Genomic DNA, 144,179 nt, shown 5'->3' with positions numbered 1-144,179 from the left:
GAGTCAGTCAGTGAGAGAGAGACTTATGCAGTTAGTCAGTCAGTCAGTGAGACAGAGTGAGAGAGTCAGTCAGTGAGAGAGAGTCAGTCAGTGAGAGAGAGTTAGACAGTCAGTGAGAGAGTCAGTCAGTCAGTGAGAGAGAGAGTGAGAGAGTCTGTCAGTCTGTGATAGAGAGAATGAGAGAGTTAGTCAGTCAGTGAGTCAGTCAGTAAGATAGTCAGCCAGTCAGTCGGAGAGTCAGTGAGAGAGAGAGATTCAGAGAGTCAGTCAGGGAGAGCGAGAGAGAGTCAGACAGTGAGAGAGTGAGTCAGTAGGAGAGAGAGTGTCAGAGAGTAAGTCAGTGAGAGAGTCAGAGAGTGAGTCAGTGAGAGAGAGAGAGTGGGAGAGACAGTGAGAGAGTGGAAGACCTGGGATGGACTCTCTGGGTCACAGAACGGCACAGCAGCACAAACAAGATATATGGAGCATAACTTAATAATCTTCGTATGACTTGGAGTCTCATTGTAACTAGCCCCAGGCAAACCAGTAATATTGCTCAAGAACCGAAGAAGAAACAAAAACCACTACACCTGGGAAGCAGTGTTGTGCTGTCATATACAGTGGGAAAGCCAAGGTACATTTAGACACGGGTAGTCCACAAATTAAGTCCATAGCGCTATAAGAAAAAGAAAATATTAGATATAGTTAAAAATGAATAAACACTTACATTAAATGTATGGAAGGGCTTAAAATGCAACAGTTTCCTTGTGTAGTGCTAGCTGTGAAATAAAACGCCTCGAGGTCCCCTGCTCACGTTTTATTGGCCAAACAAGGACAAGGGTCACGCAAAGGTCACTACTCAGATAAGAAGCAAAAGCAAAAGCACGTGACCCAGGAGGAATGCAGCTTCCACCCTGCGCGTCGCTGCTCACTCCTAAGAGCAAAATGCCGTGGGAGTGAACATTTGCAAAAAAGGTGGGACATGGGCCCGCCTTTAGCCATTTGCAGCCTCCTATTTCAAATTGACACAGCCAACCAAATGCATGGGAGTAGTCAGACCCACACAGAAAAGTTTTGAGTGATTACATGAATTCTCCCATAGTGCAGTGCATGGGCGCTGCGCTAGGCCCAACCTAAAAAGAAATCAATAATCGATTTCCTAAGTTTCCCAACCAGCTGGTAACATGTGGTAATCCATTACTAATGGTTGCCCAGGCACCATCTTCTTTTAAGTCTTTCAGGTCTTTATTCAAATCAAACTTTTTTTTATGTGACCTTGAAGGTCTTCACTTCTGTCAGGTATATAGACACTGCAGTGCTGGACTTTCAGTAATAGGCAGACTCCACCCTGCTTTGCGAGGAGGATATCAAGTGCAAGTCGATTTTGAATCATCATTGATCTTATTGATATCTTCTCATTCACAAAAGAAAACCCCCCACTTGTATTGGTATCAAGTATATCAACAATGGTGGACAGCTTTCTAATTTTCTGAGAATTTAAGCCTACTCCTGCTGAAAGTATCGGGACTCTAATTATGTCACCTACAATTTCATTTGCACTTCTCTTTGTTCTCTCATTTGTTTTCATTAGAACTTCTTTAATCCTTTAAACATTTTAACACTTTTTTGGAACAATGATTTCCATATCACACCTTCCATACCATCTTTTCAGCAACTTATATTTTATAATTTATATATATAACTTCCCACATACATAGACTATTCCAGGAAAATTAGGATCTAGTCCTTTTAAAAATCTTCCTCAATTTTCATGCAATTCAAATATATGCTCGCATTCACTCACTCCTACAAAAACAGCATTGACGTTTGATTTCTTTCAATATATACAAAGTTTGCCTCTGCGTTGCCAATCTAAAGCTGATTCCCTCTAGAACCATTCCCTTTAAAATGTTATTTTCTTATTGTGGCAGACTCTAAGAAGTCAATCTGGGCAAGACACTAGCATTGTTTATCTCATGGTTTCATCTACTATCTACTAAATCTATGAAGTACTTTTCAGTTTCCACCAATTTACATGTCAGGTTATTTCTAAGAGCATAAGCCATGTCAAAAGATTGTGTTGGTTTAAATATGTAGCACATAATCTCAATGGTTGAAACTTCAGGATACAGAATTAAATGTCTAAGCACAGACATTTCGGAGAAGATCTGATCTTGATTTGAATAATATTACAACAGTTGATCAGTACCATAAAATAAACTAGCTAGCACACTGCAAGATATTCCATATATCAGAGGTAAATGGTTGTATTTAACACCCTCAGCTACTGATGAAGGTATTTGCTTACAAACTTAGCAATCACCAACATCCATAGTATTGGTGTGATAATTTAGTAATATAGCATAAACATTTGAGCTAAAATCTATTTTCAAAGAACCATTATGTAAAGAGTTGTCAATCATGTCAATGAAATCAGAAACATTTCTTTTTGTAGCTCCAAAAGAAACAGTAAGCTTTGAATCATTCACCGAAACATAATGTGTTAGGTTTAAAAAAATAAACATTGCAATCAATTTCAAAACAATAATAAAAAGAATGGAGGGTGATTCCAGAATCGGACTGCATGAGTAGTCAAGATTCAGACCGTTTAACTAAAGAAAAACCAAAAATACCAGCAACGGTTTGAGCAATTTCAGCAAAAGTCTTTGCACCACAGAAAAATTATGGCAAAGGTAAAAATCTTTTCATGTAAGGAGAAACTCTCATATCAGCTTAGTTGATAAATTAATTCAAGAACAAATGTGGCAGTGCATTAGTTGGTATATCCAAGTTGAAATTTAAATCAATAACACAGTTTGCCTCAAGAAAGTTCAGGTGGACACGTATTGTTAGCACAAAACTTGTAGAATTCCTGTTCACACCCATTAGCAGCCAAGTAAGTCCATTCAGGAGATGTATACCTTTGACTTGGTACTTTTGCTCTTTTTGATCTCCTCACATATGTTTGGTCATCATCTGTGTCACTTTGATCTGTGGGCTCAGAGCTTTCAGGAATTGTAGTTGGTATTCGGTTTGCGGTCAGGCAACTTCTCAGAATGTCAGCTCTTTTGGGGCAGCGTTCTCCGGGTACAACTCGCTTTCTCACTGCACTATGAACTTCGTTGGGGTCTACACCATTTGCAGTCAACTCTCTCGACTGTGACCCTTTGGTACTTACAATTGACTCTCTTGAACCTCCCTCAGGTCAAACAAGTACTGTCACAGTAGTTTGCTGGTCAACACAGCATGGCTATCCTGATCCCTCTGTCTCAATGAAAACACCAGCTCATTAGTAACAGACGTTGTTATATCATTCAGGGGACCTTGGACTCTGTGAGCATGTGCTGCATGCACCCCGTTCGGGAGACCCCCACACTTAACAGCCATGTTGGTGACTAGGATGACCTGGAAAGACCCCTTCCAGCCAGGTTCCAAGCGGGTTCTTCGTACGTGCTTCTTCACTCTTACGTAGTCCCCGGACTGAGGTCATGGGACTGCTCCTGTTGGACCGCAAGGGCAGCTTCTCCAACCTAGTGAGAGATGTACCACATCAGCAAGGCCTTTACAGTAGTCCAGAATAAGATCATTTCTAATATTAAATAATACTTTAGCAGGAACAGGTGGCAGCCTCATCACTTGTCCCATGATCTCTTTGTAAGGCGATAATCCTGTGCTCCTATCTGGAATATTTCTCAAACTCAACAACACAAGAGGCAATGCATCTGGCCACTTCAAAGACGTAGAAGCACCTACTTTCACCAAACTGGATTTCAATGTGCAGTTAACTTGTTCAACCAACCCGGAAGCCTCTGAACTGCCATTAAGCTTCTGCTTAACATGTAGCACTGCACATAACATTTCTAGGACGTCATTGTTAAAATGAGTTCCGTGGTCTGACTCAAGAAAAGCTGGAAATCCGAAACGCGGAATCAGCTCTCTTAACAATAATTTTGCCACAGTGAGACTATTGCTCCTACGGGTAGGATAAGCTTCAATCCCTCTTAAGAAAATACATACAATGACCAAAACATGTTTTAAGCTGTTCCAAGGGGGCATCTCTTTGAAGTCCATTTGCATTCAGCTAAAACGACTTGCATATTTACCAATATGACTCATGACAACCTGTGTTCTTCTTTCTGGGTTTTGTTGCTGACATATTACGCACCAGTGACACAAGGTCTCTGCAGTTGCTCTGGGATTGTGCAACTCCTGTTGAAAGAGGTACATCATTACATCTCTCACAACATATGCTGCACCGTGGTAATGGCTTGCCATTTGTGACAATAAGCTGTCAGGCAATACCGGTCTGCCATCAATAAAAATCCAAACACCATCCTCTCTTTTAGTTCAACCTACTCATATCCAACCCTGTCCTTCTGCTTCTGCGATCTATTCTTGCAGTTTCCTAAGCTCCTCCCATGTGTATAAAGCTGACAACATCAAAGCTACAATCTGTGATGTTGAATGTGTTTTTCAAAATCTCTTCATTGAATGTGTGTGCATTCAACTAACAATACCTCACCACCTCATCTGCATTGAAGTCACTTACTGTAACATAGTCGGTACTTTGGTGATGAGCAACATATTTCACAACAGCAATTTGGGTGGCCAATTATAGGGTCTGCAAAAGGTTCCTCATGCACTCCCGATTTGTAATGGGAGAACTAGAAAATGTCTAGAATCCCACGCTGTCACCCCAATTGCCCAAAGTCATGTATGACTCCAAAGTCATATGGACTGTCAGTATAAATTGTAACTCGGAGCTCTTCTGAAATGGTGTATGCTCGTGTCAGAGTTAAAAACTCTGGAACCTGCGCAGAAATCACTCCCTGCAACCATGACGCGGATGTACGTTGTTACAACGCATGCTTTTACCACGCATGCTGTTACAACGCAAGTTTTACAACGCAAGCCATTACAACGCATTGCTTTGGGGGGTGCTGGATAGTGAATAGTTTAATTTACTATTCCAACTCCAGTCCCCGTGGATAGTAGGGAAGGTCTTGGATAGTAAATTAAACTATTACTCATCCTAGAGCGCGCCCAAGTGCAATGCGTTGTAATGGTTTTCGTTGTAAAACCTACATTGTAAAAGCACTGCGTGGTAAAAGTTGCATGGTAAAGGATGTTTCCCCCATGACGCTTCCATTGCTTGCACACTGCTCAAGACTCACACACGTAGACACGACTGCTTTCAGACATCCAGGCATAGCAGCTGCAACAGGATCAGGGGGCACTGAAAAGTAGGCGATAGGCCTGAAATTGCTTCCACGCATTTTTGTCAACACTGAAAGAGCACAGCCTTCCCTCTCATTGCAGAATAACACAAATCATTTTTTTTAATCAAGCATTCCCAAAGCTGGTCTCCTACAAAGGCATTTTCACAGCTCTGTGAAGGCAGCCATGCAATAGTCATCCAAGGGCATTGGATCTGATACATTTTTGTGTGTCAACCTCTGAAGAGGCTGTGCTGTTGAGGAAAAAATTGGAATACACTGTCTGCCGTAGCCCACCATTCCTAAGAATATGCAGACTATCTTTTGGGTAGTTGGTGGATTCATGTTCCCATCTCAATGTGATGTCCTAAGTACACAACTTCAGTTTTGCAAAACTGTAACTTAGTTGGGGATACTTTAAATCCATTCTCTGCTACAAGATTCAGTGAAGCAATAGTGTTGGTTTTGCAAGCTTCTCTCGTAGTTGAAGCCACCAGTCGGTCATTAAAATACTGAACTAACTTGTAATGATTGGGTATTCTGAGGGATTCGAGATTCTTTTTATGTATCTATTCAAAAATTGAGGGGCTTCCATATACCCTTGTGGGACTCAGCACCATGACCAAAACACAACTGCTGAAACAGTAAGAGAACAAAAATTGGCTATTTTCATGCAATGGAATCAAAAAGAAGACCTGGCACAAGTCAATGACTCAGAACCATTCAGCCTTGCAAGGAATCTGAAATAAAATCACAGCTGGATTTGGTACCACAGGACAACATGGAACAACAATAGCATTCATCTTGCACTAAATCCGCTGATAGTAGAGGTGGAAATTAGGATGCCTAAACTCCAAGGGCCAGATGTAGGTGGCCATTTACCGACCGGTAAATGGTCATTTGTTCTGTAGGGGCCCTATTTTACCGATTCGGTAAATTTACGGATGTAGGTGGGACTCTTCTGAGTCCCACAGGCCTTACAGAATCGGTATTTTACCACCCAATCCAATTGGGTGGTAAAATACCGAATCCAGGTGTGCATGCACATCTGTGCATGCACACCTGTGCCATGTGACACACGGACATGCCATTTGTGATGTAGGGGCCCTATTTTACAGATTCGGTAAATTTACGGATGTAGGTGGGACTCTTCTGAGTCCCACAGGACTTACAGAATCGGTATTTTACCACCCAATCCAATTGGGTGGTAAAATACCGAATCCAGGTGTGCATGCACATCTGTGCATGCACACCTGTGCCATGTGACACACGGACATGCCCTTAGGGCATGTATGTGTGCCACATGGCACACAAGCCTGTAATTGGGGTGATAGAGGGTGTGAAAGTGACACCCCCTGCACCCTTGAAAGAATAGGTAATTACTGAATCGGTAAATACCGATTCAGTATTCCACATTGATTCCTATGGGCTTCAAGGCCCATAGGGATCAATGGGGGATACCGATTCAGAATTACCTACATTTCCCCCCTCTAATTTACCACTTCTTAAATACCGAATCGGTATGATTCCGTATTTTAGAAGTGGTAAATTAGAATTACCTACATCGGGCCCCAAGTTAGATATCAAGTGAGGACCATTAATTGACAGCCACCTTACAGGTTACAAATTAGACTTAGATACACCACTCTCAAGACCATACTGCAGATATAAAGAATAGCAAAATGAAGCCCCAACCTTTTAAAGAAGTGAAGATGAGTAAGGATTATACAAACCAATAGCCCTGTGTTAGCTACACAGAATAGGAGAAGTCAGATCTGGTATTGTGTCAGAGCTTGATGGTTCTTCCTACAATGCATTTAAATCATTAATCACAGTTAAATGGAAAAATAAACAGGACTCAAGAATAGACTCAGACAGACATTTAATAATTTGGTTATTGTATTAGAAATGCAAAATTCATCATAACCAAAATTTGCTTAGGAAGTTCAGTTAAAACTTACATAATCATGCCAAGCATTTAAGCAGGCTTTTAAATCAGCAATAGCCACGGGGTTACAAGGTCGTACTACCAAATAGGCGGAAGGATAGTTAATTGTCTAACAACTCAGATTCTACGAGGATGGAAAGGGTTCACTTACAGTCCATTAAGGGTGAGTCCATTAGCATAACCAGGAATAAAGAAATTAGAAAGGGTTCGGCAGGGAAGGTTCAGTCCATCTAAAACTGACTGTAGCCTAGACCAGGCAGTCTAAAGTTAGTAAAGAGTTAAAAACAATAGAACAGCATAGCACCCGGGTCTCAAATAGGGAAAATCAGAAAAGCGGTCCTCAAATGCAAAAATCAATTATGTCTGCATCTGCCAATGCAATAACGATGCCCCTTCTTTGGAGTTTCTTCTTTTATAAATTCTTCGGCATCACACCAACATTGAAAGACCATCACATTGCTTTGGTCACATCCTGTCACCTAAGATGATTAAAAAAAAACATTTTGTCCAAAAAACATTTTGTCCTCATTCATGCCACCAGATAATGAATGCTCTAGATGGGAACTCCGCGTGCCTTTCACACTGTTAATCTTAGTTACCGCCCTGGACTCAGTGTGCGACACACAGGAATCTCCCAGAGGAAGGCTGTTTCCTTGTCCAACTCCCATTCCCTCTGATGGAATGCCTTGGAAACCTGGGAGGACAGGACCCACACACCTCTGGCATAATCATTGGACCGCCTTTAGCTCTTCGACCAGGCCACCAGTGCCGACCACACCTTATCTGCGCTCTCTGCTTGACAAGCCATATCTAGCTTACTGACTGACATAATGTTTTTTAGACAGTCAGCAAACCTTGGGGGGGCCTCCGACTTCCATTCCCTACAAATTTCTCTCCTTGCTATGACCATCACATAGAATATAAATTGTGAGGTAAAGCTATTTAGGATATAACACATGGCAATCCTAAAATAACTAATCTAGGAGAGCATGTAACAGGGACAGATAAGACCTTTTCCAAAAAGCCAATAAGTCTTCCAATATTCAAAAATCTCTGGACATTCTAAAAACATGTGTTGATCATCGGCTGCCGGGAGTTTACATCTAGGGCAGTAGTAGTTGTCTGACGTAACCTTAGATAGTTTAGCCGGGGTCCAATATACCCTATAAGCAGTAAACAAATGATTCCTTCTGAGATTAGCCGGTTTTGTTAGGCTTTGGGACATGGAAAATGAGTCTGTCCAGATCTTTAAAGTTTCCTCTGGGCAATCTGTTAGAACATTACCCCAGAGGCTCGCCAGCTCTAATTTTAACGTTCCTTTTACCCCCATTAGCAACCTGTACCAAAACAAAACCTCTCGTTTCCATACTCCCTCCCTACAGACAGAATCAAGGATCCCCGTTTCATCTTCAACCTCCAACGCCTGCCTTGACCACCAGGCCGAAAGTTGGTAAAATTTAAATCTTGTTAATGACCCATTGGTTAGGGAAGCTAGGGAATCCCAGTCTATAAGCCTGAGTTACCACAAAGATCCCCCCATCTACTCAAACCTGCGGATTTAATGGCTGAAACAATTGATCCTGGAGACATTCCGGAGTGCCCGGAGAATCCCAAATTGGGGCGTAAGAATTAAAATATGGGATCCCCAAGGATCTACGGACAAAGAATCAGTTCCTAAGTGCTGTCTGTAGGATCTTAAGTCGGACCTTTTTTAAATATTTCTGGTCGCCAAATTTAAGAAGGAAAAACTCCTGGCTCTGTGGTTGGTCATGCAACAACGCCTGAAAGAGGCGGCCCTGTGAAGAAGAGTCCAATTTATTGGCCAATAACCTAAAATTTTTAAAGTGAAAGGCATGACAATATAAAAATAGATCTGGTAGGGCCAGACCACCTATCTTCAACCCTCTCCTTAATTTCTTCCAGGCTATCCTAGGAGATTTTGAAGCCCATATAAAGGATCTGATCTTCCCTTGCAGGATCCTAATATCCTTCGGGGCAAAGGGTAATGGGATGATATTAAAAAGGAAGGTTAATTTGGGAAGTATGGTCATTTTAACAAGATTAACTCATCCATATACATTCAGTGGCAGATTGCCCCATCCTGTTAGCGTTTTAGTAATCTCTTTCACTACTATCTGCCAACTGATTTTAGATATATCATTCAATTTTTGAGTCAGGTGGATTCCCAAACACCTCATTTTGTGTTTGGCCCCCTGAATAGCCGTACAATTATTTCATTCTATTATTTCAGTTTTGTCCTTGTTAATTTGATACCCAGAGAATCTTCCAAATTCCTCTGCAAGTTGAAATAGCCTAGGAATTAACACCACATGGTTGGAGGTATATAAGAGGAGATCATCTGCATACAAAGCTGTTTTAAGCTCTAGGTCTGCTAACTGATCCATTCTAATTGCGCAAACAAAAGGTTCGATATAAATGTTAAACAAAAGGGGGGACAGGGGGCAACCCTGCCTAGTACCACGGGAGATTTTAAACCAATCAGACAGGCCTCCATTGACCAGGATTTTTGCTCGTGGACTCTGATAGAGTGATTTGATACCCTCTATAAAGACGGAGGGGAACCCAAAACTGGCCATAGTGGCCCAGAGATATGGCCAGTTTACCTGGTCAAAAGCTTTGTCCGCATCTATAGCTATTAAGGCTAGTGGCAACCCCCTCTCTTCCGTGACATCGATCGCTCCTATCGCCTGGAATGTTAACTCATTTAGCTGCCTCCCTGGGATAAACCCTCTTTGATCAGGGTGAATAATTGATTTTTATAATTTTAGCAAGTCGAGTAGCCAGTATCCCAGAATAGAGCTTCAGGTCAGAATTCAAAAGAGAGATAGGTCTGTAAGATTCTATCTTTTTGGGGTCTTTGTTGGGCTTTGCTATAAGGGTTATCGTGGCTTCAGATAATGAAGGGGGGGTATTATAACCCTGAATCAAAAGACTGTTAAATAGTGAAGTAGTGTGGCTCACTGGTTAAAGGCAGCAGACCCGAGAGCAGAGGACGGCCCGGGACCAGGGTTCGATTCCCGGCGCGGCAGGTTTCTGGACCAGGGTCAGCGGACTCGATAATTCTCTCGCCTCGGTGCCCACTCTGATCAGTGATCACACTCGGCAACTCTGGGCATTAGCTTGCCTCATCTTCACTAACGGCCCCACCAGACCGCCGGGGATGCCTGGTCTCACCCTGGAGATACCCATTAAGGGACCATCTCTCAGGGAAGCCAGGAAGGGTTTCGCAGCGGTCGAAGCGCCTTGGGACCCTACGGGTAAGTAGTGCGCTATATAAATGCCTATACATTTACATTTACATTTACAGTGTGGTAAGCACAGGAACCAATATCTCTGAACAGCCTATATAAACCTCGATTGGGAGCCTGTCTGGGCCAGCGGCTTTACCACAACTCATTTTCTTAAGTTGATCTCTTACTTCCCCCTCCGTGATCTCACTCGCCAGATAGTCCCTATTTATTTCAGATATTTGAGGTAGATTTCTCTGGATCAGCCAGGCCTGGGCCTCCTCTAACCCGAAGCTCATTTCCTCATGATATAGGCCATTCATAAAGCCCCTGGCTTCCTCCCTTATAGCCCCATCCTCCATGATTGAAAGGCCTGACTCCCTCTGAATTAACTCTTTGATGATATTTCTGGTTCTCTCTACTCTAGACTTCCAAGCCAGCAACGCCCCACATTTTTCTCCATACTCAAAGTTTCTCAGTTTGCTGACCTCCCACCTATCCTTAATGATCTTATCCTTAACAACTTTGAGCGAAATTTGTAAATCTATCAGCTCCTTCTCCAGCTCTTGGATCCTTCCCCTATCTGAGACAGTAGTCAACTGTAACTCGGAATCCTTTTCTATTATAGCTTTCAAATCGTCTGACTTTTTTTTCCTAATTGTTTTCCTCTTATGAGCCGCTAATGAACTCAACAGTCCGTGTAAAAAGGCCTTAAAGTATTCCCATACTTTCTGATCCGTAGAGGAACATGTGTTAAAGATGAAAAATTCAGTGGCTTTTTCTTTCACCTCTGCCTTTACTCTATCATCAAGGAGCAACGTCCTATCTAGTGTCCACCTAATATCTGTGGGTCTAGAGCTCAATACAAGGACTAATTCGGCTACAGAATGATCAGAAATCCCCACTGGAGTGTGGGAAACCGAAGTGATATCAACAAGCAAACATTGATCTGTTAAAAAGTAGTCAATTTTAGAGTACTGTTTATACTTTTTGCTGTAAAATGAATAACCTCTAGTAGTACCGTATTTAGACCTCCAGACATCCAACAAATTAAAATCTTTCATGATGTTTCCCAGAGCCGAAATAGATTTAGTGGGAGCGTGATATTTTGCTTTAGAAGTCCGATCTAAGGTGTGATCAAAAACCAAATTAAAATCACTCCCAAGAATCACAGGGGCTGATGTCTCAAGTAACCCTGCCCTCAATTTAAAAAGGGGGCCAGGATTCTCATCATTAGGACCATAATAAACTGCATAGGTGTATTGAATGCCGCAGATCGAGAGGGCCCCACAAGCCACCTTCCCTGTTTGATCCGTATCACATTTTAACAACCTTATCCCCCTGTTTGCCCTGATAATTATCGCGACCCCCCTAGTTGCCCCCTTCTGTCTGGAGCACACTATTTCTTGCACCCACCCCAATTTTCCAAAGACAATCTTACAATCATTTGACTCTAGGTGGGTTTCTTGTAAAAAATCAATATAGGCATCTGAGTTTCTTAAAAATTCGCAGACCCTGGATTGTTTTCTCCCTTCTCCCATTCCGTTAATATTCCAGGAGAGGATTTTTATGCTTGTTGACCTACTCATGTTCCGGCACCTACTTCCCACGTATCTAGAGCTTTAGGTAGATAAGATATCTTCTTTGTATATGAGGAAATTTTTTCCCTTTTCCCTGCCACCCAATGAACCCTCCCAAACCCACCCGAGGAACCCTCCCTTCATACCTGACGATGTAACCGCCTTTAGGGCCTCAGGGGAACTGCCAGTGGCTGAACTATCTTAAACTACAGCTACAGCGGCATGATGTCACAACTTCTAATATTTGAGGGGATGGTGCTACAAATAAAACCATATGTTTTTATAATTTATTTTCTCCCATTATTTTCCTTTAGTTTTATTTTTCTTTTATTTATTATTATTATTATTATTATTATTTTTTAATCATTATCACTTTATTATAACTCTCCCCCTTGTGCTGTCCCCTTGTGCTATCCCTAGTGTTTCGCTCATTCTTCATTCTTTATCTTTCCACCCACTCACTCCTCCCCCTTTCTGCTTCCTCATTGTACTGTTATTTCTGCCTCATCTGGGAGAGGAGGTCATCTACATCCTCGGGCTGACTGCAAATATACATTTAATTTCGCCACATGATCTTCAATAAGGCAGGAAATTTCATCTGGACTTGCGCTCCGAATTATCTCAGTTCTGGCATCCTGGAACCCAGTTCCCACTGTCTCTGAGCTGTTCTCCATCCAATGTCTGATCTAATTAGATATGGTTTGCTCGATGATGGAGGACAGACTTAGATAAGCATCTTCCTAGAATTAACTCCTTAACACTATAGGACTGAAAGTTCACTAAAATCTTTCTGGGAGCTTTCCTGTCTGTTCGTGGCTTGAAGGGGTCCCTATGCACCCTTTGTATTTCCACCTCCAAATCGATGTCAGGCCAATCTTTTAGGACACCTTCCCTTAAAAGCTTACAAACAAAACTCTTGATATCCTCCTGTTCTTCCCCTTCAGGTATTTTCAGGATTCTGAGATTGTTCCGACGCGCTTGCGTTTCTAGTCTCTCCAGATCCATAGCAAGGGTTCTGTTCTGCAGATTTAGGGTGTCGATGTCCTTGGAGTTTGTTTGGACAGATTCAGATAAAGGAGCAACTTCAACTTCCAAATTTCCAGTCTGAGTAAATACATCATCTATTTTGGACTCCAATAAAAAAAAAACTGTCGTGAATAGCCTTCTGGTTACTTTCAGAGATCTCAAATTTAGCCTTTAGATCTCCCCTTAATGATTGAAAGAGGGAGCCCAGCCTGTCTCTATCTCCGTCTGAGCTTTCAGACTGCCTCCGATCTCCCTGAACCTGAACCAGATCGTTTAACTGAGTAACAACCTGATTATGAGTGTTGCCCCCCTCTCCAGATAGTTGTGGCGAAGGGACAACTACTGTCAGTGAGACCTGAGGATTCTGTGGGGCTTCCGAGACTCTTATACAATGCGAGGGATGTGAGGAAGGAGGAATGGAGATAACTATACCTATGGCAGACTCCCTGACCTGGGGCTCAGTAGTTAGAACTTCAACCGAATCCACTCCTCCACTTCCAGTGTCCAACAACCCCTCTAAAGGAGCAAAATGATTTTCCAAAGGGAGCGAGGGAACCCCGGTCCCTTGAACAGCCATATCTAACTGTGCTTCTAACTGTGCTTCAGGGCCCACAGCTTGCTCCATTATTTTAAAATAGGTCTTAAGTAAAGGGGTATTTTTTGGGGGGAGTTGGACTATTTTTACCCCCTTAACTTTTTTAATGCTCCCTGTCTTTTTTTCCCTTTACCGGGGGTTAATGGCATAGGCCGCTCTCTTTCTATCGGATCCAACACTCCCTTTGATCTCAGCTCCTGCTGTGATCTGAGCTGATATCTGTTTCTGCTTCTCCTTGGCGGGGAAAGTGATACAGCCAGGAGCTCCCCCTGTTTTCGCGTAGAGTTATTAATAATGGGAGCAGCACCCAAGGTGAAAATAGGAGCAGAACAACCACTGTGGTTCGTAACTGAAAATGAGGCCAATTCATCAACCAATTTCTGCCCTTGCACCTGCTCTCGGCACTGCTCTACCTCCCCCCTACTTATGAGGTTAACCAGAACAACAACAGCCAACTCCAGATCCATGCACTCATGCTTCACCACTGACCCCGCTTTAGGGCGTCTTACCATTGATATCTGCGTTGTTATACAGTAAGAATGAAGGGCATTGCAAATGTTCTTACAGACTGACCCCCGGAGCTGGAGTAACGCCAAGACCAAGCGGGTTCGAGTCCACAAGTTCACCCGGCGTTCTCCGAGTCTACTTTCCTTTGTCTGCCCCCTAAGAATCATACGCGCCTCTCTCGCCGGATCCCAGGTCCTAGCGCCAGTGCTGCTGCTGCCACCACTGAGGAGAACAGGGAGTGTGATCGCGACCTCAGGAAAACACAAGCATTGGAAATGCAATAGGTCTCGCAGCATTAGAGTTAGTGCTTTTAGAATTGTTTATGGTTTTTTTTGTAAATCTTTAACATTTTTGTTTCCTGTAGCCAATGCTAAAGAATTAAAAAAAAAAAGCCATAAACATTTCTAAAAGCTCTAACTCAAATGCTCCGAGACCTATTGCACTGTGTGAGGGTGAGGGGTTGAGGGTGAGTGAGGGTGAGTGAGGGTGAGTGAGGGTGAGTGAGGGTGAGTGAGGGTGAGTGAGGGTGAGGGTGAGTGAGGGTGAGAGAGGGGTTGAGGGTGAGTGAGGGGTTGAGGGTGAGGGTGAGGGTGAGAGTGAGGGGGTGAGGGTGAGAGTGAGGGTGAGAGTGAGGGTGAGAGTGAGGGTGAGAGTGAGGGTGAGAGTGAGGGTGAGAGTGAGGGTGAGAGTGAGGGTGAGTGAGGGGTTGAGGGTGAGGGTGAGTGAGGGGTTGAGGGTGAGGGTGAGAGTGAGGGTGAGAGTGAGGGTGAGACCTAAAAAGCACCCCAGAATTAAACCGAGGATACAGAATAATAAAAATGGGGTCAATATTGGTCTCCTTTTCACAGCCGACAGGCAAAAAAACAGGGTGTTGTGGAGGACTCTGATTCTGGTGGAATCAGAATTTTTAAAAGTCATTGCCAATAAGGAATTTGTTTGTGTCTGCACATGTGTGCGCGCGCACATATGTATGTATGTGTGCTTGTGTGTGCACATGTCTATGTATGTGCGTGCATATCTGTGTGCATGTATTTGTGTGTGTGCTTGTGTGTGTGTGCATATCTGTGTGTGAGCATGTGTGGATGTGTGTTTGTGTGTGTGCATATCTGTGCGTGCACGTGCACGTATGCATGTGCCTGTGTGTGTTTGAGGTCATATCTGTGTGGGTTTGCACTTGTTTGTGTGTGTTCTTACCATATGCACAGCTTTCATTGTTGGATGCTTCAGTTAGCACCCCAGCACTGAGTGCCCTGGCGCATGAGACCGTTTAATCATTGACTGTCCTGGAGAAGGCTGCTGGATTCCAGACCTGATGCCTGGGCAACAGGCTTGTGCTGTAGAATCATCCCACGTTCAAGGGAATGGATGCACTTATACCTTTCTTGTATGACATGCGGCATAGTGGCCAGAGAGGAGGCATGATTCATCTGCATTCTGCTATATTTGAAATTGAAGATGATTTTTCGCTTGAAATGGGAGAGATCACAAGTAAACTCGTTTGTGCAGCTTTCAGATGGTTGTGTGGGGAGCTGTCACCAGGCCCAGGGGTGGAGCTAGACAGAATGTAAAAGTTCTCACTCTAAAAAGTCTTCCTGCAGACTAGATTGAAGATATAATGCCTCCCTGCAGATAAATGTGTATCGATGCTAAACTCTCTCTCTGCGGTCCTCAAACTAGTGGCAATATGTTCCTGTGAGTACTTTTTTTTGTTGTAAAGGTCAATCACAGTGAGAGACGGCAAGAGAAAGACGGAAAGGGCTTGTCTGTGCCAGAGCGGTCGGTGGACGAATGCCAGCATGCATGCACGAGTGGACGGAAGGCAGCATGCATGCACGGATGGGCGGCTGACAGCATGCTGCAAGGGTGGGTGGATGACCGCATGCATGAAGGGGTGGACGGAAGGCCGGAAGACAGCATGCATGCACGGGTGGACGGAAGGCAGCATGCATGCATGCACGGATGGACGGAAAGCTGCATGCATGCATGCACGGATGGGCGGATGACAGCATGCATGCACGGGTGGACGGATGACAGCATGCATGCACGGGTGGACGGATGACTGGATCTGAACCGTTATAATTTCGTAAACGTTGAGAGCTGAAGCATCTGGTGACATTATATGTAAGAATGTACGCCTGCAAGATGTGTTTTGAACCCAACAGTATGGTGGTAGTAAAGTAATGCCCGTTATCTGTTCGATTGGTAGTCATGCCTGCACTCGGTAGAAACATCTGCCATGCCTGCCCACCGGATGGCATTTTTTCATCACATGATTGCAGGGAGAGATAAAACAGCGGAAAGAGCTGTCTCATACCATCGCCTGATACTACCCTCAGGGTACCCCGCCCATGTGGATGTTCAAAAGTGAAAGCGGTGCGGCGCTTTGGGCTACGGGCAAAAGGCTCCACGGCCAACGTTTGTTGCCAAGGTATACCTAGTTTTCTCACGGTGTTTCCCAGACTGAAAAGCCAGTGCACATGAGATATACGGGTGGAATGGCTGTCTTTATGTGGCTAATGTAAAGCCGCACGCCTACATACACACGTCTTGCTTTAAAAGCAGATCTCCTTTTATTTAACAAAAGCTCATGGAGTGCTAAAACGCCAAAAAAGTGCTTGGCGCGGCGTGGCTTGCAGTGGCCCGTAGAGGAGGCTCGAGAGGACGAGGGCAACAAACGGCACCGAACCTCCCGGCCAGAGGGGCACACAGAAAAGAGCGCAAGGCCGTACAGAGAGTTAGGGGGTGAGAGGCTGTCACCTAAAGCAGCAGCACTGGAACTCACACCTTGCGTGGCACTAAAAGGGCGTCCCCATGGTGCATCCACAGCGGCCTGGAAGAAAGAGAGTGTGTAACTGCCTTGAGTGCACAAAGCGATGAGCACTAAGTCACACCCAGAGACTTGTGGACCACAAAAGCGCATAAATGGCGAGCGCCAGACTAAACAAGAAAGGGTGGAGGGGGCAGGGGAGGAGGGGTCCGGGGAGGAGGGAAGGGCCAGAGGGACTTGATGGGAGTGGTGGGGAGGAGGGGGAGGGTATAGAGAGAGAGAGGAGGAGAGACAGGACAGGGGGAAGCAGCAGAGACACGGCGACGGCGGGCAGGGGAGGGGGCGCCTGATACGGGTGGAATGGCTGTCTTTATGTGGCTAATGTAAAGCCGCACGCCTACATACACACGTCTTGCTTTAAAAGCAGATCTCCTTTTATTTAACAAAAGCTCATGGAGTGCTAAAACGCCAAAAAAGTGCTTGGCGCGGCGTGGCTTGCAGTGGCCCGTAGAGGAGGCTCGAGAGGACGAGGGCAACAAACGGCACCGAACCTCCCGGCCAGAGGGGCACACAGAAAAGAGCGCAAGGCCGTACAGAGAGTTAGGGGGTGAGAGGCTGTCACTTAAAGCAGCAGCACTGGAACTCACACCTTGCGTGACACTAAAAGGGCGTCCCCATGGTGCATCCACAGCGGCCTGGAAGAAAGAGAGTGTGTAACTGCCTTGAGTGCACAAAGCGATGAGCACTAAGTCACACCCAGAGACTTGTGGACCACAAAAGCGCATAAATGGCGAGCGCCAGACTAAACAAGAAAGGGTGGAGGGGGCAGGGGAGGAGGGGTCCGGGGAGGAGGGAAGGACCAGAGGGACTTGATGGGAGTGGTGGGGAGGAGGGGGAGGGTATAGAGAGAGAGAGGAGGAGAGACAGGACAGGGGGAAGCAGCAGAGACACGGCGACGGCGGGCAGGGGAGGGGGCGCCTGATACGGGTGGAATGGCTGTCTTTATGTGGCTAATGTAAAGCCGCACGCCTACATACACACGTCTTGCTTTAAAAGCAGATCTCCTTTTATTTAACAAAAGCTCATGGAGTGCTAAAACGCCAAAAAAGTGCTTGGCGCGGCGTGGCTTGCAGTGGCCCGTAGAGGAGGCTCGAGAGGACGAGGGCAACAAACGGCACCGAACCTCCCGGCCAGAGGGGCACACAGAAAAGAGCGCAAGGCCGTACAGAGAGTTAGGGGGTGAGAGGCTGTCACCTAAAGCAGCAGCACTGGAACTCACACCTTGCGTGGCACTAAAAGGGCGTCCCCATGGTGCATCCACAGCGGCCTGGAAGAAAGAGAGTGTGTAACTGCCTTGAGTGCACAAAGCGATGAGCACTAAGTCACACCCAGAGACTTGTGGACCACAAAAGCGCATAAATGGCGAGCGCCAGACTAAACAAGAAAGGGTGGAGGGGGCAGGGGAGGAGGGGTCCGGGGAGGAGGGAAGGGCCAGAGGGACTTGATGGGAGTGGTGGGGAGGAGGGGGAGGGTATAGAGAGAGAGAGGAGGAGAGACAGGACAGGGGGAAGCAGCAGAGACACGGCGGGTAAAATAAACAAATAACACGGCGGGCAGGGGAGGGGGCGGAGAGGGGAGAGGAGAAATGCGACACGGAGGGAAGGGGCGGAGCGGGGAGGGGGCGGAGAGGGGAGAGGTGCGACACGGCGTTAGACGGAAGGAAAAGAGGGGAGGGGAGGGGGAGGAGAAAGAGAAAAGCGACACGGCGGGAGGGGGCGGAGCGGGGGAGAGGGTGTGTGTGTGTTGTTAGGAGACGGACGTGCACGCGCACGCGCTTTTAAGGTCAATGCGCATGCGCATAAGCTTAATGCGCATGCGCATTGACCTTAAAAGTCACGGGCACTGCAAGGAATCGCCACGATTCCTTGCAAGTTAGATAAAGAGTCGATGAGCCCCTATAGTCTCGCTTGCTCGATGCGCATGCGCATCGACAGGCGAGACCTAAAAAAGGAGAAAAAACGAGTGAAATTAGGTTGACAACGTCTGCTCGTAATCTGAAAGCAGCGCCATCACCCTTTTACCGCAACAACTGCTAAATCAAGTCGCCTTATCCTCCACATTTCAGCCGACCGAGCAGTCCCCCGGAGTCTCTGCGACCGGCGTTCAGCCTGCCGCCATGTTCCTCCTGGCTCCTGTCACCTAAGATGATTGAAAGATCGAGCTGGTTTTCCATGCTAGTCATGGGAAACGAAACTTTGCGAGTCCACACAAGCCTAACATTGGTAAAGAAGAAATACAAAGTTGTAGCTTATGATCATAGCTAAAATTCTATTTCAACAAGAATATTTTGCTGTGCAAAGTGGAAAAAGTATTGAAAATATGTCAGGAGACAGTAGTGTACTGGACAAACAAGTTTCATTACACATGCAATGACTGATCCATTGTATTTAACCAAGGGAAAGGTCAATGCCAGAGAAAAGGCATCTTGAAAAAAGGTCTTTAAGTTAGCATCATACATTTAAATTAATTAACCCTTTTACTTTGCTTCAAATATAATTAAATCAATTCAAATAAAGAATGTATAAACTTTCAAAAAAAATTCTTAACACGGAAATAACTAACGTTAGAAATATACTACTACAAATTTTAAAGTTATTCATATAAAAGTACGTTTTTCAAAAAACATATCTCTATTATCATTTGAAGGTTTTCATAATCTATGTTTTTAATATCATTCTAAAAAATATCAAAGTTGTACTTCATTGCTTACACATTTTTGCACATGCACATTAGCAAAAAGCATCAACACACAAGGCGTCACATGTACCAAAGTTCTATTTTGCATTCCCTAAATTTTGAATTTTAGGTAATCACTATTTAGGGAATGCAAAATGCTATGTAAGAAAATAGCGATTCCCTAAAAGTGGTTCCTACAAAGTCACAATCACAATTAGGGAATCGCTATTGGGAAATGCTTCTCCATTTGTTCCTATGGGCCTAAAAGCCCTTAGGTGTGAATGGTTTTGCATTACCTAATTTGTGATTATCTAATTGGTAATCGCAAATATAGGAAATGCAAAGTCAAGGGGGCCCAGGGGCCTAAGGGGCACATGCATCAAGTGATTTTGGAGTCGCAAACGGTGTGAATCGCAAAATTCGGCCGGTTGCGATTCCAAAATCACTTTTTGGGATGCATTAAACAATTTTTTAGAAATCGCAATTTTTTCCGATTTCTAAAAATGCGATTGCATTTAAGGAATCGCATTTTTGCGATTCCTTAAATGCAATGCATGAATGTTTAAAAAAATGCGAATTCGCAATTAGGGTGAACCTCGTGTTAATTTGCGAAATCTTTCAAATATGCTAAAAAAAGCATTTTTGAAAGTGTCATGTTACACACACACATGTCCTTTGGACATGTGTGTGTGAAACTTGCACTTAAAATAGCATTTCAAGGGTGCAGGGGGGGTCCTTTGGACCCCCTCAGCACCCTTGAAATGCATTAACAAATTGTGATTCGCAAAATGAAAATCGCAAAATGTTAATGCCTTCCCATTGATTCCTATGGGCCTTTTGGCCCATGGGAATCAATGGGAAGGTTTTCCTTAATTGCGATTCGCAAAATGTTAATCGCAATTAAGGAAAATTAGGAATTCGCAAAAATATTTGCGATTTAATCATGCATTGCCGTTTGCGATTTCGAAATTGCGATTCCTTAATTTTCGCAATTTAGGAATCGCAAACAGGTGCAATGATGCATGTGCCCCTAAGCCCCTCTGAAGTGCCTTCTAAAAAGAATTTGCACATGTAAAGTACACACATGCCCTATGGGCATAGGGCATGTGTGCGCTACATGGCACTTTGAAAAATGCATTTTTTGTGCATTTTAAAAATTACACATGGTTACCATCAACTTGGAGTTGATGGTAATAGCATTTCCTGAATGCTCAATTTGCATTTAGGAAATGCTTGGTACATGTGTTTAGGGAATCGCAAATTGTGATTCCCTATATGGAGTCGCAATTTTAGATAACCTAAAATGCACTGCCAAAGCCATTCAAACATCTTGATAGACTATTTCGCATTCACAAACGGTCAAATTTAGCAATTCGCCCCATTTTCGAATGCAAAATAGGTTGATACATGTGGCCCTAGGCCACTTCACCTAGCATAAAACTCCATTAATATAGATTAATAAGCATAAGTAAATCATTAATGCAACTTCGTTTATGTGTATTAATATTACTTTACGTGTGTTTTCTTCATCTCACATTTTAAAGCTGCATTTACAGTACTTCTACTACACTTATCTCTGTTTTATGTATCACTGTATCCATTGTATTTAACGTGTACTTTCAACCTTTCGTGTTCTCTATGTATACATGAGTCATGTATTATGATTTTAAAATTACTGGGTATATGAGTAAGTTAGCATAGTGTGACTATTGACCTTTGAAATTGCTGTGATGACATTTGTTCAGTACAAATTGATATATTTAAAGTACAATTCCTGACCAACATGTTTGCATCTTTATACATGTTTTACAATATTTTGTGTAAGATAGTGAAGCCAATTGTCACAAAGTTCTGGGCAAGCAATGGAATAACATACATACCTGACTTCTGGCTGACAGATGACTTCTGTCCTTTTTTAAGAATGTCCCCTCATATGAGTGATGGGCGTGATCAGAGGATGGTGAACGACTGCAGCTGTGAAGCTATACACAATGACTGTTTTTTATCTTGACAGGACCCATCAGTATGGTATTGTCGGTGCATGTTCATGTAAGTCAGTCAGTTTACCTTCACAATGGTGTGTCCTCACTGACTGATACTGGCACAATTAAGCAAATATAAGTTTGGTTTGAAAGTCATTTCATGGCGGCACCTTTGGTAGTATGAAACAGCCAGGTTCAATAGGACATACAGTAACAGTACAGGTAATGATAGGATAGTAATGTGCAAACCAGGGCATGCAATGATGCTTACTTGATAATGTGTAGGTAGACGTACTAGACTCGAGCCCTCATTTAGGTGTAGGTGGGCAGAGCACTGGCTGCGAAGGGAGCAGAGTAAATGACTTCTGCTTTCCACGCGAACTACCACCCTCGATATTTTGAGATTTCTTCCTGCCTATTGGACGTCTCTATGCCTTTAGCAGGCCTGCAACTACCACAGTGGCTTCTCTGAATGCATTGAAAGTTTGTTGAACGGCCGCTATATTTAAAGGGGTGACAAATGCAAAAACAACAGTTGATGGACAGAATGCAGAACAATGTCATACATTCACCCCAGTAAAGAGATCTGGGCCTAAATCTATCGTTTTTTTGCTCACCACACCACCCCAGTTCAGACATGGCCATATGCAAATCAGCCTTGACCCTGTGCCTCATGGGAACAGTCCAGCCCGAACTACCAGGACATGACTTCCCTGGACCGGAATCAAGCATCCTAGGACCGGTTTCTGGCTATCAGCCGTCTTCAGCCAGGATAGCTTGACTCCAGTAGCGTGGAGAGCACGGGACTCACGTCTGAGCATACCCGTCCCACTCGGGGTGACAAATGCAAAAACAACGGTTGATAGACAGAATGCAGAACAATGTCATACATTCACCCCAGTACAGAGATCTGGGCCTAAATCCATCGCTTTTTTGCTCACCACACCACCTCAGTTCAGACATGGCCATATGCAAATCAGCCTTGACCCTGTGCCTCATGGGAACAGTCCAGCCCGAACTACCAAGCCATGTCTTCCCTGGACCGGAATCAAGCATTCTAGGACCGGTTTCTGGCTATCAGCCGTTTTCAGCCAGGATAGCTTGACTCCAGTGGCGTCTAGAGCACGGGACTCACGTCTGAGCATACCCGTCCCACTCAGGGTGACACATGCAAAAATAACAGTTGGTGGACTGAATGCAGAACAATGTCATACATTCACCCTAGTACAGAGATCTGGGCCTAAATCCATAGTTTTTTTGCTCACCACACCACCCCAGTTCAGACATGGCCATATGCAAATCAGCCTTGACCCTGTGCCTCATGGGAACAGTCCAGCCCGAACTACCAAGCCATGTCTTCCCTGGACCGGAAACAAGCATCCTAGGACCGGTTTCTGGAGATCAGCCGTCTTCAGTAAGGATAGCTTGACTCCAGTGGCGTCTAGAGCACGGGACTCACGTCTGAGCATACCCGTTCCACTCGGGGTGACAAATGCAAAAACAACAGTTAATGGACAGAATGCAGAACAATGTCATACATTCACCCCAGTACAGAGATCTGGGCCTAAATCCATCGTTTTTTGCTCACCACACCACACCAGTTCAGACATGGCCATATGCAAATCAGCCTTGACCCTGTGCCTCATGGGAACAGTCCAAGCCGAACTATCATGCCATGTCTTCCCTTCCCTGGACCGGAATCAAGCATCCTAGGACCGGTTTCTGGCTATCAGCCATCTTCAGCCAGGATAGCTTGACTCCAGTGGCGTGGAGAGCACGGGACTCACGTCTGAGCATACCCGTCCCACTCGGGGGGACAAATGCAAAAACAACAGTTGATGGACAGAATGCAGAACAATGTCATACATTCACTCCAGTACAGAGATCTGGGCCTAAATCCATCCTTTTTTTGCTCACCACACCATGAATCTGAAACCGGTCCAGGGATGCTTGTTTCTGGTCCAGGGGAGACATGGCTTGGCAGTTTGGGCTGGACTGTTCCCATGAGGCACAGGGTCAGACTGATTTGCATATGGCCAAGTCTGAACTGGGGTGGTGGAGTAAGCTAAAGAATGGTGATGGATTAAACCCAGATCAGTTGACTGGTGGTGACTGTTTGATTTGCTCAAACGCTCCGCCCATCATCCCCTTTGGTATTGCTTTGTTCGCCCAAAGTTGGCAGGGTATGCCAAGACGTGGGTCCCTTGCTCACTCTACCACTGGATTCAAGATAGCCTGGCTGATGAGGATTATGAATCCGAAACTGGTCTAAGGATGCTTGTTTCTGGTCCAGGGAAGGCATGGCTTGGCAGTTCGGGCTGGACTGTTTCCATGAGGCACAGGGTCAGACTGATTTGCATATGGCCATGTATGAATTGCGGTGGTGGAGTGAGCTAAAGAATGGTGATGGATTAAACCCAGATCAGTTGACTGTGGGTGAGTGTTTGATTTGCTCAAACGCTCCGTCCATCATCCCCTTTGGTATCGCTTTGTTCGTCCTAAATTGGCAGGGTGTGCCCAGACGTGGGTCCCTTGCTCACTCTACCACTGGATTCAAGATAGCCTGGCTGATGAGGATTATGAATCCGAAACCGGTCCCAGGATGCTTGTTTCCGGTGCAAGGAAGACATGGCTTGTCAGTTCGGGCTGGACTGTTCCCATGAGGCACAGGGTCAGACTGATTTGCATATGGCCATGTCTGAACTGGGGTGGTGGAGTGAGCTAAAGAATGGTGATGGATTAAACCCAGATCCGTTGACTGGGGGTGAGTGTTTGATTTGCTTAAACGCTCCGTCCATCATCCCCTTTGGTATCGCTTTGTTCGCCCTGAGTTGGCAGGGTATGCTCAGATGTGGGTCCCTCGCTCACTCTACCACTGGATTCAAGATAGCCTGGCTGATGAGGATTATGAATCCGAAACCGGTCGCAGGATGCTTGTTTCTGGTCCAGGGAAGACATGGCTTGGCAGTTCGGGCTGGTCTGTTCCCATGAGGCACAGGGTCAAACTGGTTTGCATATGGCCAAGTCTGAACTGGGGTGGTGGAGTGAGCTAAAGAATGGCGATGGGTTAAACCCAGATCAGCTAACTGGGGGTGAGTGTTTGATTTGATCAAACGCTCCCTCCATCATCCCCTTTGGTATCGCTTTGTTCGCCCTAAGTTGGCAGGGTATGCCCAGACGTGGGTCCTTTGCTCACTCTACCACTGGATTCAAGATAGCCTGGCTGATGAGGATTATGAATCCGAAACCGGTCCCAGGATGCTTGTTTCTGGTCCAGGGAAGACATGGCGTGGCAGTTCGGGCTGGATTGTTCCTATGAGGCACAGGGTCAGACTGATTTGCATATGGCCATGTCTGAACTGGGGTGATGGAGTGAGCTAAAGAATGGTGATGGATTAAACCCAGATCAGTTGACTGGGGGTGAGTGGTTGATTTGCTCAAACGCTCCGTCCATCATCCCCTTTGGTATTTGTTTTTTATGGCTATTAATTGGTTCACAGATGGTTTAATGATAGAGGATGTGCAATAGACAGGATGGGTTGATAGGGATACTCCTTTGTGACATTAAAACACATATGTGGCAAATATTTGTCGTGTATAGTTAGGGGAGACAATGCTTTGACGCACCTGGCTGAGTAATGAAGATGGGGAGTTGTGCTTGTCCTGGTTAAGCCCCTGACACATATGTGTTATTTCATGCAGCTGATCCTTGCAACAGTATATGCACGGGCTGGGAGGAAGAAAGGATATCAAGATTAACATTGTGCATGCCTTGCCTTTGTGTGGCTATGTGTTTCCCAAGTTGAGTGGGGTATGTTTGCCTATGTGTGAGTGAAAACGGCATCTCACTAGAGGGAGAGGTGTGGCATAGCGGCCTGCCTGGCTCACTCCGGAGCGGGGGTCACAGTTTGATCCCCGGCATTGGTGGCAGCTCAGCTTAATATCATGTGACTCTGGGCAATAGTTCACTTAATCTCCCGAGCCCCCGCAGCGCCTTGAAACCTTAAAGATATGTTTGCGCTTTACAAGTATGGTTTATTATTAATACCAATGATGAGTGTGCTTGTCAGAGGATCGGTTAGGATGAGGGTTTATCTGCGAAAGTAAAGCGATAGAGACCGGAATGGAATCTTGTTTCTGTTAGGTATTTATTTATATACAACAAAGAATGTCCAGTGTTCCTCTTCTTGGTTGCGGTTGCACCCGTCTTCACCAAGGGGTTGGTCTAGGCTTCCGTCATTCCGCACCGGTCCGGACCCCAAAGAAACAAAACGAGAAAATCAGTGTCAGTATCCTTACTGTAAGAATGTAACTTCCTCCTACAGGGAAAGGGACGTGAGGATGTATTACCCAGATACCGGCACCATGTGTAATTCTAGGTGTCCTCCCTCTAAGATGATTCCCTCCCCTGCCCGTGCCCTGAAAATCCACAGATCTTTACCCGTACCTTGTACAGCTACCCTCCTCCTGGAGAGTAGCGGGGCGATGCGTGGTTCCGTTGGTCTCCTGGCGTCTCGTTCTCTTTGAGGACGGCGTCTCTAGCCACGTCTCTCCTCGGCTCCTCTGTCTCGGCTATACTTGTGGGCTTCGGCATCTTTATCTCCTCTCCCTCTGTCCTTGCCTCTTCTTCCGCTTTCGTCACGGCTCCCAGGGTTCTTGTTCTGTCCCGCTCTTCACCCAATAGGAGCATTGAGGGAAGCGTCACTGGCCACACCCCTTTGGGCTCCTCCTGGTGATTGCTGATAATTCCCTTAAAGGGCTCCTACACAGCCTGTGTACGGAGTGACAGCACGTCAGTGAAGGTGTCGGTAGGGAAATAAGGTACCACAGTCCAATATCCGTCATCTGTCTCCTGACACATGCCCCCCCTAGGATTTCCCCCATCGGGAAAGAGGAAAGCGGGATAGAAAGACCGCGCTTCCCTGATCCCTGCCTTTCGGGTGGCAGACCTTGAATTGGAACGGTTGAAGGGCCAGGAACCAGGTAGGTAGGTTGCTCCCCCTCCGCACAGCACCGCCTGCGCCTGTTCTCTCTCTCGCTGCTCCCGTGTCTCTCTGCCCGGTTTCCCTTCTGCTCCCCTTGCTGCCCCCGTGTCTCTCTGCCCGGTTTTTCCTTCTGCTCCCTTCGGGGCCCTCGTGTCTCTCTGCCCATTTTTGCCTTCTGTTGCTTAGCTGCCCCTGCATTTCTGTGACCTTTCTGCCTTCTGTGTCACTCGTTTCCCCCATTTTTTGTGACATTTCCGCCCTTTCTTGTGACCTCTGTGCCTCTGTGTCACTCGTTTCTCCCCGTTTTTTGTGACCCTTTTCTGCTCTTTCTTGTGACCTTTTTGCCTCTGTGCCACTCGTTTTCCCCAGTTTTTTGTGACCTCGTCTGCTCTTTCTTGTGACCTTTGTGCCTCTGTGCCACTCATTTCCCCCCATTTTTTGTGACCGTATCTGCCCTTTCTTGGGACCTTTCTGCCTCTGTGCCACTCGTTTCCCCCCTTTTTTTGTGACCTCTTCTGCTCTTTCTTGTGACCTTTGTGCATCTGTGCCACTCGTTTCCCCCCGTTTTTTGTGACCTTTTCTGCCCTTTCTTGGGACCTTTCTGCCTCTGTGCCACTCGTTTCCCCCTGTTTTATGTGACCTCTTCTGCTCTTTCTTGTGACCTTTCTGCCTCTGTGCCACTCGTTTCCCCCCATTTTCTGTGACCTCTTCTGCTCTTTCTTGTGACCTTTCTGCCTCTGTGCCACTCGTTTCCCCCGTTTGTTTGTGACCTTTTCTGCCCTTTTTTGTGACCTTTGTGCATCTGTGCCACTCGTTTCCCCCTGCTTTTTGTGACCTTTTTTCTGCCCTTTCTTGTGACCTTTGTGCATCTGCGCCACTCGTTTCCCCCCGTTTTTTGTGACCTCTTCTGCTCTTTCTTGTGACCTTTGTGCCTCTGTGCCACTCCTATCCCCTAGTTTTTTGTGACCTCTTCTGCTCTGTCTTGTGACCTTTGTGCCTCTATGCCACTCGTTTCCCCCCGTTTTTTGTGACCTTTTCTGCCCTTTCTTGGGACCTTTCTGCCTCTGTGCCACTCATTTCTCCTCATAGTTTGTGAACTTTTCTGTCCTTTCCTGGGACCTTTCTGCCTCTCTGCCACTCGTTTCCCCCTCAATTGTTGCCCTTTTGCCTTCTGTTTTCTTCGTCGCCCCTTGCTGCTGCGTCCCCGCCCACCTGACTGCCCATACGCTGCCCCCACCTCCCGCCTCCCAGCTGCTCCTCCCTCCCACCTCCCCATATAGGCCGGCCGCTGCGCGGTGAGGAGAGCGACCCTTGACCCTTCCAGGTAGGTCGCTCCGCCTCCGCACAGCACCACCTGTGCCTGTTCTCTCCCTCCCTGCCCCTGTGACTCTCTGCCCAGTTTCCCTTCTGCTCCCCTTGCTGCCCCTGTGTCTCTCTGCCCGGTTTTTCCTTCTGCTCCCCTCGCTGCCCCGTGTCTTTCATCTCTCTGTGCGTTTTTGTCTTCTGTTGCTTAGCTGCCTCTGCATTTCAGTGACCTTTCTGCCTTCTGTGCCACTCGTCCCCCCCCCCGTTTTCTGTGACCTTTTTGCCCTTCCTGTGACCTTTTTGCCTTCTGTGCCTCTCATTTCCCCCTGTTTTCTTGTGACCTTTTTGCCCTTTTTGTGACCTTTCTGCCCTCTGTGCCACTAGTTTCCCCTTCAATTGTTGTGCCCTTTTGCCTTCTGTTTACTTAGTCGCCCCTGACTGCCCCCGCAACTGCGTACCCTGCAGCTCCGCCCCCCTGACTGCCCATTTGCTGCCCCCGCCTCCCGCCTCCCAGCTGCTCCTCACTCCCACCTCCCCACACATGCCGGCCGCTGTGCGGTCATGCTGCTGGCGCGCAGCAAGGCTGTCTGCGCCTGCCCATGCCTAGACCGCGCCCAGCACCAGAACCCCTGGCCCCCGCACCCGCCACCACTACGATGCCTGCACTCTGCATGCTCTCAACCCCGGATGGACCCACAACTGCTTCATGGCCGCCCCGAAATGCACACACAGTCCCTTCACCTGCCGGAACTGCAGCTACACCAGCCACAGAGCCGACAAACCACCTGCCAAGAAAGACCTCAACCGCCTCCAATGCATACTACTGAACACCCGCTCCGCACGCAAACACGCCGTTGAGCTCTGGGACCTGCTCAACACAACCTCCTCAGACATCGCCTTCCTGACAGAGACCTGGTTGAACAACTCCTCCGCACCCGACATCGCCATAGCCATCCCAGACAGCTACAAGATCACCCGCAGAGACCGCACCAACGGAGTTGGAGGAGGAATCGCCATCGTCCACAAGAACAGCATCAGGGTCTCGACTAGCACTGACGACGCGCTCAGCACCGCCGAACACATGCATTTCCAGATCCACACAGACCCCAACTCCACCCTCAGAGGCACCCTCATCTACCGACCCCCCGGACCCTACCCCCAGTTCAGCGACTCCATCGCCGACTTCATCAGCACACAAGCCCTGACCTCCACCGACTACATCCTCCTCGGAGACCTGAACTTTCACCTTGAGAACAACAACGACAACAACTTCACAACCCTGATCGATAACCTTGCCAACCTCGGACTGAGATAACTCGTCACAGCGCCCACCCACACGCTCGACCATGTCTTCTCCTCAAGCCCGCACGTCTCCGTCAGCCACACCACCAAACTCCTCTGAACCGACCATCACAGCATCCACTTCACCTTCCAGAAACCCACCACACACCACCACACCCAACAGATCCCCCGCCACTGCTGGAGAAAAATCACCGAAGACCAACTACATGCAAACCTTGCTCTCAGCCCACCCACCGAACCCTCCAACACCGACCTCGCTGCCCACAACCTCAGACACTGGATCGAGGACTGCGCCAACACCCTCGCCCCGCTGAAGAAACCCCCCCACAGAGACACCAGCAAGATGGCCAGCTGGTTCACCCCAGAACTCCTAGATTCCAAGCAAGCCTGCCGGAAACTAGAGAAGAAATGGCACAGTGAACAAACTCCGGACTGCCACGCAGCACACAAGGACGCCGTCCGCAACCACAGCCACTTCATCAGGGCTGCCAAGAAGACCTCCTTCAAAGACCACCTCGACAACAATGCACACGACAGCAAAGAGCTCTTCAACATCGTGAAGGAACTCTCCAACCCGAGCTCCAACACCAACGACATCCCGCCGTTGCAAGCCCTGTGCGACTCCCTCGCCACCTTCTTCCACCGCAAGATAGCAGACATCCACGACAGCTTCAACACCCAGACAGCCCCAACAGACAGCAACATAACAGACCCTCCACACACCATCAACCACATCCCCTTGCTAGCCTGGACCAGTGTGAGCGTCGATGACACCATCAAGACCATGAGCACAATCCACACCGCCAGACCCATTCCAGCACCACGTCTTCAACAAAGCAAGCAGCTCCATCGCACCCCACCTACGCAATGTCATCAATCTCTCCTTTGAGACCGCGACCTTCCCAGAGAGCCGGAAACACGCCGAGATCAACGCCCTACTCAAAAAACCTACGGCAGACCCAAGAGACCTCAAGAACTTCCGACCCATCTCTCTGCTCCCCGAGAAAATCGTTAACAGACAGCTAACCCGATACCTCGAAGAGAACAGAATCCTGGACCCTTCCCAGTCAGGGTTCCGCAGCAATCACAGCACCGAGACCGCCCTCATCGCCGCCACCGATGACATCAGAACCCTGCTAAACAACAGCACTCATCCTCCTAGACCTCTCCGCCACCTTCGACACCGTCTGCCACCGCACACTACGTGCACACCTCCACGCTGCAGGGATCCGAGACAAGGCTCTGGAATGGACCACCTCCTTCCTCTCCGGCAAAACCCAGAGCGCCCGCCTCCCCCCATTCCGTTCCGAAGCCACCGAGATCATCTGCGGCGTACCTCAATGATCCTCCCTCAGCCCGACACTAATCAACATTTACATGGCCCGCTCGCACACGTCGCCCGACAGCACAACCTCAACATAATCTCCTACGCCGATGACACTCAACTGATCCTCTGCCTCACCAAGGACCCCATCACCGCCAAAGCCAACCTCCATGAAGGAATGAAGGCCGTTGCCGACTGGATGAAGATCAGCCGTCTGAAGCTGAACTCGGACAAGACAGAGGTCCTCATCCTCGGCTCCAACCAGTCAGCCTGGGACGACTCCTGGTGGCCAACGGCACTGGGGGCAGCCCCGAACCCCACCGACCATGCATGCAACCTGGGAATCATCCTCGACTCAACGCTCTCAATGACCAAGTAAGTCAACTCCGTCTCCTCCTCCTGCTTCAACACCCTCTGCGTGCTCCACAAGATCTACAGATGGATCCCGACAGATACAAGAAAGACAGTCACCCAGGCCCTCGTCAGCAGCAGACTCGACTATGGAAACGCCCTTTATGCGGGAGCCCTGACCAAGCTCATCAATCGACTACAACGCATCCAAAACGCCTCGGCACGACTGATCCTCTATGTATCACGACACAGCCACATCACCCCCCACCTGAGAAAACTACACTGGCTCCCCTTCAACAAGAGGATATCCTTCAAGCTCCTCATCCAAGCACACAAGGCACTCCACAAGTACGGCCCAGCCTACCTCAACAGACGGCTCTCCTTCTACACCCCCAACCGCTAGCTACGCTCCGCCGACCTCTCACTCTCCACCGTCCTGCGCATCCGAAGAACAACCACCAGCGGGAGATCCTTCTCCCACCTCGCCGCCAAGACATGGAACACCCTCCCACTGAACCTACGACAGACCCAAGACCTGCTGACCTTCAGGAGGATACTAAAGACCTGGCTGTTCGATCAGTAGTGGCCCCCACCTCCCCCCCCCAGCGCCTTGACACCCTCGCGGGTATGTAGGGCGCTTAACAAATGACTGATCGATTGATTGAATGATAGAACCAGCGCAGGACCCGTTTGTTGCAGCCCCTATTCCGTTGGAGCCAGGTAAGGGGTGCGTGGTCAGTATACAGAATAAAAGACCGTCCCTCCAAATAGTACCTCAATTTCTCTATACCCCACTTCAGGGACAGGCACTCTTTTTCTATCGTGGGATAAGCCTGTTCCCTAGGGAAGAGTTTCCGACTTATATAAAGAATCGGCCTTTCTAGTCAGTATCCAGTTGAGAAAGTACAGCTCCTATGCCAACCCCAGAAGCGTCAGTTTGCAGGATGAAAGGTTTGAGGAAATTAGGACTGAGCAACACTGGGGATGTAGTAAGTTTTATTTTAAATTTCTGGAAGCCCATGCTCTCTTGGTCAGATGGGGTTCTAAGGCGAGAAGGCAGAATAGTCTTCTTCAATAGGTCGGTGAGAGGTGCCGCAATGTCAGAAAAGAGAGGAATGAATCGTCGGTAATACCTGACCAATCCCAGGAAGGCCTGTAGTTCCTTCTTAGTGGTGGGAAAGGGGGTGTTCTGAATGGCCCTGACCATTTCGGCTTCTGGTTCAAGCAGTCCTTTTCCCAACAAATACCCCAGATACTTCACTTTATGAAATGCAAACTTCGATTTTTTTGCATTGATACGCAAGTTAGCTCTTCTTAGTTCTGACAGAATGGCAGCAAGATGGCTCTGATGTTCTGCCCACATTTTACTGTATACTAATATGCAATCTAAATATGCTGATGAGTACCCTAGATGTTGTTTCAATAGGGTATCCATGAGTCTTTGGAAGCTGACTGGGCCCCATGTAGGCCAAACAGTAGTACAGTGAACTGAAACAACCCGTCTGGGGTGGAAAAAGCTGTTTTCTCCTGGTTGCTAGGGTGTGGTGGGATCTGCTAATAGCCCTTGGTGAGGTCGATGGTGGTGATATATTGAACCTCACCCAGGCGCTCAATCAACTCGTCCACTCTCGGCAGGGGGTACCCGTCTTATTTAGATATGCGGTTTACCGCTCTGAAATCAATACAAAAACGGGTACTCATGTCCAGTTTGGTACTAAGACTATAGGGGAGCACCAGTTGCTCGTGGAAAGAACTATGACACCTAGGTTTAGCATATCTGTCACTTCCTTTTTTAGAGCGACCCTATGTGCTTCGGGAATTGTTTGATAGTGACCTCCTCTGTGGTTGGTATGGAATGAGTTGCCAAATGGGTTCTACCAGGTTGGTCTGAAAAGATATCAGAGAAAGAGTGTAGGATGGTCACTAACTCCTGTTTTTCCTTGGTGTTAAGGTCAGGACTAAGAAGAGGGGCACCAACCGCGGTTGAGGAAGTGGTCACCACAGAAACTGCACAGGTCTTGCTAGGGGCTGGACCCAACCATTTTTTCAGTAAACTGACGTGATACATCTGGGTTTTGGCTGGTGACAGGTATAACACATAGGTGATCTTCCCTTTCATTCTGATTATTTTGTACGTCCCTGCCATTCTTTCTTTAGTTTGTGGGTGGAGGAAGGAAGGAGGATCAGAACCAATTTACCGATTTGGAACTCTTTCCATCGCTTGCCTTTGTCATAATGATATTTTTGTTGGCCCTGTGCCTTTTCTAGATTGTCATGGGCGAGGGTTCTTAACTTGTTCAGACGTACTTTAACCTGGTTGGCGTAATCATTTAGGGCCTGAGCTTCTGTTGCTCCCTGCTCCTCCCAACTTTCTTTTGTAATTTCCTGTAGAATGCTGGTCTCCATCTGAACAGTAGCTTGAACGGAGAGACGCCCAAGCTGCTCTGGACTGTACTGCGAATCACAAACAAGGCAAGAGGAAGAAGTTGGTCCCAATTTCTTCCATCCTCGGTTAAAAGTTTTTTTAGAGTGACTTTTAAGTTGCCGTTGTACCTCTCCACATCGCCATCCATTGGGGATGGTAGACGGACGTTTTGATTTGCTTGATATACAACTGTCAACAGACCCCCTTCATTAGCCAGGACTCAAACGGCGTCCCCTGATCAGTGATAAGCTCGCGGGGAAACCCCATTCTGGAAAAGACTTCAATCAGCCTCTGTGCTATGGTCGTGGTAGTAGCTGCTCTTAAGGGAAGGTCTTCAGGGTATCTGGTGGCGTAACCCTGGGTGGATTTAGTGAGAGGGCCTAAGAGGTCCATTCCTATTCTCTCAAATGGACGACCAATGATGGGCAGAGGCTGTAGGGGTATCTTTGGAGGGACATAAGGATTGCGTTTTTGCCATATGGTGCATTCCTGACAATATTATTTTATCTGGAGGTATATTCCTGGTCAGTAAAAATAGTTCAGAATTTCCTGACTAGTTTTTTCGGCTTCACAGTAGCCTGCCAGGAGGTGTGAGTGGGCGAAGAATAGAATTTGGTCCCTGAAAGCAGCTGGGACCAACAACTGGGGCTCCGCCCCTTCTTTAGCGATTCAATAGAGGAGGTCTTTAAGCTCCGAAAAACAAGGATAGGTTCTTCTAGCATTGTTTTTGTCTCCCTTGTGTTTTGCAAGGCGTTGCTAAGGGAGCTATCATTTAGCTGAGCTACCTTAAAATGATTTTCCATTGCCCATTGTTCAGAAGTCAGCAGGTTGTTGTGCGTGCTTTGTCCTATAGAATAGTTTTTCAATTTATCAGCTAAGAGAGAGGGAAAACAAGGATTATCCACCCCTAGTATAAGCTGTTCAGGGAGCAACCGAAGAACCCCTACATCTGCTGTGGTTTTAACCCTGGTCTCAGTAAGAGAGTCAACCTGGCTACCGGCTATTCCCTAACGTCCCCATGAACGCAACGTATGCTAACAGTCCGGTTGGGTATGATACAGGACACTGGCACTATCTCCTCTCTGACTACTGAATGTTTACATCCCAAGTCAAGGAGGACTGTCACCAGCTGTTGATTTACGATAAGACTTACATAATAAACAGGTCCCATTTCCTGTGCATAGAGGACGGTTCAGGGAGCATAGCTGAGGTCCATTGGTTCGTCTTCTGGTTTGTCTCTCTTTTTCCGGCAGAACCTGGTGATGTGGCCCCACTCATCACATTCAAAGCATTGGGGACCGGATGTAGTAAAGCCTTATGGTCTTCCGGCTCAGGGTCGGAAGGACCCATGGCAGTTTTTGGTGGTTTTCTTTCACTTCTTGGCAGTGGGAGCCCCTGTTGTGGCTTTTCTGTTTCCCTCGCTGTTTTGCAGTATTTGGCCCGTGTGAAGGAGGTGGCCATTTCCACAGCATGCTCTAGGGTTAGGCCGGCATGTCGGCGGAGCCACCTCTGAGTTCCATAAGGTAGGGCCTCAAGGTACTGTTCGAGATAAATCTTGTTTATTTTGTCCTCCTTACTAGACTCCAACGGTTTAAGCCACCGATCTACAGCTTCCTTCCTTTTATAAAAGAGGGTCTTTGGGGTGTGCCCTGGTGCTCTCCTCTCCTGTCAGAATTTAAGGCGTCTAGGATGTACTGTTTCACCAGGCCATAGACCGTCGCCCCATCTTTATTAATGACCTGGTAGGCATTATCCAGGTGCTAAATCTTCCGGAAGAAGTGGAGGGGTCAGACCTCGTCAGTTATGTGGAGACATGGCTCAAATCATTCACACCGGCCTAAGATCTAACCACCTTCTTCTCAGTGGAGAGGGCACACCGAGTCCCGGCACAGCGACCACCCCCGAGATCACCTTCATGGCCACTGCTGGTGAAACTCCTCCACTTCCGTGATGGGGACGCAGTTCTACGGGCCGCCAGAAAAAATGGGCCCATCCACGTGGAGGACAAACATGTGATGCTCTTCCCAGATTACTCCCTGGCAGAGCAAAGCCAGTGAACATCCTTGTTTGAGGTAAAATGCCTCCTTAGCCAAAAAGGAATACATTACTCATTACTCTTCCCAGCACGACTCAAGATATTACATGAGGCAGGCACCACATTATTCATGGACCTGAAAGACACAAATGACTGGTTGGAACTTCATATGAAGGACAATGTACACCAGGAAGCCACACGAAATGTACACAAACCATAGAACCGGTGTAGCTGCGGGAAGAAAAACCAACAGCGATCCAAATCTCAACCACAAGATGCTCCAACCTGGAACAAATCTTTACAGAATGTAAGAAGGCCCTGCAGGCAGCTGCGGGCTTGTGTCCTACCTCAGAGTTCTCAGACAACGAGAGGGGCGCCACATTTTCACATCCAAAGAATCCAGTGACACATGTACATCTAGGGTAGAATCGGTGACTCCACCACTGGTGACCGCTCAAACTGTGGATACACTCATCTGAATGACACATGCAACAGCTCTGGCTCTACCTCTCTCTTTCCTCTCTTTCCTCCCTCATCTCACCATTAGACAAATATGCAAGACCCTAGCCGCACTAAAACACCAACAACATAGTCCCATAGACCACGAGGCCCCACCGGACACCTTTAAGGGGTATACACGCGCCACAAGCTCCTAGGACGCGAAAGCACAGGCCCCCATAGCAAAGTAGTGCAATTGCACCATTTAGTGCGATCGCACCATGTTTAGTTTGGACGTACTACCTGTTGTGGTAGGTCCGCAGCATTGGGATCAATTCCCACCACAGTTGTCGTTCCCCCAGCTCCTTCACTATACCATAGTCAGACTCCCAAAATAGGCGGACGTCGTAACTATTAATTATCGGCTAAACACAAGGCAGGGCAGTGTCCGCACAATGACTCCCCAAGCATCCATCACCATTCACCTTCAGCACCCCATCATGACCCCATTAACAGACATTAGTTCGGGGAATGCACACAGCGAGTAAACACTATGCCGTTTAATCCTATAACAAGCGCCAACCATCACAGGTAGCCCTCCTGCAGGAAACCCACCTCAGCAAAACTAGAACGACTGCGTAGGCGATGGCGATGGCGAGAAACCTTCTGCCTTACCGCGTACTCTGCTTATGCACAAGGGGCGATGATTTGCCTCCAACCAGGGGTCACATTTCAAGAAAGCCTCAGGTTGGTGGACATGGAGGGAAGGTATGCACTCATAGAAGGGCTTCTGGATGGCCAACCGGTATTAATAGGTATTAATAGGTAGCATCTACGCACTGAACATGGAGAAGGGCAGATTTTGCGACTCCCTATCAGGCATCTTGGCCCAGTTCTCAACATCACCCTAGATCCTAGGGGGAGACTATAATTGCGTATTAGACATCTCCCTGGACAGATCCCACCGACACACACTGGTTCATGCTCAAACGGAAGGATATATTGATCCTGGGTAAAACATTGGTACTCATGGATGCATGGGGATATTGATACCCGACGACTAAGCTCTACTCCTTCCACCCCATCCCCCACAATTTACAGCTGTGCCTTGCCCACTTTCTGTGCACACCAACAATTATCCCCATGACCTAGCGTGGGAATTATTGGGCAGGGTAATATCAGACCATGATGCGCATCTCTTAACTCTCAGGTGGCTACCCCCTCTACCTCTAGTCCCCACATGGAGACTACCACAAGATTGCCTCGAAAACCCAGTGTTCCGTCCTGACCAGGAAAACCGTATTCAAGGCTAATTTTCAACAAACGCCCATACGGCGTCCTCCAGAATGCTAGAATGGGATGCCTAAAAGGGGATCATTAGAGGGGCATGTATTAGGCAGATAGCAGGGGTCCGACAGACATTAGATTGCAACCTACAGAAGACAGAGAGCAGGCTGGTGGCCCTGTCCAAGGCCATGGACGCTGGAAAGGCATCACCAGCACAAGTCACGGAGACTAAGACGTATTAGCAAATCTACGAAGATACAACTTCAAGGTATATGCTGTAAGGACACACCGGGGGGGGGGCTGGAGCACTATTGGCCAGGTTGGTTCACCAGGACATAGACATCTTTCCCATTACTGAAATAATCGGCCCTGCAGGCATTATGACCCATTCACAGGCAAACATTCTGCGGCTCATCTACCACTGTTATGTAAGGGTATATTGGAACACAGGGCGGGATTACCAAGAGCTGGTAGACCGATTTCTCGGCCCCTTGGCCATCCCCCAAACCCCATCAGTGGACAGGTCCTCCCTCAATACGGTTATCACGTCTGCAGACGCGAAACAAGCGATCCAAGCTCTGGCACGCAACAAGGCAGCAGGCATAGCCTGTAGGATATTATAGTACGTTTTCCACACTGCTGGCACTTTGGTTGGAGGAAATGTACAGGGTGGCACTGAAGGAGGGAACTCCCAGGCTTTCTACATAAATCCCTCTTGATATCATTCTTAAAACCAGAACAAGACACAACACTACTGACCTTATATTGGCCGATTACAATGCTATCGGCAGACTGTAAGATCGTGGGTAAGATCCTGGTGGACCTGTTCGCCCAGGTCCTTCCAGCACTGATACACCCAGATCAGTGCGGATTCGTGCCTGGTAAGAACACCTCATAAAATATCCGCAGACTGTTCCACGTTCAGGATCAGGTACGGTTACCCTGTGCCTGGACCTGGAGAAAGCCTTTGATACCCTGACATGGCCATACTTTTCTCAGTTCTCCAACAGATGATAGTGCGCCCCACACTATTAGCATACAAGAGGCTACTGTATACAAACCTCACATCCCCAAAACGCCTGGGCTGTTATATCTAGGCACCTTTCCAAGTTAAATGTGGCATGAGAGAGGGATGCCCGCTCTCCCCCCTGCTCTTTTACCTTGGCAATGGAGCCCCTGGTGACCCATGTACATCGGAAGGGGGAGTCCTGAGGGTTCCCATTTTGGCGGGCACCATCCACAGTATATGCAGATGACCAGCTTCTCTATGTGCGGGATATCACGATGAACCAGAACCCTCTATGGGTCATACTCATAGACTTCATGGCCGGATCCAGGTGACAAGTAAACTGGACAAAATTCACAATTTTTCCCTTGAGTCCAGGCCTCCCCCCATGAGAGGTACACGTAGGAGACACCAAGCTCACTTTGAGCGCCCAGGCTCCATGCTACTTAGGAGTCAGACTCTATCACATCGCTGCCGACCTATGTAAAGGCAACCACCGTAAGGCACTGACAGGCATACGGGCCTCAGTGGGGTTTTGGAAGACCCTACCACTGGCCCCAGTTGGTAGAATAGCTCTAACGAAGGAGATTATAGTGCCTCAGCTCCTGTACTACTTTGCCAACATACCGACTATTCAACTGACTCTTTTTTTCGGGAACTATATTCCCTGCTCAGCTCCCTCATATGGAGTAACGGCAGACGAAGAGTAGCCCCCCACCAAGCTGCAGCTACTGATCCACCAAGGAGGACTAGGGGCTCCATCCTTCGAGGCGTATTTCCTGGCGGCACAACTCCAGTGGCTATTTCATTGGATAGCAGGCAACATCTGGAGGAAAGAAGCTCAGAGGCTGGACATCCGCCTATACCTGCGCTTCGCTGCTTACTCCTACCAGTGACCCGACCCACCACGACATACCCCATACAGGTAACAATAGCCCACACATGCATGCTGCAGATCCATCATATGTCCCAAGGGGCTCCACTCCACACTCCCCTGCTACCTCTGGCCAGTCTTCCCCGGGACAGAGAATATTACACATCCCAAACCATGCAGACCTGGACAGACCACTCGCTCCTCGAGACTGAGTTCCTGTTTGCAGACGGTAAAAATGAGGTGTTGGCTGTCACCACGAATGCCAACCCATGAAGTGACCTCTTCTGGCCACCAGATCTGGGCTCCTCCCTTGAGCCCTCCCCAGTGGTAAAGAGCCTGGGTATAAAAATGTATGCTAAGCTCTCCATGTCTCACCAGGTTACAACTGTGGTGGGGACATGTGTGGGCTTGTTGAGATTGCTGCAGAAACTTTCCCCCCTTCTCTCTTTTACTGGCTGTGTCGGCATTGATTATATCCCGTCTAGACTACGGGAATTCCCTGTATGTGGCCCTTCCCGGAAAACTCTTGTCTAGACTTCAGGTAGTCATGAATGATGCTGCCAGACTGGTGTTTAGGCTCCCTAGACAAGCCCACGCCACCCCCTTACTGCAGCAACTGCATTGGCTTCCGATCAAGCAGAAAACAAGATTCAAGGGGCTATGTATTGCCGAGTAAGTCATCCATGTTCAAGCCCCAGCATATATTAAGGAACGCTTGGAAAATTATAGGCCAGGTCGGTCCGTGCGCGCCTCTGATGCTGGCCGGCTGGTCTGCCCCATTTCTCAACCTTGTCCATGGGGGTAGAGCTTTCTCCTCTTTGATTCCTCAACTTTGGAATGAGATGCCAGCAGAGCACCGCAATGAGCCCGCTCTCCTCCCATTTTGGAAAAAACTAAAAACCCTTCTGTTTATCGAAGCTTGGGGCACAATGTAGGCCAATCCTGGGCCTACTTCCTACTATGGTACCAAGGTTGGGCATTCTCTCAAGCGCTTAAAGAGTGGTGATAATGCGCTATAGAAATCCCAATTAACATTAACATTAACTGTCAACTTCTCCCATTTGATCGTCTAGCAGAGGAAAGTGGCCTCCCACGACGACAATTTCTTCTTCACAGACAAATCATCTCAGACTGCCGCAAACGTTGGGAACTATCCGAGAGGGAACCGGCGACACACACAGTGCCTCCCACAGAGCTGTATATGGGCCTCAGACGCCACTTAATTAGTTGGCTATACAAAGTCATATGCAAATGTACGGCAACATCACTTAATCCACTGAGACACAAGTGGGAGGAGGAGTTTGAGTGGCCACCACATGGAAAAGAGTGGGAGCAGGCCCTGGAGTACCCAAAGAAAGTCTACCATAACTAACGGTTCAAAAACATATACTTCTTCATCCTACCCCGTGCATACCTAACAACAGCATGTCTCTAGAGATATTATCCCGAAACACAGTTTTATTGCCCACACTGTCAAGCCCCCAATGCAACATTTCTGCACATGTTCTGGTACTGCCCCACTCTGCAACCATATTGGAGCTCAGTCCACAACACACTAGGGGAGCTCACAGGACTTATGGAATTGACACATGGTTGGAATTGAGCTAGGGGTGTCCGACACCGGAAACAACACAAGGTCTAGATACGATTCGCATTGATGGCTATCCTACTAGCAAAGTGAGGGATCACCATGCACTGGCAGGCTCCAGCAGGGCCCCCGATAGCATCCTGGATAGGAGCGGTCAGTAAATGGGGCACAGCAGAGGAGGACGCAATCAGGCACGAAGAAGTATGAGGAGTTCGCCTGCGTCGCAATTCCACAGAATGGACTGCACTTCTTCAGCACTTCCGACAAAACACGGCAGAAATCCAACCACACCCGGCGCTACCGGTGCCCACGGAGAGCCAGACCAGGCCCCTTCTTCCGAGGCCCCCACAGAACCCACAACACCACAGAATCTCTAACACACAACAAATACTTGGGTACCCCCGTTAGCTCCACCAAGGATGGAGCCGCCCTACACTAGAACTGACCCCGTAAGTCCCACTACTTAGCAACCTGACCCAAACACCCATCCGCCCACTCACATCCACCCTTCTCCACCCACTTATCCTCAGTTCACTGCCAAGTTAGTAACTAGTTGACTTCACCAGCAGTTTCACAAACAGGACATATTATAGGAAGGACAACCCCATCTGGGGTGAAATAAGTCATGCCAAAAAACCCACAGACCCTATCTGACTAGAGGCTTACCTCCATGCTAGCTTGCATTCATATTTCTTGTTACTATGCATGTAATTCTGTTGTATGACATGTTATGATCTTGTAATGTAAAAAACCCAATACAATGGCTAACAAAAATAAATCATATATAAATAGAGAACAAATAAAATGAGTCCAAATTTCCTAAAGATATGTACCCTATATACAAAGCACATGTAGGAGTCCCCCTCTGAACTCACCCAGGAGCACTCAGGCCAGGGTACTATGTTGAGGGGCCTTTGTTATGCCACTGCCTATATAACACAAAGCAGATAACTAATTCTATAATGGCAATGCAAATAATCAGGAAGAAGAACTGACTATTAAACTGCATATGTAAAATAACAATGGGGTAACACTGTGTCCCTCAGAACCTGTGTAAGTATACGTAAAGCTACAATGGTTCTGTTGGGTATGACTAATTGCTTCACATATTGCGGAGTGAATCAATAAGGTGATTTAAATAGCAACATTTGCAAGGAGGAAAAAGCTGAAACACACTAAAAGACCATGGTATACGCAAAGTCATAATTTGTTTTACTCTTTTTCAAAAGAATTTTTGAATTGTTCATATGGCTGTATAAAATTAAAAAAAATATTAAAGTGGCGATATGTACAGGTGACATAAGTGCTCCAGTAACATAGGCGAATAAGTGCTTTCTACACATGGGTGAAGACAAGACAAAGTTATATATACAAAATGTACAAAAGAAGCATTTCTTTAATATGGCCAGTGTGTTGTTAAATCAGTGTCTCTGTAAGGGTATGAGTGTCTTTCACAGTTTCAGAGTTTCACAGTTAACCTAGAGACCTGAAGGAACTGGCCCCATATTGATCGTCAACATTTTGTCCCTGAATTAAGCGCATCTAGTAAAGCACCAATCAATCAATCAATCAATCAATCAATCAAACATTTATAAAGCGCACTACTCACCCGTGAGGGTCTCAGGTCACTCTGAGGGAGGGCAGCTACTGATCAAACAGCCAGGTCTTGAGGAGCCTCCTGAAGGTTAGCAGGTCCTGGGTCTGTCACAGATGGATGGGGAGGGTGTTCCAAGTCTTAGCAGCGAGGTGGGAGAAGGATCTGCTGCCGGATGTTGACCGGTGGATGCGTGGTACGGTGGCAAAAGCAAGATCTGCAGAGCAGAGCTGGCGGTTGGAGGAGTAAAAGGTGAGTCATTTGTTGAGGTACGCTGGTCCGGCATCGTGGAGTGCTTTGTGAGCGTGGGTGAGGAGCTTGAAGGTGATCCTCTTGTTGACGGGAAGCCAGTGCAGGTCCCTCAGGTGGGCGGTGGTGTGGCTGTGGCGGGGGATGTAAAGAATGAGGCGTGCAGAGGCGTTTTGTATGTGATGGAGACTCTTCTGGAGTTTGGCCAGGGTGTCCTAGTCCAGCCTGCTGGTGACGAGGGCCTGGGAGACTGTCCTTCTGGTTTCGGTGGGGATCCATCTGTAGATCTTGCGAAGCATACGGAGGGTGTTGAAGCAGGAGGAGGAGACGGCGTTCACTTGTTGGGCCATTGACAGAGAAGAGTCCAGGATAAACCTGAGGTTGCGCACGTGGTCGGTGGGTGTCAGCGCAGTTCCCAGCACGGTCGGACACGAGGAGTCGTCCCAGGCACAAGGGGTGGAGCCGAGGATGAGGACCTCCGTTTTGTCCGAGTTCAGTTTCAGGCGACTGTTCTCCATCCATTCAGCGATGGCCTTCATCCCTGCGTGGAAGTTGGATTTGGAGTGACGGGGTCTTTGGTGAGGGAGGGGATCAGCTGGGTGTCGTCGGCATATGAGACTATGTTGAGGTCGTGTGATCGTACGATGTTGGCGAGCGGTGTCATGTAGATGTTGAAGAGGGTAGGGCTGAGGGATGATTCTTGGGGTATGCCGCAGGTGATATTGGTGGCTTGGGATCGGAATGGAAGGAGGCGGACTCTCTGAGTCCTGTTAGTGAGGAATGTGGTGATCCAATCCAGGGCTTTGTTGCGGATTGGCCGTTCAAATGAGTTGGTGGTGTCAGCGGCTTGCGTTCTGGAGGGCTGCATGGTTGTACGGAGTTTGCTTGTGGTGTCATTTCTTCTCTAGTTTCCGGCAGGTCTGCTTGGATGTCTGGAGGTCGGCGGTGAACCAGACGGCTCTTCTGTCTGTGCGTCTGTTTGTGGGTTTCTTGAGAAACAGCCAAACTAGTAATGTATCAATGGACCAGGGAGTGGGGCGCAGCGTGCCTTTAATCAAGCGCCTAATTTATTAAGGTGATGGGTGGATGTCTGGCGGCACCCAGTAGTTGCCTGCAAGACCTGATGTTGTTAAAAGAGATGCAACAAAGAACCTGCAAACTCAGGCGAAACTCAATTTATTTCACAGAGTGTCCAATCACCCAAGTTCAGTTAGATCACCAGCTGACTCCAGACGTCCACTCATCACATTAATAAATTAGGCACTTGATTAAACCCACGCTGTGTCCCACAACCTGGTCCATTGATACATGACCAGTTACGCTGTTTCACCTGTCCTGAGGAATACCCGCCATAAGGATTCACTAGATGCGCTTAATTCAGGGTCGAAACGTCGATGATCAATCTGGGGCCAGTTCCTTCGGGTCTCTAGGTTGAAACTGTGAAAGACACTCATACCCTTACAGAGACACTGATTTACCGACACACTGGCCATATTAAGGAAATGATTCTTTTGTAAATGTTGTATAAATAACTTTGTCTTGTCTTCACCCATGTGTAGATAGCATTTATTCACCTATGTCACTGGAGCACTTATGTCACCTGTAAATATTGCCATTTTAATATTTTTTTTGAATTGTAAACAGCCATATGAAATATTCAAAAATTCTTTTGAAAAAGAGTTAAAAAAAAATATGACTTTGGTTATACCATTTACTCTTTGTATGTTTCAGCTTTTTCCTCCTGGCAAATGTTGCTATTTAAATCACCTTCATGATTCACTCTGCAATATTTAAAGCAATTATTCATACCCGACAGAACCATTGTAGCTTTTTCGTTGAGTATTAAAGTGCACCAAATGATCCTCAAAGGTAAGAATAAGCATGCTATCTCTCCCTACACCGCCATAAATGGACACCCCAAACTAAGAAGCACTGGATACAGGTGAAATTTGAAAGGTGTCAGCTGCCAGAGTCTTCAGTAGAAAGCACTCCAACCATGGGTCACGTAGCATAAATACACTCAAGCAGAAGCTTATATCTGCTCTCTGTTCAAACCTAAGATGTCTCTCCCTACCCTCACTAAGTTACAGCATAATATATCAGTTACATTCAAGGTAGACAATCCCACGTGACTTTCTCCATTACTTTTCCATGATTCTTGAACAAATTGGATACTTGCACCATCTTCCTACATTGATAAGTTCCAACTTAATTTGTTCTTGGTCCTTTTACTCCTGCTCCATGAAAACTTGCCTCTTTGCTCGTTACCGCTATTCCTCTTCTTATACCTTGCTATCTAATGAAAACAAAGCCCTTCTGTGCTAACTAATGAAGCTTTGCCCACACCTGAAGTGGAAACAAAAATACAAGTAAATACATTCTAAGTTGATGGTTAAATAAGAATTATAAGCTAGCTTTAAACGTGAGCTTGAACTGAAAGGTTCCGAAGGCCCAAACTCATGACAATTTAGCAGTGCACAGGTTACAAATACGTGCACATTTCTACACAATTAACAAATGCAGTTTCTTAGAGCATGAATAAATTGCAAAGAATTACAAAGATGTAATTTCAAATTCACCAACATGGATATAATTTCTTGTTACAAGCATGAATGTTTAAACAGTCTACACATACACATTCTGTTTTATTAACCCAACAATGAGACATATCTTAAACGTTAACTTCTCCTGACACATTAATATGTTAATATTACAAAAACCTTTATTAGTCACGTTCTATGCACACGATTACACGTCACATTAATTTCTATGTGGAGTACTTTAAATAAGCAGTACTTTAATTTTCTTAGTAACATTAAATACACAGAATATATTTGAGTGCTGACTACGTATGATTATGATGTTGTGTTCTATCTAGGACCCCGATCAATATTGTGACCTCATGCCCCTATACGGCTATAATCAATACATATCCCTATAATGGCATAAACGATCAGAGCCATATTTCAGTAACTCGTCTCTGCAGCTCATTACAGTACATGACACAGCAGAAGCCACTTCCTTAGATTCCTAGATAACACACCGAGTTCTTTCGACAGCTCAAACCCCCCAGCAACCTGGGAAAGCCCCGCTTGCTTTGTTTTGATTAGTAATAGAACTCTTGCAAGCATTGTAAGAACGACCAGTTCTTAGTGACATCTTTATTGACGTCTTATGTCCAAAAACGTACGTCAAACTCAGCACCTTTCAGGTATAAATATGCCAACGTTGCCTTAGGCAAACACGGTGGTGGTGAATACTGGAGCAGAACAGCTGTCCCTTGCAGAGAGCCCAGCAGATGCGAGAAGCCCACGGACGCTGCCCCTCCTCCTTGACGCGCTGAGAAAGACGCTGTCTTTTCTCCTGTCGAGAAAATCCAGCTCCGGCGTTTCCAGCCTACCCTTGCGGGTGACTGGAATATCGAGTCCTGAGAGGAGATACCAGACCTCCAACATTCTATTCCAGAGGTACGGTGCTGACTAAACCCTTAGAGAGAATTCTCGAAGCAAACCCTTGGCAAAACCAACTTAACTTAAACTGCTACTTACTTACTCTCTCCCATGTATTAGGCTTAGGCCAGGTTCACCGGGGTAGGCGTAGTTAGAAGCACCAGTTGAGGACGTTAGCCAAATTTATATATGAATATATATATTATAGTCATTTTGACTATCGTATGGCTAAGAAACCATATCAATTCTTTTACAGTATTATTTCGTAATACTACTTTTACTGTACGCACTTTTTATAATAACAAGTCTTGCAATTGTGGCAATTCATTTCTCTTGCATGAGAAGGAAGACTGTTCAATAAATAATACCTTTTATTGAAAACGCCCGTCTCTCTATTCTCTGCATACTGGTGAAAGTAATTCTGCACAACTGACTGAGTGAAATAGCTGTCTATTGTTTCACACGACTCTAGAGATTGATTCTTATTCTGAGAAGCAAAGTTGTCATGTTAATGCGGTTGTTGGAAAACTGAATCCCTTCTTGTCTGAGCCAGGGAAGCTGATCACTTCCTATTCAGTCAAGAAAGTTTCCAGTGACCTCTGAGCTAGCTGGTACAAACCCAATTAAGTCTAACATAGTCAGTAGAGACCTAGAAGACCGCAGTCTTACGTCTACACTGCTGTTTATGTTATTCCAATGTGGAGGGCATATAGGGAAAATAGGAACTACACTACATGGCGCCCAACGTTTGGTAAGGCGATAAAATTAACGCAAGACGTTAGAGTAACTCAGTCGTGCTTTTTCATACAGACCCTTTCTCCCGTAAATACTCCAATAGACATCTGGAGTGGGTGAAAGGTTAAAATCCGCCTGAACTTAGTAGGAAGAGATTCCTATGTAGAGCTTCTGGTTTATTCAACGTTGAAGGATACAGTGTTCCAAAATATTGTGCACCTAATCTTTGTTTCCTTGAAACCTGATCTGCAACAAAAACTTCTCCAGTACAATGGTAGAAGGTGCGGAAGAAACGGAGGCTTTGAGAATAGCAAACCAACTCCTAGAGGAAGACACAATCTCCTACTGACTGACCGGGATGCTATCATCATTCCGGTCAACATAAGAAAAACTATAACGTTAAAACTTATAGAAAACGGACTGACCTCACGAGGTGGTACCGTCATTTTCGTGATAGAGGCACACGAATATCGGCAGACAGAGGTATTCTATTCATGGATAAACTTACCAGCGGCAAACGCTACAACACGCGAATTCCACTATTACAAAATAGACGAACCACCGGATGAGTACGCTCCTTTCAAGGAGATTGAAATTCCATTAAAATACCAAGAGCACCTGCTCTGGTTCAAAGGCGCCCTAAAACACAATGATAACATCACCAGGCTCGGTCCACTAGGTAGACCAGGAGCAACGTGGCCGGTTGTAGCCAGCTACACACCACATCCGGACATTGAAAAAATGTCTTGCGAAGAGCTGTTAGCACAGCTAAAACATTAATTAAAATACATAGACAGTTAGTCCAATATGTAATGCGGACTGCAACAGTCCAAACAGCTGTTAATGTTCCACAGCTGACCCCTCATCAGGGGAACACAAATAAGATTACACCAGAGAACATACAATAATGTCTTGGTAAAACACCCATTAAACGGGAACAAATTCCTTTCTGTTTAGCACAGAAAATTACTCAAATAGAGGCAGTATTCCCGAATACTACCCCTATTGAGAAACACAGAATTCTGACTATATGCCTTCCAATGGGGGTCGCACCACACGTGGAGGACTGTGACACTTTTGGTTTACAGTCTTTGCTTCCATTTACACAAAAACACATGGTGTTCCGTCCATGGCGGTAATACCGGATGTGCTAAAACAAGTTCAGAATGAATACGGTCCAGAACCTGTTTTAACCCTTGGTATGAAATTACTGAAAGACTTCAAGCAGGTCTCGGCTATATTACTAGCCAACATAAAAGGAGAAGCAGCATCTGTGGCGATCCGCCAGAAATTGAAAGAAACCGATATAACAGATCAACCAATTGAGCTTGCCAGAATTATAGAAAAATGCTATGAAGAATTAGGTAGAGATAGTTTGGGTGGGAAACCTGTAAAACCCCAACTACTCGAAAATCCTGAAAGATTATTTATTAAAAATAATCTGAACACTCCTAAAAAGAGTTGGGATGGAAACAAACAATCCACTCCCAAAGAAAAAGTTTACCAGTCCAGAGGTAGGTCTCCTCGGCGGAGGGAAAGAACTCCGACTCGAGAACACCAGTCTCCCCAAAGGGAGCACTCTGAGAAAAGATATAACCTTAGAAATAGGGATAACTTGAAAAAGCCTGATAGATATCAGAGTATTGATACACGTCCCTCTCGATCTTTTTCGCAGAAATCGGAAAAAAGAGGACGGTCAGACCCAAGGGAAGAGCACACCAAGTCCAAAGACAAGGAACCTGCTCAAAGTAAAAAATTACAATTCCCAAGGAAGAAGGTAGCCAGTATTAGAGTAATCAAACATGCCGAGAATACTGAGGACACAGCTGAAAAACGGAGAGTGGGCACAGACAATGCTAGACAGTGCAGCAGAAATCACCATAGCTCGTAAGATCCTGATGAGTTATGTGGAGACAGTGGACACAAATGAATACATTCAAGTAGAAACTGCAGACAGCAGAGTTAGCGAACTTCATAAGATATACGAAATAACACTGCGTATAGAGGGAGATAAGACTAGAAGAATAAGGGGTCCATTTTGGGATAACCTCTCAAAAGGCTATGACATCTTGTTAGCTGAGAAAGATTGGCCCCCAGAGTTTGTCAGGGAGTGCCCTCATGGCGGAGAAATGATTATGCCTGCCTTCTCGAATCACATTCCAATTCACACTAAATATATATATGCAAGGAAATGGGCAGTAGCCCAGGCACCAGCATTATATAAAAATCATGTAGGGTGGGATGAGGACTCTCCTCCTCCTCACAAAATCCAGTTAAAATGTCAACCTACTGCACAAAGGCAGTACCCAATTAAGCAAGAAGCTAAAAAACAGGTCAGGGAGATTTTAGATCAACTTGAATACCAGGGGGTGATTGAAACATGCACCTCTCAAACGAACAATCCTTTGTTTCCTGTTTCCAAACCAGCCGATTCGTATCGTCTAGTCCTGGACTACAGACACCTTAACTCGTGTTGCAAAACATTTGCGGTACAGAATTCGCACAGTGCGGCACTGATGAATAACATAGTTCGGAAAAAATACAAAACAACATTAGACATATCTAATGGGTTCTTTTGTCAAAATATTGCACCAGAAAGCAGGTACTTGACCGCTTTCTCAATAATGGGGTCGCAGAAAAATTTCTGTAGGCTCCCACAGGGGTTCAAGAATAGCCCAGGATTATTTTCAGCCAGAGTAACAGAGTTACTACAAATATATGATGATGAGGCATTATCTTATGTCGATGACATCTATCTCACAGACGACGACTTGGATACTCACTTGAAAAGGGTGAACACCATAATACTTGGGTTCGCAGCAGAGTGTTACAAATTCAACTTTAAAAAGTCAAGAATTGCCCATCTGACAGTCTTATTTTTAGGATACGAATTATCAAGTGAAGGAAAAAGCCTAGCTGACAACTTCTTAGAAAAGTGCGCTGTACTCCAAGCACCAAAAAAAAACGCTGAAGAACTTACAATCGATTCTAGGCTTCCTGAATTTCGGAAGAACATACATATTAAACTATGCAGAGAGAATTAAACCTCTCTACGAATTAATAAAACCTGATTTTAAACCAATCAACTGGACTCAAAAACACACGGAAATTTTGAGATCACTGCAAACAGACATGTTAGCAAAAACAAAATTAGAAACATGTGACAATACACGCAACCTTGTAATCCGAGTCATCCCAGGAAGATGCGGATTCACGTACCTGACCTCTAATGAGGGAGAAACTGTACCAATAGCATACAAATCACATTTGTATACAAAAGCTGAAATAAAATTCAGTTCAACGGAAAAAATTCTAACTGTGGTTCAGACTGCTCTAGTAAAAGAAAGGGCCCTAGCACAAGGTAAACGAATAATAATCGTTACACCCATACCTGCCCTAGAAGCGGTAACAAAAGCGAGCATTCCAAATGCAAAAGCTCTGCATCCAAGATGGATCCAATGGGTTAATTCTCTTGCTGCAACAGACGTAGTATACGAATTTGATCCTAACCTAAAGACACAGGAATTTTTACAATATGAATATGAATGTCCTCTGCCAATTGAAATTCTCCCTCCAGAACAATATGAATGTATCATATATACAGACAGATCATTGAGGGAAAATACAGTTCAATGGACACAGCAAGTCAGAACATCAACTTAGTTCTGAACCCTCACAAATCATCTCACGTCAAGAAAAGAGAACTATCATCAGTAAATGTCACACAGCCATTCCAATACCCGGCAGGGTAGTGTGGGACAAGACTGACTATGAAATATATGGCCCGGACGAGATCTTGAAATATCCTCATCAATTCAAGGTTTCATTAAGTGACTTTGTAAAACCAAGTACATTCTCTGATGATTGGGATTTTGAAAGTATAAATAATATGATGTCGGATTTAGTGTTGTCAGCAAAATTTTCAGAACATGATTATTTACAAGGTTCATCTAATTATGAACAAATGTACTGTTTTTCACAAATACACAGACCATTATTTACATAAATCTGCTCAACCTAGAAATGTTTTTAAATATAACCAATGGGAACATTGTGCTACTCCACCTAAAAGCAGTTCAAAAACATTCTATGAGAAATTCCAATACTTCTCAGGGTTTAACACAAGTAATGCAGAAACATTTTATTATAAACTGTTGGATAAAACAGGGACAAAAACCATGCTGACAAATACTAAATTGATATATTCAGAAGCATTTTATGAAAAAATGATTACATTTGGTTTTGATTTCTGGAAAAATAACATTGAAACAAAAACAATCTGGGGGACAAAAGATTGGCAGGTACAAGGGCTAGAAGCATTATTTCGAGCCTGCATGATCCCAGAACAAATAATGTTCTTAAATGACACAATTCACCAAACAACCTGTCTTGGCCTAGCTAAGATTAAGGACCTAAACAAACCGTCTATTCCAAAGCCAATACCTGACAATGCTACCAAAGATATTGAAATAGATGTATACCAAATTTTACATCAAAACAGAACACATCCTCATTAGAAAAAGTGGTTAATCTGGCAAGAAGACACTAATAACTGTCAAGATAGATTCCTGAACAAAACACAGGGATTAAAGATGACCAGACCAGATCCTAGATACTCCCAGAGACAACATCCAGGGATAGTAACAACATACAGTGTAGGGAAACTGTGCCTTGAATGGCTAGAAACATCCACACTGGCAGAAATTAAGCAACACTTATCTTTACTTAAAGATGGTGCTGACTTGCGTGATTTCATTATGGGACCACGCAAACAGCGTCAAAAACGTTTCATAGCGGCAAGTATATATGCGGCATACAACGAGGCATGGAAAGTAATGCAAATTGAAACAGCTGACAAAATACGAGAAATTGATCGTATTAATTTGGAAAAATCACTTTCTGTTGTGGACAATGGGTTAATGACTCCGTCCTCCAGAATATATTCACTGGACAGTATTGTATCATCTGCCATTGATATAATAGATAAAGACTTGCTATTGTTACAACATGGCCAGTCCCAATTACGTTCTATTGTACAGCTAGGCTGGACGTTGCAAAATCTTCGTTCAGGCTATGTGCCATGGCGTTTAATCAACACAACGTCATTGTTTTCTAACTTTAACCTCACTGATAAACAAATCAGTTTGGCACAGAAAGGAGCAGACTATAAAATCCTGAGCATCGAAAAACTTGAGAGATTACCATTGACAATGTCAGAAAGACCTGTCATTGAATGGATAATACACGGTATTATCACAATTCTGATAACAACTTTCAGATTTAAAAATTGCCTTGAGTATATACCGACAGGCCAGTATGAAAGGTTGGGTAAAGGGTACATTAAGTCATCATGGAAATTACCATATACACACACATGCTACAGTGACAACGACAAAAATGTATTTCTTACTGGTGAAAATTGCATACATTCACTAAGCGGTATACTTTTGTGCCAGGGTATTAATTTACATGGGGCCTGTGAAGGGACTTCAAACAACCTTTCATGCCACCAGCACGTCTCACCTGCAACGCAGATAGAGCCCTTCTTTAGGCAACTTTCTAACGGGAGTTACATTCTAATAACGGATCACAGCTGTTGTGGCTTGGTGCCAGGGAAAGCATATCTCGTAAGCGCGACTTCCATGGTCACTTGCTGTATGCAAGCATTGTTCCCAAACGGCCCTTGAGATTCCGAGACTCCAATTTGGCCTCCTTTGAATATCTCTTCTATATGAATTGGTACTTTAAGCAGAATGAAGTCTGTGCTTTTGCAGACGACAGTGCCCATCACGTCATCAAAAGAAACGTATGATCTCCAAGTTGCAAGGACAACATCGGAGATACATGAACTTTTATCAACAAATTGCCCAGTGCATTTCACAGAAATGCTTAGCCAAATCCTAAATATGTCGGATGCCATTGGTATCTCAAACGTATTTAAGACAATTTTTTCGGGACAGTTAACACCATTCAAAGCAGTTCTGGGCATTATTCCCAATTTTGTCCATTCAGTCTTTGGCGGCCTACCACTACTTTTGGGACTCGTGGCAGGCATTTTATTTTTGACCCTTCTGCTCCGATATGGCAAGACAAAACACAGACATGACTCCGGCAAGGATGGAAGAAACGATCCTAGCAATACGCTACCGGGACCGCATAACTAAGGTCCTTGGATTGGCCCGGTTGAGAGATCTGAATATGACCTGGTTTCTTTCATTCAGACCTATATGGCAGACCTGCATCTTACCTGTGCTTCGATGTATGCTATGCAGAGAAGAATGCGTGTTAGACACCTGTCTTGCACTACCATCAGCAGTACCAATGGATATCGATACTTTGCTAAGTCCTGTAACGGCTCACGCATCATGTTGTCCCCAGCGGCTACTAATCCTGATGACAGCATTCGTTGAGACTCCTGCACTACGACTAGGTGGCGGCAGTGGAGCAATAAATGAAAGCAGCATCACCCAGGTACGACCTTCTGTGAGCATTGCTGATCTAGACATCGATGATAGCAATCATTCTCACAACTGCCAGGTTACTGCACTATCAAACCTGGTAGAACTGTCACCTGAATATGTAGACCTATTCTTCGAGAGCCTGACTGATATGATGTTCTCCCCTGAACAGAAACAATGAATTTTGGAAAACAATCCGGCGCACAGCGTTCCCATGAACGCTGAATTCGGCCTTCAGCTTTGATAAACGAAAGCTACTGAAAAGCGTTTGGAACTCTATTTTTCCGCTCAGACATTTTTCAAAATATTTACCTTTTTTCTGGCACAAATACTTTTGCTTAAAGTAGGACTATTCATAAAGTACAGAGCTTCTATTTTTAATTAGACCTAGAGGCAAAAAAACTTTACCTCAGCCTTTAGCACATTTTACAGCAACTGTATTTATATGTGAGGAAATAGTCTCGCTCTTCTTATCTGTATTAAGAGACATTTCATGTGTAAAAATTTTCGCAAAATCATTCAACTGATTACATATGCAATAATTTTTGAATGATTACTATGCTTGAAAACGTACAGTACCTATATTCTCATGTATTTCATATACGCCATTTCAAATGCATTATGTATTTTGGGGTGGGTAGGAATACACGCGCATCCTATTGCTTTAGTTTTAGTAATTTGATGGACATAAATTCGTGGAGTGGGTGTTGTGTTCTATCTAGGACCCCGGTCACTATTGTGACCTCATGCCCCTATACGGCTATAATCAATACATATCCCTATAATGGCATAAACGATCAGAGCCATATTTCAGTAACTCGTCTCTGCAGCTCATTACAGTACATGACACAGTAAAAGCCACTTCCTTAGATTCCTAGATAACACACCGAGTTCTTTCGACAGCTCAAACCCCCCAGCAACCTGGGAAAGCCCCGCTTGCTTTGTTTTGATTAGTAATAGAACTCTTGCAAGCACTCTAAGAACGACCAGTTCTTAGTGACATCTTTATTGACGTCTTATGTCCAAAAACTTACGTCAAACTCGGCACCTTTCAGGTATAAATATGCCAACGTTGCCTTAAGCAAACACAGCTGTCCCTTGCAGAGAGCCCAGCAGATGCGAGAAGCCCACGGACGCTGCCCCTCCTCCTTGACGTGCTGAGAAAGACGCTGTCTTTTCTCCTACCGAGAAAATCCAGCTCCGGCGTTTCCAGCCTACCCTTGCGGGTGACTGGAATATCGAGTCCTGAGAGGAGATACCAGACCTCCAACATTCTATTCCAGAGGTACGGTGCTGACTAAACCCTTAGAGAGAATTCTCGAAGCAAACCCTTGGCAAAACCAACTTAACTTAAACTGGTTACAGAGACTCTATGTACCTTGGACGTAGAGTCTCTGTATACCAATATCCAACAGAGAGATTCGTTACTGGTAATGCAATCTATTCTAGAGAGCAGACCACGCCCACATAATGTACCCACCTCTTTCATAATGCAACTCCTCGAAGTATGCCTCACACGTAATTTCGTTGTCTTTGAGGGTCAATTTTACCTACAAGTCCGGGGTACCTCAATGGGAGCAATTTTTGCTCCCACGTTGGCCATTCTGTATGTAGATCACTTGGAACAGAACATAATCCTAGCATCTTCAAACCCTTTCAAACCATGCATAGTGAAATGGAAGAGGTACATTGACAATATCTTCCTTATCTGGAAAGGTGAAACCGAGAATCTGGAAGTTTTTCGTCAATGGCTAAACAGCAACTGTGGCGGCCTTAGCTTCACAGTCACACATGACAAGGAGTCAATCCCCTTCTTGGACTTACGTATAAAACATTCGGAGGGATTATTGATCACAGGATTGTTCCGTAAACCAACAGAATGTAACACTTTGTTGAGTTATAACAGCAGTCATCCCCGGGCCCTGAGAGATAGCTTGCCCTATTCTCAATTTCTACGAATACGTAGGAACTGCTCTCTCAGACAAGACTACTTTTCAGAAGCCAAAATACTTTGCTCGAAACTCATCTCTAGAGGCTATCCCAAAAGACTAGTGAGGAATGCCATGAAACGCGCATGGTACTGCCTGCGCGATACCCTCCTAGAACCCAAAATTAAGACCAATACTGACCGACTGGTATGTGTAACCACATACTCATCAGTCTCAAACTGCATTCGTAAAACAATAAAGAAAAACTGGCAGGTTTTGAATGCGGGCAATCTCAGTCTAGACCAACCACTGTTTGCCTTCAAAAAAAGTCAGAACATCAGGGACCAAATAGTTAGAGCTGCCCTCCCCTGCACCAAGAACACAAACCCCACACTAAATGACCTTTGGCTTATGGAACCATTACGAGGCCATGCACGTTGTGGCAATTGTGTAGTGTGTGAATTCACAAGTGATTGTAAGGAATTTGTGTTTAACAACATTCGTACTGAACTGAAAACATTCACTAATTGTAATTCGTGTAATGTTGTTTATGCCATACTTTGCTCATGTGATAAGATCTACGTGGGACAGACCACTCAAAAAATCCGTCTCCGCATTTCACAACACAGGAGTCCGATAAGGTGCAAGACTGCAAAGGCTCCACTGGTCGAACACTATCTACAAAAAGGCCATTCGGAAAATGACTTAAGATGGACAATCATCACTGCAGTCAAAGTCCCTGCATGAGGAGGTGACATTTCCAGAATCCTCAACAAAGAGGAACTTAAATGGATCCTCAAAACAGACAGTCTTAATACTGGACTTAATCTTTTGGAGGATCGTAAATCACTGATTTGATTACTTTCTGGTTTAACCTCTCTGCTAAATGTATTGCATCATTCTGCAAAAGGGTTTTAGAACCTATACTGCTGGTTTCGACTGAATATGTGTCTCATTGTTTTTCTTTACAGGCTGGCCCATTCCTTGTTAATTGTATGCTTTATTGCACTTATTCAGGTGTCCCAATGGTGATCTCTGTAGGCATGCCTTATTGCACTCATTCACTGGTCCGTTTCAAAATGGCAGCCCCATTCACTGGGCATCACCTACGATCAGTCCTTCCTCACTTATCATTCCCCCTACGTCACCCACGTCACGAGTCAAACAGGAAGTGCCTCTAACATAATAACACTGGCTCCGAAGTAGATTTACCGCGACCCGAGAGCCCGCCGTGCATTGAGGGAACTCGTCCCTGCTATACCGGTAAGCCCAATAACCCCGTAAGGCACCATTCCCCTGTGGACCCCTACTTGTACTACGATACTAATCGGCAACTGCCTACCGCTTATCCCATAGGTATCGTCCGAAGCAGTCCACGAGATTCTTTTTCTTTTTGCCCTTATTTAGAGGTAAGCGCTACTCCGGGTCCTGCATGCCCACCGACTGTACCTTAAATAGGGAACACAGTATATGACCCGTTAATTCCCAGAGGTCGTGATTGGTAATTGCACTATCCGTCTAATTTTCATAGGTTTCTCAGCCACATTCGTGCTGTTGACTATCTCCGGTCTCGTGGTAAGCCTTTGCATACTTTATGCACACCGACGCCGTTGGGTCACGAACCTTACTCACTCGGCTATGATCGCAAATACAGGCACCCGTCACCACTTTTGGGAGTTCTTTCACCCGCACTTCTACCGCCGAGGGTCCACCGACCACGGTTTCCTTTTAATCATCAATCCTGTCACCAGGCACGTGGCACCAACTGCAATCTTAAATTCACTTTATCTACATGCAACTCACGTAGTTACACTCCCCCCACACCACGAGCATTGCTTACTGCACAATCCATCCATTAACCCCTACGCCGAATTCACTACCCGGCCATATGTTTCCTTGGGCACAGCATGCCTATGGTCCCTGTAAAATTTTGAATTATGCCTGTAGGCATAGCTCCTTAATGACACAACTATAAGCCATGCTGTAATCTTAACTGCATATAGGATGTTCACAAACTATTAGAATTAACACACTGTTAGCATGACATATCAGAAATGTTATTTGTATTGCTTGTAATTATGCCCTTTCCCCTACAGGTGGTCTGATACCAGGGCTTCCCAGTAATTACTTTTTCCTTTCCCTTCCTTTCCTAGGCTATTATGGCTTATCTTAGGCATAAATTCATGCCCTGATGATGATTCGCGTGATCTAAAATAGCGAATCGAAACGCAGTCGACACTCCTTTAACACCTTATACTACCACAAAAAACTGAAATTTGACTGTAAAGGTGTTATGGTTTATTCTGCAGTGACACTTTGACAAAATTGTATTGGAAGTGTCGCTAACCAATTGTTTGTTGCCTAACAAGCTTTGTATGTTCCGTTTGTATGTCATTTTGTAAGTGTGTTCTGTGGGTCACAGGCTTGTGCCCCACCCTGTAATATTGTAACATTGTCTCCCGAAAAAATGTTTTATATCAATACACAGACCCTCGCCTGGCTGGGCCGGTCTACTTACTAAATATAGCTACGACTGTGTCTATATTTTATTGTTTCTCTCCAAAATTACTTTTTGCAATGGACCACTGTTGTTGACAACATAGGAATCAATGGGCATTACCGAATCGGTATTTACCGATTCGGTAAATACCGAATGTTGCAAGGGTGCAGGGGGTGTCACTTTGATACCCTCTAGCACCCCGAATTCAGGCACGTGTGACATGTGGCACACAGACATGCCGTAAGGGCATGTCTGTCTGTCACATGGCATAGGTGTGCATGCACACATGTGCATGCACACCTGGAATCAGTATTTTACCACCCAATTGGATTGGGTGGTAAAATACCGATTCGGTAAGGCCTGTGGGACTCAGAAGAGTCCCACCTACATCTGCAAATTACCGAATCGGTAAAAATACCGATTCGGTATTTTACCGATTCGGTAAATTTACAGATTCGGTAAAATAGGGCCCCTACATGCCAAATACTTAATACTGGTCGGTAACGGCCGAAATCGGCCGTTACCGACCGGTATTTTGGCTCCTACATCTGGCCCAATCTTCTTTATTTCATCAAGTAATACTCCAGACACACTTGGGGAGAACAGCAAGGAGCACCATCCCATTTCTGCTCTCCTGACGTTTCCTCTGAACATTGTCCCTAACATTCCAGAACGTCCAGCTGATTACCTCACCAGCCTGGTGTTGGCTATCTATCACAGTGTCCTAAATGAGACATATACCCCCCAGGTACACATGTAAGTACCTACTGTCATAACACATCTCCCCACTTAATAAATAAAACAACATTACATCAGCTCTAATATTATTTGAAGAAAATACATTGGTCTAAAGGATATGACTTAATACCTATGTTACAAAAATACTAAGTAAAGGTAATAAATGAAAACAATTCTAAGAACAAGAATACTGTCAAGGAGTTGCATACCATGGTATAATATCATTCCTAAAATTACTACTGTGTCTAATTAAAGTCACCTAATCCAAGGTGGCTATACATCTCATCAAAACATTCTATATTATTTATTCACAAATGTAATTCTGCAGCTTTCTTGGTTTTGTCACATCTCGACCAACCCAACTCACTTTATTGCTTAATGTGGTGAACTCATCACATGGTATGAAACTATCCCTAGCACCTTGCTGCTCTAAATTCACATGACTTTGAGTGCCTAATTAGTTATTCTCATCCACCAACAACCAATCAAAAATCTGTTTTGCAACCCCATCCTCCACCTGAGAGCTATCATTAGCACAGATCTGTCATCCTTTTGCCTACACAAAGAAATGAAAGACAAATGCCACACCTTACAATCTCTTAGTAGTACCAAACTGCAAAAACTCTTTTCAACCGCTAATGGGTTGGGAAAATCAGCTTTGGTTCTTTCCAAAGAAACCACTTCTTTTTACTCTTATTCCATCGCCTACTTTTATATGCACAGACTTACTTTTGTGCTGTATATAGTAATATCTTTACTCACTCTTTGGCCTTCTAACAATCTTTTTTTCACCACTTCTCGTGACCAGGCAACCCTTTTAGCTGCTTTCAGCTATCCTATATTATCTTTGCATATTGGAGTTATCCCCCTCATCAGTTCAATAGAACTGGAACCTGTACTCTCACTTGGAAAATGCCTATACAATTTTGAACAATTCTCTCCTGCACAACAGACTATTATTGCCAGCCAACTGGACAATCCCTTTGATCACAAGTATACTGATATACAGCACCCTTTCCCACTGGAAGGTACACATAAGTGGTTTTGTACATGATTCCATCTCTCTTCAAGCAAGTTCTAAAACATTCAGACATGCATTGGGACCATTATCACTCAGAACACACTTTGGCGATCCTTCTCTCATAAATACTTTGTCGAGGAACTTGATAATACTGCTGGTGTTAGATGTTCATACCATTTCTACTTCTGGCCACTTGGTAAAGTGATCAATCAAGACAATCACATATATCTGTTCTTCTTGTTCCCATATAGGTTCCATTATATCTATAATTGGGGATGTTGGGGTGCACACCTAGTCTCGACATTCTCAAACGTTTTGTCCACTCTATATGTGGATGAACCCCCTGCATCTGTCATGTTTATGCAAGAGGTCTGGATGGGCACAGAATTTACATTAGAAACTAGAAAATGGCACAATTACCCGTCTGTGGACTGTTGGAAAAAGGTTGAAGATTTCAGACAAAATATATGATGAATAGTTTAATGATGGAAAATATTGGATTATAGAAGTATGGTGAAGAAACTGACTGCCAAGTGGCATCAAGCAATTGTGCGGCCGGTGGAGCATTAAGTTGCTTCCCTCAAATGTCCATTATATCTATGCCAACTCTTTGCCAAGCCATTCAACGGCTGAATATATGCTGCAAAGGAGGTCTGAGGGTAACTTGGGTCCTCTCGAATTCTCACATTGTATACCATTCCTGACCTTCCTTTCTATTTCCCTATGTAATCCTGGCCATCAATACCAATTCTTAACTCTGCTATTAGTCTTGCCAAATACCCTTCATGAAAAATATATAGGAGTTTGGTTCTCAACTTCTCCCGAAGAACGTCCTTAAAATTCCTCAAAATCAACCCCCTTCACAGGATAACTGATGTCTCAATTCCCAAAAAGTCAATAATTCTTTTCTGACTAACTTATCCGGTCAACCATGTGAAATCATCCTGCTCACATCCGCAAGAACCACATCTTGTTCTTATGCACTCTTTCATTCTTCACTGGAAATGCCCTGAAATTCCTCTGAAATGTCTGCAACACAAAATTTCTCCATTGCTTCAACACTCACTGGGAGTGGCATACAACTCAAAAAATCAGTTACCTTATTCTTTGCACCTGGAAAATATTCGACTTCATAATTGTAATCAAATAGTCAAACCGGCATATGAGCTAATCTTGGTGAAGCCCTGTACAGTCCTGAGGTAGTTAAATATTTTGTGAGTGGTTTATGGTCACTAAGCAGAGTAACTTTATTTCCCCAGATTTATTGCCGGAAGTGATCCAGTATCAAAACACAATCAGTCTTGCTACTTTTTCTTCAGTAGGAGTCAATGAATGGGCAGCAAACACAATAGTATATTCCCTGGCAGAATTATTCTTTTGTGTGAGGACTGCCCCAATTCCTCAACCACTAGCATCAGTTGTGACTATGCTATGTAAGTCAAGCTCAAAACCTTGTAATGGTGGAGCATTACAAATATCTTTTTTAAGAGAGAAAAATGTGTCCTGGTATCTGCTGGGCCATTCAAACTTATTTTTTAACTTGAGGAGTTGCCTAATTTCATAGGTTTTTGTGGAAAAGTCTTTCACAATGTTTTTAATAAAATTTCACTAGCCCAAGGAACACCCACACTTAATCTGTATTTTTGGGTGTAGGTGCCTCTCTCTAAACGCATCAAACTGTTTTTTTTTTGTTTCATACCTTCATCAGTAACTTGATACCCTATGTATGTGACCTGTTTTCTAACAAATATACACTTACGGTATTCTGCTGTTAATCCTTTTTTCCCCAATATGAGGAGTACCTATAATAATTTTTGATCATGCTCCTCTCTAGATTTATCTATCATCAGTATATCATCTCGGAAAATTAACAGGTTCTTTACCTTGATTAAACAGTATATGTATCAAATTTTGAAACATGGCCACAGCAGAAGCTAAACTGAAAGGTACTCTTTTAAACCTGTAATAAAGGTGGTAAGACTCCTGCTGTCTGGATGGAAGGAGAACCGGTGATAAGCAGCTATCAAGTCAAACGTTGAAAAACACTTACATGCATGTTGAGGGCCAAGATTTCACAAATTCCTGGCAAAGGAAACTGGTATATAAGGATGTTTTTGTTGAGATCACGAAGATCTCTACATAATCGCAACTGGCCATTTGCTTTTTTGGCTACCCCCAAGGGTAACACCCACTCTGACGACTCCACCTGTTCAATAATGCCTGCACTTTGTAATTCATCAAGTTGTATTCTCACGTCATTCTTCAAAGACAAAAGGATGTTTCTGGCTTTGTGTATGCGGGGTCTAGCATTTTGCTTCAACTGCATCTTATTTCGGAACCCTTTCAGTTTCTCTATGTCACCTGTGAATATCCTGAGAATATTTTTTACATAAATAACCCAAATTCTTCCTCAGGCTGAATCATTAGAACTGGTTCCGGGCTGTTCGGATTCAAAGTCATAGCTAGTTTACCTTGTTCTATACAACCCAGTACTGATGGACCTATCACAGAAACATATAATTTACCCATTGTATCTCTATTCTTAAACTTTTTTTGAAAATGTGTTTATTGAGTTTTTCAGAGACACATAGGCTATGTATTTTGCTGACATACAGGAATGTGATACACAGAAGTAGGGAACCCCTCGAGGGGGGGAACCTGCCAGAGTTAGCCCACGAACATAAGCTTAACAATAGAAAAAGAAAATATAAGAATAAACAACACAACTCCAGCGCCATCATGCACCTACAGTAGGTGTGGGTTAAAAGTACAGCAATAATAATAATCTTTACATTTCCAATACGTGGGGTAGGAAGCACGGGGGCAAAGACCGGAGAGGAAGACGCATCTATGAAAATGAGGGAGGAAATATTCATCAAACCATTCAAACACGGAATGTACAATTTTTTCAGAGGTGTCACAGCTGATGTGTCACATACCTCAGTGTCTCCTACTTGGTTCCTCTAGTCATAACCGACCACGGGGCAAGAGTATGTGCCAGAGGGTCCTGTGAACTGGTTTGGAGGCGGCTGGGCTGCAGCCAGCCTGGGCAGGTCATCAGATCCTCCCTCCAATAAACTGTCATTGGAGTTGTCCTCCCGTCACTACCATGACTTTGCAGTTTTGTAATCATACAACCCCGATATCAAGGTTCCCCTTTGTGTTGTTGTCTGTACGGACTCTCCAGAGCCTACATTCTTCAGCTATTGTCCATTCCGGGAGATCTGACACCCATTTAGTGCATGTCCGGGGAGTTGGGCTTTCCCAATGTATAGCTCTACGCCTCTGGGCTACTACATACCCCAACTGGACAAATTTGTACTGCATTTCATTCTCCTTCTTGGGGAGAAGCAACAACCCCAACAGACAGTGATGGACAAGGTCCGCATTCATATGTCTTACTCTGCGCACCTCACACAGTACTGCATCCCAGAATGGGTGGAGCAGGGGACAGTTCCATGTGAATTGTCCGAAATCAGCTGTGATTACATTACAACAAAGACATCTTGCTGGTCTTGCCGGGTAGATCCTGGGCAGGCGTTGCAGTGTCAGGTAAGCTTCATATATATAATAGAATTGTGTCAGCTTAAACTTGCATTACTATCCACCTCACGTATATGTGTCCGGAACCTCCTCCATTCAGTGTCCGTGAGCGGTGACTCCAAATCCTCGTCCCAAGCTGCGCACCTTAGAACTAAGCGAATCTGTCTGTCAGACTTCAGGGCTGCATTCAGCTGAGAATTAATACCCTTTGTGGACCAAGGGTCCGGTATTACCTATAATACTTGGGATTCATCCTGCTCCTCTGGGAACATAGTCTAGATGTCTCAGGTTGTGTGCGAAATACTGGCTTACCGTAAAAATTGCTGCTCGCCAATTCCAAAGTGCGTACCCATATCCTCCCGGGACATGAAGACTCCATTTAAGACTAGGGCCCAAATGTAGGTCGCCAAATACCGGTCGGTAACGGACGATTTCGGCCGTTACCGACCGGTATTTGGGTTTTGCCATGTAGGTAGCATTTCATTTACAGAATCGGTATATTTACCAATTCGGTAAAGTTACAGAATCGGCAAAATACCGAATCAGTAAACTTACCGATTCTGTAAATCAATATGTAGGTCGCACTGTAATCAGTGCCACAGGCCCTTACCGAATCGTTAATTACCATGGAATACTATTCCATGGTAAATAACGAATTCCAGTGTACATGCACATCTGTGCATGTACACCTGTGCCATGTGACACACAGACATGCCCTTTGTGGCAAGGGCATGTCTGTGTGTCACATGGCACACAAGCCAGTAACAGGGGTGCAACAGGGTGTCAAAGTGACACCCTGTCCCCCTTGTAAAATCGGTAATTTTACCGATTCGGTAATTACCGAATCAGTATTTGCTATGGAATCCTATGGGCCTTGAAGCCCATAGGAATCAATGGCAAATACCGATTCTGTAATTACAGAATCGGTAATTACCGAATCTTACCGATTGGGTATTTTTACCGAATTTTTTACCTACATAGCAATTACCGAATAGTGAATACCGAATTGGTAAAATTCGGTATTTACCATTCGGTAATTTGCTATTACCTACATCTGGGCCCTAGGTCTCCCGCTACCTTGCAGCCCCCGGTCAACCACCTTGAGACATCAATGGATTCCTGTATGTGGACAAAAGCACATAACCACCAAATTGGAAGAAGCTTGGCAAATGGGCCCAACGTATTACCTGTTGACGCCCTACTCCCATGCCAACGCCACCTGTGTGACTAAAAATGGGATACCCAGTGGAAGGTCATGTGTAACACATGAGCAACCTAGGGAGATCAGCAAACTCAACGGTGCCTGATAGGAGTTTCTTTTCCCAGTTGGGGCTTTCCTCGCACCACAAAGTGGTATATTGCAATAGGCCAGCCAGATGGTACAGTTTAAGGTCTGGAAGGCCAAGGCCTCCGTGCTTAATTTTAAATCTCAATTTCCTATATCCACCAATATCAATTGGTTTGCCAGTAAATGTTTTGATTGCAATGTCAGCAACATATGTTTTTGATAATAATATAATGTTTTTATTGTCTAGAAAACTGTCCTGAAGAAGGTGTATTTTTGTCTACTCACCGAAACGCAGCGTCGACAATTCTGTTTTCTCATGATTATGTATTTTATTATGAAATGTTTATAACTTTGATTGTATTTATACTTGCTAATAAATATTAATTTGTACATGATTTATGTTAGTTTGGTTTTAATATGTTATTTTGCATTGACTCACTGATATTGTTTTATTGAACAATTGTTTGGATTTGTGTTTTCACCCTGACCACTAGCACTGTATACTATTAAAGTTAGTAAACACTTCTCAATATGGACTTGTTTCTTTTGAAGGGTGCTCCAATACACTCCCTAAAACATGCACAAATTTCTTGCCCTACACATTTTTATTCACAATCATGTAAGGCGAGCCTGAATCTACAACAGTTTAAATATCTACCCCACCAATAAACATTTCACATTTTAGTTTCTTTTTCCTTTCATTCACCTCTGTGTCAACCTTCAATCCATGTGCATCTTCCACGCTCAACACACACATATTTCAATCTTCAACCTCTGATGAGCTCGAATAACGCTCATCTTCTTGGTCAACAATCTTTACAATACCCCCTGAATTTTCCCCCCAAGTACACATGTAAGTGCTTATCGTCATAACACGCTGGTGATTAATGTAACCTGCTGAAGAGAGATTGGAGTTTTGTCTTGTGGCAGTTTTAAATCATCCAAGGTAGCGCGGAGGGTTAATATGCCTGCTGCAAGGACGTGTAAGATGCAGATCACAGAACAGTATTTTATGTGCAGAGCATAGTGGGTTATGGCTTTTGTCACTGTGATCCTTTAGTTACTGTGCATTTCATAAGTTAATTTCATAATCTATAACAGCGAGCTATGAAGTGTCATGAAAGAGCTGCGTGCAAACTACATGGTACAGGTTAGAAAGTTATGTTTTTTTCAGTGTCTTTCTTTAGCCTAATTTTGCTAAAAAAAGGTTTGTTTGGGTAGAAATACATAGTAAAGCCAACCCTAACCACTGTGCTATTTTCTGAAACCTCAGTTTTTGTGCATCTCCAGACCAGGTACTCTTAAAAATGCCAACCAGTATGGATGACATGAATCGTCCACCTTGTAGTCCCCTTTGTCTTTTCTATACACTTATTCACACACGTCTGATTCATTGTCTCTGTATTTATGTGTGATGTAAAGTGCTCTGACACCAAACACTGGTATGCTGCTACTGCTCGAAGAGCCAGGTCTTGAGGAGACTTCTAAAGGCGAGAAGTTCTTGGGTTTGCCGTATGTGGGTAGGGAGGGTGTTCCAGGTCTTGGCGGCGAGGTAGGAGAAGGATCTGCTGCCGTAGGTCGTTCGTTGGATGCGGGGGTCAGCTGCGAGGGTGAGGCTGACGGAGGGGAGCTGGCGGGTGGGGGTGTGGAAGCTGAGTCTGCTGTTCAGGTAGGCTGGTCCGGATTGTGGAGTGCTTTGTGTGCATGGGTGAGGAGCTTGAAGGTGATCCTCTTGTCAATGGGAAGCCAGTGTAGGTCTCTCAGATGGGGGGTAATGTGGCGGTGGCGGGGGGCGTTGACGATCAGTCGGGCGGAGGCGTTTTGGATGTGTTTTAGTCATTGTATGTGTTTGGCTGGGATTCCTGCATAGAGTGCGTTGCCGTAGTCCAGTCTGCTGCTGACGAGGGCCTGTGTCATCGTTCTTCTTGTATCGGTGGGGATCCACTTGTAGATATTCCGGAGCATGCAGAGGGTGTTGTAGCAGGAGGAGGAGATGGCGTTGACCTGCTTCGACATGGAGAGGGAGGAGTCGAGGATGAATCCTAGAGTGCATGGTCGGTGGGTGTTGGTGCTGCTCCCAGTGTGGTCGGCCACCAGGAGTCGTCCCAGGCTGAGGGGGTGGGTCCGAGGATGAGGACCTCCGTCTTCTCCGAGTTCAGCTTCAGACGGCTGCTCCTCATCCAGTCGGTGACGGCCTACATTCCCTCTTGGTGGTTGGATTTGGGGGTGTGTGGGTCCTTGGTGAGGGAGAGGATCAGCTGGGTGTCGTCGGCATAGGAGATGATGTTGAGGTCGTTATGGCGGGCCACTTGTGCGAGGGGGGCCGTGCAGACGTTGAACAGCGTGGGGCTGAGGGATGATCCCTGGGGGATGCCGCAGATGATGTCGGTGGCTTTGGAACAGAAGGGTGGGAGGCGGACGCTCTGGGTTCTTCTGGAGACGAAGGACGTGGTCCAGTCAAGAGCCTTCTCTTGGATTCCGGCTTCCAGGAGGCATGTCTTTAGAGTGCGATGGCAAACCGTGTCGAAGGTGGCTGACAGGTCCAGGAGGATGAGGGCTGAAGTTTCGCCATTGTCTAGTTGGTTCCTGATGTCGTCTGGGGCGGTGATGAAGGCTGTTTCGGTGCTGTGGTTTCGTCTGAATCCAGACTGGGATGGGTCCAAGATGTTGTTGCCTTCCAGGTGGCGGGCCAGTTGCATGTTGACGATTTTCTCAATGACCTTTGACGGGATTGGGAGCAGGGAGATGGGCCGGAGGTTCTTGAGGTCTTTGGGGTCCGCTTTGGGCTTCTTGAGGAGGGCGTTGATTTCGGAGTGCTTCCAGCTTTCCGGGAATGTCGCTGTTTTGAAGGAGATGTTGATGACCTTCTGTAGTTGGGGTGCCATGGCAGTGTCTGCTTTGTTGAATACGTGATGTGGGCATGGGTCGGACGGAGATCCTGAGTGGATGGAGTTCATGACCTTGCGTGTCTCGTTGTCGTTGATGTTAGACCAGGAGGTCTGGTGGTTGGCGTTGGTGGTGTTCATAGGGGGGTGGAATCTGGCGTAGTCGGGCGGTCATGGTGTTGAAGCTGTTGTGGATGTCAGTGGTCTTGCTGTGGAAGAAGATGGCTAGTGAGTCACACAGTTCTTGTGAGGGCAGGATGTCGCTGGCATTGGCGCTGGGGTTGGAGAGTTCCTTTACAATGCTGAAGAGCTCTTTGCTGTTGTGTGCGTTGTTATCCAAGCAGTCTCTGAAGGAGGATCTTTTGGCTAATCTGATGAGGTGGTGGTATTTGCGGGTGGCAATCTTGTGGGCTGCGTGGTTGTCCGGTGTGCGTTTAACAGACAGGACAGGCCCTACCCCCTACTCCATGCAACACACAGGGATGGACATTGTGTTTTACATTTTTTTAAACATAGAAAATTACAATAAAAGACAAAGCTTAAAGTGAGGGTATGTTTAGGAATTGTAATACAATCTAAGTTTACATTAAAAACCTTAGAAATTTTACTGAAAAAGTCTGTTATAACATACCATCTTAAATTAACAAAACCACTGAAATTCACCAGTTTTACCTATTTTATGTGCCCTACAGTAGTGGTTCCCAAACTTTTGTCTCCTGGTGACCCCACTGAGTCACTACTGGAAGTTGTGGACGCCCAAGCAATTTGTACTATTTAAAGTTCAAACATTAAAACAGTATTTTGCTAAAAATAAGCTAACAAATGCACACTAATCGAATACTTTTATTACTAAAGATTTTATTATTTTATATTGAAAAAAATGCAAAAATCATACGATGTTAATGGAAAGCTTGCTGCTGCATCTTGGCGCCTACATTTTCAATGTTTGGTTTTATTTCATGGTACAAGGCTCCTGCTCCTGCCTAGGGCTGGACAGGACACCCAAAGCAGCCCTGGCAAATGTTGTCAGACCAGTACCAGTACGGTGCACACCAAATGCAGCGAGTGAGCCTGACCATTACAAAGGGGGCCTTCGCGGGCTCTCCCCCAAGAAAATTAGGGAAAAAATGGTGCATTCTACAACACATTAGTCATTATATTTTGATTTCTATTAGCTTTTAAAGCATAATAAATGATTAGCTTACTATGCATTAAGATGCAACAATCTTTGTTGGGGCTTTTCAATAATTCCCTCACTATCACCCTCCGACAGTGCCTTTTATCCCTCTGTAGCCCTTCTGTCACATGTTCTTCATTTGTTTTATAGCACCTCTCATGCCAGCATAGGGTGTCCGTGCACTATATATCACGCACATACATAGACAATGAATCATACCTGTGTAAACAATGAAAGTCTGAGAAAAAAACATAACTTATTAACTTGTACCATGCAGTTTCCATGCAGCTTTTTGATGTAGCTATTCATTGCTCACTGTGCTAGGTTATGATCGAAAGTTATGAACTACACAGTAACAACAGAATCTCTGTGACGAAAGCTGAAACTCACTACCTATGCACATAAAATATATATACATATATTTTGATGTATGATACATGTACTTTGCAGAAGGCATATTAACCTTCCGCGCTACCTTAGATGAGTCAAAGCTGCCACTGGACAAAACTCCCATCTCTCTCCAGCAGGTACATGAATCACCAGAGTTATCTTGGCACTTTTATTGATGCCCTAAAACTGCTGATTATACAAGAAACTTTGCAGTACTTTTAAAGCTGCTGCCTGCGGCCCCCCTGGGAATGTGGATCACTGACCCCTGTGGGTATGCAGACCATCTTGGGAACCACTGAGCTGGACTTTCTCTGTAACGTGTTTTTCCTCTTTGCAGTTTCTCTATGGTTCCATCCGTCTGCCTTTTCAATACCATCTTCATTATTGACAGTATTATGGTCAGACGCCAACAACTCCAGTTCCACTGCTCTCCGTAGAAATTATTTTTTGTATTGGTTAAGAAATTCCCGATTACACTTATCTGAAATATCTCCCACAAAGATGAAGCGTTAACTTGGGTCGCGCTCAGGAAAGAGATTGGAAATACTTCTCTTTCCGTCCATTCATTCGCACAGGACAGCAAGCCCGCACACCAGTGTGTGCACCCCCCCCCCCTTTTTTTATTTAGTTAATCGATGAAAACACCTATTGACATATCGAAGAACAACTTTGAGTGTCGGGCTTCCTTCTTATGTCAAGGTTCTTACGTCTAATTGTCTTCTTTCTCAAAGCCCACGCACACGAGCAGCGACGCACAGTGGACGATAAAATTGTACACAAAAAAAATACATTTTAAAGCTAAGGTGTTTTTTTGCGAGTGAGAGTCGCGCTCCAATATTGGCAGGTGAGTCCCCTAAAGTATGGGTAAAACTGTGCGATTTACTGAGGAGTAGCAGGACTTCTCGGTTGTTCGGTCACATATTCACTTCTTGTTTCGCACATCCCTGTACGTTCACCCATTGGGCTCCAAGTGCCACGTCACGCCTCTCGGTCACGTTATTGAGATTCCATGCCACCTTCTCCAGCCTACATCCTGTTCAAGTTGTCTGGCCAGCCTTATAGCTTCCATGCTCATTTTTCCGCTCTCGATTCCGTGGGCGGGTTTACAGGGCTCGCGTCAATGTGACGGCATTCGCGAGTGCACCGCCTACAAAAACTTTGTTTCTCAAGAGGCTGCTTTTACGAGGCTGCATCCGGGCACCAAAATATATTTCGGCAACATTTTTTATTTGGAAAAGCGGAGCTGTTAGCCACGGGGCGGCATAATGAAGTATTAGTGCAGCATTTATGTATTTATATATTTGTAGTTTTATAAAGCGCTAAATCAGCCCAAGCATATTCGATCGTCCTACATGAGCATCTGTTACATTACTTTTGAGGTAGACCCCCACCTCAGCCAGGAAAGAAAAACAGGAAGTAGAGGGATCATATCTCATATCTCAATCTCACACACTAAATGCTATGAGCATTACTCTACTCACATCAATTGATGTTTTTCTCCCATCTTTTTAGAGCATTTAGCATATGAAGGACGAGGGGGCAGGAGGTGGAATCTGACAGTGCCCCACCTGGAGGTTCTCTGACTGGGGCGGGGAAAAGGTATGAGGACTTTTTTTCCGCACTGTAAATTTGACTTGGTACTGACCCATAAGCAGTTGTGTGCCCCTTAACATGCTGGCACCCCTTCTTGTGAGGGTCTGAGGCACATGATGGCAGTATCGGGTCCCTGGCATGATTTTGGGTCTCTACGAGTGTGTGATAGAATAGACTCAGCTCATGCGTGGGAAGGTTGAATGAACTCTGCACATGTGCAGAAAAGTTGAACTCCAAGCTTGCACGTTATGAAGTGCCATCACACATGCATGACACCCACATACAGGGCCAATCGGGTTTCCAGGGCTTGTGTTCTTTCCCAAAATTGTACCTTTGTATCTAGAATTGACATTTCCCTGGCCACAGACAAGACCTTTGTAAAAGGTCCCATGGGTACCAAGGGCACTGTGACCAAGGAAGGCCTCTGAGGGCTTCAGCACCTATTGTGCCACCCTTAGAGGCCCTTCACCTTAACCCAGACACTCGGTAGAGAGAAAAGTGAAGAGTTCACATGGCACAGACCCCTGTGTGCCATGCCTGCAATCCACTGCCTATGGCCGAATCGCTGACAAAATATCGACCAAGAAAAAATCGACCTACAGGAATATCGATGCAGAAATATCGAAGGCAAGAATATCGACATCCTATCTACAACATGGTAAGTACAAAAATATCGAAAAATATATATAGATGTTAAAAATATCGATGTTAAAAATATCGTTTTTTTTCTGTAAAAATATAAATGTTAAATAAAGTAAATAACACTAATAAATAAAATAAACATAGTTAAAAATATCTAATAATGTTTAAAATTAATAAATAATACATATATAATAATAATACATTAATTAAACATATACAGAAAATATATAGGGGCCGATCAGGATTGCGGTTTTTCCGCATCCTCGGGGCCGGCGGAAGCCACCGCCGGCCCCGAGGATGCGGAAAAACCGCAGCGGACTGACCAAGGACCCACCGCCACATTAGGATGGCTGGTGGGTCCTGGTTTCCGTCCGCAGCTTTTCCGCCGCGGTTGGCTTACAACCGCGGCGGAAAAGCTCTAATATGGTGACGGTGTCTCTCAGACACCGTCCACCATATTAGGATGGGCAGTGAATTATGCTTTTCCGCGGCGCGTTTCCCGCCGTGGAAAAGCATACGGAACTTCACTGCGGGGGCCCGTTGCGGGCCCCCTAGGTGAAGGGGGGGTGGGGGGTGCACATGGGGGGTACCTATGGTACCCCCCTGCATTTGCATGCAGAAAGCGGCAGGCACCGCACGGTGCCTGCCTCTTTCTGCATGCAAAAGCAATGCGTGCATTTTTAACATTGCCGCGGGTGCAGCTTGAAGCTGCACCCGCCGCAATGTTAAAAATAGAGGATGTGACCGCCAGGGTGGCGGTCACATCCTAATTGCACAGGAGGGAACTCCGCATGCCATGCGGAGGTTCCCTCCTGCTCTGGGGTCGCGGACGGACACAAGTCCGTCCGCGATCCTGATCGGCCCCTAAATATATACATACTTAACAATAAGTTATAATTATTTAAATAATTTATACATTATTACAAATATTATAAATTAAAAATACATTTACAAACATCAAACAACAAAAATAAAAAATAAAGAATAATGTTTAATAAATTAAAAAAAAATATATATAATTATAATATTTTTAAAATTTATTGTATACTACATTATCTAAATTTATACAAAAAATATTAAATAGCTAAATAAATAAAAATACTATTCAAAATCCATGAGTAAAAAAAATACAGTAATAAAAATGTCTGATAGCAGAGATCTTAAAATTACCATTCCCACTCCACAGAGCGCAACAGTAGAGAAACCGTTGGGTAGCGTAAGGTTAAAATTACTATTCCATCTCCAGAGAGTGCAACAGTAGGGAAACGATGGATAGCGTAGAGGTAAAAATTACTATTCCAACTCCAAAGTGTGCAACAGTAGGGAAAGCGTTGGATAGCGTAGGGGTCAAAATTACTATTCCAATTCCAGAGAGTGCAACAGTAGGGAAAACGTTGGATAGCGTAGAAGTAAAAATTACTATTCCAACTCCAAAGAGTGCAACAGTAGGGAAAGCGTTGGATAGGGTAGGGGTAAAAATTACTAGTCCAACTCCAGAGAGTGCAACAGTAGGAAAAGCGTTGGATAGCGTTGGGGTAAAAATTACTATTCCAACTCCAGAGAATGCAACAGTAGGGAAAGCGCTGAATAGCGTAGGGGTAAAAAATTACTATTCCAAATTCAGAGAGTGCAACAGTAGGGAAAACGTTGAATAGCGTAGAGGTAAAAATTACTATTCCCACTCCAGAGAGTGCAACAGTAGGGAAAACGTTGGATAGCGTAGAGGTAAAAATTACTATTCTAACTCCAAAGAGTGCAAAAGTAGGGAAAGCATTGGATAGCATAGGGGTAAAAATTACTATTCAAACTCCAGAGAGTGCAACAGTAGGGAAAGCGTTGGATAGCGTAGGGGTAAAAATTGCTGTTCCAACTCCAGAGAGTGCAACAGTAGGGAAAACGTTGGATAGCCTAGAGGTAAAACTTACTATTCCCATTCCAGAGAGTGCAACAGTAGAGAAAACGTTGGATAGCGTAGGGGTAAAAATTACTATTCCAACTCCAGAGAGTGCAACAGTAGGGAAAACGTTGGAATGCATAGAGATAAAAATTACTATTCCAACTCCAAACAGTGCAACAGTAGTGAAAGCGTTGGATAGCGTAGAGGTAAAAATTACAATTCCAACTCCAGAGAGTGCAACAGTAGGGAAACCGTTGGGTAGTGTAGGGGTAAAAATTACTATTCCCACTCCAGAGAGTGCAACAGTAAGGAAAGCATTGGATAGTGTAGAAGTTAAATATAACATACTTATAAATAATTGTTGTAAATAAAATATTTAAATTTTTTATTTTTAAATAACTACATCATTTGCAAATACCCATTAATAGTTACTAAAAACATAATTACAATTCAATAATTAATTAACAATAAAATATCAATAAATACCAATACATATAAAGTAATAAATATAAATTACCAAATAATACATATTGAACACTAAAATATGTTTCAAAACAAAAAACAGATTAAGAATTAAAAATTGTTTAACAATTAGAAAATGGTAAACTATACATTTTGTTTAAAAAATATTTTTTTATGGAAAATTATTTACCAATGAATAAAATACATTTCCAATTAATCAAAATTAATTAACAATTACAAATATCAATTAGCAATTAAAAAAAAATTACCAATTAAAATAATTAATTACCAATTAATAATTAATTAGAAATAAAATCATTATAAATACCCATAAAAATAAATAATTACTTAATTACAATTAAATTACTTCCCACCCAATTCCCCTATAAACCCACACCCCGCTCCAGACTTTAAACGCAAAAATTCATTTAAATTAATTTACAATTACTAAAATGTAATAATTATTTTACTATAATTAAATTACTTCCCACCCTATTCCCCTATAAACCCACAACCCGCTCCAGTACTAAAACATAAATTTAAATTAAAAATAACATTTTTAATATATAAAAAATAGTACACATATAATTTAAAACAAATAAAATACTTAACAAAAAACATATAACACATACATATAAAATACATAATACATACATAATAAAATACATAACAACAAACAAATATCGATATTACTAACATCGAAATTAGTGACATCGATATATTTGATATCGATATTACTAACTTCGATATTACTTATATCGATATGAAAAAAATCGATATTACTTACCTTAGGGTCGATATTCTGTCCAACGATATTCTTGACCTCGATATTATTCACCTTCGATATTTTTGACTCGATATTACTCTAGGTCAATAATAGGGAATCAATATTTTGACTGTGCACCCCTATGGCCTAGGTAAGTCCTCCCTCTAGCAGGGTGCACTAGTCCGAAGGTGAGGGTACAATGGCATGAACCCTGTATCCCTACAGTATCTAAGTCCATTCATAGACATTGTAAGTGTAATAAAGCCATAAATAGTATATGGTCTGGAAGTTGGTCACCACGAATTCCACAGCTCCATAATCATAATGGCTTTACTAAACCCTGGAAAGGTTGGTAGCAAACTTCTCGGCACATTAAACCCAATCAATCAATCAATCAATCAGAAATCAATCAATCAAAAACATTTATATAGCGCACTACTCACCCGTGGGGTCTCAAAGCGCTTGGGGAGGGGGGACTGCTACTGCTCGAACAGCCAGGTCTTGAGCTGCTTCCTGAAGGCGAGGTGGTCTTGGGTCAGGCGGAGGTGGGTCGGGAGGGAGTTCCAAGTCTTGGCGGCCAGGTAGGAGAAGGACCTTCCTCCTGTTGTAGCTCTTCGGATGCGTGGGACTGCGGCGAGGGCGTGGCTGGTCGATCGGAGCTGGCGTGTGGGAGTGTAGAAGTTGAGGCGGCTGTTGAGGTATCTCGGGCCTTGGTTGTGTAGGGCTTTGTGTGCGTGGGTGAGGAGACGGAAGGTTATTCTCTTGTTGACCGGGAGCCAGTGCAGGTCTCTCAGGTGTCCGGAGATTTGGCTGTGTCGGGGGATGTCGGGGATGAGTCTCGCTGAGGCGTTCTGGATCCGCTGGAGTCTCTTCTGAAGTTTGGCGGTTGTTCCGGAGTAGAGGGCGTTGCTGTAGTCCAGTCGGCTGGTGACGAGGGCCTGGGTGACCGTCTTCCTGGTCTCGGTGGGGATCCACCGGAAGATCTTCCGTAGCATGCGCAGGATATTGAAGCAAGACGAGGAGACGGCGTTGACTTGTCTGGTCATGGAGAGGGAGGAGTCCAGGATGAAGCCCAGGTTGCGTGCGTGGTCTGTCGGTTTGGGTGCGCTGCCCAGGGTGGGGGGCCACCAGGAGTTGTCCCAGGCGGAGGGCGAGGCGCCCAGGATGAGAACTTCCGTCTTGTCTGAGTTCAGCTTCAGGCGGCTGTTCATCATCCACTCGGCGACGTCAGTCATCCCTTCGTGTAGGTTGGCTCTGGCGGTGGCGGGGTCGTTGGTGAGGGAGAGGATCAGCTGGGTGTCGTCGGTGTTGGAGATGATGTTGAGGTTGTGTTGGCGTGCGACGGCCGCAAGGGGGCGCATGTAGACATTGAAGAGGGTGGGACTTAGCAAGGAGCCCTGAGGAAAGCCGCAGATGACTTTGGTGGCTTCTGATCTGAACGGGGGTAGACGGACTCTCTGTGTCCTTCCGGCGAGGAAGGAGATGATCCACTCTAGTGCCTTCTCCTGGATTCCGACGTTGCTGAGGCACTGCACTAGGGTGTGGTGGCAGACAGTGTCGAATGCCGCGGAGAGGTCTAGGAGGATGAGGGCCGCTGTTTCTCCGTTGTCGAGCAGGGCTCGAATGTCATCGGTGGCTACGATGAGGGCGGTCTCGGTGCTGTGGTTGGCCTGGAAGCCAGACTGTGAGAGGTCGAGGGATCCATTCGTCTCGAGGAAGGCGGCCAGCTGCTTGTTGACGGTCTTCTCGATGACTTTGGCTGGAAACGGGAGGAGTGAGATGGGGCGGTAGTTTTTGAGGTCGGTGGGGTCCGCTGATGGTTTCTTCAGTAGAGCGCTGAGTTCGGCGTGCTTCCAGCTCTCCGGGAAGGTAGCGGTGTCGAAGGAGGTGTTGATGATGTCCCGCAGGTGGGGTGCGATGACAGCGTCGGCTTTGTTGAAGACGTGGTGAGGGCAGGGGTCGGTTGGAGATCCGGAGTGGATGGAGTTCATCTTGCGGGTGGTGTCTTCGGTGCTGATCGGTGTCCAGGCGCGGAGGGTGGTGGTGATGGATGTTGGTGCGGACGTGGGGAGCGTTGGTTGCGCGCTGAAGCTGTTGTGTATGTCAGCGATCTTGTTGTGGAAGTAGGAGGCGAGGGAGTTGCAGAGGTCTTGAGATGGGGTGATGTCGTTGTTTCCGGCATTGGGGTTGGAGAGCTCTTTCACGATGTTGAAGAGTTCCTTGCTGTTGTGTGCGTTGTTGTCCAGTCGTTCCTTGAATGCGGTTTTCTTGGTGGCGTGGATCAGTTGATGGTGTTTTCGAGTGGCGAGCTTGAGGTTGGTCATGTTGTCTGGTGTTGGGTCTCTGCGCCAGGTTCTGTCAAGGGCTCGGCAGTTCTTCTTGGAGCTCTTGAGTTCGTCGGTGAACCAGGGTGCTTTCTTGCTGCCGGTTCTGCTAGGCGGGGTCCTCAGTGGGGCGAGGTTGTCTGCGCAGTTGTTGATCCACCTCGTGAGGTTGTCGGCAGCCTGGCTGGGGTTCGTTGAACTGGTGGGAGGGTGTTGGCTCAGGGATGCGGCGAGTTGGTCGGCTGTGATCTTGTTCCAGCTTCTTCGTGCAACCTGTTGCTGGTGGTGGTGGATCGTTGTTCTACTGAAGCTGAAGTGGATGCAGCTGTGGTCCGTCCAGTTGAGTCCGGTGGCGTGGCTGAAGACGATGTCCTTGCTGGATGAGAAGACGGGGTCGAGTGTGTGTCCGGCGTAGTGGGTGGGTGTGGTCACCAGCTGCTTGAGACCGAGGTTGGCGAGGTTGTCCAGCAGGGTGGTGGTGTTGGGGTCGTTGTTGTTCTCCAGGTGGAAGTTGAAGTCCCCGAGGAGGATGTAGTCAGCGGAGGGGAGGGCGTGGGGCTAATGAAGTCGGTGATATCTTCACTGAATTGTGTGCGTGGTCCCGGGGGTCTGTAGATGAGGGTGCCTCTGAGGGTGGTCTTGGGGTCGGTATGATACCAGTGGGGAATGGAATGTAAAATGCACTCAGAGGGCATCTTAGAGAAGCTCTCTGAATGCCCATCAGTCCTGGTGTGGTCCCTGAATGGCTGCCCGCCATTGCCACCACCAGACAGGTTTCTGGACTCCTGGGTAAGCATGGGCAAATTTTGCGGATCTCGCGTTCGCGAATTTTGCGGATTTGCGAACTCGCAATCCGCAAAATCCGCGAATTCCCGCGAATTTGCGGATTTTTTTTTTTTTGTGTTCGCCCGTGTTTCTGCCAGTTCGCGAGGGTTTTTACAATTTCGCAATTTGCGAACTTACCTGTCGGGTCGCAAGTTTCGCGAACTTGTTGTTTCTACGTGTCCAGCCTGTTTGGGACACTCTTCTTCATCACTGCCACTCTCTGTCACCACTGCCACTCTCTGACTACTCATGCCACCCTCTGGCCCACCCATGCCACCCTCTGTTTCATCACAGCACCCTCTGGTTGTCCAGTCAGTGTACATTATTGTGGCAACGCAAGCACACCTTCCCTGCCTCAAGTGACCTGAATTAATTTGGGGCTGATTAATGTGTCACAGAATATTTTTTTAGCTGGCACCTGCTTCCTTAGTGCTTCCTGATTAGTGAACTTTTGCACTTGCTAAGTGCTTTCATTGTTGCAAAATTAGTTACAACACCTGCCCTGCCCCAACTGACAATAATGAATTAGGGGCTGATTAATGGATTTGAACTGCCAGCCTGGCTCCTGCTTGTCTCCCTTAGCTGTAATTCAGGACCTTTGTGGCATATGTGTAACTATTCTGAGGTTCAGAGCAGGGTCACATAATAGTTGCAACTGGCAACTGAACTCTGGAGGGGCCCCTCAGCAAGCACTACAGGAAATGGCTACTAATGATGAGCCTGAACTTTTGAACCTGGTAAGTAGTTTCAGTTTTGATTAGATCGTATTTCTGCAATTTGGCACTTATTCGCGGGGCGCGAAGTTGTACTGGGAAGCCGCGAACTCACGCGAACAGTGCGAGCAGTGCGAGCAAAATCCGCTGCTCGCGGATTTGCGGATTTTGCGGGAGATTCGCGAATCTCGCGGATTGCGAATTTACCGAAAATCCGCAAAATCCGCGAGCGAAACGGATTTTCCGCCCATGCCTACTCCTGGGTAGAGAGCCTCCACTCTCTGGGTCCAGAAATAAAGCCCATCCTAGGTAGAGATGTCATGCCTCCTCCTCCAGGATGAGCTCTGCCCACGAAAGAGCAAGCTTCAAAGGCCTGTGCCTTTGGATGCTGTCCCTGCCTTTTTCTGCCCCCAGTAACTGGCTCCAACCGGTTCTGACCCCCACTTTGGCGTGAGAAACAGCGGTAAATCCAAGTTACGAAGTGAGGTGAAGCACACATCTCAGTCCCCTCCATCTTTAAGATGAGGGGACTCAGACAATTAGGAAGAGGCTCATGCCCCTCCCACTGGAGGGTGGCATAATAGGGGTGTACCCACCCCAAGGAAGAGACCCATTAGTCCTAATCTATACATCTCTTTAACACCCCTAAATTTAGTATTTAGAGGGATCCCATACCTTGCTTCCTCAGATTTGAGGAAGAAAGAAGAAGGACTGAAGAGTCGTGCTGACCAAGGGAGAAACCGAGGACACCAACTGAGTTGGCCCCAGCCCTACCGACCTGCCCCAACAATGACCTGCCTACTGTGAGGAATCCGGCATGTCCTGCAGCAGCAGACCCGCAGAGCCCGGAGGGCCTGCCTTGCACTCAACTAACAGACTCTGTCTCCTGTGAGCACAGGATATGCTCAAACCAAAGACTAAACCATCAAACGGACTCTGCAATTCTGCATCACTCTGCACCCAGCCACTACAGCCCGAGAATGGGTGGGCCCATGCCCCAAAGAGGTCGCCCGGCGATCCTAAGTTGGGATCCGGTGACCCCTGACTTCCCAAAAGCTTCTAAACAAAATCTGCAGCCTTTACCGACTGCGACTGAAGGCAGTAAAACAACTGCTTCCTTGACCGAAGCAGTCTAGGAATTCTGACCGCATCTGTCTGTTTGACTGACGGCGACCGCAACAGATCACATCCTAAGGAAACTGGCGGCGAAGACACCCCAGCCCTCAATGTTTTCCCGGCCTCGGGTGGCCCAACCTACGGTGTTCAAGCATCCTCCCAGTTTCCCAGTCGCCTTCTCAGTCGTTGGTCACCTCCAAGAAGTCCTCCCAACCGAGCCTGCAGCTTTCCAAAACCGTCGGTCTCCACTGAGAAGCCCAGGGACTGGGACAACAGCTTTACCTCCTGCACCTGGCCGCCTTGATGCAGCTGGCGGTGCAGTTCTTGTGCCGGTCGTTCACCCCTCCAGTGCCGACTGCAACCTTAGGAGCTTTGATCCCACGCTCAAGTGGCCTGCTTGCAAGCACACCCCAACCAAATACCATTAGCCCGTTGGCTAATGTTGGGCCCCTGCACTCTGCCACTCGTGGTGCAACCAGAGTGTACACTTGGACCTTGGGGAACCTTGGTCCTAACCATGAAACCTCAACCTCGTAAGTCAAATACTTACCTCCGAGCTCGATAACAATTTTTCCTCTCACAGGGACTCATAGTATGAGATTTTGGATCTAGAAAGTTTTCTATGTAGAACTACTGATGTATGGGGAAAAGTGAACACTATTGTAAAGTAATCCGAAAATAATCAAAGAGTATTTACTGTGTAATGCCAAGTATTATGAAAAGTGATATCAACCTGTAACTGTTATAATTACAAGAACAACTGCATTTCCAAGAACAGTCGTACATTTGAAAGTACTTATTACCTACCTGTACCTAGTCCTGCTTGGTTCTATAAATAAACCATAAGTATACCTTTTTTATACTTACCTAATTGGTCTGAATTCTGTTTCTGGGTGTGTGACATCAGCTTTGATTGAGTGAATACAATAAATGCTTAACACACCCTCCTGATAAGCCTATCTGTTTGACCACACTACCACAAATAGAGCAGTTAGTGATTATCTAATTTAGCCTCTATTATTCCTCTGGGGAACCACTGGACTCTGTGCACACTATGGGGTCGATTCCGATTCGGGAAAAAAAGCTCTGAATAGCCGTTCAGAACGTTTTTCCAATACGAATCGTACCCTGCAACGTCCCCCGTACGTACGAAAAAGTACAATTCGTACCAGGAGCTGGACTCCGTAGGACTCGTACAGGGACCGTACAAATGAAATCCCCGTACGATTCTCCCTTGGAACCCACTGTACGCGACATCCATATGGTTCGCGGCTGGTTTTTCCGACCCAGCAAGTACGATTTGTGTCGGGTACGCACCGTACGACCCTTTTGGTACGAGAGCCGAAAACAGCTGAAAAAGCAGAGTTCGCCTCGAAACAGGTACGGAACGCCCCCCCGGGTACGTTGCATACCCCCATGATCGCAGGGGTATGGTGCGTACCCCTGTCATCATGGGGTGTATGCACCGTACCCCGCGATCATAGGTTGTACGGACCGTACCCCATGTTCGCAGGGTGTACGGTGTGTACACCCTGCGATCGCAGAGGTATCATGCGTACACCGCATGATCGCAGGGGTACGCACCTTACCCCGCGATCATGGGGCGTACGGACCGTACGGTGTGTATGTGATTGTGTGCTTTTCCGTACGAATCGCCCTTACCTGACGTGGGCCGTACGAATCGCGTCCTCATACCCCGTTCCAGATCGTACTCGTTGGGTCGTACGGCATGTGTACGAGTCGTACGGTTCACGGTTTCAGCCTTGTAATCCGTACGGACCGCGACAATTCGGACGGATTCACGAAATACGGATCGTACTACGCGACTCGGACAGACGGGTACGTTTCTTACGGAGATGGCTCCGGATACGAATCGTACAGACGGTTTTTTACCAGGATCGGAATCGACCCCTATACCTTACTTTGGTATAGTATATGCAGAGCCAGCTTTCTACAACCACCCTGTGGCTGGTAAGTCTAATAGTAAGGTATAGGATTCTGTGTGTCTGTTTGAGTGTTGAAGTCAGTCAGATCCCTTGTGGAAACCCCTGGTTTAGCAGGGCACAAGAAGGAGAGCAAGAATAGTTTCTCAAACACTGGAAGTTTATTGCTTGCATTTCTGTGGCTGGAGGGTGGAGAAACTTTAATGCATCACAAAGTGTACAACACAATGCAGAAACTTTTGTTGTCTATGAGAAGCACTATTGCAGATGGATGATATGAGTGTAGAGTGCACTCAAACTGCATTATCTTGCAAAAAAATATAAGGAACCCTAGGATATAAATTTGCAATAAGAATTAGCCTTGTTGGGGGCGTGGCCAAGAGCATGACCGGGTAAGACGTGCCCGACATCAGCTCCGGCGAGCGTCACTGATCCTGAAGTAATCCTGGGCCATAAAGGCTGTATATTGACCCCAAAACGTTGCATCTGAGGTCCGAAACCCCCTGGCTGTGACAGATCTGCGGGGAAAGTTCCCCGATTCGTCTTTGGGGACTGAAACGGCAACGAGACAGGTGAGCGCGGAAGCCTCAAAATGGCGGCTGCCATCTCCGCCCTAGCCCTAGCCCTGGAGTGAATTGCCTCGCTGGGTCTCTGAGGACGGAACGGCAGACAAGCGGCGGCAGGACTACATCGCCGCCCGAGCTGCCGGGGCACTGCGAAGGGACAGACGCGACAGGGAGAACGAAGTCCCCCGGCGGTATCGGTGAGCTGACCCGACTGCACCTGCGGAGATCGGCCCGAGAGAAGCCGGAGCAGCGGCGGGCGGGGGCTGTCAGGAGGGACCATTATCCTACGGAAGCCCACCAGACCGGCTGCTGGAAAGGGCCCTGAAGCAGGCCTGACTGGCGATCCTAGACGGCTCAGCTACTGGCGGTGAGTGAAGCAACCGGAGAGGCGGCTGGGGAACTTGGGAGGCGCTGATGCCCTACGTGGGCCTGCATAATCAAGGGAGCCCGGGACTCGGTGGGAAGCGCAGCAGACCACCCAGTGACCGCCGGGACACGCCGCTCGGAATCAGGCGCCTGACTCGCACCCCTGGGGACAGAAGCAGAGGCCCGGGAAGCGGCCTGTGCCGCAGAGACTGCCACTCCCCTCCGAGGCCGGAGCGGGTAGGACTGAGGCCCAGAAGTGAGGCCTTGTATTGACTGTGGGCCATGACGGGGCCGTGCAAGCCTGCACCTACCCACTTGCCTCTCGGGGCCCCATCGCTCCTCCTGGATCTGGAGGCTTTTGCTTCCCCCCTCTTCCTAACTTGGAGGACGAACGGTGAAGAGGGAGGAATCCACCGAACACCCGTGGCCTGACCCCCTGGGAGAGCTGCTGCAACGCTGACCTCCACTGCATGAACTATACCCTACCCCTGAGCTGAGGGCCTGTTCGCTGGGGGGTGAATTCGAGGAACCACTTACCCGACGCTGGGGCCCTGAAACCAAGTGGCGTACCCCCTGACCACTGGTGCCTGGGACTGCCTATAGGTCCATTCGCATTGACAAGAGATAAAACACCTAGACCACCCCGGCAGGCCAAAATGCACAAATTCACTACGCAACACCAACCACCCGCCCTGGACACCCAGATGCGAAGCGGGGATATGGAGACTCTCCTGCACGCCATAAGGGACTCGCGACAGGCCTTAGAGGGGAAAATAGGGGGGGTTAGCACGGAGGTCTCGCTCCTGCGCCAGGACATGCGGAACATGGCCGTTAGGGTAACTGAAATAGAGACGAGAATAAGCGAGGCGGAGGATGGGGTGCGAGACATACGGGGCGACCTTACGACACTCCAGGCCACCACTAAAGACCTACAATAGAGGGTGGATGATGCCGAAAACAGGGCAAGGCGGAACAACCTCCGCTTCATGGGATTCAGAGAGGGAATTGAAGGGTCCAACACAGCGGCTTTCCTACACAAATGGCTCTGGGACACTTTCCCTGCGGAAAAGTTCTCCACCTGTTTTGTGATCGAGCGAGCACACCGGGCACTGCAGGCAAACCCCCCCCACCCCCGGGCGCGGCACTCCGCACGATCATATCCTGCTTCCTATATTTCCTCGACAGAGACATGATCCTACAAGAAGCTAGGAAATTGGGAGACATAAAAATTGACAATTCACGTATTATGATCTTTCCGGATTACAGCAGAGAAGTGCAAGCCAGCAGGAGATCCTTCGTATCCATCAAAGCTGCACGAAAAAGGTATACAATACATGCTACTCTTCCCATCCAAGCTCAAGGTAATCTTCGGAGAGAAAACGTACATCTTTCAGTCCCCGGAGGCGGCGTGGGAATGGCTTGAAGAGCGTCCACTCCTCAAGCGGGCGGAGGAACAAAGACGACGGAAGGCCCCCCCGGATCTTCCACAGAGACAACTAGGGGCGGAACAGGGCAGGATGCTGCGACCACAGGACTCCACAGGACATTGGAGGATTCCGCCCACCCTCGGTCAGTCACAGCGCGCTAACCTCCCGGTACCGGCTGACGACCAACTTCTGAATTCGCAGCCCGGATTGCGCTCCCACACTCTGCCGCTTCCCACGGACCCTGACAGCAATGCGGACATAGAGCTGCACAGGAGCACCTTGGAGGATGAAAGGATTGTAGAGGATGACGTTCAAAGCACAACCTCAACTCACCCTCCGGTAACGGAGATTGTCGCTATGTAACAGGACATCAACATGGAACACTCGCAAGCTGAACTACCGGACTCACATTCGTGATTCCAGAACACAGCCCGGATGGCACTGATACTGCCGGGCCCGTCAGAGCTGGCTACACACCCCCTCTTTTTCCTTTTCTTTTCACGACTAGCACTCTCCTTCATCCCCTCTTTCCTCTCCCTACCCATCTTTCTTTGCTACACTCTTGTCGGCTCTCTGACCACTATTGAACTGCTTCCCGCTCTACGGGACCTAGTTTTCACGGTTGTGGGACGCATTGCAGAGGTCCTGTTGACACTGTAGTGCGAAGGGTCACGAACATGGGTGGGCAACAGACCACACCTGCCACTGCGAGGGATCGACACCAGCTGGCGCCAGAGTCCGAGCGGAGGGGGGGGTGGGGCAGGGAGGGGCTCGGGGAGGGTTATGGTTCGTTTGTTCGGATATGTTGAAATGTTTTATAGGTTTCCACAAGGTAATGCCATACTAATAGCTGATGATGGTAGTACGCCAGAATACGAATGACCCCACCGGTATCACTTGATAGGCAACACTCCGTAGCCCCCTACACGGTCTACACATGGAATGTGAATGGCCTAGGCGACCGAATTAAGAGAAGTCTGGTTCAGGCTCACATCAAACAGGTTCACCCTGATATAGTGCTCCTACAGGAGACCCATCTGCGGGGGACTAGGTGTGGTTTCCTGGGTAGGAAACCTTATACAGTACAGAACGGGGTCCCGGGGAGTAGCTATACTAATAAAACGACCCCCCCCTTCCAGGTTCACCGTACATGGATAGACGAACAGGGCACATATGTGGGAGTCAATGGGCGATGGGGTAGGACCGAATTCAAGATCATATCTGTATATGCCCCCCCTCCCCCCCAGATACAGGCCAGGACCTTAAAGGGAGTCACCGACATACTGCTTGAAACCCGAACGCCTTCCTAGTAATAGGTAAGGGTGGGCGTAGTGGGCATAGTGGGGCTTTGTGAAGCTACGCAAAGTGGGCAAAACACTACGCCCACCCACGCACTTCGCGTAGCCCCACTACGCGCCACCCGCCTCCCTCCCGCCCTCCCTAAATGCTTACAATAATTTATAAAATAATTATAAAACCACTTACCTTGTCATGCCGCGTCCCCGGGGCTCCCGCTCGTCATTGCGCCGCCGGCGCGCGCGTCCTGGATGCTAATGCGCATGCGCGGGCGGCTGCACAAGCGCATTACCATCCAGGACGCGCGCGCCGGTGGCGCAATGACGAGCGGGAGCCCCGGGGACGCGGCAGGACAAGGTAAGTGGTTTTATAATTATTTTATAAATTATTGTAAGCATTTATGGAGGGCGGGAGGGAGGCGGGTGGCTGGCAACTTCGCTACGCCCACGAAGTGGGCGTAGTGTTGCCTGCTTCGCCTACTTTGCAAAGGGCGAAGTAGGCAACACTACGCCCACTTTGTGGGGGTAGTGAACTTGCCCGCCCACCCCTAGTAATAGGTGGTGACTTTAATGACGTAATGCACCCAGACGTTGACAGGACCGGGAGCTCCACACGGATAGAGACGGAAACACACTTAGCGCGATTCGCTAAATCCTTAGGCCTTGTAGATATTTGGAGAGCAAACCAATCGCGAGACACTTGCTTCTCATACTACTCAGGGGCACATCAGGTGTATTCTAGATTAGACTACATTTTCGTGATGCTGGGCCTAGGGGGACAGATAAGGGGGGGCTGAATATCGAGCCCGTGGCTTATCAGATCACTCACCACTGGAGGTCAGTATCGGAAATGATAGAGTTAGACCCAGAGGGGAGTGGCGCCTTCCGGCATGGGAGCTGCAAAATAAGGACCTACGGCATGGCCGTCGGGCGGATACGAAAGTCTATTTCGCTGAAAACATGGGTTTGGTCCAATCAGGGGTGGTGGTCTGGGAAGCGTACAAGACGGTCCTCAGGGACAGGGTGCAAAACAGGCTATCCTGGGCAAAGAAAAAGGAGAGGGAAGAGATGGCCGAATGTGAAGCCCAGATTCTGGTCCTGGAAAAGATGTGCCTGACCCACAATAATGAACAATATAGGCGTCGTCTGAGGGACGCGCAACTTAACTATAGGGCCTTAGCGACGCAAGAAGCAAAGACACACAGATTAGCTACTCTCCACAGGTTATATGATGTCAGTGATAAGTCGGGAAAGTTGTTGGCGTGGCTCAGCCGCAGGGAAATGGAAGCCCGCTGGGTCGAGGCAATAACAGATGAGGCGGGCGCGCAGATACATCTAGACGAAGAGATAGCAGAGGCGTTTGCCACTTACTATGGTGCCTTTTACGAAGCCCGGGACCTGCGGGGTCCCGGCTATAACGGAATATCTGGAGGCGGTTGAAGTGCCTCACCTATCAGAGGAAGACAGGGACAGTTTGGAAGCGGACCTTTCACTTGAAGAAATCAGTCAGGCTATCACCAGGCTCAGACCTGGTAAGACACCGGGACCAAATGGTTTACCAGCAGAATTTTTAAACTGGGATCAGTCTTGCTGGCCCCACATCTTCTATCCCTATGTAAAGGCGCGATGGAAGAGGAGACCCTCCTGCCTGATTTGCACAGAGCAACCAATTTTCCTAAACACAAAGCTGGGAAGCCGCTGATGGAGTGTGCCTCCTACCGTCCCATTTCCCTCCTAAATGTAAATGTAAATGTAAATATGGAGGCGAAGATCCTAGCAACGTCCCTACACATGAAACAGGTCATTACTGACCTGGTAGACAAAGACCAAACAGGTTTTATGCCCGGAAGGCCGACCCGGATGAACTTGCGCCGAACCCACATAAGGATGATGGAGGCACTATCCCGCGCGCAACCCCATCTCCTACTCTCCCTAGACGCCGAAAAGGCGTTTGATGCGGTCCACTGGCCTTTTCTTGAGGCAACTCTAATTTGATTCGGCTTTGGTCCATTGTACCGGAGCTGGGTGCGCCTGTTGTATACAGCGCCGATGGCGCGAGTGAGAGTGAACGGTCGGTTGTCCCGAGAATTCCCAATACAGAAAGGCACCCTGCAGGGATGCCCACTCTCCCCGCTCCTATTCGCTCTCACAATAGAAATAATAGCATATGTGGTGCGACAACATCCTGATATAAGAGGATTTAGATTGTCAGCAGCAGACACAGCAGAGGAAACAATTTCCCTGTACGCTGACGACATACTCCTGTATGTTACTGACCCTGAAACTACCCCCCCCATCCTTTTCGAGGCACTGAACACATACGGCACACATTCAGGTTACACCATCAATTGGCACAAATCGGTCATATTCAGTCCCAAGGTGAGATACGACTGGCAATCCCTGCCCCATACTCTGCAGATAGTGAACCATGGTTTTACGTACTTAGGGATTTATTTAACACCGGACAAGCAACGGTCTTATAAAGAAAATATACACTGCATCCTCCTTGCCTTTAAAGAAGATGCCTAACGATGGAGGACACTTCCCCTTACCATACTAGGCCGAGCGGCCATGTTCTAGATGATCACACTCCCAAAATTCCTGTACGCGCAACAAGTATTCCACATGATTAACACGGAACTGAGGTCTCTGCTGTGGTTAGGAAAACATGCAAAACAACATTTGATGGACAGAGTGCAGAACAATGTCATACATTCACCCCAGTACAGAGATCTGGGCCTAAATCCATCGTTTATTTGCACTCCACACCACCCCAGTTCAGACATGGCCATATGCAAATCAGCCATGACCCTGTGCCTCATGGGAGCAGTCCAGCCCGAACTGCCAAGCCATGTCTTTCCTGGACCGGAATCAAGCATCCTAGGACCGGTTTCTGGCTATCAGCCAGGATAGCTTGACTCCAGTGGTGTGGAGAGCACAGGACTATGCTCATACGTGAGTCCCTTGCTCACTTTGCCGCTGGATTCAAGCAAGCCCGGCTGAAGACGGCTGTAATGCCAGAAACCGGTCCTGGGAAGCTTGATTCCGGTCCAGGGAAGACATGGCTTGGCAGTTCAGGCTGGACTGTTCCCATGAGGCACAGGGTCAGACTGATTTGCATATGGCCATGTCTGAACTGGGGTGGCAGAGTGAGCTAAAGAACGGTGATCGATTAAACCCATATCAGTTGACTGGGGGTGAGTGTTTGTATTGTCAACGCTCCGTCCATCATCCCCTTTGGTTTTTCTTTGTTCGCCCTAAGTTGGCAGGGTATGCTCAGACGTGAGTCTCTTGCTCACTTTGCCACTGGATTCAAGCAAGCCCGGCTGAAGACGGCTGTAATGCCAGAAACCGGTCCTGGGAAGCTTGATTCCGGTCCAGGGAAGACATGGCTTGGCAGTTTGGGCTGGACTGTTCCCATGAGGCACAGGGTCAGACTGATTTGCATATGGCCATGTCTGAACTGGGGTGGCGGAGTGAGCTAAAGAACGGTGATGGATTAAACCCAGATCAGTTGACTGGGGGTGAGTGTTTGTATTGTCAACGCTCTGTCCATCACCCTCTTTGGTTTTTGCGTGGTTAGGAAAACAGCCCAGAATAGCCCTCACCACGCTATGCCGCAATCAGTATAATGGGGGAATATCGCTCCCAGATATTGAGGCACACTACAGAGCAATGCACCTTACCCCGATATCAGACTGGCTGCACGCGGAAGCAACCCACCCCACTTATAGGTTAGAACGCTATAAAATGGGAACGCACGCTCCTCTTTATTATCTATATGGGGAAAGAAACACGCGGGATTGCCTCCGGCCACCCAGACGACGATTACACTGTGGCAAAAGGCAAACAAGACCCACGAGACAGACCACACTTTGGCATTGCACATGGCTACACGAAATACATAAACTACGAGGCTTTCAAGCGTGGGACAACCTGGGCATATCCACTCTGGGAGATGTAATGACTGCCACCTCTTTCAAAACTTTTCAAACACTACGAACAGATTTCGGACATAGCGCCACACAACACTATAGATACCTACAACTGAAACATGCATGGAATGCAGAAGGCCCCTTTTCCAATCCCACTGCAAGACTGCGCACCACTAGAAGGACGACTGTTGCAGGAGCACCTACAAGAAAAAGCAGTGTCCTACACCTACAGAACTTTGATAAATACTGCCCCAAAATGACTGACAAAACTGAGGGAGACATGGGAAAGTAATCTGGGGCCCTTCGACACTACGGACTGGGAATCAGCCCTTATGCATTCCCGGGAAGTAGCAATCAAGTCCAGATTAAGACTTGTACAATATAAAATCCTACATAAAGTCTACTACGATAGACCCGATTGCACAGGATGGGTAGAGCGAGAGACCCGTGTTGCCTGCAGTGTGGCCATGACCAGGGGGACTTTTATCACACTGTATGGGACTGCCCCCTTATCCAGGTGTATTGGGAAAAAGTGATGTTGGAAATGGGAAAGGTACTGAACAGGACCCTACCACTAGACCCAAAATGTATCCTCCTGGGCATACCAGGTGATGTGGATTTAAGCCGTCCTCACTTCATATTTGCAGCCCTGGCCGTGGTCGTAGCTAAACGAGACATCGCTAGGAAGTGGGGATCTGCACAAGGACCACAAATGAGAGGAGTGGAAGACGGGGATGGACCTGTACATGGCAGCGGAGAGGGTTACATATAAAGCAAGGGGTTGCCACAAAAATTCAAAAGAATATGGGGAAAATGGAGAACATATTATGGCATAGATGGGGAGATAGATCAACGATCCCAGGTAAATGGACAGGCACCGTGAAGCTGAGACACGGCGAGGAGGCAGTTCCCACTAAACAACTAGAGGGCTTGAGGGACTGACACTTGACTGATACAAAGAGTGAGGCGGGAGGGGGTCTCGATGGGCAGACACCTCATGTAATTCTTGAGGTTCGGGAAGGGTCTGACGGCGATGTCATGTATCCAGCGCGATTGATTGGCTCTATTGCATACCTTGATTGTTTATGTTTTGTTTTATACTGTGCACAAATATCAATAAAACTATTTTTTTTTAAAATGAACTAGCCTTGTGTGGGAAGCTCACAAAAATTAGATGCACAGTGTTTGTGTGGAAGAGAGAGGCTTACGAATGTAAAAAAGCCTGCTGTGCGAGACACATATGAGATGCTCACAGAAGATAGGTATAGTGAGATATGCAGAATGAGGTGTGCTGGCAAAGCTCATATATGAGGTATTAGTGATGAACACCAGAAACATAGCATTTGTGTATGAAGCATACAAATGAACACACTGGGTAAAAGGTCACAAATGAGTAGTGCGTGGGATGCACTAAAGCACATAAACGTTGCTATATGGAAAGCTCTCCAAAACTACAAAATGCTCAAAACTTACAAATATGCCTCTTGCAAAGGTTATTCGAGCCAAAATATTGAGCATTTAATTGAAACAATGATTGAAGTCATGGAGGCCTTGCCCAAGACTATGATGATTTATTTACAAGTGACATTTGGAGAGTTGCGTATTAACAGTGAAATAATCTTTGGGGAATAGCTATTGCTACCAAGAAAAGGAGTGACCTGGTTTGGTAGCTTTGATACAGACATAATTTTCTCGAAACATATGTATGGTTTGTGTATTTGCTTTTATGTTAAGACGCGCAGAGGTAAAATACACCCTTAGTGTGATAAAATTGACAATATTGGCGTGTGAGGGGGAGGATTATTGGTACCTGACCTCTTTGAGGACAATATTTTCCCAAAGGTTACATAATGTAGCCATGCATGTTTTGATTGCTTGGAGAAGCTTGAGTGAAGATGCCCATGATCTGGTGATCTGGTAGAATGGGAAACATTGAGCCCTTTAGGGGTTACTGATTCACTATGCCATTATGAAACACAATTTGCCACATTTTATGAAATAGTGCATTATAGATACAACCAAATAGCGTCTCAATTGTGGCTGCAGTACTTGATGGCCTTGTGTATTTAACCACCTCTTTGTAGAACTGTGTGTGCTGCACTTAGGCTGATGATTTGTGTCTTGTCCGACAAATATTGTACATCAAGTTTACTATGGGTAAATACCATGCTTTCATTAGTGGAAAGAACCATTTGGGCAGCTTCCGCAACTTCTTCACAAACCATGGTATTGGCAAGGCTCTGACCCACCACACCCCCGCTCTGTAGATGAGCCACTGCAAACCGCAGTTCGTGACTCCACAGAGGTATCTGGATCACTGAATCCATGTTTTCCAGGCCGGCTCGTCTGTGGATTCATGTGGTTGAAGGCGACTTGGGGACTCGGGAAAGGAATTTGTTTTCAACAGCAACGTTTTACCACAGATCTTAACAGGGTTCCTCATTTCATCCAGTAACCACACAGGGATATAAAAGAGCAGAGCAGAGTAACTTACCTGGCATGCTGGGAGAGGTGCATGCCGGGACTTGCAGTTTGCCGACGCGACTGCAGGTCCATTTGTGACTTTGATTCAGCACCACTGGATGGCTACCAATGATAGAACCACTGGGGTTATTTCAAAGGAACTGGTGGGAGAACAGTGCTGGAGCTGGCATTTGATAAAGGCACAGTCCGAAACACGTCATGCTGATGCTTCTTGTGAAAATTAATCCTTTCCTTATTTCCCTGCTGTGTCCCTCTCGTTCTTTTCACTTCAGGAAAGTTTTGTGGCATATATATATATATATATCAATATATATATATATATATATATATATATATATATATATGCAAAAAAAAGAAGCAGAGAACTCTGGGTAGTTCTCAAGTTTAGGTGGAAAGCAGCTCCAGTATAGAGCACTCTCAACACCAGCACACCAGCGACACTCTAGATCTGCTCACCTCAAATGTCTGCTTTTCTTTCAACGTTTTTAAGCATAGGATTAGCACAGTGCTATCCATGCCTAGATAGAAATGGACAATGTCTTTTGCCATTTCTACAGCAAAGTTTTTAAGCATAGGACTAACACAGTGCTGTCCTTGCCGAGCTGTAAAATGACAAAAGCCATTTACCACTCCAGGCACAGTATTACAGCTTTGAATTGGTAAAATACCAACCAAGCCAACCTGAAATGAGTAAAAGCAACCCCTGACACAGTGTTTCACTCTAATTAGAGCTCTTCAGAGAAGTATAGCTTTGTCCAGACACAAGGGAGCACCCAGTATATGTAAAAAAATACCCTTTCAGGCCTAGAGTGACAAATAAATTATGCAAAAAAAAAAAGCAGAGAACTCTGGGTAGTTCTCAAGTTTAGGTGGAAAGCAGCTCCTGTATAGAGCACTCAAAACAAGGTTACCCTCTAGAGGATGTCCTCCTAGAAAGTTGTATGTATGTAGGTGGAAGTTGCACTCAGTTAGTCAAATTAATCTGGTCGGACGTTTTGTGTGCTATGCTGTATTAATGCCTGCTAAGCACTGTATATACCAATGAAAGTGGCCTAACCCCAAGTTTGGCAGCTAGTCCTAGAAAGTTGGGCTTCAACCATTGAGGACCACAGCCACATCAGTTTTGAAACTTAAATCGAAGAACATCAGCTAAGCCCGTTTCGAACAGGTCGTTCTTGATCACAAGCCCAGGACAAACTGCAGCCTTGATAGAAACATTTGTTCATTTATAATTATAGTCCTGCCCCAGTGGTCGTGTCTTTGCCTCGTTAGGCGTGCTGCTTAGCTTCTTGCCGCTCGGCATTCTGGTCACAGCAGTTTCTACAAAGTCCTGATTAGGTTGCAACAGTGTCCTGCAATAACAAAAAAAAAACATCCAAGTGGAGTGATACAAAGTTCAAAGGAACTGACTGCTCTGCAATTCATAGTCTCACAATGTTGAACTTTCTGCTCAAACGCAGCGCTTCAGTTTGAAGAGTCGCAGATCCACTGTTCAGTGGTGGACCGTCCTTGCGACCGGGCTAGGCCACTCACATAAGTCAAAACAAGCTTACCCTCTAGAGGACCTCCTCCCAGAAAGTTGTGCTACAACCATTGAGGACCACAGCCACATCAGGTTTGAAACTTGAATCGAAGTTCATCGGCACAACACGTTTCGAACAGGTCGTTCTTGATCATGAGCCCAGGACAACTGCAGCCTTGATAGAAACATTTGTTCATTCATAATTATAGTCCGCCCCAGTGGGTGTGTCGCTTGGCTTCTTGCCGCTCAGCATTCTGGCCACAGCAGTTTCTACAAAGTCCTGATTATATATATATATATATTCCATATCACATTCTTAACGACAGGTACAAACTGCCTTCTATCGGGCATGTTGATAATTGTATGGGCCACAAGTAAAAACACAGATCATTCCGATAACTCAAATAATCTTTTGCAATCTGTAAATGGTCATGCCGATGAGAATATTGTGATTAATTCAAACAGTGTAGTCAGATCACGTAAAGAAAGCACAATCATCACACTATGCCCACTTGGGCGGTATTCCAGTCCTCCATAAACAGTTCATCATGTAATTCCAACATTGTCACATGGCGAAAAGAGAGAATTTAATTACCTTTATTTTTCTCTACAATTTATGTTATACTAAAATACGTATTTTGGTTAACATTGTGAATAATATAGGATCTTTATGTTGCTAATTCCCGTTCCAAAATGTCCCCCACACTGTGCACGAATGGGTGAGTTTGGAGTAGTCCTACCTCTATGATGAGGGCTAAACAATGTAAAAGGACTTTGTTTTTGAAACCTCGGCAAACGTGAACAAGCCGTGAGGTGAAACGCGTTGTTTGCTTTCCTTTGCTGTCAATAAACTTCCACATCACAGCAAACTCCTGGTGTGTCGTCTACGTACTTTGAAAGAGGAGAACGTGGTGAGAATTATTTGGGTTTCCGGGACCCCAGAGGCGACCCACTTGTGAGCGGGTACTAGCGTGTACCGGATCTCTGTGCCTGCAACTACTTTTTGCTGGTCCGCTCCTCCACTTGAAACCAGCCTCAGCGTGTGTCCGCAATTAGCGGTGCCAAAGAAAAACGCACCTGCCTTTGGACATTGGCAAGGAAAATCGGCAATTTCCCAGATCGGGAGGACGACGTGAGGCGCAAGGAATTGTGGTCCTGGTAGTCTGGCGCGGCTTGAAGTTTCTACGCGGAAGCGGGGGATATTGACTGCGGACTTCTCACCCGTGAGGGTGCTCTTGGTGTAAGTAGAAGCGGGGTTGCGGTCCTGTGACGCTTGCGCCATTGGGCGTCTCTCGTGGAGGGGGAGCCGTGGCATAACCCCAATAGTACGTGTGGTGACGGATAGTTGCGGGACACAGGTCTTTTTCTTCAGTGGAAATAGAGGCTGATTCTATCAAGGGGGAGGCGTCCTCCGAAATCAGCGGGAGTTTGCGCAAAATTACACGACTGTGGAATAAAATATGGCGGCATTGGATCTAAGACGCAAAGCAGCAGCAGACAAGCTGTTCTTTATGCAAGGTGGAATAATGAATGATCCAAAAACACAAGCAGTTAACATGAGTAAAGAGGTTCAACTGCAAACGTTACTTTTAAAGTTGGAAAAACTTTACAAAAAGGAACTTGGGAAGTGGTGGGAGGCTGAATCCTTGGAGCGGTACATAAATGCAGGAAGAGTGCCGCGCAGTCTGAGAATCTTCAGAGTTCCTACCTTCGAGGATCCAGACCCAGAAATGTTAGATGAATGGTCCAATAATTCAGCAGCGTGCTCTATGACAATGATGCGCATCTTGGTCAAATATGCCCTGAAAGATCGTAAAAAACTATTGGAACAGATTGAAATGATGAGTGCGGAAATAGTTCTCATAATGGGCAAGGAAGCCTTTGATGCACATGTAAAGAATCTTGAAACAAAGATGCAAAAATTGGAGGAAGAAATTACTGCCAAGAAACAACGAAAATTCCTAAGGGATTATAAAGACTACCAGGCAGGTCGTACTCTCACTTTTCATCGAAGGTATGACCATCTCTATGATAAATCAAAAATGGCCAAAAATGCTCCCACACCGGAACAAGCAGAAACAGTGGAAAGTGATGTCTCCGATGGAAGTCTGCAAGACCTGAGTGCCACTGGTCTTAATCAAAGTACGGTGGATGATCAAGAGGAAATAAGGAAGCGTTTTTTATTGCAGTTTCAAGTAATAAATCAGGGACGGACAGACCAACAACAGGACCAAGGGAACCAAAAAGGAAGAGGCAAAGGGATTCGAGGAAGGCCGAAAGGAACAAAAAAGCAAAAATCAGGCAACAACGCTGCAAAACAGCCCGTGGGAATGGAAACAAGGGGCAGCAAGAATCAACTATGACGGTAATTAATTTATCTAATAGACCATTAACTGTGTATGAACATGAGGTGCTCTCATTAGGATTATCGTTTTGCCCTAACAATAACTTAGACTATGCTCAAACAAGAATTGACTTGTTTTATTTCTCACGGAAATTGAAACTAAAAAAGTGGTTTGAAACCCACCCACCCAAACCTCCTCAGAGGATAGAAAACAACCTTGAAAATAACTTGAATTTGAATGACATTGAGTTGATGGAAATTATCTCCTCTGGCACTGTTGAAAGTGATGATTTTCTGAATAGTAATGATGTTAACACCTATGAGAACCCGGGGAGTAATTTTAAAGCTAAATCTAAGTTTATTCCCCAAATTGCATGCGAGGCAGTGGAGGTATTTGAAAAAGGTGTTCTACAAGACCTGAAAAAATTAAGACATGTTCGTATGCCCAATAACAAAAAGAATTTATCTTTTGAACAACACAATGCTATGGTTAGCCTCAAGAAAGATACCAACATTGTTATCCGCCATGCGGATAAGGGAGGCAATGTGGTTGTTCTGGATAAAGGGAATTATCTGGCAGAAGGGCATAGACAATTAGCAGACAAGAATTGTTATGAGGCAAGTTCATTTGTTGAATTTAGGGAAACCAAAACTGCATTTGAAAATGTTGTATGATTACAAAGAAAAAGGTTTAATATCCTGGGAAGAATATGTGTTTCTCAAATGTGATCATCCCAGAATGCCTATTCTATACCTGCTGCCCAAGGTACATAAAAATGCCACTAATCCACCAGGGAGACCTATTGTCTCGTCACTGGGTTCACTACTGGAAAAAACATCTGAATACATTGATTACTACTTAAGACCTTTCGTAGTAGCCTTACCCACATACTTAAAGGACACGACTCATTTCCTAAAAAGCATTGAGGGTATTGTTTGGGAGCCTACGTACATCTTAGTCACTCTTGATGTAAACAGCTTATATACATGCATAAAACACACCATAGGCGTAAAAGCTGTAGAGCACTTCTTGAAATCAAGATCCGTTGCATACTTGGAACATTCAAAAATGCTGGTGACATTTATCAACTTTTGTCTGCATCACAACTTTTTCATTTTTGATGAGCTGGTATACCGACAGTCACAGGGCACGGCGATGGGCACCTGCTTCGCCCCTAGCTATGCCAACCTCTTCATGGGGTGGTGGGAGGAGCAGGTGTCCAATGAAATCGCCAACTTTAACACCAATGTTGTCCTGTGGCTTCGGTACATCGATGACATCTTTGTGATCTGGGATGGCACGGAAGAAGCAGTAAAAAGCTTTGTATGTGAGTTGAATAACAATACTATCAACCTCAGATTCACCGAACACATACACAAATCCAGAATAGAGTTTCTGGACATTAATGTTGAGATCCAGGGGACTGCTATAACTACCAGTCTCTACAGAAAAACCACGGCAGGCAATAGTCTATTAAATGCAAGGAGTGCGCATCCCAGAAACCTCATAGATAGCATCCCCTATGGGGAACTACTGCGTGCCAAACGTAACTGTAGCACGAAAGTAGCGTTTGAGAAGGAACAGGAAACTATGATCCAACGCTTTAGAGATCGTGGTTACAATGAGAAAACTATACAGGGTGCTATCAAAAGGGTTGACACGAAAGAGAGAAAAGATCTCCTAGACACTAATAAGATTAAGGACACTGATTCTAATATCAGATTCATCACCACTTTCTCAGGCCAAGCCAGGGATGTGAAAAAGATCCTCATGAAACACTGGCATGTACTTCTAACTGATCATCATTTGACATCACATCTGGATGCTAACCCTCAAGTTACATTCAGGCGAAGCAAGTCCTTGCGGGATGAGCTGAGCCCAAATTCTGTAACTAGTAAGATCAAACCAATTGACACATCTGGCTTTAAATGCTGCAGATCATGCAAAGCGTGTCGAAACAGCACCAATTGCAAAGAGATAATTGTACCAAGCACAGGGAGGGTGTTTTCAATACGCAAGAACCTAAATTGTAACACCACATATTGCGTGTATCTACTTATCTGCCCATGTGATAAGTGGTACATAGGAAGCACCACACTCAGGGCGAAAGAAAGAGTGTTGCAGCACCTAAGGGCAATTCGTAACAATAATGTCCAATATCCTGTGGCCAGGCATTTCTTTGAACACCATTTCCAAAATGCAAATCTACTCAAGATGGTGGTGCTGGACAAAATTGATCTAGGAGTATGGGGTGGTGACAGAACAACATGTCTCAGGAAGATGGAATCAAGATACATTATTGATTTCGAAACCACGTTCCCTCAGGGTCTTAACAACCATGAAGAATTATCTATACACCTTGAACTATAAATCAATTATGCTAACTGTACAAATGTATATATGAAAGAAGTCTGCATTATGTTCAGCTGCTTACTGTAAGTCGTCCTTTGTTTTTAAAAACAGTTTTTCCATGTTTTAATTCACAGAATGTTTTGTATATATGTCGGACTTTGGAACCTGAACACACAGAACTATTAATCACAATCAATAACCATTAAGAGACGTTGGAAATTATCTTTTTTGGACAATCATTATGGAACAGATATGGAAAAGCCTGATGACAACATTTTGTGGGACTTGCTGCAAGTGCAGATTGAGATAAGATATGACTTAGACCTTTGCCCACTTGGGCTGGACTTTTATTCAGTTAGCATATTGAAAATCTTCAAAATAACTTTATTGAATGTACAATCACAACAATTGTGAAGCAATTTGGTTATTGGGATCTGTTTAACCCTACATAGAAATATTGGTATAAAGACCATTATCTACAATATATGCCCACTGGGGCTTTATTGTAATTATTTCCATATCACATTCTTAAAGACAGGTACAAACTGCCTTCTATCGGGCATGTTGATAATTGTATGGGCCTCAAGTAAAAACACAGATCATTCCGATAACTCAAATAATCTTTTGCAATCTGTAAATGGTCATGCAGATGAGAATATTGTGATTAATTCAAACAGTGCAGTCAGATCACGTAAAGAAAGCACAATCATCACACTATGCCCACTTGGGCGGTATTCCAGTCCTCCATAAACAGTTCATCATGTAATTCCAACATTGTCACATGGCGAAAAGAGAGAATTTAATTACCTTTATTTTTCTCTACAATTTATGTTATACTAAAAGACGTATTTTGGTTAACATTGTGAATAATATAAGATCTTTATGTTGCTAATTCCCGTTCCAAAATGTCCCCCACACTGTGCACGAATGGGTGAGTTTGGAGTAGTCCTACCTCTATGATGAGGGCTAAACAATGTAAAAGGACTTTGTTTTTGAAACCTCGGCAAACGTGAACAAGCCGTGAGGTGAAACGCGTTGTTTGCTTTCCTTTGCTGTCAATAAACTTCCACATCACAGCAAACTCCTGGTGTGTCGTCTACGTACTTTGAAAGAGGAGAACGTGGTGAGAATATATATATATATATATATATATATATATATATATATATATATATATATATATATATATATATATATATATATATATATATATATATATATATATTACCTACTGGCGGTCGCCAGTAGGTAGTTATAGTTAGGATCTAGTTTCCATAGGAAATCCGCAACATTCTATTTGGAAAAACTTTGGCGCAGGTTGAGGAATTTTCGTGAAATTCTTCAAGAAGATGGCCCGCTCCACTCCTACCCTGAAAGTTTCGGGGTGATTCGTCAAGCAGGGGCTGAGAAAAAAGGGGGGTCCCAAAGGGTGTATTCCCCATGCAATTTCCATAGGGACCTTTAGACAAGGCTACAGCCCGAACTGCTGAACGGAATTACACCAAATTTGGCAAAAAGGTAGAGTTTGGTTCGCAGATTACGCTTTTTGTTAAATGATGTAAATCCGTTCAGTAGTTCCTGATAAAATCAAAAGTAAAATCATAGATATATCTATGGGAGCTTAGGGTACGCGTATCCTTCAGAGCACGAGCTTTATGCTAATTGGCTGTCAACACTTCAAACCAGGAAGGGTTGGCAGCCATCTTGTGCCTCGGTAGCACCGAGGCACAAGAAAACAGAAAAAGAAACACGAAAAACAAGAAAAGGGGGCAGGGTAGAAACATCACAAGGACCCCCAAGGCCCCCCGATTTTTTTATTTAAAAAAAAAAAACACAGGATGCGCGTAGGATACGCGTATCCTGCCGATCCAAGAAAAAACGAAGCGCGGGCTCCCGTGCTTTAATTCTAATTAGCCCGGGGGGGGGCAAGTCCCGGGGGCAATGTGTTTTATAATAATGAGGGGCCCAGAGGGGCCCCCCAGCCCCGGGTACCGCCAACCCCAGGGCTTTCACATTACGTAGGCGGGGGGCTCATGGCCCCCCGCAGCCCTGGGGACCGCCACCACTCGGTGCTTCTTTGTTTTTATAATAATGGGGGGCCCAGAGGGGCCCCCTACCCCCGGGGACCGCCACCCCCGGGGCTTAAACATTATGTATGCAGGGGGCTCACGGCTCCCCCACAGCCCCGGGGACCAGCTTCTATTTTTTTTAAATAAAAAAAAATGTGTGGGAGGGCTCAAGCCACCCCACACGCTCCGGGGCCGGCTCCTGCAGTGTCACGGGGTGTCCACCCCGGGACACTGTAGTTTGCTATGGTTTTTGGAAGAGAGAGCAGGATACCTGCTCTCTCTTCCAAAAACCAAAGACTATTGCTTTATTACATGGGGAGCAGCATGTTAGCTGCTCCCCATGTAGAAAAGCAATGTGGGTTCCCGCAGGTCGCGGGGAGACGGCAGGGACCGTGGGGGGATTGGGTACCCCCCCAAGGTCCCCAACAAAGAGGGTCAGCCCCGGGGGATGGGGTCCCCGGGGCTAGAAGTGGCCCAGGAGAGGGGGCAAGTGGCCCCTCTCCCCAAATAATTAAAAAATTATAAAATAAAATAAAAAAGGAGGCAGGCCGGCCCCAGGGGATGGGGTCCCCAGGGCCTTAAGAGGCCTGAGGAGGGGGGCTATGCAGCTCCCCCTCCTTAAAAGTATAACAAAAATGTGGCCATGCCCGGGGAAAGGGGTCCCCGGAGTCCGGATTGGCCACGGGAGGGGGCCACACGGCCCCCTTCAAGTAAATATTTTTTCAAAATTTGAATTTAGGGGTGAGGCCCTGGGGGATGGGGGCCACAGGGCCCCAAAAAAGAAAAAGGAAGGGGGGCCACCTTCACAAAATAAAAAAAAACATTAAAAAACGGGATCGGGCCGGAGGCCACGCCCCCTTATTGCACCACTCTGCAAACGCACCCCTGGCGCGTTTGCAGAGGGGGAACAAATTCCCCTTGAATACTGGGGGTCCCTGAGAGCCAATTAGCCTACCAGGTTCCTCCAGTATGTGCCAGGGAGCTGCGTTGCAGATTGGTGTTCTAAAGCCACACCCCTTTTTACACCTCTCTGCAACCCAGCTCTGTGGCGCCTACTGGAGGTACTGGTGGGTTAGTTACACCCCAGGGGCCCTCAGTATTCAAGGGGAGTTAATCCCCCAACCTTAAACGCGCCACGGGGCACGTTTGCACAGTGGTGAAGGGAGAGGGCGGGGCCTGAGTTCACATGTGTGCAAAACACGCCCTGTGACACAGTTTAAATTGGGGAATTAATTCCTTGTGAATATTGAGGGTCCCTGGGGGCCAACTAGCTCACCAGCTACCTCCAGTGAGCTCCACTGAGCTGCGTTGCAGAGTGTTGTAAAAAGGGGCGTGGCCTCTGAACACCTCTCTGCAACGCAGCCTCCTGGATCATACTGGAGGTACCTGGTGGGCTAGTTGGCCACCAGGGGACCTCAGGATTCAAGGGCACTTAATCCCGCAACTTAAAATGCACCACAGTGCGTGTTTGCACACATGTCACCGTAGGCCCCGCCTCCTTCCTTCACCATTGTACAAATATTCCTCTAAAATCAGCCGAACTACGAATTCCGATTTACTCACCTGTTGTCAGGAGTGACCTCAGTGCTGCTTCCTTTAGCCAAGCACTGACCCTGAAAAGTAATTCTAACCATACTTACCAGTAACTTGTATTTCCTTCCATAGGAATCCATTGTGTAGTTTTCAGCAGAAAAGTTTCTGTGTTGATTTTTGAAACGTACAAATATTCCTCTAAAATTAGCCGAACTACAAATTCCGATTTACTCACCTGTTATCAGGAGTGACCTTAGTGCTGCTTCTTTTACCCCAGCACTGACCCTGAAAAGTAATTCTAACCATACTTATCAGTAACTTGTATTTCCTTCCATAGGAATCCATTGTCTGATTTTCAGCAGTGAATTTCCTCCCATAGGATAACATTGGTGATTCTATGTGAAAAAGTTTTGAAGTGTCAACTTTTAAAATATAATAATATTCCTTAAAAATCACTACTGTAACCAAAACGCTTTTACTCAACTGTTTACAGGAGATGTCCAAGGACTGAATCTAGGATCCAGTCCTGTGGTTAGAAAAGTAATCCATACAGTAACTAATTGCATTTAACTAGAAATTCACATTGAGCACAATGTTGCTTTGTGTTTGAAATTCTGTTGCATATTGCAACAATTGTAACTACTGTACTTAAAAGTCTATTGCTACGCGTACCCAAATAATAATTCTATGTTTCGCGGAGTGTGCGAGGAAGGTATGCGTATCCTACGTTTACCACAAAAAAATACAAAAAAATACATAGAAATTAATTTTAATATATTGAAAAAAATATAAAATAAAAATAAAAATTGAATTTTTTAATTTATTATTTTACATTAAATATATGTATAATTATCGGGCAAGATGGCCGCGGAGCAGTCGTGGGAGTAGTCACACGGACCTCTCTCTCCCGACGAAAGTAAAATGACTGTGGATTTTGGCAAGAATGCATGAGAAACCTGGCTGGATAATAGGCATTTTCTCCAATCTCTTGATTCTATTACATCACAACAGTTTTCACAAGGCCTTTCAGCGCTCTTAGTCTGCATCAAGAGTTACGCTAAGAACTTTGTACATCAGGGCTGCCAGTGCTGCTATGCCTCCGCGAGGAGCGAAGCTCAAAGAGGTGAAGGAAGTAAGGGACATGAAGGCACCGGTTGAGACGTCAAAATCGCCCAATGCCCATGCAGTCACAAGGAAACAGGCGGCGAAGAACACAGGCACAGCAACGGACTCGGCTAGCAAAAGCAAAGTGGCTAAGGAAAAGGATGCCGAGCTGAGGGCCGATCAAAAGGCGGCAGCCGCGGTAGCTGCCGCCGCAAGGAAAAACAACAAGAACACGCCAAAAGACATTGGGTCTAAAGCAACACGGGGCAACAATCTGAGGCAACCCACCTTGGTAGAGGCATTCTCGGGGGGATCCGGAGTATCCGTGGATCTCGTGGGCCATGGCGGTAGACCTAGTAATCCTGGGCAACAAAGCAACACTTCATCAGAGGAGGCGCACACACAAGGAACGCCGAATAGGCCGATTACAGATGCGCCGCTGACAGAGCGTCCTGGTTCGTCGGACGGAGCGAAATTGGTACAGCGACAGGCTGGAGAGGTCGCAGAAGCTTCGAAGGGAGACGATAACACGCGCAGTAAGGTAAGCCTCGCAGATACTACAGACGATGTAAAAAGTACCACTGAATATGGCATTTCAGGTAAGGCCGCGGAGGGGCAACCTGCTTTAATGGTGGCAGCAAGCAACAACATCAGTAGCGCCCTGGAGCAGAATGCTCACGGGCAAATCTTACCAGCGCCAAGTACATCCCGAGAGCCTCGGTCTCCATTAGAAAGTATGCCAAATCAGAGGGGGCTGTCGGAAGAGGTGGTGGCTGTGGGGGTTACAGGGATAAGGAATGGTGCAGAGGTAGTAGAAGTAGCGGAAAAAACAGACCAAGAGGGCGGAGGCTCACAAGATGACCAGGATGTCCGGGAATCTCAGGCCACAACAGAAACCGGACTGCTGGCTCCTGGGTCTCCAAACGATGAGTGCTTCTCAACGACGAAACAGGTACATCCTCAGGAAGAGGGGGCTTAGATGAAAGCTATGCAGATAGCTCCGCTTCAGACACCGATCCAGATCAATCGGTCTCTGAGGATACACTTCAGCGGACCTCTTCAAACCAAAGGAAAAAACAGCAGAGGAGTTGTCAGCGACACAGGCACAACACCCCAAGCAGCCCTGCACAGGCAGAAATGGCCAACAAATTTGTATGGGACTACTCGGCCACTTCTAACTTATATCAGGAGGAGGACGACATGAGAGGTCAGCAGAGGAAGTCACACATGGCACAGGATCAAGCCCCAACAATGGACTTACTCAATGCCACCCTTAAGCAGGTGCAAAAGGGCCAAACAAGCCAACAAGAAAATTCAAGGGTCACTAAGCAAAATGAACAAGTTATATGCTGAGATGGCAGTGAGAGTAACAGAAGTGGAAGAGAGATCAGGGAAGGTGGAAGATGAGGTGTCAAGCTGGCAGGAGTTCAAGGAAGCACAGGAGAAAGCAACAGAGGATGTGCAGTGGAAACTGGAGGACTTCGAGAACTGACAGAGACACAACAACATCAGGCTCCTGGGCATTCCGGAGGGAGCGGAGGAGCAGGACGCAAGGTCCTACGTGATTGCACTTCTACAGGGGGCATTTCCTGAGGTTCAGAATTGGAACTGGGACGTGGAGGTTCAGCGGGCACACAGGTTCCCCTTGACGCAAAATAAATCATATGGTGCATCTCAGAAAGACAGGCCCAGAGCTATGCTGGTGTTCGTGGGAAACTTTCTAGCCAGGCAGCAGATCATGGATAGAGCTAAACCTCAGGCTCGATGCAGTTTTAATGGAATAACATTTTTTGCACGCCCAGACTTCTGTCACGTCACTGTTGAGAGGAGGTGGACATTAAGGCAAATGATTGACCCACTTCAAAAACTAGGCTGTGAAGCATACTTGCTATTCCCTGCCAGGCTAAAAGTACTTCTGGATGGCCATACCAGGATGTTTTTTTCAGTGGTTGAGGCACAGGCTTTTCTGGCGGAGCTGAAGGAAAAGAGGCACCGGGGAAGCACCCTGCCAGCCGTACAAGAGTCAAGATAGATCCAAGGGGACTAAAGATTTAATGCTGTGGGACTTGTTTTGTAATACGTCACTATGTAATTTGAGCTATGCTACACTAATTAGTTTGGAAGTCACAGTCTAGGATTTAATGTTGTAGGTATGTGAGATGGGGGGGAGGGCACCGACACCCCAGCGGCTAAGAAGCAGCCACACATAGGTCAGGATTGACCTATTTGCCTGTGAAGGGGGGCTGGGGGGAGGGTTTCTGAGGGGGGAGGGAGTGGGCGGGCACAGGACAGGGAGGTAAAACAGGGAGAGGGGATGGCGCATACAAGTGGTCTGAGGGATGGATTGCGAGCAAGATTAGATAGACAGAAGAAAGGGTGTGTTGGGCATGGTAGGAAGCAATTTCTGGGCAGACATTGTAGGGTTGCTTTAAAGGAGTGGAGTGCTGGGGAAACCAAAAAGTCTTGTATAGATGAGCACAAACTTTAAGATTTTGACGCTGATTGTATGTGGGCCTATTGATAGGATAAAAAGGCAAAGGGTTGCATTATTGTTGAAAAATACAAGAGCAGATTTTATTTTTCTCCAGGAGACTCTCATAGAGGGTAATAAGCCCTTCCTGTTGGAACAATTAGGGTTTCGCGTGTTAGCTTATTCAAGGCAGGGGGCGAAAACCAGGGGGGTGGCCATCTTAACCAGATTGTATAATATTTCAACAAGGAAAAAGCTAGAGGATCAATGGGGGAGATGGGTGTTGATTGAATGCTTGATCGGGGGAGAGGAGGTCATACTGGGATCGGTATACGGTACAACCGAGGATGACCCGGAACTGTTTGATTTTCTAGATATAGAACTGGCCACATGGGCACCGAGGGTCATCCTAGCAGGTGACTTTAATATCAATGGTGCAACAGGTTTAGGCCTGGATGCTAGGGGACAATATCGAGTTAGGAAGAAGAGGGTTTGTAGAGTAATTTTGAGTATGGCTGTTAATAACGCGCTGGTGGATGTTTGGGGGAAATTGAAACTAGAGGAGGCTGGCTTTACCTACTGTTCTGCCCCGCATAAAAAGTGCGTTAGGTTAGACTATTTTTTAACTTCGGGTTCATTGTTAGCTAGCTTACAGGTGGAAAGACTTCCACATATTGTGTCTGACCATAACCCTTTTATTTTAATAATTAAGGACGGTGGGCTCAGGAGACAGGAAAGGCCTTGGACTTTTGAAAGAGACCTACTGACGGATGAGGTTTACGTTGCCCACATGCACACATGGATAAAAGGGTTTTAGGAAATCAACATGGGGAGCACTACATCAGGGAATGCATGGGACACCTTTAGGGCGGGGGTCTGCGGCGAGACGATCAGTTTCAGTCTGTCCAAACAAAAAAAAGAGCGGATCAGATCGGAACAATTAAGCACTGCCCTGTTAGAAGCTGAGCAGAGGTTGGCACAAGCCACCATAGAGGGGCACCATATTGAGCTGAGACTCTTGAAGGTCACGCTGGCAAAAGCAGAGGCGAAAGAAAGAATAGCAACTAAGGCGGCCAAAATCTTTTCTACACAGAGGGAAAAATGCTACGAATATAGTGAAAGGGTGGGTCATGCACTAGCAATGCGAACAAGACAGAGGGTAGCCAGGGGGGAAATTAAAGAAATAAAAGATAGCAGGGGCAATATGGTCTCAGATATGGAGGAAGTTAGGGAAGTTTTGAGGCAGTTTTATTGTAAGCCATATAAAGAGGAGCAGGATACAGATCCCGAGGAAATTCTGAGATACCTACAGGATATACCCAGTAATGTGTTACCAGATGCGGACAGGGAATCTTTGGACGCCTCTTTAGAGGAAGAGGAGATTTTGGAAGCCATGCTGAGCTTACCATCAGGCAAATCTGCCGGGCCGGATCAGATTCCGGGGGAATTTTATAAAGTGTTTTTTAAGACAATCAAAATTGACATAGTCAGGACAATAAGGGAGGCACAGATAGGGTCGTCTATACCAGCTAGTTGGGCGGGGGCAGACATTATAATAATTCTAAAAAAGGGGAAACCCCCAACAGAGCCAGGTTCCTACCGTCCAATTACTCTTATAAACTCAGACGTTAAAATCTTTTCAAAAGCGCTAGCAGCAAGATTCTCCAGGATTATAGAAAACTTGGTTAGTATAAATCAGCATGGGTTCATTCCACACAGGGGCACCATCGAACATATTAGGAAGATGATCACAATATTCGATGCGCAAGAGGTCGCGGGGAAACCAATGGCAGTTATGCTACTGGATGCCGAAAAGGCAATTGATCGAGTATCATGGGAGTTCCTGTGGGCAGTGTTGAGGAGAGGGTGCTTTGAGGAGGGCTTTGTGAGAGCCGTTCAGACACTGTATAGGGTACCCAATGCATGTATTAGGGTGAATGCCGGACGTACCGCGCCCTTCGAAATCACACGTGGCACACGGCAAGGGGGTGCCCGTGTTCTCCACTACTGTTCGCAATGCACATAGACCCTCTGATACATAAATTGGAGCAAAATAATCAGATTCTGCCAGTGGTAACCAAAGTGGGTCTCTGTAAAGTTCTTGCGTATGCCGATGACGTGGCAGTCATTATACCCTCACCCACAGAGTCTATTAGGGCAGTAGAAGAGGAAGCAGAGAAGTTTGGCCAGGTGGCAGGATACGCTCTGAACAAAGCCAAAACGCAAATTATTAAAAATGCACAGGCAGCATGTACAGCCCCACGAGCTGGGGTTTACTTGGGAGTGTCTGTCACAGCAGACCTTGATAGGCTGGTAGAAACAAATATAAGTCCAATAATCAAGAAAGCAAAGAAAGACCTGGATAGGGTGCATAACCTTCATATGTCAATAGTAGGACGGGTAAACTTTGTTAAAATTAATCTATTGCCAACATTTTTATATTTATTTAGAACGATTCCTCTTTTTTTTAACTCCACTTGGTTTAACACAATAGAGCAAATGATTAATCGATTTGTTTGGTCGCATGGCAAAACAAGAAGAGCGTTGAGATTCATGTCACTACCAAGGGATAGGGGGGGGTGGGCACTGCCGGACTTGAGATTATATTATTGGGCAGCAGTATTACAGCAAATGACAGGCCTCATGGGGGGGCAGAGATTGAAGCAGAGACACAATCTGGGTCAATAACTATTTACGGATTGGTTCTAGGGGAGGAAGCAGAAAATGTTTTTTTGAAATATACGGAATCCAGTTACTTTAAGAAAACAAGATTTAAAACAGTGGATGCGGTATACAGGATCTGGAAGGCTTTTACAAAAAGTTTTGGGTTGGGAAGATTTAATGCATATACCAGATTATGTAAGAATCCTACAATACCGCAAGAGATCTTTGCGGATGCGACCTTCTTGGAATGGGGTCGACGGGGGGTGAAGAAGGTGGGAGACTCGATAGGACCGGCAGGAATGGGGCAATTCTCAGAAATACAAGGGGCATTCGGCATTAGCTCAAAGAGTTTTTTTTTAAGTTTCTGCAGACTAGAAGTTTCTTATCAAGTAAGAGAGGAGCATCTCGAGGCCTTGAAGATAATACAATACTAAGGATTGTCGAGTAAGGACACGGGTGTACAATTAAAAGGCTGTCTGCGGAACTCATTTTGAATAGAGAGGATGATTTAGGAAAATATGAATCTAAATGGATGAATAAATTAGGAATTGTACAGGGGGTTTTGGGAAATCTCTAAAGATAGGCCAGCAGATCCTTCGCTCAGCAGCTTTACAAGCCCAACACTTTAAAACCATTTACACGCTATACTACACACCGGCTAGAAATGCACAATGGGGGGCACACAGGGGATAACGTGTCCGCGGTGCGACAGCACAGATGGAGATATAATACACATATTTGCTACCTGCCCGGATCTGCACCCCTTGATAGGAGCTATCGAAGCCTTTTTGGAAAGAACTTTAAATTTAAAAGTCAAGCTAACACCAGATATGATATTGTTAGGGGTAGGGCTGGGCTCCCACCAACCCCAATATGAATATTTCCTTTTTGTGGCTATGGCAGTATTCCGTTTATGTATTGCTTCTGCATGGCGGGACAGACTCCCACCTACAATGCATCGATGGATAGCCAGGTTGTTAAGTATTCATAATATGGAAAGAGCGATATGTGCCAGGAAGGGGAAAAAAGGAAGAGCGTTAGGGCTATGCATATGGAATCAGATTATAGAGTGGAAGGAAAGGTCTTAGTGGAATGGATGTAATTGTTAATGATTTGTTTTTTTCTCCTTCTTACCTGGGGTTTTTTCTCTTCTTTCTTCCTTCTTTATAAAAACAGTCGGAGATTCATCGGTAACTCGACAATTGGTTACTAGAGGTATACATGTGCTTTTTTTCTTTTGCCCTTTTTTCTTTCTTTTTGGTTGTTTTTTCTTTTCCCCCGCTTCTGCAGCTTTCATATCTCTAATCCTGTAGTAATTTGTAGCTGTATGTATACTTATGTCCATTATTCAATTATGTGTTAAAATGACCTGTGCGTGTGGGTGGGGTAAAAACTGTTGTAAAAACTTTTAATAAAAATATTTAAAAAAAAATAAAATATGTATAATTATTATAAAAAATGTAGTAGATCAGTAAAAAAATAAATATAACAATTAATACATTTAAAAATTGGCATTTACAAAAACCTATGAAATTCACTGAAAAAATCATAGGTTTTAGGCACGTTATAGTTAGGAATTAGCATTTTAAAAACCTTGCAAATTCACTGAAAAAACCATAGGTTTCACACATGTTATAGTTAGCTGGACATTTCACTCATACAAAACCATTGAAATTCCCCCGTTATAGTTAGCTCAGCGAACTATAACCCGCGCGCCCGCAATCCACTGCTGATGACATCACATATTACATCACTCATGACATGGTCAGTGACATCACTCATGACATCTCAAAAGACATCACTGATTTCACTATATATATATATATATATATATATATATATATATATATATATATATATATATATATATAAAAGTTGGCCAATATATTGATATATATATATATATATATATATAAAAGTTGGCCAATATATTGATTTCTTCCTCCAAAGCTTGGTGAGTAGTTTACCCAGTTTTGTAAGAGACACTAGTCACTTTTTGAAGAAAATAGAGGACTTGGAATGGCAGGAGGATATGCTTTTAATAACTTTGGACGTGGAACAACTTTATACCAGCATATCCCACTCTTGTGGCTTAAATGCTGCAGCCCATTTTCTTGGTCAAAGGCCAATTTAATTTTATGAACACAATAAGGTGATTCTAAGTCTAATGGAATGGTGTCTGTATAACAATTATTTTGCATTTGGAAAAGAGATATGGAGACAACTCAGGGGTGTGGCGATGGGAGCCTGCTTCTCCCCCAGCTACGCGTTTTTACACGGGGGCTGGTGGGAGGAGCAGGTTCTTAACGTAACACATCAAGTATGGGTAAAAGAAAAAATTGTTACATTTTTGCGCTATATAGATGATATCTTTATAGTATGGCAAGGTGATGAAAAAGAAGCGTGTTTGTTTATTGATGAAATTAATGTCAACGCTCTCAATTTAAAATTTAAATCACATATTAGTACCAAACAGGTGGAATTTTTGGATGTCACAATCTATATCGATGACAACAAAAGAGCGCAGACTACCCTTCACAGAAAAACCACAGCGGGCAACACAACCCTACATGCCTCTAGTCTCCACCCACAGCACACCATTAACAGTATACCTTTTGGTGAAATCTTAAGATTAAAAAGAATATGCAGCTCTCAGTCAGACTTTGAAAAATGTGTTAAGGAATTTAAAATTTGATTAAAAGCTCGAGGCTACTCTGACCGTATGTTTGATCAGGCTTTGGCTAAAGTGTCATGAGTGATGTCACTGACCATGTCATGAGTGATGTAATATGTGATGGCATCAGCAGTGCATTGCAGGCGCGCAAGTTATAGTGAGTCCAACTAACTATAACGTGGGAGTTTCAATGGTTTTATGTCAGTAAAATTTCCAACTAAGTATAACTGGTGTGAAACCTATGGTTTTTTCAGTGAATTTAATAGGTTTTTTAAATACTAATTCCTAACTATAACTGGTCTGAAACCTCTGTTTTTTTCAGTGAATATATATATATATATATATATATATATATATATATATATATATAAAACAGGAAAACCTCTACTCCCCATCAGGAAAAGAGCACACACCCGAGGACCATTTGGGTTCAGGACTTTTTATTAAATAAGCCTCCTCCGACCCAGCATAGATACGCATTTCAGCTGACACAGCAGCCTTCTTCAGTCTAGTGTGCGCCATTTTGGTATCAACCTTTATACATAATTAAAATCATAGACATAGAAAAGTACATGACGTTCTAAAATTCTCAAATTTTAAATAGTCAATGTGAATATTCTTAACCCCATGGCTGCTAAGGAGATTTTCCTGGTGTGCTGGATCCTAATGTAAATGGGTGTGGTCATGGCGGAACGGTTCCGTCATGAGCACAGCTCAACCGATGCTCATGACGGAACCGTTCCGTCATGAGCATCGAAGGGGTTAAGAACAGTGAATCAATGCTGAAAATTTCATTAGTACTGTATATTAGATGGTTGTTATTATCGGCATCTCTATAATGCATAGTGCATGCAAGATAGTTAAAAAATAAAGTGCATTGTGCACAGACTAAACCATTCTAATACAAATTAATAATCACTGATCCTGAACAGAAAATGCCTTCATGATATTCTACATCTAATAATGTCCATATACTATTATAAAAGAAACCCATCACGCTGGGTATATGGTTGTAATTATAAAATCTTTGCACTGCTCAAAATTAGAATTAAAATCCGAGGGAGACACGCTGCATAGCGTTGTCATTATACTGCATTAAATATATATATATATAAATATATACATATATATCTCCAAAAGTCCTGTACTACCTAATCCTCCAGTAGTGTAAATCAGGTACAAACCACAAACATGCTGAATTCTCTTTCAAGTACTTTATTTCCACCAAATCGGCATGACGCATTTTGGCTGTGTCTCCATAGCCTTGATCACATTACACCCCAGAATAAACTGAGTCATTTATAGTGATTCCCTGGACATAAAGGTTACATGACGTGGGGTTAGCAATAGAGCTAAATGACATACTGCCTAATCGTATGTCTTGCTTTAGGTTTCAAAATTACATATGTATAATGTGTCTCAATACTAAAATAGTGATTATAAATACATAATAAATACGTACAATTGACATTGAGCATAATTAAAACAGTTTCTAAAAAAGTTTCTAAAAGAAGTTTCTAAAAACGTTTTCCAGAAATGACAACACATGTTGCCTCAATGTGCGCCAAGTGGCCAAAATGATGCACCATAATCATGTCAAAGAACCATAGCTCCTAGAATTCGACTTATAAGGGGGAGGGATGCACACCCTCTTGTCGTGACTTTTCGAAACTTATCATTATTCAAACAAAGGAGGTCATTAGGATGGCGAGCGGACTTTGCCTGCCCGCCATCCTTACTGGGATTGGGACCGCCCGCCATTCGGGCGGGGGTCCCGTGGTGGGGATTATGATGCTCCCGCCACAGTGGCGGGCGCATCCCTCATTGTTAACATTGTGGCGGGTGGTGCTCTCTGCACTGACCACCACAATGCTAAAAAAAGCATGTATGCATTTGCATACACGAAGCGGCAGGCACCGCGCAGTGCCAGCTGCTTTGTGTATGCAAATGCTGGGGGGTACCACAGGTACCCCCGTGTTCACCCCCACCTCTCCTTCACACTTGGGGCCCGCAGGGCCCCCCCAGAGTGAAGACTGCATGCCTTTCCGTGGCGGCATCGCCACCACGGAGAGGCATCTAAGCAAGCCCATCGTAATATGGCTGGCGGTGTCTAAAAGACACCGCCACCATATTAATCCTTTTCTGCCCCGGCCGCAAGGCGACTGGGGCAGAAAAGCGGTGGACGGTCTCTCGGTCCGCCGCGGTCCCCCCGCCATACTAATATGGCGGGGGGAATTTATGTGTGGATGGCAGGCGGATTGTCCCCGCCAGGCCGGCAGTGGCTACCACCAGCTTGGCGGGGGCAATCCACCCGCCATCCCAAAGGGCCCCAAAGTGCGTGCAGATTGGTTGGTGCTCTGCCCAAAGGGAACCTAGGTAAGAACATTTTGAGAAATGGGGCGACATCTCCCAATTGAATTCTTGTTGAAAGTTTGCCCAACACTGGGATTGCACCCGCAGAGGAAAACAGCAGCAAAAAAGGACATTTGTTCATATGGTTTGAATTCACACGGGGCGAAACATCGTGGCTCATCATATAACTGGCGTTTTATTTTGGAAATGAAAACTAAAACTGTTACCGTACACTTAAACAACAATTTATTTCTGTAAAGAGATGTTTGAATGACACTATTTATTAATAAGCCACGATGAAGTGGTATGCTGTTAAGATTTTTGCTCATGATTAGGTTGCAATATGGGCAATGAAGTCTTTTGCATATGTAATTGTGTTACAATGTGACTCTGACGGCGGAAAAGGCGCAAACTGTGAACCTATCGGTAGGGTCGTAAAAAGAGAGTATATATACAAATAGAAGTTGAAGAGGGGAGGGTAATGATTGCTTGTTGAAGTCAGCTGCACGGGGAGCGAGTATCTTCACAGACGGGAAATTATGTGGGCCGCTTTTAACATTTACGGCAGGTACGGAACGTTAGAGAAGGTTTAAGGTTTGAGTGTAGCATAAGCTGCTCACTAGAGAGCTTAAGACTGTTGCTTGAGGGATTTTTATGAGGGAAGTCATGCATAGCACTTTGGAGTACTTTTTTAGATAAAAGATATATTGACCTCTGATTAGTGATGTTACTTTTTGTTTAATCATGGCTCAAAGTGATAATGGTTATTGTTTTGCTTGTTGTTATAGTGAATCCTGAGGAAGGGCAATTTTGGCCCGAAATGCATTGGGTTTTTAACAAATAAAATACTGTCTTGGATGAGTTTGTGTCATTCGTGTTTTTGGCAAGAGGTTCGGATGGCCCACCTTGAACACAAGAAAATAGAAAATTGGCATTCCATTCCACGTGAGGATGTATAGAACTCTGAAAAAGTTTAAATAAATGTTCGGGAAGTTTGGATTAGCAGGATTACAAGAAAAATACTGGTATAATCATATGACCGCCACAAAGGCGCAACTAGCTGTGCATTTGGTTGGGGCGAGATGTCGCCCCATTTCTCAGAAAGAACCATAGCTCACATATGCCACCCCAATCACAGCATAACCCAAAGATAAAGTGGTAGTGCAATAAATGACGAATTTGTGCAAAATAAGTGCAAAAGTGCAAAATATCCTTAAAATGCAAATATTAAAATAATATCTTCTCAAGGATAAAATGTCCTAAAAAAAGGAATGGTTTACGGCATAGCAGACGTTGCTCAAATCTATTTACCATATTAAAGTGCGAGTGCAACATTGATATAATTCATGATAGAACAAAGTTTCAACCAGTTAATTACTTCATATTTCAGGTGATACATAGATATCCTCACCAATCGGTGTGTGAAACATCCGGATCACACTTTAACACCTGATGAATAGTTAAATTATTATCCGTCTAAGTAGACAATAAATAAGTACACATCTTTGAGAAAACAAACAGACATTATTCAGTGCAGTTTCTTTTTATTACAAACCACGATTAAAACCAAGTTAAAATCGCAGTAAAAAAACGAGAACCCAACCAGTCATCATGGAAGGCTTAAAAATAAAAGGGAGACTGCCCAACCTTAGTGCTGAATCACATTAAAAAGCGCTTACCAGAAATTGATTAATCGGAAAACAGTAGATCATGCCTCTCAAGAATAATTCTTCGAGGAAGTTTACAGGAAAATGTGTAGATCTTCTCCTGTACTGAGGTCTTTAGGAATCCTAGTGTCTAATAACAAAATATATTTAGATTCCAATTGTCTGAGTTATTTTTCCCTATTGCCCCCTCTTGGATTTTTAGGTACAGAGTCAATGATGAAGTAGCTCAAGTCATTTAGATTTTGTTTGTGTACCAGTTTAAAATGACGAGCTACAGGATAACTTTCATCAGAATTGACTATTGCCCGCAAATGTTGAAGAATACGATTGTATGCCTGTAACTTAGTACTACCAACATATTTCATTTTACATGTGCATTCAAGGACATATACTGCGTATTCTGTGTGGCAAGGAAAAAACCCTTGGATTTTAATGGGGTTGGGATCAAACGCACTCCAATATTCTGTGGTGTCGGTGCCAAATGTACAGGCCCAGTAACCATAGAAAATTGCCAATGCTGCTGCTTATTAAACATCTATTTTGAAAAAGATGTGCGAGGAAAGAAGGTTTCGACCAAGGTTTCTTGGGACAAAAAGAATATGATTTATTGCAAAATAAACATCCACGCATGCCAGTATTTTATATATTCCCAAAAATTCACAAGAATCCAACACATCCACCTGGAAGACCGATTGTTTCCGGGTGCGACTCCCTCCTTGAACATATTTCCAAATACGTGGATTGTTTCCTCAAAGAATTTTTACCAGTAGTTAGATCTTTTCTCCAAGACACCACTGATTTTATCAACAAACTAGAGGTTGTTCCATTCACAAAAGAAAGAGATCTTTTGGTGACTTTGGATGTCACATCGTTATATACTCAGATTGCCCAAGACAAAGCAGTGGCAGTGCTTACTCAGTTCTTAGATGGGAGAGAAAGACCTTTTAGATTACCAACACAATTTATTGTGGATTTGGCCTCTTTTGCTTTAAAAAGGAATTACTTCTCTTTTGGAAATGATTTATTTAACCAGATAAAGGGGGTAGCAATGGGCTGCCCCTTTGCACCAGAGCTAGCGGTGCTCTTCATGGCCATGTATGAAGATACGTTTATTTACAACAACAACCCATTTGCGGAACATGTGGCTACATGGCTCCGATTTATTGACAACATTTTCATGGTTTGGACTGGAGGTGAAGAACAATTGGACGGTTTCCATAAATAGCTCAATTCAAGGACATTGATATAAAGTTCAGTATATCCCAATCAGCCCACAGAATAGCTTTCCTCAACGTTGAGGTCTATGCTGACACAGGTCTAGCGACTACCCTTTTCAAAAAACCAACTGATAGAAATAAAGCACTCCTATTCGGCAGCAATCACCTCAGGAGCTTACGTGAAAATTTGCCGTATGGGCAATTTTTAAGGATCCGCCGAAATTGCTCGTTCAAAGATGAGTATATATTACACACCAATAATTTGGTTAGTAAATTGAGAGACCGTGGATACCCAAAAAAATTGGTCAGCTATGAAGCACGCCTGGTGGACTCCACGCGAGACCCTGTTGGAAAGAAAGAAGAAGCCATCATTACAACGTCAAGTATGTGTAACAACATTTTGTCCAGATTCAAACAAATTGAAAAAAGTCATCTCCCAAAATTGGCATCTTGTCAAAAATCTGGATGAGGATTTTACTATGGCACCCTTATTTGGATTTAAAAAAGAAAACAGTATTTCAAATTATATTGTGAGAGCAGCAGTCAAAAAACACCCAAAACCGACACTGAGACAGTTAATGGGACTTGAACTGGTAAAGGACCATCATAAATGTGGCACATGTGTTAACTGCGAGTCAACAGTCAAAGGTTCAGTGTTTTCCCAAAGAGGAACACACTGGAAACATGATTCTTTTTCAAACTGCAAAACAAAATTTGGTGTCTACGGAAGAACATGCCCGTGTGGGCTGTTATATATTGGGAAAACAAGCCAAGAAATACGGCAAAGGATCATCCAGCATAGATCACGCATCAAGAGAAAAGTGGAAACAGCACCGCTTGTAAATCATTGGGTTAAAAAACTTCACACGGAAAAAGATCTCCGTTGGACAGTTATTTCAAACGTGGAATTAGACCCCAGAGGAGGAGATCGCGAACAAAATTTATCAAGAAGAGAAGCCCTTCTGATTGTCAAATTTGACACAGCTGTGTCAGGACTAAATGAGATTTCTGAAGTATATAAATTGTAATGCTACCTACCTTGGAACCACCTAGTGTGGTACTCTGTAGGTTCAAGTGCCTAATTTAAACCAGTCAGCTTCCTCTTGATGATTAACTATGGTAATGAGAATTGACTGTCTACAACCAAATACATATATGCATAATTTTGCGGTGAGTCTAGAACCCCCTATCGTAAAATCAGGTTAGTGTCAGCAACCATATGAACAGACTACATTTCCCAGACCAACTTGCGCAGACAATTACTCGGCGCACCTCTGTGTGGCTTTCCACCCTCATATATGTTGTTGTTTAAGCATTTCAATCTAAGCGTCTTCTGGCCCCAGCTTTCTCTATACGATCGCTGCAACTTTGCAACTGTTCAACATTAATAAATAACGAGGTTGTACCTCAGGAACTACACACCTCACAATGCTTAGCGCTTTAATCATCCAATGACCGCAATGGAAGAACCGATTGTCTATATCAACACACATTAAAAATAGTCAGCGTAGAAATTTGCAGCGTCAATCGAACCCCCTAATGCAAGATCCGGGCAGTTCCAGTAATCCTGTGAACATATTACTTTTCCCAGACCGACTTGCGCAGGTCCTTCACCCATACACATGACGTTGCTGAAGCATTTTAAATAAAGCTTTGATGTGACCCCAATTCTCTCCAGACGATTGCTGCAACCTTGCAATCGTATTACATTGAGAATTAATGAGGCATTCCCTCTGGAACTACACATCCCAGCATGCCTAGCACTTCAACCATCTATTTGAAAACCAATGAATGCAAGGTAAGCAGTAAGCAGGCACATCCATTGGCCCGAATCCACTGAATGCCCAGAAGCAAGTCGCAAACAAGGTGAGAGAATCGACGAGCCAATGAGGCCCCCGACCCGCTATGTGAAACAGAGTATCACCAAACGGAGGAATTTATGTTTCTTCTACTTCTCTTGCCCCTCAGAAATACGAGCGAGAAGTTCCATTGCGCAGCTCCCGAAGGCCCCGATCCACAAAAGAAACGGGCCAGGTAATAACCAACGTAGGATTAGTCAAACATGGCGTATTGAAGACATGCTGTTAAATACTAACAGCAGCCTTTTTCTATTTTTCCCAGAATCTCCCCATTAATATGGGAGGCATTTGAAGACATCCACACTACCGCAACTTGGTCAAAAATCTGCAGTTTGGCAATATATAACTAACTCATAAGTGCCATTCAGCAGCACATTGCTGACCAACACACCTACTTTAATGTAATTACAGGACAGTCACAGGTTGTTTCTTCTTCTATCTTTTATCTTTGGCTTTAACAGTGATCTAGATTCACCGCTGATGTTACGATTCATGGTCGGCACTTGTTAGAACTCACTCAGAGGTAAGTGTAGGCAGATTGCAAGCCTGGTGAGGCTATGGTAAAGGCTGACTAAGGTTAAGTTTTTGATTAGTGTCTTTTCTTTTCTCTTTTCTAGTGAGGGTGATCTTGATGACAACCCTAACTCAATGGAGTTTGAAACGCGTAGACCATTGGAGTAACCAAACATTTTGCTTTGAATTATTTATATGCTTATGAGATATGATTTTTTCCAAATTAATTTAGGTCTTTAAATGTAAAAAGTTCCTGTAAAAACTGCACAGTCAAGCATCTCTAGCAAATGTAGATTGTAAAAAGCATTTTTGTTTGGTACACATTGTAGGAGTTTATTAAGGATATATGCTTTGAGTATGAATGTATGAATGTATGAGTGGTGAGAATGGCGAGAATTATTTAAGAGGAGTACAGTTTTGTAGTTTTTTTTGTAAATTGTGTATAGTATGGTGTGGGTATAGTGTCTAATGTATAAAAACTTTTTGTATTTTGAGAGAAATTTATTTGAAAAAATTTAATAGAAGTAAAAAATTAAATAAAAGCTACAAATGAGCTTAAAGATGGAGTGAAGGTTTCCTCGCACATCTTTTTCAAAATAGATGTTTAATAAGCAGCAGCATTGACAATTTTCTATGGTTACTTGTTTATAAGTGCTCAGCCTTGCTGTCTATACTTGTGTACAATGTACAAATGTCCATGACAATCAATACATATTCTTCTTCCCATTTCACACCGTTCAATTTAGATAAGAAGTGACCAGTATCCTTGATATAGGAGGTAAGATCTTCTACGAATTCGTGAAAGAAATGGTCTACATATTTCGAGAGTGGTTCCAGTAGGCTGCGTTGAGCTGAGATAATAGGACGACCTGGTACAGGAGTTGTCTGTTTATGTATCTTTGGAATGAAGTACAGAGTGGGTACAACTGGAAAGTCATTCTTTAAGAAGTTATACTCCTCCTTGCTCAGCAGCCCATCTCTTTTCCACTGACCCAGTTTCTTAATGACGGTCTCCTTGAAACATCTTATGTCATTAAACGTACCTTTCCTATAGCAGGAATTGTCGCTGAGGTGCAGTTCTGCTTCCTCCACATATAAAGTTTGTGGCCAAATAACAATGTTTCCCCCCTTGTCCGCTTTATTGATAATCAAGTTAGAGTTGCTTTTTAATTTTTGCATAAGATTAGCATACTGTCTTTCCATGTACTTGTATCTTTTTTGTCTGCGAGATGTACTGCATTGCAGCGTTTTCAACTCTTCAACTACCATGTTGTTGAATGTATCAATTGTGTCTTTTGGCATGAGCAGGATGTAAGTAGAGGGTGGTTTAAAATGAGTGTTGCAAGGAAGATTGCTCCTTATGCCTATTGGCAGTAGATCCTCTTGTGTGGAACCCTCATCATCTTCCTCAGTTCTGGAAAGGGCATTTACTGTTCTCAAAACATCTGTGTCACCAACTTGAAAATTGCTAGTAGGGCGCATTAGATTGGGGATGTTGGTTGCACGATCTGGTGCTTTATTAAGTTTGAAATGTTTCTTCAATTTGAGTTTCCGAATAAATTAAAAAACATCTATGCGGGATTGCACATAATTGAAAGAGTTTCGTGGACAAAAGGAGAGACCCAGTGATAACAGTTGGGATTCCGCTTTGGTGAGCACCGTGTCAGATAAATTAACCACAGTGTTGTCAGGAACAATGGTTTGTGTAGCTATATTTACAATTTTTTCCCTGCCTCTCTTGGCGAATCCTCGCCCTCTTGCATTACCTCCTTTGTTTCCTACGTTTGTTTTTTCTGTGGAGTTTTTCTTCTGTTGGTGTGTCCACGGCCGAAGGGTTTGGCGGTGGTTCTCTATTCAAAACCCCAGTTCCTCTGATGGAGAATACTTTGTCTGAATCTGAATTATGGTAGTGATGGACCCTCCGTCTTCCGAGTCTGTACTACTCGCTGCCGAGCTGACTTTAACGTCCGATAAAATATAGTACTGGATGTGCTCTGTGTGGGCATAGCAGGGTTCTTGGAAACCAGTGCCTGTCTTTTGGCTGTATCAGATTTGCGGGCAAGCGTGAAGATTCTTCCCGTCTCGTAATCACGTTTGTGACGCGCAAATTTGAACTATTTACGTGTTCTTATTGTTTCCTCATGCTTTGCCAAGCGAACATCGATTTCTCCTTTATACTTCTTAATAAAGTCTTTATTTTCATGCTGGTCTAAATCTTGATTGATTTTCTCTATTTCTTAATATTTCATTGCGGTCTATCTGAGCATACTTTATGTGAATGCACACCATGTTCATAGACGCTTCAAAGTTGATCGTCGCCCATTCTTTTAACATCAGATAATTGGGATTTTCAAATGATGGTGCAATGAGAACCCTCAATCCCCGTGGCACTCTGCCCACTTCCTTATATTTCTCCAATGAGCGTTTCTCCCACCATTTAGTAATCTCCGTCCGGAGCAGTTTCTCCAATTTTCTCAGTGTTACTTTTAAATCATCTGGGAACTGATTTCCAAGTTAATAACTTGAATATTTTCGTCTATCTGCGGTAAATTTAGAAATAGAGCATCAGCTATTGCCTCTTGGTTCCGAAGCGTCTACGCTGATGTTGACATTTTGAATGGTGGAAATAGATCTCTTAAAGAACCTCAACACATGCTGCTGTTGTGCCTCGTGTGTCGCATTCAATTGAATAGCACAATCCTCTCACCTGCACAAATCCTTATTGTGTCCGAGCACAAACTGCTTATATATCAGAGCCAGAGCATCAAAGACAACGGCTCTCAGCTCAATTTTACACGTTTCCAAGGGACTGGATTTGCTTTGGCCCCTGCATTCAAGGACAGCGAAGTACTTCTGCGATGTAACACGGTCTGTGACTGCACGGAGAGATCAGCTCACTACAGCGGAGTCTCCAGGACTGCAGGACTTGGTTGATGCGGTAAGGCGTAGGAGGACCCAGGAGAAGAGTTGTTTTAGCAGTGACACCAGGGCATTTCAATTTGCACGCATTCACGTTTTTTAACTCTACCAGCACTCACCATGAGATTTTACAAAGTCGACTGAAATCGTCTTCCCATTCAGCCAAGATGGTGCAGTCTGGGACCTGCAGTCCACCGAGTGGGGCTGGGGTGATGTTTTAAGTAACTCGACTCAGCTGGGCTTCAACCAATGGGAGCATGATTGTTTATTAAAGAACTGACTGATGCAGACTATTGGTGAACATGGCATATGACTAAGGCACATAGCCGAAACGCGTCATGCTGACAGTGCTAAAATAAACGCATTCTTCCTGGAATCCCCCGGTGTGTCCCTCCGGTTTCTTTTTGCGAAGGAGTCTTCATGTGGCTATTTTGCATGCTAGCTCTGGGTGCGCCTGGGGGACCCGACTGTCAAGAGGCCAGACCATCAAGGGCAAGGGCTCTCAGCACTATTTTGCCCGTTTCCAAGGGATTGGATTAGATTTGGCCCCCGCATTCAGGGAAAGCGAAGTACTGCTGTGATGTAACACGGTCTGTGACTGCACGGTGAGACCAGCTCACTACATCGGAGTCTCTGGTACCGCAGGACTTGGTTGATGGGGTAAGGCGTAGGAGGACCCAGGAGAAGAGTTGTTTTAGCAGGGACACCAGGACATTTCAATTTGCATGCATTCACTTTTTTTAATTCTTCCAGCACTCACCATGAGATTTTACAAAGTCGACTGAAATCGTCGCCCCGTTCAGCCACGATGGTGCAGTCTGGGACCTGCAGTCCACCGAGGAGGGCTGCGGTGATGTTTTAAGTAACTTGACTCAGCTGGGCTTCCACCAATGGGAGCATGATTTTTTTTTAAATAAAGGACTGATGCAGACTATTGGTGAACATGGCATATGACTAAGGCAGTTAGACGAAATGCGTCATGCCGACAGTGCTGAAATAAACTCATTCTTCCTGGAATTCCCTGCTGTGTCCCTCCGGTTTCTTTTTGCGAAGGAGTCTTCATGTGGATATTTTGAATGCTAGCCCTGGGTGCGCTTGGGGGACCCGACTGTCAAGAGGCCAGAGCATCAAGGGCAAGGGCTTTCAGCACTATTTTGCGCGTGTCCAAGGGATTGGATTTGCTTTGGCCCCCGCATTCAAGAACAGCAAAGTACTGCTGTGATGTAACACGGTCTGTGACTGCACGGAGAGACCAGCTCACTACAGCGGAGTCTCCGGTACCGCGGGACTTGGTTGATGGGGTAAGGCGTAAGAGGACCCAGGAGAAGAGTTGTTTGCGCAGTGACACCAGGACATTTTAATTTGCACACATTCACGTTTTTTAATTCTACCAGCACTCACCATGAGATTTTACAAAGTCGACTGAAATCGTCGCCCCGGTCAGCCAAGATGGTGCAGTCTGGGACCTGCAGTCCGCAGAGGAGGGCTGCAGTGATGTTTCAAATAACTCGACTCAGCAGTGCTTCCATCCATGGGAGCATGATTGTTTATTAAAGAACGGACTGATGCAGACTACTGGTGAACATGGCATATGACTAAGGCAGTTTGCCAAAACGCGTAATGCTGACAGTGCTGAAATAAACGCATTCTTCCTGGAATCGCCCGCTGTGTCCCTCTAGTTTTTTTTGTTGCGAAGGAGTCTTCATGTGGAGATATATATATATATATATATATATATATATATATATATATATATATATATATATATATATATGCCACAAAACGTTCCTGAAGTGAAAAGAATGGGAGGGACACAGCCGGGAAATCAGGAAAGGATTTATTTTTCTCAAGAAACATCAGCATGATGCGTTTTGGGCTGTGCCTTTCTCAAATGCCAGTTCCAGCACTGTTCTTCCGCCAGTTCCTTTGAAATAACCCCAGTCGTTCTACCATTGGTGGGAATCCAGGTGGGCTGAGTCAAAGTCACAAACGGACCCGCAGTCGCAACGGCAAACTGCAAGTCCCACCATGCACCTCTCACGGCATGCCAGGTAAGTTACTCTGCTCTGCTCTGTTATATCCCTGTGTGGGTACTGGAAGAAATGAGGAACACTGTTAAGATCTGTGGTAAAACGTTGCTGGTGAAAACAATTTCCTTACCCAGGTCCCCAAGACACCTTCAACCACAGGAATCCACAGACGGCCCGGTCTGGAAAACATTGATACAGTGATCCAGGTTCCTCTGTGCAGTCACGAACTACGGTCTGCAGCGGCTCATCTGGTGGGTCAGAGCCTTGCCAATACCTTGGTTTGTGAAGAAGTTGCCGAAGCTGCCAAAATGGCTCTGTCCACTAATGAAAGCGGGATGTCACCAGCGCGCTCAGGGCTAGCGCGCACCATATGCCACGAAATGTTCCTGAAGTGAAAACAGCCTTGATAGAAACATTTGTTCATTCATAATTATAATCCGGCCCCAGCGGGCGTATCTTTGCCTCGTTAGGCGTGCCGCTTAGCTTCTTGCCGCTCGGCATTCTGGTCACAGCAGTTTCTACAAAGTCCTGATTAGGTTACAACAGTGTCCTGCAATAACAAAAAAAATTACATCCAAGTGGAGTGATACAAAGTTCAAAGAGACCCAAGCAATTTGAAGAAAAAGTCAAGGGTTCTACCTCAAACTCCTCATGACGCGATGGATGTATTCAATGATTCGGTCTTAATGGACTTACAGAATTTGGTATTAAAAACAACTGAAATGGATATAAAGAACATCACTAGGAAAGAATGGGAGGCCATCAAATCCCTCAAGTCCGACCCAAATATTGAAATAAAACCCTCGGACAAAGGGGAAAATTTGGTGGTGTTCAATAAAGAAAAATATAAGGAAGAGGCAATGAGACAGCTAACGAACAGCAACTTTTACGAAGCAATATCAAGGACAGACTATGTGAAATGTACCCTGAAGTATCAGAATCTGTTGGAAGGGTGAAGGGATGAAGGGATGCTCAATAAAAATTTATTTGAATATCTATGTTGTGAGACACTAGTGATCCCCACCTTCTACCACCTTTCGACGGTGCATAAAGATTAAAAAATTCCCCCAGGGAGACCCATAGTCTCCTCGATCGGCAGTCTTCTGGAGAACACTTCCAGGTTTATAGACACTTACTTAGCTCCATTTGTAAAAAATTTATCCTCTTACGATAGAGACACCCAGGACTTCCTAAGACTGATTGACAACAGCACATGGGAGTCAGACATGCTTCTGATAACCTTGGATGTAGCCAATTTATATACTTGCATAGGCCACAAGGATGGCATTTCAGCCGTTACCTGGTTTCTGAGCAGCAAACCCTTAAAGTACCATCAGCACAACCGTATGCTCATAACAATGACAGAATTCTGCCTTGAATATAATATTTTTCTATTCTCAGGGACTCTCAGACAGACGCGTGGGACAGCCATGGGCACGTGCTTCGCCCCCAGTTACGCGAACCTTTTCGTTGGCTGGTGGGAGAAGCGCGTGGGCTGGGGGGAGGCCAACGAAGGCTGGTTGGACAAGATTATGATTTGGGCAAGGTACACTGACAATCTCTTTGTCGTTTGGCGTGGTGACCGGGCCTCAGCTGAGGAATATGTTGCCGCGCAGAACGACAATGAGTTCAATTTGAGATTTATCAGCAACATAAGTAACACCTCAGTGAACTATTTGGACCTAGAGGTCTATGTGACAGGAAATACTCTACAAACATGACTATACAGAAAGCCCACAGCGGAAAATGCTGTGCTGCATGCAGCAAGTCACCATCCTAAAAGCTTGATACGAAACATACCTTTTGGAGAACTGCTCCGTCTTAAGCGTAACTGCTCAGGTGGGGGGGGGCTTCAAAAAAGCCAAGGATGAGGCCTCTGCAAGATTTCAAGAAAGGGGCTATTCGAAAGCAATATTCACTGATGCTGCGGAAAGGGTAGAGAAAATAGACAGGCAAGATCTTCTGGTGGACAAAGTGAAACAGGAAATGGAGGGTCCAACACGTATGATTACCAATTTTAACAACAGATTAGGGGAACTAGTTCAGGTGTTCAATAAAATTTGGCATATCTTACAAACAGATGCCACCCTGTAAAGAGTCCTACCAGCACATCCGTCCATGACATATAGATGTTGCCAATCACTAGGTGATCACCTTGTACAAAGCCACTTTGAGAGTCAAGCCAAACCAACAGCGATGAAAACTATAAAAGGTTTTTATCCAGGCCTTCGTTGTAAGGCCTGTAAACACAGCAAGAAAAGATTCAAATATGAGGGAAAACCGAACGATCCACGTCCCACAAGAGAAATTTCCAAATTTCTCAACTGCAATTCAGACTTCACGGTGTACTACTTGGAATGCCCGTGCTCCAAGAGATACATCGGGAGCACTATCCACCCAACGAAAAAATGTATATTGGAGCACATGCTTGCCATAACAAATTGGGACAATCCCCCGAGACATGCCACTTCGAGACACATCACAAAAGTGACAGGGACGTTCTTACATTCTTCTGTCTGGACCAGGTAGAAAAAAAAGAAAGAGGTGGTGATCGTGTGAAAGCTCTAAGGGTGTTAGAATCAAAATACATCATTGAATTGCAGAGTAAATGGCCCATAGGGCTCAATAATGACGAAGAGTTATGGATTCACCTGTAATGGGCTCCAATAAACAAAGAAAATTAGTTTGCTAGTACAGAAAGGAGGAGAGGACACCTACAGTAGAAGGGATTGTGATATAACAGAATCAGGAAAGGTAGAACCAACTTCCCTCTACTCCAAGTGTGGCTGCGCTTTTAGAAGTGATTAATTAATATCTTGTTTTTGCACAATATGCAAATATTGGATAGCCCATACAGGGCGAAAAAACAGTTGAGCAAGCCCATACAGGGCGAGATATTTTGTGGGGAATGGTTTGCTGACAAACATTTATATACATAGATGTATTTAACATCAGCAATGGTACTTCTACTTTTGCTAACTGAGCCTTTTGTGCATGGTATATTATAATTATTTATATCCATAGGATTGGTATTACTAGTGCATAAAGACGCATATCTTAATCTTGTCAAAAGGAAATTAATAGCTTTTTTCCTTTTTCTCCCCACAATGAAATTGTCTTTTGAGAATTTTTTTAACTTGCACTTGCACTTTTTTTGATCATTTTATATAACACAATGACCCAGTAAAATGTTGTAAGATGGCCGCCATAGTGGCATTCATGCTAGTAGTCCACTTTCACTGTTCACTGGGTGTCCGTGGAATTGCACGAAATAAAACAGTCATTTTCTTTTGCACATGCCAACACTGACGAAGCTGTGTGTCTGTTGGAGGGGTAGGGGGTCTGTAATAAACACTTTGGAAACCAGAGACCTGTGTGCTTTCCTTTTGCAAGATCGTAACGGATGCAGAATTTACATATATATATATATATATATATATATATATATATATATATATATATATATATATATATATATATATATATATATATATATATATATATATATATATATATATGACCTTCACCTCCTCCGTAAGAAAGAGTAGTGGCCCAGGGGAGATTTGAGAGAGCACTTTATTGAGGCAAAGTCTCGGGCGGATGCAGTTCGGCTTGTTGGCCTTCTTCGGCGCCCCTCTCCAGCCGTAAGTGCTGCGACGTGGGTAGTCCTGCTTCCATGCTGTTATAGGTGCCTAACTCCGCCCCCTGATGGACATAGATACTCCCATGCCGTCCTGTATGGTAGGACTGCAAGACCCACAATGCTGCAGTGTGGTGCATCGCGCGAACAGGGATGCTCGCTGTATGTGACAACGCTGGAGTGACCGATGGTGGCAGGCAAAGACCATGAACCTGCTGATAGGTGAGGCATAACCACAGTCCAGTGCCCCCTCGGGTCTCCCCCAGTGTTCCCTGTAAGGTGCGCGCGAGCGCGCGCGCGCACGTTGCTGAACCCGAGCGCGCAGAGTCCCGAGGAAAGCGCGCACACATCCTGTGAGTGCTTTCGCGCCGCCGCTTTTAAAACGCGAGCGGCGCGAAAACGGCAATTCCGTGTTTGGGGGAAAGATTGAAGAAGCTCCGCACTAATGGGCTGTGGCTGCGGGCTGTTTGTGGCCCTTTGTGAAAACATTTGTTAATTGCAGCGCCGTCATGCGCTGCAATTAACAAACATTTTCACAATGGCTCACAATCAGCCCCCGACCGCGCTCCCTTAAGAGAAGACATTTAGCAAGTCCAAAAGCATGACTTTTCGTGCTTTTGGACTTGCTAAATGTCTTCTCTTGAGGGAGCGCGGTTGGGGGCTGATTGTGAGCCATTGTGAAAATATTTGTTAATTGCAGCGCATGACGGCGCTGCAATTAACAAATGTTTTCACAAAGGGCCACAAACAGCCCGCAGCCACAGCCCATAATACTTTCTTGTACTCACTTAGGCCATATCTAGTGCTATCTTAAGGCTCACTATTATCTATTATGGGCCTATTGCACTTCGATTTAAATCAACAATGTACCATAGTGCTTACCCTTTTCAATTGGCTGGTACTCAAACGAAAATCTACGCTGAGCAAATATGAATATATTTTTCCCTTCAATCTCCAGGTGCGTTTGTTCTCGAGGTTTTTATATTAAAATCTGTTGGCAATAACATTAAAGAGAGGTATATTTACACTTGCCATATTATCTTAGTTATAGACACTTGGGTGTAGCCGTAGTTGTTTACTTTTATACTCACATTAAATGGGCTTCACGTAATTCCCACTTTCCATAATACGTGATGCTGTTAGGTCTTTTAGTAATACCTCCCTTCAATTCTGGCAGTTATTGTTGAATTTCTTTTCCAGCCTACATTGTAAATATACATATATTTATTGACTTCTTCTTAACATCAGGATGTTAATGATATCTATCCGATTGGGCAAGGAACACTTACCATTTGTGAAAATCACTGGTAATCTTAGAAATTCCCTCGTAGGTTTAATAATAAAATCTGGGAGCCTGTTCGGTATCCCACTTGATAAAAGAGTATCCACTGCCTTTTTAATTGTAGCGTGGCATTAGTTCCTATTGAGGAAATAAAAGACCCAAGATCTTGTATTTCAGGCATCCTATACAGAGATTCTTGCTTTGTAACTCAACTCTTTGCTCAATTCTTTACTATCTGTCTATGTTATGATACCGCGTTTGAAATTACTGGGCCCGCATCCTCTTGGAGTCGTGATATCACATCTAGCACCCCGTTAATTGCAGTAATAGTAGTGCCTCATTTCTAAATAGCCAGACAAGTGCACCTCTTGAATTATTTCACAATTAGATCGAAAATTGTTATGACGGACTACAATCCATAACTGCACCCTCGTGTTAGTCTTTAACGAGCACACGCTGGACAAATTCCGGAAACTGCATTTCATTTAAACCTCGCACTTGGGTCTGATTGTGAGCCATTGTGAAAATGTTTGTTAATTGCAGCGCATGACGGCGCTGCAATTAACAAATGTTTTCACAAAGGGCCACAAACAGCCCGCAACCACAGCCCATTATAAAACAAATTCAGCAAAAGAAAAGACGGGATTAGGCGGTGTCTCCCACATCTATTTTGCCGCCATTTTCAATCATGTCACCAGCCCCTCCTCGCTAGTGGTACAGGTCTCTGTTGTGGCTGGCTCGGGCAGATGCATGTGCGCTCTGCTCAGCTGACAGTTCGGGCGGGACAGAGGCCATAGCTGCCAAGGTTTAAGATTGCTATGGGGGACATTTTTATAATTTCTATGTAATCTTCAGTGATATTTCAACAAATGAGTGACACTTTCAAGCAAAATCAAGCAATGAAGATGACGGAAACATAAAGATGAGACATTACACCCCTCAGATAGCTGTAATTTCTTTTATTTATAGGTCACTCATAATTACACTGTAATTATGAAAATGTCACACACAAGCAATCTGAAACCTTGGCAGCTATGTGTAAAGCACACATTGTGCTTTTGGGCTTGCTGCAGCCAAGCCTCCTAAAAGTTATACACAGCAGTAGTTGGTTGCCAGATTGTGAGCTGTGCATGGAGATGGACGAAGGCCGCTGCGAGGCTTTGCTGCATGCAGCTGACTATACATATAATGAGGGTGTTGTCCTCGTGTGAAGAGTTGGATGCCGTGCATGTTCCTGGCCTCCAGCTATTTTCAGGCATCAATTAAAATGTCTAGATAACTCTGGTGATTATTAGTCTTGCTGAAAAGAGATAGAGGTTTGTCTAGTGGAAGTTTTGACACATCCAAAGGTCGCACAGTGGGTTAAAATGTCTCCTGCTAAGAACATGTGCCATGCAGAAAACAAAGTGAATAAATGTAAATAGGTCGGTGGGTTACTACTTCTGTAAGAGAGCTCATTTTGTTACTTGTGGTTTGGACAACTAGGTTATTTGGAAAATTCCACACCACTGATTAACTGTCATCAAACAGCTGCGTGTTAACTGCAAGTATTATGTTAGAGCAGAGGTCTTCAATCTGTGGGGCGCAACCCCCAGGGGGGTCGTGGAGTCCTTGGAAGGGGGTTGTAGATTCTGTCAGGGGCATGCAATTCCTGGCGTTGGCCTGATCGAGGGTGCTCATGGTGGAGGCCTAATTCACACCGTGGTGTGAAAAACATCAAAGGCTCATTAACAAGTAGAAGGTCTTTTAAAGACCTGTCAAGTACTCGGGTGTGGCGGTGTGTGGGTCCCTGAAACGGTTTCAGCCGGGTTCACATACATGAGCTGGAGGAGGGGGGAAAGTGGGTGGGGGGGTGGGGTCTGGGGAGCAGGCTGTAGTGTAGCCCTTTGAGTATAATGGATGTTGTGCGCCTGGAGCTGTGGGTCCCGTGACACGTCCCCCCCTCCCGCCCCCAGCAGGGAGGCACAGAGATGCCTTCCCATGAGCGGGAAAGAAGGAAGAAGACACAGAGATACTGACCCCCCCTTACATCCCATGAGAGAGTCACAGAAAAGGTGGGTGGATGAATGATGGGTGGATGGATGGAGGAAAGGGTGGGTGGGTGGATGTATGTATGTATGAAAGTGTGATGGAGGAAGGATGGATGTATGGATGGGAGGATAAAAGGGTGGATGGATGTATGGATGGATCAAAGGTTGCATGGATGAATGATGGATGGATGTGTGAAAAGGTAGGTGGATGAATGATGGGTGGATGGATGGAAGGGTGGATGGGTAAAGGATAGATGTATGGATGGATGAAAGGGTGGATGGATGAAGGAAGGATGGATGTATGGATGGAAGGATGAAAGGGTTGATGGATGAAGGATAGATGTATGATGTAAGGATGAAAGGGTGGATGAATGGATAAAAGGGTGGATGGATGGAAGGATGAAAGGGTGGACGGATGAAGGATGGATGGATGGATGGATGAAAGGGTGGATGGATGTATGGATGGATAAAAGGTTGCATGGATGAATGATGGATGGATGTGTGAAAAGGTGGGTGGACGAATGTTGGGTGGATGGATGGAAAGGTGGATGGATAAAGGATGGATGGAAGGATAAAAGGGTGGATGGTTGAAGGATGGATGTATGGATGTAAGGATGGATGTAAGGATGAAAGGATGGATGGATGTGTGAAAGTGTGGGTGGATGAATGATGGATGGATGTGATGAGGTCTAACAGGTGCATTTATGGTTATCAAAAGTTTATGATGAGGAGTACCAGTTTCTAGAAACTTTTTTCGGAAGGGGGTCCTTACGCCTAAAAAGGTTTTACAAGGGGGTCTCGGCAGCAAAAAGTTTGAAGACCTCTGTGTTAGAGCATTATGTTTTATTGCCCAGTCTTTTATTATCCTAATCTTTCCAAAAGGGTTTATTTGGGTAAAAAAACAATTCTTGTTTTTAAGAGAACCTCTAACACATGGGGGCACATTTTGAATTCTGAATTCGTACTTTTCCAGAATAAGCATTGTTAAACTATATTGCCTACTAGTATCGATGACTCCTACACTGCACCTTGTAGTCTTGTCTGATGTAACACTTCCAATACACTGATTTACACACCTATGATTGTGTCTGTGCAATGTGTGTATTATGTAAATTAATCAGAGAGCCAGTGGTTCTGGAGACTTGAGGGCCGCTATTAAAGGGTGCTAGTGAGGGAATCCATGGTAGAGGTGGCCATTGGGGGGCGCCAACAAACATTGTCACACAGGGCTCCACCAGTGTTAAAGACGGCCTGGCTTGTGCCTAGTTGAAGTTGGCTGACCAAAGTCCAATTGAACAACATGTAAAGCAGACGTCGTTCTTTTGGACTTGCTACATTTCTTTTAAATATCACGCAAGATAGAAATCTCTCTGCTTAGCCTAGTGTGCCACCTGGCTGGTATTTTGTTGCTTCTTTCCGTCTGTGCATCCAGATATACAATACAACAAGTAATATTACATCTACAGCAGTAAAATCTTATAATGGTACTATCATTGGAGCCTTGTGCTTTTCTAAACCCGAAGTGTACTTGCCTGTATAACCAATTAATGTAATTGTGTGTGTCTAAATTGCAAACCTGCCATAAGACACTTAACGTGCCGATTTATGTGTGAAAATGCAGTCTTTTCACTTGTTTAAGCATGAGTTTGGAGTGATATTTGGCGCTGCACCCACACGCACGGTCTGGTTCCTGGCGCACATAACCATGGCTGCAGCGCACAGAGACCCCACACTGCCGCACACAGAGGAAAAAAATTAGAGGGAACATTGCTCACTAGTGGGTGGTAAATTACGGTTGCACTTTATCCATTGGCTACAACGGTCTTCCTGATGTGTGTGGTTTATTACTATTAGCGACTGATGATTAATTGTAGCTATGATTGTATTAAATTTGGTAAATGTACGGGGTACTTCCCACACCAGTTTTTCGTTCTGTCTGCATCATGGTTTCCACGAGTGTTAGGGTGACGTAAACTTCTACTATGATGAGAACATGTGTTTTCCAGTCAATGTAACTCTATGCCTTGTTCTCAGGTCATTTCTTGTATCATTCCCAGCCCTGAAGAGTCGGGGGACTACTTTTTCCCTGACGAAACACGTGTCAGTTGACTGCGTTGTACAAACATTAACTAAAGAAACCAAGACATCAATGAAGAATTTTGTTCCATTTGCTTTTGAATTACACTTACATTGCTTGTTTTAATATTGTATGTGTGCACGGGATATTAGGTATATTGACATGTGGTAGGGTCTCCCTACACAGATTTAGGGGTTACAAGGGTCTCCCCTTCCCAGATAGCGCCATACTTAACAATTTTCATTCATAGGCACCAACGTAAATAAGCTGAGCGCCATAACTTCCTATATACGAAAACCCTGCATCTATAGCAGACATCGATCTCCATGTCCCCTATTATAGGTAGAGACTGCTTGCTCAAGGCAAGACTAAACTCTGTGGCTCAATTATGATGCAGTACAGAACTGTGAAACCCGCATCCGTGAGGGCAGAGGTCCAGTGACCAACGTAAGTGGATGAAAGCCTGATCGGACCAAGTCTCGGGACTAATGTCGAGTACCGAAACTTGAGTTTAGAAAAAATGGTGTTTAAGGTGTGACCCGCGATGTGAATTGGCTGAGTCACAAACTGTGACATATCCCAAGATGAAATATGCTCCAAAAGAAAATGACCATAAGGGTCAGAAGACGCATCCACATGTATATTAAGGTCCCATAGAAGCGTGAAATTCAAGTATTTCAACATATATGTCACATTTCACCTTGAGCAAGATAGGCACACGAAGGATGAATGAGGAATGAACCTCTGGACTACATAGCCCATAATGCTGAGGAGTTGGTGACCTCTCTTTCTTTCCTTTCCCTGTCTACTTAAAATCCTCCTATATTGCTCTCAGGTGCTTGTCACCTGATTTCGGAGTTTTTGTTACCTTCACACCGAGACTAGTCTTACGAACGAACCTTCCGTCTGCCTTTCCTTCGCAGTATTCACCTTCTCGATCGCGCACTGCGCTTTGACATATTCATTCTGGTATTTATTTGAGCATTACGCATTGCCGCGCTGGGATCAGAAAGGAGACGCTGAGAACATCTTTGCCGGTCGCGTTCAGACGCATACTTGATTTCTGAGTAAGCCAGAGGAAGTACTACTTCTGGGAAATATCCTTTTTGCGCTTGGAGCGCTATCTTTATTTTTACAGCGCTCGAAGGTGCTTCTAGAGGGATTCCACCGTATCTAAAGAAAGCGCATGGCCGCGCTGTTCTTTACTTAACATTATTTTTCACCGTGAATTCTATGGTGCTTTTACAGCACGTTGAATACGCTGTATGAAAATTAATACAGACGTTGCTTCTGTTGAGCACCAGAGCTGTTGAAAGGCTCGGAAGTCTATTGAATGACAACTGCAGTTTTGTGGTGTTCTTCTGCAAGCCATTAAGGATCAACAAAACTTCTTCTTTTAAGAATAGAAAGACACAGTCACCTTTAACCAGTGGACTGCCTGGTTGCAGATACGTACTTGGGAGTACGATGTGTGGTGAAATCTAAGATTCCCTGTGCTTCACAGTTTATCTAATCACTGAGGAAAGTGATGAAATTTTGCTTGTTCTCTTTTATGCTTTATTTTTACATTGTGTGCCTTTTCCATGAGGAATACATGTGGCAGCTTAAAATGTAAGTGTATAAACTCACATAACCACATTGATATACACTAGAGTGAGTGTGGAATGTATATATGACATATTGTATTTTTCCTACAGGAATCACGGACTATATATGAGTGAGGTCCATACAACACCCAACCAGCTCTCTGTTGATCATTCAATTTGCTGCAACTTTGTTTAGTTTGTCCCTTTTTCCCCTTCCCCTGTTATGGTACAGTCTGTTGAGTTCGCTAGTACTCGCAGGTGGTTCCATATAAGGGGAAAAGGAGAAATAGCATAGTTCATTGCTCCCGCTGTATCCGGCTGATCAGGTTAGTAGTGACCTATAATCGTGTCATGACAATATAGCTCAAAAGGAACTAATCCAGGGAAGACAGAAACCCCCCTGCATGCCCGAGTGAACAATAGATCAGCATGACAGCCAGATGTTATTAGCAGACAATGAAATGCAAAAGCCCATAGACTCATAGACATTTCTGACTTCTCATCAATCTCATCCGCTGTTTCATCGCTCATCATCACATTTGACTCCTCTGTATAAACAAAATCTTTAAAGTGTCAAACTATTACCTCTGGGTCCTGAAAACATGAAGCCATCCTTGTCTCTTTTCTACAAAAAATTCTGTCATAACTGGGTTGCAGCCACGCCGCCCTTGTGGGCATTTCACAAGCCTGCCTCTTGCCACTGGAAACTGTCCTACATGCCAAACTAGATGCATGTCTTTATCTTTGAAACTTGACCACAATACTCTAATTCCCATCAACTTGCACTGGTCTCTTAATAAGGCAAGGATAACATTTAAATTTGATGCCTAGATTACAAAACCACTGTAGGAAAGCAGGATATACTTTCATGGTTACACCCTACTGTTTGCCTAGTGTCAGTGTGTTTTGAATGTAGTTTGCTGAGATCCTGCAAATCAGGACCCCAACAACTGTGCTCTCTACCCTAAATTGACTCAGGTGAGTACTTTGGTACATACACAATTGGCTCCTGGTGTACCCTTATAAGTGTCTAGTATATGGTACAACGGTACCCTGGGTATAGGTACACCTTGGCTGCAGCATGTATGGTGCTACCCATGGGAAACCTCTTAAACTCTGACTAAAGGCCTGGGATTTCAGCTTGTGTGAGATTGTGTTTTCAACTCTCACGACAGATATAAGTTTCCTTGTATCTGAGGTCACTGCACTTAAAATCTATAAATCACCACTATGGTAGTCTGAGGGTACCCATGCATGAGCAGGCTATCCCTACAAACCCTGGAGTAGATTCTATAGGCTTTGTAAGTGCGGTCAGCCATTTTAAGGTATACAATGGACATCAGCCATTACAAGTACCTGGTCATGCTTGGTATCAAACATTCTGGTGCTGGAAGTATGATTGCATGTACTGGGGGGGCACACTAGGGGACCCCCACTGTGCTCCAAGTAACAGCCTTTCAGGGTCTGCTGGCAAGCTAGTGCTGCTGCTGACCACAGACACTACACTCCTGCTGCTGAGGTAAGCTCGAGTAGGGGGTGGTAGAACAGTAGGTTCCCTGTCACAGGGAGGTGTGACCACCTCCCAGACAGGACTTAGTTTATTGGGCTGGGGTGGAGCGCTTTCCAGCGCCATCAGACTAGTTTAAAGGGCACATTTGTTGCCCTCCTTGCATACTGCAGTTTGAGCCAGTTCCGAAACCATTGGTTGCTGTTCTGGCACAAAACTGCACAAAGGACAGAGTCCCAGTTGCGGCTGCTGCCTAGAAGTAGCAGTGGGGCAGGTGGGGGAAAATGGGAAATTGGGTAAAAAAATCACTTACCTGGCCGCCGCTCCCTCTCCTCTGTCCCGTCCAGCACCTCTCCCTGGCTTACTGTGAGAAACAGGAAGCAGCAGGACTTCCACACTCCCCGGAGCCAATCACAATGATGCAATGCAGTATTGTGATTGGTCTGAGCACTGCGACACAGCACTCAGCTAGGGGCTAGAGGGCATGTTCTCCATGCAGGCATGGAGAACAGAGAAAGTGCGCATGACTGCTTTGGGTGGCTCTAGAGGGCTGATCAAACAGTCATTGCACACTTGGGAGTGTTCTAACACTCCTCTCACAGCAGGAGGACAAAATACATTGATGATAACATTACGTTATTATCATTTTATTTTTTCCTTTCTTTTGCTGCTTCCTGGCAGTTGGGCGACGCTCCCCTGCCTTAGCGGAGGAGCCACCACTCCTCTGACCAGCCTCTCCTCTGGGAGGGACGCTCAAGTCACTTCAACCCTTTCCATAGAGTATGTAGGGGCTTCCCTGGAACCAAGACGCTCTTCGACCGTCAGGAAACTTGGACATTGACTTGAACCAAGACTGCATTAAGGAAGAATCCTGCTAATCCTGGTATCACTGTTCTTCAAGTCTTCTGTGTCGTCTGTGTCTGTGCTACATTCAGGATTTCCAGAAGGCCTGTAGGCATCAGAGACATCTAAAGTATCTCCCTTGGAGTGAAGGAGTCACTCCCCTGCAGCTGACTGATCTACTGCTCCTGTCATTCTACGGACTGCCCAAGGCCGTAGCAACATAGGTGGCAGTTCTGTAGCTCCCTAGAGGCCTGGTGTCATACTGAACTACATTGCCTCTTACCTTACCCTTTCGCAGACACCTTTTGATGAAGTAGCAGATTTTCGCAGAGACGCAAGGGACCAACTTCGCAAATAACTAACCTTATACTTGTGAGTTTTAGAATCACAGCAAGTGTAAAATTAGAAATAGGGGAGGAGGGCCGGTACTGGGCGTAGGGAGGTTCTTGCTGTCGACCTGCGAAACAACAAGTATCAAGATTTTACTCAAAAAGCCTATGTTCTGATTACTAAACTTGTCTTAGAAGAAATCATCTCTCTGCCTTTTCTGTGATTAAATGTGCGCCTACCTGCGAACAGCTGTTGCTTGACTATTGTCCAGTATGTCTTTGTCTTGATGGTTCAGTTGTCAGGCGATTTCTAGTTGTAGTCCCTTTGTCAGTCTTTTCAATAGGGATGTTAAAGTATTTATCCCTTAGTAGATGTTGGTGGAGTCTATAGATTCCTGAAAAAACAGGCAATAAACATACAAAAGAAGAGAGAACACCCTTTCACGAATATTCCCTTAAAACTAGAAAGCCTTTTGTACCACTATCCAAAATGTAACATAAAACAAGCTTCAAATATTACACACTTTAAACATTCTAAATTAAGTCTCTCGTAATTAACTTTGTCCTTATACTCTGATTTTAAACTGTAGAAGTTCCAAAAACTGTTTTGTTGCCTTTCTTGCGAAGGGCGCCTTGAAATTAGCTGAAAGAATAACTTACCTCTTCTTTTTCTTTGTTTTGCAGGTTTCCGCAGCTGAGGGAGAAGTCAGGGAGTAAGCAGATGGCTGGATCTCTTTCCATCAGGTGAGTGTCTCCATTCCAGATCGAAGACCTTCAGACGCGACCTTTCTCCAGCGAAGGCAGAAGGCAAAGCGTCTTCTAGAAGGCTGGGTGCGGTTCAAATATACGACCGCACCCAGCCGCACCCAAATTGAACGTGTGCACGCCCACGTTGAGCCGATGCGCACAAGAGAGTTTTCCTTTGCTTTTGAGTGCGTCCCCATGCAGAGATTATTACAGAAAATCAAAGGGGCCACGAAACAAAGGAAAAGATAACATGGCATAGTAAAACATATCTCGAGCTGAGCATTCATGTACAATTTTCGTGGCATTGCAAACATATTACACAAATCAGCTTGCTTCAGTATAAAAGCATTGAAACAACCAAACTCTAAAGTCAAAACATAGTTGCACCAATCGCACTGATAAACTAGGGAGTGCAGGTGCATGGGAAAGGGGTGAGTTTTTTAATGACAAACAAAGGCGCCATAAAATACTTGGCGTAGTGTAGGGTTTAAAAAGGAGGTGACTTAGAGACTCGACTGGGGAGTCATGACACCTGGCCTGTCTTCTCTGCTATTTTGAGGACAGTTTCTCTTGTCAGAGCAGGAGGGACCAAACCCCTGTGCACCAAGTCAACTTGCTGTTGCCAAGGCTTGTTGGTTCTGCACTCCATATATCTTCAAGCTACAAGAAGATTCAGCCTCCAGCACCTCATCCCTCGAGGATCAGCATTCTCGCTGCATCCTCTGCACTGTGGACTTTTATCTTTGGTGAGCAGCCTATGGTTCTCTTGCGACTCCTGTCCCTTTGGCATGTGGGTCTTCTCAAGGATCTTCCTTTGCTTCAGTGGGCTCCCCTGCTTGCTCAGGGCCTGCTCTGACTCTTCTACACTTGGTGAGTCCCTTGGACTGTGCTGGACCCAATGTTTAAATCTTTTCACTTTCCATGCCAGTAGCAGCTCGCAGGCCGGACACTGACAATCTGGACACCAACACCCGATGTGGGAAAGCTAATGCATGGCTCCTGGTCTTCTTCAGCGTCGCTTGGTCCTCACAGCTGCAGCGAAAATGTCATCGTCTTCACTCCTTAATGTCCCAGAGATCAGTGGGGATTGTGCTTCCGTGCCTCCTGTTCCCTTGCAAATTGCATAGACTCTGTCCCCTGTACTTGCAGGTTCTCCTCTTCAAGAATCAACGCTTGGATTCCACCAGACTCCTTCATAGGCTTCTCCAGAGGCATCTTCTTTGGAGTCTTCCATTGTCGTCTACTGCAGGTTCTGACGTCACTTCACCCCATGAACCCGGCTTCCCTGGTGCAGGTAACTTAGTTCCTGTGGGATTTTTCAGGGTCCTCTAGTAACGTTCCTTATTCTTCAAAACTGCATTAGCTACTTCTCCATTGACTTTCATTGGGCACACAGCTGTGCTTCCACACACAGCCTTCGTGGGGTTCCTGGGTACTTACCATGGGTGCTTCCTTGTGTCCCTGGCTTCTCTGAGTATTCTGGTCCAAGTCCATTTCTCCTTTGTGTAGGATGCTGGCTCTATATATACTATACCAAAGTGAGGTATAGTGTGCCCTGAGTCTAGTGGAACCCAAAAGGTAGGCAGAGGTAAAGTAGAGAGCACCTCACTCTCTATTTGTGATAGTGTGGTCGAGCAGTAAGGCTTTAGCAGAGGACAGTGTTAAGCATTTGTTGTACACAGTCAGCAAATGAATTCACACACTCAAAGACTGAACTTCAGACCAATTGTTTTTGCATAAAAATATTCTTTTAGTTATTTTGTTTCCTAGAGCCAAGCAAGCCTGGCACAGGTAAATGATAAATACTTTGTAGTAAATATACAGTTGTAACACAGTTTGGAATGTGAATGTATATGCACTATGTTTTGATTTACAGTACTGTTACTGAGAAATGCAATGCTTTTAAAATACAGTACATATACTTTGAATGGGCTTTTTAGTAAAATGATCAGTACATAACTTTTCTTTTTTTAAACAAACTTTATTGGGTTTTGTTTTTTTCTTCTTCTATTGTCCATAGGATACACATACCATGCTTACATGACACATTAGAGTATACAAGTCCCACTGTAAGTTCTCCATACAAGGAGCAGTATGTTCATCAATATTTATAGTCGGAGAACTGTGAAAACATACATTACAAACAAGAAGAAACAGCGGATTTTCCCCATATCCTAACTTCCATCAGCTAGGTCATAAAGCATGCGTATGTACAAAACTGTTCAGCTATAACCCTTAAACACCCCTCATACCCCTTTGTTAACAATACCTCCCCACCACCCTCCTCGGACTCTGACTCTGCTCTACAAAATCCTAGTTGCACATCCCTCTCTCCCATATTGCAGTAAAATGTATTAACTTATCGCACCATTGCGTTCTGACCTATCCATCCATGACTACATGGGAACTCCTTGCTTCTGTCTATTGTTGTGTATGTGGAGCGTCGGGGACATCATTAGGATTGGTACTTTTGTGGGTTTCCACGATTGTGTCCCATTCCAAAGAAATTGGGGGTTTCCGCAGGCCAAGGGCCACCTCTCTACGCAGTGCCTGCCTTTCAGCCACTGCCCACCTGGTCAGCTCGCTATGCCACATGCCCACCGTGGGGGCCTTGATCAATTTCCAAAGCATAGTGATAGATCTCTTTACAAGTATGAGAGCCAAGTACAGAAAGCGTAACTGAACCTTGTGGGCCCTCTGCGCTTACTGGTACCTAGCAAACATTCCAATGCCGCCCCACCTATTGAGAGATGAGTAGTCTTCTCTATCAAGCTCATTAGAGTGAAGTGATGGGCAGCAGCCCGGTATATTCTCTGTAATTTACCTGGGGTGAAGTAAGCTCTACGCAAATCATACATTGAATAAACTTAAACTTGGCGTTACAAGGTATTTTCCGTGAGTATTCTAGCCTATCTGCCCATTCCTTGTCTGTGAACTCTCGCCTTATATCTGCTTCCCATTGTGCTCGAAGCATGTCTAAGGGGACTCAAGCAGATGTGCGGGGGCTAATGTACAACCACTTAATAAAATGACTGCTGTGTCCCATATAATATAGAGACCTAATTAATCCATTCACTTAGGGTTCTTCCCACTGTGGAGCCCAGTGTTTTTTGATATAATGCAAAAGAGTGGCATGTGTCATGTACCACGTGTTAGGTACCCCCGTTTCTCTTGTAAACGCGTCATGGTCCATCAGTATCCCACCATTGAATAACGCCCCAACAGACTCCACCCCCACATCCAACCAGGGTCCGAGTGCCTGTTGCGTTAATCTGCCACTTGACAGTGGTATACCGACTGTCTGGATATTATCTGCATAAAGCCCACCGGTGGAGATGTGTTTCAGGGCCTTCTTCCAGCATTGTAATCCAGTGTGTTGCAGAGGTGGTAATGTCGGTGGAGGTTTGCTGTGTGGCAGAAGCAAAGTGTGGAGCACTCCTTGCTCGATATGGCTAGCAGTGTAATCTATTTCCTGCAAATTACATCCCTCCATCCAGTAGGATAACCACTGTAATTGGCATGCATAATAATATGCCCGAAAGTCAGGCTCTCCTAGGCCGCCACTCGCGTGTACAACTGGAGTTTCTTAAGACCGATTCTATGGTGACCCGCACCCCCAAATGAGATCTAGTAAAATGGTATCTAGTGAGCTAAAAATAAGTCGGTGGTACCACCAAAGGTAGGTTCGTAAGATAATATAAAAGGTGAGGGAACACCATCATTTTTTATGATGTAACGCGTCCAATAACTGATTAGGGAAGCGTAACCCAGAAAGCCACCTTGGATCGGATACTCCATACAGCTTTGTTGAGGTTACCCTCCAACATGTCCGCCGGCGAGTGGTATATATTAATACCCAGATATTTAAAGGTGTGTGGGGCTGTCTGGAATGTGAGTCTCCCAAATTGGATATTGCCAGGTGCACACGATCGTGGAAAAAGAAAGCTTTTGATTTGGATTAATTAATGGTGAAACCTGATATTAATTCAAAGTCGGCAAAAATATGAGGGACTGGGCCCAGGCCCTCCAGTATATCCGATGCATATAGTATTAGGTCATCAGCATACGCCTACACCAGGCGTGTTGCAGTGCCTATAGATAGATTGCATTGTGTAGCTTCCAATCGGAGACGGAGTGCCAGTGTTTCTAACTCCAGGACAAATAATATTGGAGACAGGGGACATCCCTGCTGTGTGCCTCTCTGTATGTCATATTCATTAGAGATTAGTTTCCCAGATCGGACTCTTGCCATTGGAGTGGCGTATAATAGTTTTATCCATTTAAGATATTCAGGGGTAAACCGAATCGTGCAATGGCTTTAAACATATATTCCCACAATAATGTGTCAAATGTCTGCCTCATGTCTAATGATATGCAGCCATGACTGTGGTGACGTGTAAAATCCGTTGACATAATCTGATGTAATCTACAGATATTCAGTGAGGTGCTCCTGGCTGGGATTAATCCACATTGATCAATGTGGATCCATTTATTAAGATATGGCTGTATCCTATTTGCCAAGATCTTATTGAGAATGTTATATTCTGTAGATAATAATGACAGAGGTCGATAACCCGACATATCCGATAAATCCCTGCCTGCTTTGGGTAATGATACTCATCACACAAAAGGAATTGGGGACCGGGAGCTATTTGGAAAGGAAGAAGGTCCAGTACCCGTGCTCCCAAAGAACAACGGTTTTACAGTGGGGGGGGGGGAGGGGGGGAGAGGTGTGACTGTACCTAAGGTCTCAGGAGAGTAGCAACCAAACTTTGGTTGGTAAGAAGGGATAGTAACAAGTGATCAGTCTCAAAGAAGGATAGGTTTATAAATAGTGGTGGGGGAATCCCTCCTTTTGGATATAGTGCCCTCACACACCCTTGCCAGTGTCATTCTTCATCATCGGGCATTGCTACTCATGAGGTCAGCGCTGCAGTCCCCCACGGGCCCCGCGAGAGGTCTCCTTAGCGAAGATCTTTTAAGGAGACGCTGCAGTTGTGCATGTGGGTGTGTGGGCATAGGGAGGTAAGTGAGTGGGTGAATTAAAATTACCAAACGGTACCTAGAACCTGTGTTTATTTGAGGGTCCGAGTGGTAAGTTTAAAATGGGTGTGAATCCTGGAGCTCCTCTTAAAAACAAATACAGAGGGCGGATGTATGACTAACCGCTGCTCTCAGAATAGGTGCCGGAGTGAATAAATCACACATAAAAAAAGGTCAACATGTTTTGCGCTCTTAATTGGTCCATAAGGTCCAACTTATCCTGGGGTTCTGTGACATCTTTGGGTCGAATTGTGTTAGTTGATTGCAAACTCATGGCGGGGTCCCCATCCTCCGTGCCCTGGAAGTTAGTGGCAACCACATACTGCATCTTCCCTTTCAGACGGCCCATCTCTGCACACGTGCGTCCCGGGCCACTCATCCCTGCCCTGCCGGTTGTTGAGGTAAACTATCTGAGTGGTCCACCACCAGGGAGAGTGACTCCAGACCCCGACGCAGGATGTGCACAAGCCCCCCCACATTATTGAGGCAAGTCAAGAATCAGGCGTAGGTAAGGACAAACAGCTCAACAACTACAAAAATGTAATGTACAATATGGTGCCGCTGATCAGCCACCCAACCATGTGGGTATCTCAGCCAGGCGGGGTGAAGAAATCAGGGCTACTGCAAAGGTGGAGCCCCGCAGTGACCATGGCCGACTCCCACCAGAGCGAATATTTCATGCCTCACTTGGTAGCTGGGCAGTAGGGGATTACAGCCCTCCACGGGAAAAGATGGGCCCAGCAGACCGCACCCACCATTACTCACTCATAGTTCGTCTCCACCAGTCTCTGAATATCCTGCAGGCCCCCAACTGAGATATAAGGCAATGTAGGAGGGGGAGAGGAGAATGTCGATGTTATGGCACCCCCAGCGCCAATGCAGTATGCCTTCCCCCCGCAGCACCGCTCAGTGATACCAATGATATCTCCATAGCAGCAGTGATAGTAAGAGGCCCAACCTCGCACCTCTTGCGTGCTTCCCAAGGCTGCCTCGGGCCCCGGGCACCTCCCCCAGGCAGCGAAGCAACCAGCACAATCGTGCTGCAGAGGCGCCGGAATGGATATGTGCACCCGCATAAATCACTGCCCCCTGTAGCTGTCCGGTCTGGGCGCCGATGAAACAGGTGGAAGGGAAGGCCCCATAACCGTCATCTGCCTCCACTATGCCGGGCCAGCGTCCCTCAATCCATGGGCAATAGGAGTGGGGGGAAGAGACACTCCACAAGCCCCCCGCCCCTGAGTATCAGGACGACACTAACCCGCGATGGGTGCCCAGTTGGGTTCCACAGTCCAGGTCAGACACCCTCCTGTGATTGTACGTCCTCCGGCTCTGCAGCTCCGCAGCTCCGATCACACCCAGGAGCCGTTGTTTTCAGTGGGTCGGCGGCCAGGCTCTACGATCTCGCCACCACTCTACTTCATGTCAGGTCTCTGTCGCCGCGCCTGCTGCATCGCCGATCTGGGCGCTCTCCCATTCTTCGCAGCCGCCCGCGCCGTCTTCCGGGCTCTGATGCTAGGTGCCTGCGCCGTCGGACTGTGCCTACCCTGCCTGCCTCCGCCGATGAAATGGCCTCACCATCTACAATCGCTGAGAATCGGCGCAATCCCGGCAACCAAATCCACTGTGCCCGTCGTTTACAGAGCCCCAGCACACCTGGCAGAAAGCACTGGGGTGTCAGGTCGTCGATAGCTCAGGATAATTTAGCTCGGGCTCTGGAGCTCATTCAGCTCGCATCCACTATGATCAGCGGCTAGCCACACCCCCCAGTACATTACTTTCAGATTACTTTTCTTACACAATGTACTATACCTGGATACTACACTTGGACATTTCTTGTAAAAAGGTCATTAAAAGCATTTTTGTTATTTAGTACAGTTGTAAAAGGATTTCTTAGATTTTCCAACTCCACAATTAGAAACTTCATAGTTATCCTACGGAGGAAAATAGTGTTATCAGTTCAAAGATAACTACTTTGTTGTGGGAGTTTGTATTGTGGGGTTAGACACAGGGGCCCCCCAGGGACCTCCCAGGGACCCCCCAGGGTCAGGGTCAAGGGTGAACTCTTGTTACAACCTCAGCAGCACTAGGGCGGCCAGGTGCAGATTGCTGAGGCCCAATGTTATCCAATGGGGGATAGAGGGCCTCCTGTTGGTGGCTGGTGACGAGCAGTCCACTGGGTTGCAGGCTCGGGACGAAGGTCTTCTGCGTGCGACCACCACTTGGAAAGGTAAGTTGGGATGTTGGAGGTTGGTTAGGTACCAATGGGTGGGCCACTCAAGGCCGTGGGGCAACGGGTGTAGGGTTGCTTTTTAGGGTCGGATCGTCTTATCAGCTCCTGGTCGCAGTTGGGGGGACCTTCCGGTTTGAGGCTGCAGGCGTCGGCTGGAGGCTTGAGGCAAGTCAGGGGTCGCTGGATCTCAGATCAGGAACTCCAGTAAGACCTCCTCTTGGTGTTGGGCCACTCGAACTCGGTCCTTCTTCTTTTCTTCTTCTGGTTTCTTTTCTGACTTCTTGGATCAGGGCTGCCCCCTAAATACTGTATTTAGGGGGCATTTTAGGGGTCTCTGGGTCAGTAGCCAATGGGCTACTGACCTTAGAGTAACTACACCCTTGGTGTGTTCGCGGAATGTGGGGGAGTGAGCACAATCCCTAATCCTGATTGGGGAGTGCCTGCCATCTGCAAGATGGCGGGCACTGAAGAGTGGGCTACACCTCGCCTCCCCCACCTGAGGGGTGAGGTTGGCAGAGGTGGGCACACCTTCTGGGCTGGCTAATTTTTCCCACCTGTCTTCCCACCAAAAAGGAGGGGGGACAGGAAGGGGGCCTTCTCCTAATAGCAGGAGAGTCTGGGGGTCACATTACAAAGGCTGCAAGGCCTTTGAAGCTCCCCTGCCATAGATGGCTCTTTCTGGCCTGGTGGAGGTGAGAACACTTCCTCCCAGGAAAGGCTTTGTTTCTGGGCTCAGGGAGCGAAGACTCCCACCCCAGGGGT

Source organism: Lissotriton vulgaris, chromosome 2_1, assembly GCF_964263255.1.
Source record: "Lissotriton vulgaris chromosome 2_1, aLisVul1.2, whole genome shotgun sequence".
Taxonomy (NCBI): Eukaryota; Metazoa; Chordata; class Amphibia; order Caudata; family Salamandridae; genus Lissotriton; species Lissotriton vulgaris.
Note: the sequence above shows the minus strand (reverse complement) of the source record.